Source organism: Sinohyriopsis cumingii, chromosome 16 (assembly GCF_028554795.1).
Source record: "Sinohyriopsis cumingii isolate HCF-2022 chromosome 16, ASM2855479v2, whole genome shotgun sequence".
NCBI lineage: Eukaryota > Metazoa > Mollusca > Bivalvia > Unionida > Unionidae > Sinohyriopsis > Sinohyriopsis cumingii.
This window is the reverse complement of record NC_142976.1, coordinates 69240742-69374256: the sequence shown is the minus strand read 5'-3', so window position 1 is coordinate 69374256 and position 133515 is coordinate 69240742. Positions and strand designations below refer to the sequence as shown.

The 133515-nt window shown below is 36.5% G+C and overlaps 1 protein-coding gene across 2 annotated transcripts; it reads right to left on the bottom strand.

The window, feature by feature from the left end:
- Nucleotides 1-20481: 20481 nt before the first annotated feature.
- LOC149780732 (heat shock factor protein-like) lies at nucleotides 20482-90301 on the bottom strand. 2 transcript variants are annotated; one of them, XM_089937781.1, is made up of 12 exons: nucleotides 90124-90301; nucleotides 85527-85635; nucleotides 82402-82535; nucleotides 79204-79328; nucleotides 73277-73352; nucleotides 65180-65356; nucleotides 52701-52919; nucleotides 48315-48460; nucleotides 39219-39318; nucleotides 35718-35759; nucleotides 27383-27449; nucleotides 20482-22907 (listed from the first exon to the last, which is right to left on the bottom strand). In XM_089937781.1, exons 1-12 carry the CDS (start codon nucleotides 90253-90255, stop codon nucleotides 22702-22704), a joined length of 1533 nt encoding a protein of 510 aa, XP_089793907.1. In that variant the 5' UTR covers nucleotides 90256-90301; the 3' UTR covers nucleotides 20482-22701. The 2 variants fall into 2 exon arrangements, with proteins under 2 accessions (XP_089793907.1, XP_089793908.1); XM_089937782.1 differs by lacking the exon at nucleotides 35718-35759.
- Nucleotides 90302-133515: the final 43214 nt, after the last annotated feature.

Below are 133515 nucleotides of genomic sequence, written 5' to 3'. Positions count from 1 at the left end.
ACCGCTCCGGTGGCCAAGTGGTTAGAGCGTCCGCCTTGGATGCGGGAGGTCGTGGGTTCGATCCCCGGCCGAGTCATACCAGAGACTTACAAATATGGTACTAACAGCTGCCTCGCTTGGCGTTCAGCATTAAGAGGTTAGTGTTAGGACTGATCGGCCTGGTGTCAGGATAATGTGACTGGGTGGGACATCATGCTACATGTCTGCATCACTATAAACTGGCACATTGCAGACATCGGAGCGATATGACTGAAAAATTGTTAGGTTAAAAATCAAAATCACATTACATCACATCCTAGACTGTATGTGACCGACAGGTTACCTGCTGTAGTTTAAGATCTTTCTTTCAGCAAACATTTGACAATCACGTCTTAAACGGTACTAACAGCCGCCTCTCTAGGCGCTCAGCACGACAAGGTTAGTGTTAGGACTGGTCGGCCTGGTGTCAGGACATTGTTATGTTCGCTAGGTTCGATATAATAACCTTATCTACACCTTGGCGTAGCCACTGCAACCAATCAAAATTAAGTTGTTAAAACTGAAACACTCTTGATACAAGGTGTCACGGAATTATATAAATCCTTTTATTTATTAAATACATGTACTTGGGTTTCGTTTTTTTGTGTGTAAACGATACCCGAGGGTGAGTTATGTATATTGTACAAAGATTTCGAAATGGTGAGTTCGGTTCATCCTATGCCGCACGTGCGAAGTGCTTTCGATGGGAAGAACCGAATACATCCAGCGCACAGACGATGTATTGCGGCATGGTCTGTGTATAAATACCTCGCCGTAGGTCAAAATCTTTACATTACGTACGTCTTGTCATGGAGCGGCCCTGAACACAACAAGAAACAAGGATGTCTGGCTGTATATACAGAGAATAAAAGTAAGGTAACTTCTCGTCTATCTCTTTTCTGCACACAAACAAAATTAAATTTTAAATTTAACAGTCAAATAATTCGGCAATTTAATATTATACTGCCCCAATTGCTGTAATAGAGGTTTTGTTGTACCATCAGTTCTTTTCAGAACTCCTTTGCCCTTCAGGCGTTTAAGACCTACAATGGCAACAACATCTCCTAAATTAGTTAATGGGGAAAACTTCCTCAAGGAGTATTTCCGCACTGAGGAGGAGGAAATTTAAAAAGGCAGGCTCTTTAAAGCCTTTAGAGATCCATTGGCCCAAGCGATTGACCTATCGAAAACAGAGGCCTCTGACAGGCCTAAGGATTTCACTATACTAGCCGCATTAGCTGCAAGAGGAATAAATTCCTCTAACTTGGAAACCTTCTATAATACTGGGAGAGGGGTAATTATTCTTTATTCCAAAAAAGGATCTTTTTTTTCTGCCAACAGAAAATATCATGTTCGGGCATGTGGTGGCAAAGGTGACCTCCCCCCCCCCCCAATAACCAGCCTACTAGAAATTTGCTGAGAGGGAAATCCCCCTGGTAGTTTTCCAGGAGGGTTTTCAAACGTGAGCTGGGGTCAAACATTCAAGTATCCGAAGGGACACTTTCAAAGAATTCCCTGGCTTACGTAATAGAAAGATTGTTGCTATGGTGGCTATAAAGGACGCCCCAAAAATTCCCGAGCATTTCAAAATCTACGGGATACCCGTCCAGACATGGTACTATAATTGCCACATGTCAAGGGGAAGTGGCAATTTTGGAACTGTAGCGACCAAAACGACATCAGGTAGTCTCATCAGGGACAAAAATAATTAAGGCTGTTAAAAGAAGTCACACAAATACCGCAAATATTACTTGCACTAAACAAAGAATCAAACGAGACAACCTGTACACCACCTACTCAACAACCCATTACTTCAGCAACATCACCTGCCGACAATAAAGACCACAGCTACACAGCCAAAAACAGGACTGTCAAACCCCACCAACAAGCCCAAACAGACAACTCCTAACGCTCACAAAAATTGATTCAACAATCAGAAGGAAAAAAAAAAAACAAAGCCAAAACGATACAAAACAACGAAAACAATAGACATATAAACCCACACAAAGGAAAATAATGAGAAAACTGACACAAAAACTGTATAAACATTTATCATTACTTTGAATAGTACAAACCCAAAATACAATTAAAAAACTGGAATACACACTTTAATTTTTTATGAAAAATGGAAAAGCAGAAGATCAAAAATACTTTCAAATGGATTTAATTTTAAAAAAGCTAAATCTCCAATAGAACTAGCAAAATCATATGACATCACATGTATTCAAGAAATACACAATATACAACAGAAAATAAACTACATAGAAGATCAGCTTAATGCAATTTTTATTACACAAAAAGATTACACCAACCTAAAATCAGAAGTAGGACTAATAATTAATAATAAAGCAATACAGACTGATTGGAAACTTTTACCAACTCCATCTGAATTAAAAGGAAGAATTATTCATATACACAGAATCAAAATACATATATTAAACACATATGTACCACCAACAAGGAATAGAAAAATACTATTTATCTATAGATTAACAAACTATATACAACCATTTACTCTATAATATTGTAATAATTGAGTACTTTAACTCAAATCACTAACGATATTGACAGAAAAAGTGGTATGTCAAGGGGAAAAGAAATCGATACTTCTCATGAATGGCTTCATTCACAATAATAGTTACGTACATTTGATTTAATTTATATTTGATTTAATTTGTGTGATTTTGATTCGATTGTTTGTGGTTTTGGAATCTTTTTATTTTTTTATTTTCTTTACATGTCAATGTAATGTAATTTTGTTTACTAGGAATTTCTTTTCCAGAAAATTCAGTTTGACCTGAAACTTTACATAAATACCTAATGATAGATGTACTGTTTCTATTTTTGACTTAGTTCCTGGCCATGATTGAGGGTCAAGTAAAACTTTTATTCTCGGAGTAAAGTGATTGGTTGTTATCAAGGACATACAGGGGCTACGTGATTTTTATATGTAATCATGATCCCGTGATCCTCTATTTCGCATTAGGCACGCACTTCCAAAATTGTGAAATGCTTAGTATTAATAGTAATGTCTAGAGAAAGATCTCAGAGTTTCGGGGGCTTTTAAACACTTGATGTCAATTTGTTATCCTCGGATTCTAAAAGATTAATTCGTTTCTCTGGAAGTATTTTGTGCTCAAATAGAATTCTTGAACCAAGACATTTCTTAACATTTTTATTTGGATTTCCAGAATCGGGGGATTATTTATTGTGTTTCTACAGGGAACTGTAGACTTCAAGACAGTACAGGTTACAGCATACGACATCGCTTTCCATCTTGGATTCTTCGTCGGGACTCGAACTTGAATTCATTAGAATATTTTGTGATTATGACTTTTAAGCTATTATTCGTGGATTATTCTTGGATTATTTTTGGATTTGAGTTTTAAAACTGTAAGTTATTCCATTTTTACAATATTGTTCCAGGAAAATTATATTTTTCAAGACTTGTTGTTTTTACTCTTGTGTTACTGTTTATTCGAGCCTAAACACGAAACATAAGATAATCTTATTGATACTTTCAGATAATTATACCCGACCAAAGTAGAATATACACATATTACGGGAAATCAGCAGCAAGAATAGATCACTCTTATGTAACCAATAAAATACAAAACATTAGTATTAGCAGCGCAATATTACAAGGTCAAATAGCAGACCAGAGCCTTAACACAGTCGTCAAATAAATGGGATAAAAGCCACTAGAAATTCAATAATTATATCCATAACCTTCCTGAATATCAACAGGAAATAATACATTACAGAGAAGCATAACAAAACTAAAATTCAACAATAATGAAATAGACGGGAAAAAGGCTATACTGGATCATATAAAAAATGCTATGAAAATTATACACATCGCAAAATATTCCTGATGAAATTATAACAAACTATACCAATAACCTGCCCCTTCCAAAAATAAATTAAACAACCAAAACTGAATGTGATCAACTTATCTCCGAAAGGTGAGATATAAAAAAAAGTAATCGATGAATTAACCAAAAATAAATCTTCATGTCTTGATGGTCTGACAGCGGAATTTTATCACAACTTCAAAGAACTTCCAATAGCCTTACTAGAATCACTATAGAACAATACATTTATACGAAAAGAAATGATAGAAAGCATTAGAACTGGTATAATAACTTTAACATACCAAGACAAATAAGAGAAAACTGACTTAAATAAATTGGAGACCAATATCTTTACTAAATCTAGATTACAAAATAATAAGCAAAATACTGGCAAATAGAATAAAATCAACTTTAGGATAAATCGTAAATATAAACCAGACATGCGGAGAAGGAAGAAACATTCAAAATAATGTACTATCCACAAAAACAATAATTGATTATATGGAATCGAACAACTTACCAGGTGCACTAATTCACTTTGATCAAAAGAAGGCATTCTATAGAATATAAATAACCTTTATTGTGCATATTCTTCATAAATTCGGCTTTGGACCCAATTGCATACGATGGGTCAAAACTCTATTAAAATATCCAATCAATGGCACAGACAAATGGAGCCAAAACTCAACCCTTCCCAGTCAACAGATTTGTTAGGCAGGGGTGCCCATTGCCAATGCATTTGTATGTACCGGGAATCGAAACATTACACACTGCAACTAAAAATTATAAAAATATGCATGGAATAAAAGTATCAAACATCAAAAGAGAATGTAAAACTTTTCAACATGCTGATGACTGCTCCAACTTCATCACCACACACCAATCTTACCAACATTTAATTAAACAATACAACCTTTTCCGCATTGCTTCAGGTTCACAAATAAACCATGAAAAAAACAGAAATTCTACCTATAGGCAACTGGAGAAGAAATAATCCAGGACTCCGTCCGAAAAAAAAGAAAACAAGTCAAAGTCCTAGGTATATATCTAGGTGAATACAGCAACAGCCTAACCTTAACGCAAACTAAAAATAAAATTCAAAATCACATCACAACATGAAAAATATACATTTAAACTTACTTAAAAAAAGCCCAGATTGCCAAAAAAAGTATCTTAACATTTCAATTTGGTATGAATTTGATGTAAATGATTTTGAACTTTATTACATTAAAAAAATTGAATCCTTAATGCTTAACTTCATATGGAATGGAAAAATCTGTAAATTATCCAAAATTCATACTATAAAAAAATTTTTAAAAAAGAGGGACGAGCATCCCAAATCTAAAGCTTAAACAAATTGCTAATTATACTGATAGATTCAAAAACCTTACACAGGATCCAATATACTTTTGGCAAGGTGTTTATTTATATTAGTTTGGGTTTTTGATGTCTAACGGACAGAAATTCCATAAAAACAACAAACTCGTTAAAACCATAAAATCCCTATTAAAGTATATAGAGAAACCAATGCACTGAAAGAATACAGAAATGATTTGTAAAAATCTGGACCACAAAAAAAAGAAATATGATTTACTAAAAACTCGCAACTACCCCCAAATAAAATAGAAATTCAAAAACCCATTCTAAAATGAAAAGATATTTGGAAAAAGCTAAAGGACTAAAAGAACCAGCAACATTATTAGAATATCTACACGATGCATGGTGGACTGGGGAGAAAGCCTTGCAAAGGAAGGTTATCATCGTGTCCCTTATGCAAAGAACAATTTGGCAACAAAAGACATAATTTTATACTGTAAGAAACTAGAAACACAGAAATGAAATCATACCAACAAAAAAATCACTAACAAGTTAGGATATTTTTAAGAGTCTTCATGTTATACACAAATTTGATTAATGATAACCTATATAAGGATGTAACATATTTTATACTCGTAGCAGTTGAAACTAGGCGCCAAAATATTTGGATAACTGAAATCTAATTAAACAACTAATAGTATAATGAACTTTACTTCTGGAAACGCCATCTATAGATGTGCTAGCTTCAAGAGCCCCAGAAACCATATTTTCCGTCACGTTCGCCGGAGGAAAACTCTCAATCCTTCAGACGGAAAAAGCCATTAAAAAAGTGTGCTATCATAAATTTAAAAAAAAAAACATGTTTTCCATCACGTCCGTGTAATGAACATTTTCTATCCCCCGAATGGGAAAAACCACTAAGTGAGCTATCTTGAAAAGAACCAGTGAGGTAGAGAATCTTATTGATTACTACATGGTCGTCCTTGCCACCTATATCCCAGCAAGACATATGAACTAAAGCAGGTTCTTTTCCCAATAATAACAGAAACAGGGCTCTCTAGATAACCAAGCCACCCATAAGATAAGCACTCAAAGGAGAGGTTATATGGGAAAGCTGTGTAACTGGCATTCAAATTTTACACTTTATAAAGTTTCCAATATCCAATTTTAATTCAAATTTCGCAATACTTCCATAACAGAAAAACCGCCAAAACTGCGAACTATTTATAGGAGAACCCATATTTCTTATCACGTCCATGCGTTTACTAATTTCAGTCCGTGTTTCGGCGCTAAGGTGCACAGCACAAATAATACAATACATACAATAAAACAACGTAACTGGACAACAATATGCTAAGGCATATTGATCAATTCCATCCTAAGTAACCAAACACATGACTTGCACTCACCAAACAGAACACAAAGCAATTAGACATCTTATTATTTTCAACACTACAGTTTTATTTGGCTTAAATATATTTATTCCAAATTTCTTTTCACACATTAGGTTTAGATAACGAAAGCAACTAGTACAGATTTGATCTAGATAGAGCTGTCCGAACAGCAGAGGTTACACTATACAACAAAGCACTCACTATTTGCACAACACAAGGACAAAATGACTCTGGCAAAGTACCTCAGTTATAATCAATAATGGGAATTAAGGAAGAGGACCCCCGGGACTCAATAGCTCCAAGGGGGAATAGCGCCATGCTAAGTTCTAAGCAAAGGAGGAGATAAATCAGGCCCACTGCCAGCCCATGCAAAGGGAAGAGAGTATAACCACACAAGCTTTTAGTGGGATAACTAAAACTTCTTTAATTTGGTGAACAAAACCGAGTAACCCTGACGAAATTACTTATATTGTAAAATCTTATTCTTATTTAACAACAATACAAGTAACGCCAAATGGGAGGACAGGTAAATCCCGCATCACATCACATTTTTGGAAAACCAGTGTGTCACTTCTAAGTCCTAACCAGCTGTATGTGCTGGGCTGGGGCTAAGAGGTGTCAACAAGTACTATAATGACTTGCACAGCTTCAGCTGTACTTTGTATAAATTATAACTATTGTACTACCACGTTATTTTTTGTATATTTTCTATGTATCTTCTGCTTACGTAGTATCTTGCAAATATTTTATATTCTTGTTCGTGACTTAACAAGAGATCTTTATTAGCAATATAAAAAGTTGCGTTTTTAAGAAACGTTTAGTACCGTAGAATTCTTGTCGGGCACGGTTAGGTTCACTTCTTAACTTGTGTATTATTTTGTAATTATTGTGCCGATAGTGTAATCTGTGTAGCTTACCGTATACAACGTCATTACGTTTTATCGTATATGCCCGTGTCATGCATAGTACACGGTGTTAGATGTATTTTCAGCTGACCAGAGGGATCGGAGCCACAGCTGTATAGCTGATTGGAGTGATCAGAATTATCGGAGTGATCGCAGTCGACGTGGTACCAGCTGTAGAGCTAACCATAGAAGTTAGCTATAGCAGCTGCAGAGCTGAGTAAACAGTGTTGCAAGTAGAGTAGCAGGTGATCGGGCGATGGCTGACCGAGATTGGCGGGCGCTGATTGCTTTGACTGACCCACCTGGAATACTGACTGCTCGATTGACCAGTGTGACTGGTAGCCAAGTGTGCTGGTGACGGAGTGCATAACTCCATACATGTAATCTTTTAGCCGTGGGCTAATCTTTGGGGTTTGTAATACTCAGTGTGTTTTTGGGACTGTAACGATATTTTGTACATCTGTCCCTTTGTTTTCACAATTTTCACTATTTGAGTGAAATACATTTTTAATATGAATAAAATACCAGTTTTACTATCTGAGTAAAACACATCATTTTTTCGTTGTGAAATCATTGTGAATCATTCACCTCTTGTCCTTGTGCTGTGAAAGGTCATTTATTTGTATTTTCATTTAGTCCGTAAGGATTGTGTTAATTGATCCAATATTTTGATATTCTACGCACGTATTAATCGTAATTATATCACCAGCAAAAGTGTTCTGTTGTAAATCCAAAATCCCACCCGGTTATCTTATTACACAAGGGGATCACAACTTACATGGACTGGTAAAAAAGCTATTTTCCACTGTCGGTCCGTTTTTGTATGAATACGTTTCACTCAAAACACCTTTAATGGTTTCCCCCTGGTATGAAGTCATACTTTCGATGTTAAACTTAAAAGGTATTATTTTTAAGTCATTTGCCTACGAAATTTCCGGTTGACGCAAGGCTGTTACACGGTATTAGTTAGTTGGCATTACAAAGGGAGACAACTCATGAACTCCAAGATATGTCGCTAAGGCGGAGCACTAAAATATCTGTTCGATCCGCCAAGGTGTAAATAGGGTTATCTTATTGGAACCTTGACTACTGATGATGGGATAATGGGAAAGGGTGGAACATGGTGCTACTTATTTGCACGATGCCCCAGTGCTAGACATCACTATGAACTGCCACACCGCAGACATCGTAGTGATATGACTGAAATTGTTAAAGCTACTTTCAAAATCTCTCTCTCTCTCTCTCTCTCTCTCTCTCTCTCTCTCTCTCGTATTAACACTGAAAAATTGTTAAAGCTACGTTAAATTCAAATCACACCCACCACACACACACTGTTTCTTTGGTATATTCCTTGTAAAAATAATTGTTACATTTTAATTTTTTCGTTTTTTTAGTGGGTGTGGTGGGGCAGGGCAGGAGGATTAGATAATTTATATTTATATACTTTTGTCTAAGATAATTTTCTTTTTGCTTTCAGTGAAGAACTGTTTGACGGCACTACGTTTGTTTAATACGATCCGAATACCAAATCTTGTAATGAACTGGATCCTTATATCTTAATCAAGCCTTGAACGTGACGTACAGTTGCAGTGAGATTTTTTTCAAATGTATTTCAAGAACTTCTCAATATTTTCAAGGAATTTGTGTTTCTTACGGAAATTTGACTTTCTCCATGTGTCACTTTGTTTTTCATTCCATAAATAGGTACACAAACAAGGGGTGGGGAGGGGAGAATCGTGTAACTATTTAGTGCACCATTAAGGAATACTCGTTCATCTGTGTAACAACCCATGCCATGTGTGATTTGATACAGCCAATTATCCTATTTAGTAGTCATTTGTTCACTGTTTACGAAAATCACATTAACATCAATTTTTTCTTCAAATAAACTATAAATTTAAAGATACTTTTATGCTTGGATGCTGTATATTCTATAAGACAAATTCAATAAACTTTGATGATAATTCCATTTTTTTTTATTTTTTTAAAGAGAAATTCAATGACTTATTAAAGGAAAAAATATTTTGTCAACATTAAAGTTTTCGAACCCACTTAAATTGTTTCTTAAGGTTGTACAAACCATGCTAAAACTCTGGTTATGGAAACCGATACAGACATCAACCTTATTTTCGTCCTCATCCTTTCTCATTGAAAGACCAGACTCTGAACCATTAGATCATGAGAAGGTTCATTTCCTTCACTCTTTGTTATTCCAATTATTTAACTTCGTCATCTATAGTGTCTTACACATCTGCCTTTACATTACGTACTTTCTTTCTAACTGCTATTGCGGTTTCTGCTACTTTATTACAGAGACCCTTTTCGGGTCCTGCCTCGTAATTCTCCAAGCATTTTAATCCTCTTACAATTTTTTTCAAGACAGTACTTTTACTTTTTAATTATGAAAAGCTGTGCTTGAAACTTCTAAAGATAAAAACAATTGTTTGGACAGTAGGATAATAAATAGCTTTTGGTACACGTGAACAGTTGAAGAAATTCCACTTTTGACATATCTCGCAGGCCGAGTGGTCTAAAGCGCTCTCCGTTATGGATCACTGCCATCTCACCTCTGTCTGCGTGGGTTCGAATCTAGGATTCAGCCAATGTGGGTATGTGAGAAAGCTTGCCAATAGCTTCTCATGGGTCGGTGGTTCTTCCCGGGTTCTTCATCCACCGTTAATACTGGCCACCATGCATAGCCTATCGTGTGCTGAAATCTGGCGTTAAACCCCACAACAACAACAACATATCTCACAGGAAAGAGCAACCTTCCGTTATGACTATGCAAAAAGAGAACATACACGAGATGGGACCCAGCCTTGCCCATACTCATATCTCTAACGTTACGCTCCTCCAGTGGTCTAGTGGTTAGATCGTCCGCCTCGGATACGGTAGGTCTAAGATTCGAACCTCGACCGAGTCATACTAAAAAAAAATAGTACCAACAGCTGCCTCGCTAGGTGCTCAGCATTAAGAGGTTAGTGTTAGGACTGGTCGGCCTGGTGTCGGGTCATTTTTCCACGGTACCGCTCGACATGTACGTGATCGCGCCCGCTTAATATGCAAGAACAAAGCGCTGAATAGAATACTGTCTTCTCATTGGTTAAAAGAAAATGACGTCCTGTATTTATTTATAACTTATTTTCAGTTGGGTCGGTGGTTATTGCCGGGGTTTTCCAGGTTTCTTCCTCCACCAATTATACTGGCCGCCATGTATAGCCTATCTTGTGCTGAAAAATGGCGTTAAACCCTACTACAACGACAACAACTTTGAACCAGGATTACCTGTTCGAGTTTAGTTCACTGAGCAATGAAGCTACCCTGATTACTGTTCATGCTGGGTTGTTCTATTGTATGACAAGTGGTAAGTAACTTTCCGATTGGTTAGTTTGCTACTTGTCTGTATAAACAACATAGCGTCAAACGCATATTAGTGGTCATTCCATTGGAGCTTCCCATGGGGTGCTGGTCATGGCACTGCATTAAGAAAAATGCCTGATTATTTTGCTTCAAGGAAAATGTGACTTGACCTTTGCCCCATTTAATAAGGTAAATAGATTTATAATATGGTTAATTTAATTTTATTTTATATGTACTCTGTATATTTCTCTAGAATATACGTTGATGTATTTTAGTACCTTTAACAGATTATTGACCTGCATATTCTTTTATGAGCCTATCATTCTGCCCATATAATTGTCTGTCTGTCTGCTCTCTACTTTTGCTCTACACACTGATTGTTGTGTTTAGGTTTATTTGGTCCACTATCTCTCTAGATGGATAATCAATAAATATTATGATGTAGCAAATCATTCGTATTGAAGGTACTGTAAGCAGAATCCATGTAAACATGCAGACCAATAATGCACTGATGACGTTATTATTTATTGTTTTAGTAAATGTATTTTTATTGTATTTGCAGGGTCTAACAAAGCAGGAGAAATGTATCTTATCTCCACTTATCAACCTCATGCACAATAAAACCCCATTTTTATAACAAATACTGGGCTTGTATTGTCTATTCTGTGAGTAGAAGGCAAGTGCTGTAACACGTGTATGACAGGTCAATTTTAAACAACGATACGAGCCCCTGTGCAATTGTAGAGGTCAGGGCTTACAAGAAGTGCCATATACTACCAGTATTACTAATACGTAATTCGATTTTGAACGACTTACAAAAGAACCAATGTTTTTTTTTTCTTCATTCATGACTTCTTATACTCCGGTTTCAAAATGCTTGGGTAACAGTTTCTTTTACAATCGTGTTACCTTCCATTACCCATAGTTATTGGCATATCACACATGATTCAGTGGCAGATCTCGATCAGTTTGAAATGCAAGTCAGCTACGCATTTAGCAGACACACACATTCTTTTTATTTTAAACACTTAATGCACCTTTATAGTTTTAGACCATACTAAAATTCCGACAAACTAATAAAAAAAACAATGCGTAGCGAAATGTTGATTTGCACAATAAAAGGTTCCAAGGGAGTTTTGTGGAAAACAATTTATGGATTTAACATAACAGTTAATATCTAAGAGTATGTAGAAGTATTTATTTATCGGACATAAAAAAAAATTCAGTACACTCTAGCAGGTGCTTGAAAACGGTTTAATAACATTGGGACCAGGTCGCTATAATACCGAAAGAAAATGGTGCATACATTTCTTTGTATAGGATATTGTATACTAGCTTAAGGAAAGCGAGTTCTTACACGATACTGATATGTTAAGCGTAAAGCATGAGGAAAATCCAACCAATACTTTAACGTTTTTATTTGAAAGAAATGATACAACTTTACAGAATGATGAATTTCCATTAAAATTACAAAGCTCCGACAATTCTAATCTTCTGTCAGAAATATGAAAAATAGTAATGTAAATATTGCTTTATTTCTCCATTATTAACTCCCTACTGGTACAAAAATATTTGGCAAATGATGATTTGACATAGCTTCTACCTATGATAACTATCCAAAATTTAAGATCAAAGTACCGAGAATACTGATGGCGACGTGGATTCCGTATACATACTCGGTTTATTACAGGTTCATAACGACGAACATTAGATATTGACAATTTACCTTTCTGTAATCATAAGCATGTACCATTACCCTACAAATAGTTATAATCTTAAATAAATCAGTTTTTTCTTATTTGTCTCAACAGCGTATTAATGCTGAGAAAATATGCAAGCAGTTTTACAGATTGGACTCTGTTGGGTTTTTTGTTTTGAACAAGTTTATTTATATTGAAATGATGGATCGTTGAATGAATACAGAAGCTGTCAAATTATAAACATCGAGTCATTTCCTGTTAGGATTAGAATGTGAATTTTATCCCTTTACATAGCTTGAATGACTTGTTCAAAACTAAGAGAAGAGCCCAATATAGAAAAGTGCCTATTATTAGAAGTACAAGCTGTTATTAGTAAACAACAGCAAATATTTTGCCATAGGTTTGGAGGGAGACCTATGCAAAATGTTGCAAGGTAGGCAACTTATCAAAGGAAAAATACTGTAATGGGTTATCCTTATCTTATGACTCTATATGTAATGTCAGTTATGAAAGCAATAAAAAATTGCATCACCTGCACACACAAAAAATGAGCTTCCTGTAATTTTCCAAATAATTCTTTATTTATTATGATTAAACATATTCAAATTTCATACATTCACTAAAGGTGAGACTCTGATCCATTTACCCAGATGTTTATCAGTAGTTTCCCAAAATCCAATCCATTATTTTAGCCACCTGACTATTTTTACATTTCAATCGTATCTGGTCTAGTATAGAGTCATGAAAATCAGAGCACGTTTTTTGCTATTTGTAGCATCAGTGATCTGTGACCCCTAACCACCCTTTTATGCCAATGGTAGTCTGCATGAAATGACTGATGCAGTATCACAATTATACATTGCATACCCTCATTTATATTAAGCAATATGACTATTGAGTATGTTATTTGGAGTGATCACAAATATCACTTTATTTGTCAGCAGTTTATGGTATGCTCAAGTCTCCATAAAATATAATTTCCTCACATGTACACAGGGGTCATTTTGGCCACCAACACACTGGCCCACTGCATGCAAGTTTTGAGGAGGGTCAGCTAGAACTGACAGCTGCAGGCTCATGGGGCCAGTTAAATTTTTCGAAATCATTATTAAATTCGAATGGGAGAACCAGCTGATTTTCTGCAGGACCAGTTGATATCCATGTGAGGCGGACTTGCTGGCCACAGGAAACATCTGTTTTAAGTCATCCCTTAATGAAGTCTGCTTCAGGTATGATCATTGCTGTGAACTGCTAAATAAAGGTATTTTTTTTCATCTAATTAGATCCAAATTAAAATTCTCTTAATCTAGCTGAGTTTTATTGTGCTTTTCTTTTGAATAAAGAAATTTCCAGCACCTGTTAAATCTAGTTTTTATAAACAATATGCTTTAAAAAAAATGTCCAGAATTCTGTATTTCTGCCCAATCTCTTTTATAAAACAATTGCCTCCACATACACAAATATGGAAATTCAACTTACTTTTGGACTAAATCTGAAGAATTTGATCATCTAAAAATTCTGTCATTTTTATTTTGTTTGACAAGGAATTCACCGAGTGCATGGTCATCCAGACCTGATAATACATAATTAATGCAGATCTAAGATATTAACAAAGTAATAAATGGGTCACATTTTGCAGAATTAAGTGAACTCATAAAGTTGGCCTAGGTTTTTCAATTCAAGTTGAATGCCAAATTTTGTTTCAATATGTGAAATCCTTTAAAGGTTACCTGACAGAAGGAGAATTTGGTAACTTAAGTCAAAAAGGTACCATAACTCAAATGTCGAACAAAAAGGAGTGAAACTCAAACTTGACCCAGCTCTTTTTTATCTAAACCCTTATACTAATCTGGATTCTATTCATGAAATTTTTCTAAAGTTATCAAGCTGAAACAGAATTCATGCTGCATAATTTTAATGCATTAAATAAGGGTCATAATTCAGTGGAAAGTTGACTCAAATTGATTATAATCAAACATGACCAATATTTTCTTTATATCGAGCCTCATAATGAAGTAGGTTACAATCCACCGAGTCCATCAAAATTAACCGAATGAAAACAGAGTTCATGAATCAAGGACATATTTTAAAGTAACACTTCAGCCATAATTCAGTCACATTTTTTAAAAAAGTGAAGTTCTGACTTTACTTTCATATTCTTAGTATAAAAACCCATACCAAATTTGGCACCAATCCATAATGACTAAAGCTACTGAGCAGAAATGAAATTTGTGAAGGACTGGACATGACATCCGACTGCATGTACATTGGTAACAATCAACAGCTCTTTTATGGAATATGGCGAGGGAAGGGGGTTTAACATAAAAACTTCAGTAATGTGTTACTGCCAGTAACACATCCAGGCTGTTTAACAGACATCATTTTTATACTATCTTAAACATTTTCACTGAATTCAGACAGAAAAGTTAACATATAATGTGAGCGTTTTCATTCCAAATCAGTCTCCAATATGGCAATCTATGTACATGTAGGAAAGCTAAGCATATATACATTAAATTGACCCAAAACATGTAACAAAAATTTAACAAAATACCATTGATTTTTCATTGTTACAATGGTTTGAACAACAAATAACAATCTTTTCATGACACAAAGCTGACAAAGGACATTAATGGTTATATTTTGCTACAAGCATCTTAAATTATTTTAACCATAAAATGGATTAACTAATATTTTCCACATAAAAATAGAATTTCTTGCCTGCAGCAAAATCTCATTGACTTTTATACAACCAAGCCATTGCTGAATTCCATGCATCTTAGTAAATGTGTGTGCAAAAATGAAAAAAATTCCATAAAAACAAACAGGCATTACAGCCATAATGAAAAACATAATAAAAAGACTATCAAAAACTTCATGAAAGATGGAAGATGGATATAAAGCAGATAAAATCATGGCCATCATGATTTTACGTAACATTAATGGCAGCCAAGGTAAAACAAGAAGTTCATTATATTAAGCAGAGTCAGAAAATGTTAGAACTGACCATTTGCAATAATAATAATAATAATAAATAATAATAATAATAATAATAAAGGCATCCCTGGTAAGGAAAATGAACTTATATTCATACTTTTTTTAAATTTCAAATTCTAATAAAAACAATTCATTTAAATCCTTGTTGAACTGGTTTAGTAGAATATGTATGTTTGCCAGTTTTATGAGTTTCCCACAGCTGTACGATTCTATTCAAGCTAGAATCTGTTACTAATATTCTCTTGTCAATCTAATAGTGTAATATCCATCAACATTTTCCTTTCCTTTCACAATAAAAGGAAAATTCAGATACCAGATTTAGGTTTTCCAATTTTGTGTGTTATTTTGGAATGAACCACTTTTACATCTTGAGTGAAACAGAAAATTCATAAACTGCAGAAGTGAGCATCAATGATAAATTCAAAAACAATGGCATGCAACAAAAACAATGGCATGGCCTGTATAGGATGAAAAGTTTTACTTTTTAATGAATTTGATTCTGGATTACCAATGTGAATGAGTTTTCAACCAAGGAAATTTAAAAGGAGCTTTATCATCTATCATTCATCATTCTGCATTTTGTGTTGCCAGTTTTCTTCAAAAAAATGCACTTATCATTTCATTTTCATTCATTCTTAATTTCATATACATTAACTCTTAATTCACCCTGCATTCCGTATGCCTATCGTGTGCTGAAAAATGGCGTTAAACACTACAACAACAACAACAACTCCCCATACTGAATAGTTCCTCCTGAAGAATCTTGTTTCAGGTGCAAGACTGATAATCAGCTGAAACATTCAGTTTTTTGGATACCAGGAAAATTTGGAGTAGACTATTAGAGACTGGTTGTTTTACAACCTCCCTACTGTGCTCTCCTATAGAAGGGTGCATACCTCTTCCCTTAACCAAACCAGATTTGAATGATGGAAGTAAACAGGGTTACTTGCCAGAAGAGGATGTTCCTAGAACTGAAGCTGGTTTCCTTCCTTTGTTATAGAGATGACCTGCAAAATCTTCCATTATGCTCAACCAGACCAATTTACAAGAGGGCTAACTAAGCACCCATGGGAATTCTTGGAAGAAATGCATGGCGGGAGAGCAACTGAGTCCATTCGGCTGCCTCCCTGTCCCTTCCCCTTAAGAAATGGAGGATGACCAGCAAAACTAACTCCCTGAGCCTTTCTGGCAACCTCATCTATGTACAGACAGGAAAGAGGGAGCCTTCAAATGGGGTTGCTTCCTGAACTGGAGTGCATCCCATTAAGGAAATTCAATGCAGGCCCCAAGTGGTGTAATCAGACAAAAATGCTTTCTGGCCACTTTTGACAGTCAAGAAGCAGAAGCAAGGGACAAGTGTTTTGTTGGCCACTCAGGTCTGGAGGTCCAGAGATCGCACTACGCGATTGAGATCTCCTTAGAGGGTCTCTGCCACCAAGGGAACAGCCCTAAGGAGCTTCTTACTGTAATCCAGTAAGACTTTAGAAGTGTCCAGGGCAAACTCCATGAGGAGGTCGAGTAGTTCCACTGATATTAGCATGGACATAGATAAGGCATCCTTTGAGGTATTGGCAGCTGCCTCCAGCAAGTGATATAGCAGATATAAATTACTCCTCCAGAAGACTGGAGGATGCAACTAATTTTTTTTTACTCACTTGTGAGGCTATGGTGATAAGCAGCCTGTATCTGGAAAGCTTGCCAAGATCCCTGTAGAATTCGGCTTTGTAATTCCCCAGCAGCCAAGGGGTATGTGGGGTGGCTTTACAGGGCCAGACAGGGGAGTGTATTCTGTAGCTAGCTACTGAGACCAAAGTTCTCAGTGTATTCGGAGGAACAGACCACATAGCAAACTCCTGGCCTTTATGAAGCATTTGAGAAAGCTTCCCAACCACAGCCAAATGGAGGAGCAAAATGAAAAGCTGTTCTTCTGGGTCTCAAAAGGCCCTGAAAAGGATCACATATCTTGGAATCTAGGAGTGTTCTTCTCCAGTAAAGAGTCATGGTTTTGCAGGACCCCTAAGGATATAGTTTTTGGGTCAAGCAGTTTTCTTCTTCTGAGTGCCAAGTTACACAGGAGGAATAATTTCGTGTATTTCTGAGCAAAGAGGACAAAGAACCTTTCTTCCTCCTTTGTAAGATCACCTACACTCAGCAAGGTCCCATACCTCATCTGACCAACATTCCTCCAAAATAATAAATGTCTGAATCATGACACATTAAATAAAGAATCGTGACAATGAATGATCCAAGACATATAATAATAATAATAATAATAATGAGGACTTTGAAGCTGAGAATATTTCAGGTAGGAAACATTATTAGGTCTTTAAGTTTGTTCTTGCAGTTGAAATAAGTGAGTTTTGAGAGTCCTCTTGAATGTGATCACCATGTCTTTGTGTCTAAGTTCAGTGGGCAATTCATTCCACATTGCTGGGCCCTGGTATGCAAAAGAACGCTTTCCATATGACTTTGTTTTCATAGTGGGAATAATGAGCATACGATTGTCAGAAGAGGAGAGTATCATGCTGGTGTGTACACATGGGTGAGGTCAGATAGGTATGTTGGACTAGAGTCCGACAGTGAAATGTAGCACAGAGAACAAATTTTGTGTTTGATTCTGGATTGAATGGATAGCTAGTGTAGGGTACAGATCAGCAGGGAGGTGTGCTCTGATCGTGGTACTCTAAGTATGATCCGAGCAGCTGTGTTTTGAACTTTTTGAAGTTTCTGGAGTAGATATTGAGATGAACCAGACACAACTGAGTTACAATAGTCCATTCTTGAAAGTACTAATGAACATACAAGTGTTTTAGTGGCATCAACTGAAAGATATTTGCGAATTGAGCTGATGCGTCTCAGCTCAAGATATGCAGCCTTGCATATGTTCATGACATGTTGGTGCAATGTGAGAGTACTGTCCAGAGTAACACCTAGGTTTCGTACTGATTGTGTGAATTTAATGTTGGCATTGCTGATATGTATTGAGGTAAAGGATGTGAATGAGAAAGTCTGTGTTGTGATCAGAATGGCCTCAGTTTTATCATCATTCATCTGCAGCTTGTTACAAGTCATCCATGATTTCACATCAGAAATGCACCTCTCTACACCTTGGATGGTAGCATCAACTTCAGTTGGGTGGCTAGATCTGTATATTTGGGTAACATCAGCATATAATTTGTACATAGTTTAACAACAGCAATACACTATGTCAGTATAGTATTGATGTAGTGGTGAGACACCAAAACACTTTTTGATGATGGATAAATAGCATGACCACTGAAATTCACTATTTATGATAATGACTGGTGAGAGATCTCAAAACACTATTAGGTGATTAAAATGGTATGAAACCAACTAATAGCATCTAAGATTCAGCATGTAAATATTAGCTGATGTACCATCAGACCATATATATATATCTATATATACACACACACATGAAAATAAAGACTAACTGGCAAAATAATTTCATTTTTTTTCACATGTAAAAATATGAGATTTCCCATCATGCCATATAATCCTTGACTGTGTTTGAACAAATTAACAGAAACTACCTTTCAGACAGTTCAGACATGGAAATTAATCTTTGATAAAGTAATCTGACCAGATGCCATTCACGTCTTTCTGAAGTTATTTCCCCTTATTTCCTTGACAATGACAGAATTGCTCTGATGCATTGCTCAAACGAACCTGTATTGTTTTCATATAGGTTTAAATAGTTTACAAAATGAATAAAATGTAATTTACTGTGACAGATTAGGTCAATCCAATCCTACCACTCTTTTAAAGCAATGTATGATCAGACTTGTATATTTATGTGATCAGACTTGTATATTTATGTGATAGGTTATGAACATAGTGATTGTTGTTGTTGTAGGGTTTAACGCCATTTTTCAGCACATGATAGGCTATACAAGGCAGCCAGTATTAATGGTGGAGGAAGAACCCGGGAAATCCCCGGAAAGAACCACCGACCCTTGAGAAGCTACTGGCAAGCTTTCTCACATACACACATTGGCCGAATCCGAGACTCGAACCTACGCAGACAGAGGTGAGATGGCAGTGATCCGTAACGGAGAGCACTTTAGACCACTCGGCCACTCAGGGCCCCATGAACATAGTGAGGTGCATTTACAAATAAGGGGGTGGATGTGAGCGTATTGTATGGTATGATAACACTGGATATATTTCATCCTTAGTACCAAAAACTTAAACTCTTAGCTTCACCACTTGTTAAGTATCACATTATTTTTGTTTACCATATGATGAAATAAATCCAGTATTATTGTAGGAAAAGAAAATATCTGGAAAATGCAGGTCACAAAAAAAATCCTGAAATGAAGTAGAGAAGTTATCATTTACTATTAATTAACATCCAAAAAAAACAATGATTGATATAAATTGGAACCTACTTTATCACTAAGGCTTAAGGGAAAGAGCACAGCTGAAAAATATTTTTTAAAAAAAACATTACAAGAATGCTCTGTAACGCAGCTAATAATATGATTAAATATCCAATGGACAGTGGGTGTCCATGTGGAAACCTGTCTTTATGTGCCAGAACAGGCACTGTACATGAGCTTATAAAGTGGTGGACTGGTTCTGGACTTGAAGACAATCTCTGGCTTACCATAAACTCTTTGAACTTGCTCCACTCAGCAGTTAGCAGTTATTATAATTTTGATCTCAGATTTCAAAGAATGACTGAAGCTTGTTGGGCTTTAACCAATTGATTTAAAAAATATTTATGTCCAGAGATTGAACATCATGATACATGCCATAGTTTGTAAACTTGCCCAGCGTTTACAGAAATTAAAGGAGTTTCACAATTTATTGCCAGTCACTAGTGGGTACAATTAAAAATTATCACCAATGACAAATACATGAACAGACTGACATAGCTTTACAAACTAAATGAAAAAGAAACACCAAAAAATCATCCTCACTTCTTTATTTTTACAAGAAACAACTGTAACATTATCACAAAATAACAGTTGCAAGCATGGATATAATGCATACTTTTTTGCCTGGACCACTTCCAGCCAAGTAAATAGATACACAATAAAGATAATATTATTATTCTGGCTATTCAGTAAAAATGATCATCTTATACAGAAAAAGAAATTTTCAATTTTGTTTTAGGCTTATGATGGTACATTACAGTGACCTATGCTCTACGAACTATTACTACATCTTTAGGAATTTACTACAATCGTATGTCTCACAATTTGTTTACAGCAATCTGGAGTCTAAAGATGAAAACATATATTATCATGGAGTGTCACAATGTAAAGTCAAATTGAATAGGAGCAAAAAAGTATTACATAAGTCGTCATAAAGAATGGCTTTATGACCTATTTCTCATGCATGCAAAACTTCTTACCCGTCATTATGACATTAACAAAATTCATGAATCAAAATAAAAAATGATTCAAAATTGAGGGAAAAAGTAGCAAGGGAAATCAATCAAATATACTTAAAGAGTTAATGCACGCATCCCCCCCCAGTCATTCTTACAGCCCCTAAGATGGTACAATGGGAAAAGTACAATGGGGAACTCATTTTCATAGACACGCATGAAAAAATCTGTAAAACCTGGAATTCACATTTGATTCAGAGCATTTAATAAAAAAAGATAATTCATTTTCAACCTATCTGAAGGAATTAATGATCTATATACAAGGGTGTACAAAGCCTATTAATGTACAAGCTATTGTGAATTTACAATCATTCACTGCGTACCAATTTTCCTTGATTTGTGGACAGTTTAAGCCACAAATTTCAATATTCAATGAATATAAAATTTCTACCACAAATAAATTTCTTTGGGGGTATATCCATGAATTTACCAAGTACACAAAGTGATGATCGTGAACCAAAAATATGTCAATACTTCTGTCTATGGTGATATATTGAGTTCTTCATTGTTTTCCACTCACATTTCAGACCTGCCAACCCTGAGGAGTCCATCTCAGTAAGGCAGTTGATTTTTTACTCCATAAGATTGACCAGTGTAAGGTGTAACAAAATATCATAAACTGCTTTTGTAAAGCTGGAAAACGTAATTAAAAGTTTGGTAATCGAACATGTAGCGACGATAAATATTATGTTCAACAGAAAAGTTTGTAAAGTACAACTAGACTTTATTTACCACTAGTACAGTTACACAAATTTTAGTTCAAAACCCTATGCAGCTCAATGGCTTGTTGCGGTCTCTCAACTTGATGTAATTCATGGAAATTCTTTTTCCATTTCACATGATGACAGCAATCATATTTCCCACCATGAGTTGTACTCAAATTGGCATGTGATGTCTAATAAACAATCGTGTCCCTTCCAGCATTTATTCACAAGAATCTGAATATTCTTTTTTATTTTTCCTGTGTTGATTAATAACACTTTTCAAGAGGCTTATTTTCCCTTTCGTCTTAAACATGCATCACTTTCTGGACACCATTTAAATTTTTTTTTATATGATCAACGGTTTGATCAAGTAGGTGCAGTTTAAAGCATCTGATGTGCTGCTGTAAAGTTAGTCTGGTTCCCTGGCCAATTTCACTACTTCTAATATGAATTCCAGATCCAAATCAAACACGGATGAACAAATTTTCCAGATTTTTCTGCAATGATCATTTTACAATGTTTTTTTTTTGCTTTTAACACGTAAGTCTGTATTTTAATTGTAATTTTCGTAAGAGTCGGCAGGTCTGACATTTCATGAAAATCTTGTCTTGATAACATGACATATTTCCACAAATATGCAGTCTTAATATTATGGCATGCATATTACACAACAAATAAAAATAAGCAAACTTCGGGTATGTAGTTTATGGCTTTCATCCACATCAAAACAATATGGTTTGAATATCCCCAGCAAAATTTGAATTGTAACTTACTGAAGTCTAGAATCCAGCAATCGGACTGGATAAAATTTAAGTCTTACTCAAGTCTGACCAATTAAATGTCTCAAGTCTAATCTTAATGTTGGAGAAATCTTAAGCCAGAAACTTTCTTGTGCAGAAAAGAGCCATTCAAATGCTCAAACTGATTAGGTCTGAATTTTCAGCAAGCCATCCAGATGTTATAAAACCAAAGATGTTCCACAAGAATGGATAAATATGCACAACAAGCCATCACTTACAGTCCACATAATAAATCAATCCACTTCCTCCAGGGGAGTGTTTTGCTCCAACCGATTGGTATTAATGCTGTTGAGAAATGAGAGTGTATCGTTGAGATCACTGTTCAAATCCAGTTCTGGAGTGTTTAGTGAATAGTTTTCATCCTCCTCTTGCTGACCATGGGTAGACAAATCTAGGATACTGTTCATATCTGGTGCAGTATACTGAATTAGTTCATTTCCTGAAATGAAGATTATTATTAGATAATGACTGTAAAATATATATTCCCATTATCCTATTTTCCCCACCCTTTCCATCTTTACCTCTGGTGGGTAAAGACAAACTAATAATGAGCCAACACTGGATGCATTTCTGAATTTGTCTTTTCATGGCCAGTAAATATACATACCATAGTTATTTTAAGAGATGCCCTAGGGGGGTGCATTTCCAAAAGCGGTGGGGGGGGGGGAGACTGAATGCTGTACATCACTGTCTGACTGATAACATTCATAAATTATTTTCGTTTTTCTCGCATTCGTTGGATTGCTCATTTACTGTTTTAATTATCTGGACATACCATATAGGATATATATAGATCTGTAAGCCTCAATAAGGTAGGAACTTTTTTATGGAAAAAAAAGAGGGATACAGGAGCATTTATTAGAAGGGGTGCTCTATTAGAACTACAGTATATTTCTGATACAGTAGTGATCTCGTATATCCCAAGGTTTCGAATCTCCATCTTGAATAGTACAGGAGAAGCTGCATAACATTAAAACTCCTGCATACAGTACATATAATTACTAAGAAGCAAATGTATTCACAACCCCACCTCTGATCCCACTGAATGGATGAGTTTCCAAACCAATGCTCACATCAATAGACTATCCACTTATACCCCAAGGTTTCAACCATGTATTTGAAATTATGACAGCTGTTGCACCAAATTATAAATGTCCTTAATGGAAGGATTTTATAATACTCACCTTTCATATATGCACAGTTATAATTATCTGGCCAGATTCCTCCTCCACAATAAAACAGATGAGAGACATGACACTGTTGTTGTAGGTTTGATGCCATTTTCAGCACATAATAGGCTATACATATACATGGCGGCCAGTATATCTGATGGAGAAAGAACCTGGGAAGCTACTGGCATGCTTTTGCATACACCCATGCTGGCTGAGCCCAAGAATGAGACATGATGTAGAGGAAACACTCTAAGTCTTGACTAAGGTTAATTAATGTTACAAAGATTGTTGCAAGTGCAGAGATGTCATATACAAATGAGGACTCATAGTTAATTTTTCAGAATCTAGGTAGACTATCCATAAAGGATAACATGTTAAAAGGAACAAACTTCTAAAATCATAAAGGACCAAACCACAAGCTTGCATGGCCTTAAGGCAAGAAGAGGTTTGAATCTGCAAATACTTCAAAATGCATCAGTGTCTATCTATCTAGTAATCAGTTTATAGTGATGACTAGCAGTGGAGCATCATGCCGCAGACATGTATCAAGTTGTCCCACCCAATCACATTATCCTGACACCTGGCCCACCAGTCCTAACACTAACCTCTTTATGCTGAGTGCTGAGCGAGGCAGCTAAAGATTTCCATAAGACTTATTTCTTTTTAAGCTGCAAAGTGCTGCAACCATCTCCGATATCCTTAAGCATTATAAAAGTTTTCAAGATGGCCACTGTGGCTGTGATACTGGATGTAAAATCAGCATCATTTTAATTTTAGACCAACTAGACATCGTAAGAAGTCTTCCAGTGAAAACTCATGTCAATATGACCATGCATTCAAAACAAGTAGCGATAACAAGGTTTTCAAGATGACTCTCACAGCAACTACACTGGATATCAGTACCGTATATGACCAACTTGATATCATCTGGAATCTTAGCTGAAAATGCCATGTCTATATGAGCATTGATTCAGAAGGTATAGGAACAACAAAAGACTTCCAGAAAAATGCCATGGTTACTATACTAAATGCAAAATTATCATCATTTTCTCTTAACAGGATTTCTGGTGAAAACACCATGTCCACAAGACTTTCCATTCAGAAGCAACAGCAACTTTTCAGACAAATGGATGATGATTCCAGACAAATAACATAGATTTGGAAGATACCCAGTACCAAACAAAAGTTTAAATGAAAGTAATTTTCACATATGGATAGCCATTTAGCAGTATAAAAAAAAGTGGCAATAGGGTGGGGGATAACAGTATCTTGGAGGAATTACTTTTAACAAACACTATTTTAAGCATTTAAATCTCAATCTCTCTCTCTTCTCTTTCTCTCTCTCCCCCTCCCTCCTGAGGTAGCAAAAGTTTATTCCCAAGATTAATGTAATTTGATAATGTACTAGATGAATAAAAAGTGGAAGCAAACTGCTACTGATTACAGTTAGTTTGGAAAGTAAGGCTAAGGTGGCACTCTACAGTTTCGTATTTTGCAAAGGGTTAGATTTTAAAGAAAAAGAATGTCCCTGGGTTTCCTCACTGGTTATACTGGTTATTTAAGAAAGACCTTGCATATCTTAGGTATCGTTCAAAGAACCTTTAATTCCCTTTATTTTGGTGTCTGACTGATGGATGTAGTAATATGGTTTGTAGAGTATACAGCTTAGCCTTACTCCAGATGTGCACCTTTCAAAAAAGTGCTAGCTCCACTTGGTCATTTTCACTTCCTTAACTTCAGAGGTGAACTTGTAAACAAAAGAGCTGATGACTTTTATTACATTTTATATATCTGGTAATTCATTCAATGCACTTTCAGAAGCTGGTAATGTCTAGTCTGGCTTAATTCATTTTCCCCATTTTAATAGCTGCTAGGAATAGTGTACTTTAGACTAATTCAGGCTGATGTTTTGAGCACAAGGGAACAGTCCTTTTAGTTAGCAGTGTGCTTAGATCATGTACAATTTCCAAAAGTACAATATCCAATAGCCACATTACAATAAAGTAGAATAGAAGTATACCAACATACTGTGCATGTAAACAACTTCACCTTAAATATGTCACTCTCTCAAACGTACATAATAACTGCTGAGTGCCCCATAATGCAACAAAATTCCCATAATTACCATTCTGAGTCTACTTCAGATCCCTTGTTTTGGTGTTTAACATCTATACATAAAAGGTTATACACTTCTCCCTCGATAACTTGTATACCATGGGGTCCAAAATCATAGAAAACACTATTTGTGAGGGTGGGAGTAACAGAGGAACCTCCAAAAACATCCAATAGAAAAATGGGTTGGGTGGGAACTGGGCTGCTTAATGACTGAATCCTTGTTTTATGATCGCATTGAGAATACTTGTCAATAAATCAAATTTTCTAACGAAGCTGTTCTTTATTCTGTAGAATTACAATTATTTTCAAAATGTCCAGCACCTTAAAGATTGTTAACATTATTCCAACTGTTTTAAACAATCGTCATGTGTACGTAAAGCATGTGTATTACATCACTGCTTCCTGTTTTGTTGATGTCTATTTCCTGTAGTGATATGTAATAGAATAGTCAGAACCAGGAATTCTACAAAAGCAGGGAACTAGACTAACTTCTGATACACCACCAAATAAAGATCCTTTTCTTTAAAAAAAACTATCAACCTTTATCTCATGAGACAATCATCTACGTTGAAACTCAATTTCTGTATTGTTCAATTAGTTGTTGTTGTAGGGTTTAACACCATTTTTCAGCACACGATAAGCTATACATGGCGGCCAGTATTAATGGTGGAGGAAGAACCCGGTAAACCCCCGGAAAGAACCACCGACCCACGAGAAGCTATTGGCAAGCTTTCTCACGTACCCATGCTGGCAGAATCCGAGACTCAAACCCACGCAGGCAGAGGTGAGATTGCAGTGCTCCGTAACAGATAGCGCTTTAGACCACTTGGCCACTCTGGGCCCCCTGTTCAATTAGTAAAAATCGATTCCACTGCAAGTAATAGAGAAACTTCTTATCATCCTTGAGGATATCACTAAGTGTCAATTATGGAATTCTCTGAAACTCGCTTTCCCCACAATGGTCCATATCTGTGAAACAAACCTCTTTTATTTTATGAAGTATTCATTTTGCTTGCTTGACTTGCTAACTTTGATCACAGTTATGGATGAGTAGATTAATTTAAGGCAGTTTAATTATGTTGATTCAAAAGAGATAATACAAAGGAGGCACGTTTTAAATTGTGCAACAATACAGTAAATACTTCTGCTAGTCAGATATCAAAACATGGTTGGTACTTAATTAGGTTCTCAAAGAAACACTTGCAAATAGTGCTGTTACAATAGACTGACACATTTTACATTTAAAAACAAGAGGCCACATTGAATTAATGATGATTACACTTAAAAGGAACCAAAAGACAATTTCAATTGATAAAAAAAGCAGTATTTATTTATTAAAGTACTGCAGCCATTATGCGTGACATTACGCTAGTTATCAAGGTGCGGGTTATCGAGGGAGTGGTGTATTATGCCAAAGTAATTGAGTAAACTGCCCTGCCCAGATGGAATACAGCAGCCAACCAAGCTTTGTATGGGCAAGACCAGATCCTGCATCCTCCTGGTCACATGTCCAGTCTGCTAACTACTTAGTCACAACAGCTTCTGTCTCCATCATTAATGAAAGTTATTTCAAGGTGATCATTCTAACAATAAAAGTTGGTTCCACTGATTTCATTGGACTTCTTACCTGTTATGAAGTTTGGATCATTTGGCATTCCTGTGATGAGGGTGAGTGAATCATCATTAGAAAGGAACTGTGAAAAAAGGAGTTTCATTTGATTAGTTTTATAATTTTAAAGTTTCATTCCTTGCCAAAACTGATTTTTAATTAATATCATGAGAATTTTATTTTCAGCAACTAACAATGTAAAACCAAGGTCCCACCAACAAAATCCACAAAGATCGTACTTTCTGGATGATTACATGTTTGGAAAACCCTTGCCTGGGCCGTTATAAAAAAATATCATTATTTACCATAATGTATATCTATATTTATTGTAACTCATGGTAAACGATTTTAGCTCAATTTTGCAATTTTTGTTCACGGCTGTAAATTATACTTGTCTTTAGTAAGATTTTGTCTACATGACTAGGGTCTGTTTTGAAGATATTAAAGAAAGCCCCATTTGCATAGGATCTATAAATAGATCCTTATGTACATCCTGACAATTACTAATAACAGAATTATTAGTAAATATGTTTACGAGATTCTGCCTTTTTCCCACTGGCTGGTGAGTTGTGGACTGTTCTAGAAAAATAGTCATTTTCCATCGTATGGACCAGGGGTTCCAAAATATTAAAATGAGTAGTATGATCTGTCATTTTGGGGCAAGTTGCAAGAACGTGTAAATAAGGGGAGAACATAGCAATCAAATCTCATTCCTATTTTGGAGTCATTCTTACTTCTTATGTACCTGTTGTAACATCAAGTGTGGAGACATGTTTTATGTTGTTTGATAGGATAAACATTTGTTTGGACTGTTTAGTGAAAACAGAAACAAATTTTTCCTAGTAAAATTTTTCTTGGAGAATACTTACCTAATCACAATACCTTAGAAGAACTACTATTACCTCATAAACCAGCCATCCCAGATACTACTTTTTGCTAAAGAGAGCTAAAAGATGTCGGCCGATCTAGATTGTGGTCAGACAGATATCCCCTTAGATATAAGGATTAGAGCTAAAGGTGGCACTCTACAGTTTCGTATTTTGCATAGGGTTAGGATTTAAAGTTAAAGAAAAAGAATTTCCCTGGCTTTCCTCACTGGTAATACTGGCTGTTTAAAAAAGACCTTGTATATCTTAGGTATAATTCAATGAACCTTTAATTCCCTTTATTTTGGTATATGATTGATGGTTGTAACATGGGTTATAGAGTATACAGCTTGGCCTCACTCCAGATGTGCACCTTTCAAAAAAGTGCTAGCTCCACTTGGTCATTTTCACTTCCTGAACTTAAGAAGTAAATTGCATAAAAAAGAGCTGACAACTTTTTTGACATTTTATATATTTGGTAATTCATTCATTGCACTTTTAGAAGCTGGTATTGTCTAGTCTGGCAAAATTAATTTTCCCTATTTTAATAGCTGTTACGGATAGTGTACTTTAGACTAATTCAGGCTCATTTGTTAGCATAAGGGAGTGTTCATTTTAGTTAGCAGTGTGTTTAAATCATGTACAATTTCCAAAAGTACAATATCCAAAGAAATATCATCCACATTACATTAATGTAGCATAGAGGTATGCCAACATTCTCTCCACTGTGCATGTTTTAAATGCAAACAACTTCACCTTACATATGTCACTCTCTCAAAAGTACATAATAACTGTTGAGTGCCCCCAAAGCCATGAACCTCTGTTACCACTTTAGTGGAAGGCATGCTCTCTATGGATGTAATTGTGGGGAGGCTGTATAATTAATATGATTGGGCATTTATTTTCGAAGAAACATTTTTTAATAGGAAAAATTGGTTTCTTCTTTAAATACTTTGCCCAATCATAACACTGTAGGAGAATAGAGGTGGTGAGAGTACATCATTTCTCCAGAGATACCATCTCTGGTTCCCTAAGGTATGTGAAACAGCTTCTAGATAACCTAACTGGAGGGGAATCCATCTGTCGGGGCGCAAGCTTCGAATGGGGAAAAATCCCTCCACCCTGCAAATCTAATTTGTGAAGCCATGTTTTTAGAACAATCAACCTGTTTAGCTGCTTATACAGCTCCCACCAGAAGCTTGAGAAAAATGTGGACTCCGTTCTCCGTCCCAGTTTAAAAGATGTATGCTAGAGAACAGTTCCAGATGCTCTAACCCGATAAGCTCATTTCAACTGGGGTTATTTCTCGATATGCAGTGTGAATAACATACTTAATCCAGGATGAGATTGTCTCTACTGACATATTCTTCTAGTGGTAAAAATAAGTGATCAACCTCAACACAGAAGCTCAGTTCTATTACAGCACCATTTCAAACCATGTGCTGGGTCCTGTAGATGGTCTTGAGCTGATGTGTTCAATCTGGTTGGCTGTTCTTGGCGATGAAAGATGATGCCGCCATGTGCAAGACTGACTCGTCTTGTTGGAACTGCATATTATTTGGGTCTGCTGATAGGGTACATATTTGCTAATTCTGGCCACTATTGCTAATGCCACAAGGAAGCAGGTCATGTAAGAAAGGTGTGCCAGAAAAGCCCACGAGAGTTGTTCAAAAGGTGTTTTGTTCAGCCCGGTTAATACCCAGGATAGGTTCTGAATTTTCTGACAAGTTTCCCTGTGAGATTGACGAGGTCATTGATCTGAGAGCCCGTTTAATATGATTCAGATGTGCAGGTTCCATAGCTCTGAGTAGGAATCAAACAACTGCCGTCTTGGTTGTTTCTGCAGATGAGGGAAAATTCAAACTCTCCAAGGAGTTCCCATTGTGAGATTGATGAGGTTGTTGATCCGCGACTTCTCCCATCTCCCAGTGGCGCAATGAGGATAAGGCAACACTCGATTCTTATGCTTTCTGCATCACTTTGGAATCAGGTGTTGGATGGTAGGAAATGAATGAATTCCCGTGTGGATAGAATTTTCCTTGAAAGCCAACATTGTTCAGATTTTCAATGCTGGATCCTGTGGGAGATGAACTATGTTACCTGCGTACTGAACTCCATACCTAGGTGAACAAATTGTTGAGATGCACTAACTGACGAGAAGCCTGGATAGGTAAGCAGTGCAATAAGGGTTATCATGTTGTGTTTAGATGTAACTCACCAGATATTTCTGCAAGATGTTGTACAGGTAACTTGATGTTGCCACTGTAGAAATGGCTTGGACATGTGCCATTACTGAATTCATATTAGTGAAGATCGAGGGACTATGTCGAATCCCAATGGAAGTGTCCTGATTTGTATTTGAATTGCTGGAACATCATGGAAGCCTTGTGAATAATGACATAAAGGTACGTGTCTTTTAAGTCCACAGTGATGACAAAGTCTCCCTCTTGGATGGCATTCAAACTGCACCATGGTGCTTTCATTGAGAACCAAGATGTATGAATAAATTGATTGAAGGTGCTTAGGTTGATGACTGGAGGCAGGATGCTGCTGCCTTTGGGCCCAGAAAAGTATGGGATTAAAAAAACCCCAAAATGTTGGAATGAACAATATGACCCCGTTGGTGCTTTATTCACTTTGGCTTGTGAGAACTGGGCAACAATGGGTGATGCTTCGATAGGACATTTTCAGAGGTTTGTGTCCTATGTGTAGCCCTTGGGTCCTTTTGTTAATTTCCCATACTATCCCTGTATCAACACTCAGGTTGCAAGGGAGGGAAATTGGTCTCCTTGGTGGCATGTTTGCAGACTTCAATCTGGCCATTAAAAGGATGACTAGAGGATAAAGGCTTTCCTCTGAGCATGGCCTTATGGTGGCTCTTTGGGAAAGTGCAGGCAGAGAGTACTGAGTTGCATTCTGCCAATTGTAATTTTGTAGCTGCAGTTACAACATTGGCCAAAGTATGTTGAGTGGCTCTGTTCAGTACTCTGGCCAATTCCCATGCATGCCCTGAGGTATTCAGTGTAGAAGAAGCTCTGTTCTGCCTGTTGGAAGATAGCCATAGAGATGAAACCCAACATCGAAGCCACAGCAACGATACTGCACACTAACTGACAAGTGTGATCAAAGGCCAAAGATCAACTGATGCTGTTGCTCTGGTCCAGGTTACTGAAGAGTGGGAGGAGGAGGGCAGAACTCTGGGAATCAAAGTGGAAAATGTCCTCAGTGAAGATTTGGAAGGCTGAATCTTGCTGTGACTAGAAGTGATGGCATCATAAGCAACATCTTCTTGGTTGCATGAGGTGAGGCTAAAGTTTCCTGCAATGCATAAGACTTAGTTGTCGAACAGTGACAAGGTCTGCCACTCACTAAACTCATAGAACGCCCTGACTCAGAAACTGTGACTTTAAGACAGTCCCTGAGTAAAGAGGCTCATCTTGTGACATTTCTTGAAATATGAGGAACTAATCAGGGCATCTCGAGGAGATATATGGGTTAGACTGGTCCCTGTACATTTTTGCAAAAACTAGGTTTGACGTATCGGAACCCGGGTTGTAAGCGATTGCGCCCATAATCTTGTTGTTTTGGCCTTTCATGATCCATAGAATATGACCTAGGCTGACTGCAATGGATATAGGCCATCTGTGTGTGGAGGATATCAACATGATCATCAGGGTGGGATGGGTTACGGGATGTTTGACCCACATTACCAGTTGGTATGTCTGCTTAGTGTGGGGGGAACTTGGCTGATGTTTAGCTCTGTCCCTCACTATTTCTTGACAGGAATTGAGTAAAACCCCGAGGTGGCAAGGTAGAGTGAGTTGCCAATAATAATGAGTCCTGTGGTGGTGACTTGGGAACTGGAGCCATTTCAGAGCATGTCAATGTCAGGCGTTTCATGGCTGAAGCACAAAAGTTGACGTATCTCCCTTGTCCACCAGAAATTCTCAGAGAAAAGGTCAGCAAGCAAAATGGTGAGGTCTTCATCCTTAGCTGTGTTTCTGTGGTTAGACCAAAGTTGTAATCAATAAGACAAATACCTACCTGTGTGCATAGCTAAACCATAAAAAGTTGACCCGGAAACTAATAAAGAAATGAAGCATACAGGTAAAATATAACGACAATACCACCTGTACTACGTAGAAGTGTAAGCCTTTGGACCTGCACATGTTGTCTGAATACAGATTGGGCGCAAAGCTATACCAAATGATGGTTACCTGGAAAATAGTGATTGCAAACGATCTCAATTACAAAACTACATGTATCTGTAGGGAAGGTCAAAGATGGCATGTACAGGTAGAATCACTGATGTATGGCATTCCAAGGCTAAAGATGCCCTAGTAAAGAAACTCACTTTTATGTACTAGAAACTAGAGTTATACATATATAAGGATGTTTCTTACAGGCATAAATACATACACGCACATAAATATTGTAGCCCAATCCTATCTTCCGAAAGAAGCTACCCATGAGAGTGAAGAAGTGCCCTTTAAATATGATGGAATGATTAAGCTGATAAACATCACTCAATTGTCATTTATAGAAACATGCATGAGCAAGACGTGACTGAGTAAACTCTGTACAGAAAGCTTACCTATACTTGTCCAACCAGAGTGGAAGCAATACAGAAATGTACATAGATGTCTACGTTACACACAAAAACACTTAGAGATATGTACAAAATAGGCATGACAATATCCATTATGAGGCAATTACCTGTAGATAAAAAGGCCCACAGACCGCATGTAAAAGTAAAATCAATGAAGTTGGCAAACCAGATACTCTGAATGCCTTGGAATGGAAACTCACCAATATGTACCCAGTCTTAATGGAATTGCACATATTTCAGAGTTTCGTTATAAGCACTAGAGGCTTGCACGTACATAAAATTATTATAGCCTGAACTTAATGTGAAGTTGCTTAGGCTCCATGTGCAAGTACCTAAATGTGTGACGACAAGTGTTAGAAAACTGCAAAGGCAGAACTTTGTTGGTGTAGGATGAAAAAAGTTTATGGAGTATATATAGTATACTTTCTACAGAAGCAAAAAACTCCAACATGTAATGGTATATCTTCCACATAGATTCTGGCTTTTGGGAGGCCTCTCGTGATGAGAACATGCTTCTTGCCAATCCTTATATCTAAGGGGAGATCACTCTGCCTGACCACCATCTAGGGGGCAGACAACGTTTAGCCAGCTTTAGCTAAAAGTAGTATCTGAGAGGGGTGGATTTGTTAGGTAGTAGTATTAGTTCTTAGGTATTATGATTGGGTAACATTTAAAGAAGTGCTCAGTTGGACTATACTATTATTTTGGAGCTACTGATTTTTTCAAAGGAGCTCTGGACAATGCCATTCTGACATTACAATTCTTTGCAGATCAGTACATTTACAGTTCTGGAATTTATACAGAACTTTTGATTCTTTTGGACACTGATACATTGATATAAATGTTTCATCATTATTTTGGATTCACTTCATAATACTGTAATTTTGTCACACATTTTCATTTATAACACTGATTATTAAATTGTTTGTTAAGTTTTACAAAACTTGTTGGTTTTGCTTCTTTCTGTTACTTAAGAGTGTAATGTTATGACTCAGTGGTCATAAACTAAGTCATAACATTACACTCTATGATGCTGGGGTTTGGGCAGTGAGACTCGCCATCTTTTAAATGTAAAATATGTCTCACTTTCTTATTGGGTCTAAAACACATTTAAAGTAGACCAGGCTAAAGTCAAGCAGAATTATCTTAATGACACTTGGATACTGTCAGCACGAGTTCTCTAAACACATATTTGCCATTCCTCTAGTCAACTGCAGGTTGGCTGTATACAACTGCATATCCCACAATGATCTAATCATCAGTTTGATGACAGTGCAAGACCAGTGATTAATGAACACTGTACTGAGAAACAGTCCATTTTATTTTAAATGCTAGAGCATCTGCCTGATGTTTTAGGTACCCCACTAAAATAACCTCCTTTATATCCTGATAATGATGCTGAAAATCATGGTGTCAGTTTCTCTGTGACTGCAAAGAAAATAGACTTATTAAACATATGTATTTAACTGATCAGTCATATGCCTCATTTTGATATGGTGCCATTTCACAGCTGCACCAGCCTTGTCTGGTGGTTGTAAACATTCTCTCTATACACTGATGTTGCAGTATCCTTGTAGATTCACACACACACACGCATGCATGTACGCACCCACACACCTTTTTCAAGATCTTAAAGATACTGCATTTTTATTTTATTGAACATATCCCAAGAATAACAAAATTTAATACTTTTAAATTATTGATAATTGCATCTTAAATCAGAATAAGATTTCATTTACTTCACTCTCATTTACACTACTTTCTTATTCTAAATCATCAATAGTTACTAATTACTGTTCATAATGTACTTGTATTGTTTTTGATAGAAAATTCACAATTCATGAACAGACAAAAGAATACAGTACTCCCTCATTATAATGCCATCCATGAGTTGAAGAGTAGAGCCTTATAGTGAGGCTGCCTTATAATGAAGTACATGATACATGTAATTCCATTAGCACTTAATGAGATGCATGATTATGCATGTTTATAGCAAGTATCATTTTATAAGGAGCTGTATATAATAAGGCTGTACATTTTATATTAACGGGCCTTACAGTGAGAATGCTGTATATAATAAGGCTGTACATTTTATAAAAATGGACCTTACAGTAAGAATGCTGTATATAATAAGGCTGTATATTTACAACAATGGGCCTTACAGTGAGAGTGCTGTATATAATAAGGCTGTATATTTTATAACAATGGGCCAACAGTGAGAGTGCTGTATATAATAAGGCTGTATATTTACAACAATGGGCCTTACAGTGAGAGTGCTGTATATAATAAGGCTGTATATTTTACAACAATGGGCCAACAGTGAGAGTGCTGTATATAATAAGGCTGTTTATTTTATAATAATGGGCCTTACAGAGAGTACTGTATATAATAAGGCTGTAAATTTTACAATAAGAGACATTACAGTGATATTGCTGTATATAAGGTTGTCTATTTTAGAACAATGGGCCATACAGTGAGAGTACTGTATATAATAATGTTGTATATTTTATAAGGGGCCTTACAGACAGTGCTGTACATAATAAGGCTGTACATTTTATAATAAGGGACTGTACACTGAGAGTGCTGTATATAATAAGGCTGTATATTTTATAAGAGGCCTTACACAGAGAATGCTGTATATAATAAGGCCTTTACAGTGAGAAATGTATATACTGAGGCTGTACATTTTATATTAAGAGGCCTTACAGTGAGAGAGTACTGTATGTTCTAAGGCTTCAGCAGAACAGTAAGTCTTGCAAGCAAACTCTTATCATTGTTTACACAGCAGAACACCGCTGGTACTACCCCCCCAAAAAGAGATATCTTTGTCCATCAGCTAACAAAGTTGAATCAGACATTTTAATCTTCTATTACTAACATTATCTGGACTTGCTGGCATTTGGGTGTCATGAGTGAACAGCTGCAAAAAAAATAAGAAAACCTAAAATAAATGCTTTGTATAACCCAATGCTATTTATTAAACAAGGTGGTGATATACTTGAGTAATATAAAACTCCTTGTACCAATATTTGTAAAAACCTTTAAAATTTGTGATGACTGCTGCATTGTGGTCTTAATGAAAAACATTAACAATGACAAGTTTGCTGATAATGAAGTGTTCACAAAATATTTTAAAAACTAATCTTTAAAAACAGGAAAAAACATTTGGATTGAAATTAAGCCAGCAGTCACCTCATGTACCATATGTGAAATTTATCATTCCTCCAGTCTATGCACTTGTTCTTTTAATCAATTTGATGGTAAAATTTGAAAAGATGCATTAAAACATTCGTAATGTGCAATAACAGACACACAGATAACTATTAGGTTTGCTTTGAACTTAAGGCAATTTACAAAGTCAATTCAATGAGAGAACTGGCTCAATACCCAATACCAAATGGCAGTTAGGTAGTCAAGCTATTGCCTTCATGAAATAAATAACTTTGGATCTAAAACACAGGTTTGTATCAGTATGACAAAAAATATGTAGCAAAAAAGAAAATCATTGTATTGAAAAAACTGATGGCTTGGAGGAAAGAACTGATTCTAATTTACCTAAGATGACATAAAAAAAATAACTCTAGATATATTGCTATTTATGCCCCTTTTTACTCTTGTACATATGCTGCTCTATGCAATCTATAAAATAAATTTTAACATTATTTTCATTTCTTAATATTTATCAACATTTCCAGAATTATTTGAGAAATTACTGTTTTCATTTTAAATGCATTTTCTGCTACTGAACTGCTCCAGTGGCCTAGCAGAGCATCCACCTCGGATGTGGGAGGTCACAGGTTTGATTCTCAACTGAGTCCTAACAAAAACTTATAAAAATGGTACTAGCAGCTACCTCACTTGGTGCTCAGCATTAAGAGGTTAGTGTTAGGACTGGTCGGTCTCGTGTCAGGATAATGTGACTGGGTGGGACATCATGCTACATGTCTTCAGCATGATGCCCCAAAGCTGGACATCACTATAAACTGTCACACTGCAGACATTGTAGCACTATGGCTGAACAATTGTTAAAGCTACTTTAAAAATCCAAAACACATTTCTACTATTATTTTAAGTATTACTATCAGTGAAACCATATCCAAGGGAGATAAAATATGGTCTAATTATTTTCCTAATTTGTGTTACCTCTCTAAACATACAAAATTGAGAATTGTGGACATATACTTTGCAATTAATTTCAGTAGAATCATAAAGTCTGTTACTGTTTTTAGTAGTACAAACGATATTTGGCAATACAGAAGGGACATGATACTAAAAGAATGGAAGAACTGAAATCCAAACAAGTAAAAAAAAATATGAGTGATGTGTGAAAACTTTCATTATCTCAATTGCACACATTTGCTGATATCTCAATTTCTCATTCTAGTTTCAATAATTTAAAGAAATCAAATGCATGTTCAAAAATAAGCTGCAAGTTATACTAGAAGTAGTAAAAGAAGAATGGTCTAAAACCCTTGAAAGTGCAAGACAAAGTGATGTCCTCAGGGCCCATATGTGTTGGAAAATGTGAGACGACATTGCATGCAAAAGAATTCTTTTCCATCTTTTTATGCACATTTCTTTTTCACCTGTTTTAAGTGCAAGTATTAAATACCTTTTGCTGAAAATCAAAAAAGAGTCCCTTGAAGGAAATGACACTCCACTGGACTAAAAGAATTTCCTGGACTTCAAAATAAGACCATTCCTTCCTTTTAATGTCAAGTGTTGAACCATCTCTGGTATTCTTTAGCAAATAGTATTTTCAAATTGGCTACCGTGATACATATATTGGCTTTCAGCTTCACAACATTTTTGTTTAGGACAAAGCAGACATTGCTATGATCATTTCTTCGGGGGTGGGGGTGGGTGTTAGTGACACCATGATTTAAGACAGTTGCTGTGGCCGCTATATTGGATGTATGACTGGCACCATTTTCATTCAGGATCAACCATGTATGAACAGAAGTCTGCTGATGAAAACTCCATGCTGATGAGACCATTCAAGCAAGAGAAGCAGCAGTAGAAGGATTTTCAAGATGACCAAAGTGGTGGCCATATTGGCACCATTTTCATTTAAGACCATCATAAGAATTCTTGAAGTGATCAACCCATGTTGATATGCACATCCATTCAGGAGTAGTGGTAAAAAGATCTTCAAGTTGGCTGCCATGGTGGCCATATTGGATGTCATATCAGCATATTTTCTTTTAGGACGAACTAGACATCATAAAAGGTCTTTCTGTAAAACACCATGTTGATATGACCATCCATTCAGGTTGATTACTAATAATATTTTCAAGATGGCAACATTGTTTGCCATGTTGGATTTATGATAAGTGCCAAATTTATTAGGATTAACTAGACTATGGGATGAATGTGTGTATTAAATTGCAAGGCAATCCACCAAGTACTTCAAGAGGAGCAGTTTTAACAAACTTGTGCTAACTGAAAGGTAGAAGACAGATGACCCACAAAAAACCCACCTCATAGCTCTTCTGATCTATGACAAGCAGAGCTAAAAACTGTCACCTTTAAATCCATAAATCTAATATTAGTTGTTCAAAAAAAGAATTTAAAAATCTTTACAAGATCAACAATGGTCGGTCAGCATCATTTATATAAACCTGAAAAGCCTTCATGCCAAGATGAGTCTGCTAAAAAGGTGAAAACAGCAACTGTTGATGGAAGATGGACAATACAAGACCATAGAAATCTATAAAGATCTATAAAATCACTTGACCTTATTTCTAGGTGAACTAATAAATCCATTTGTTAAATTCTTTCTACAGTTTTGGCCCACACTAATTTTCTTCATGAGTTATCTGAATACTTCTTTCCTTTTCATTCCTGCTACCATCTATCAGCATTTGGACTAGTTCTTTGTTATTGGCATTAATTTTTTACAGTGAGAAATGAAATTCAATGTACCTGTCTAACATATAAAGTACTTTTATTCCAACCTAGGTCCAAATGGAAAACTGATCAAAATTGTAATTTCCTGATTTAAAAAATATATAATGCTAAATGCAGAAATTTCACTAAAAATGATTAATATTTCCACAAAATCTGTAATGGTTTGCAAGATGCACATCATTTTTCCAAAAATCAAGGTACTAAAATTTTCTGGACAGGTAAATGTACAAAGAATCCATTTTAAGAAACTTGTACAAGATCCCTGAATGAGGTCTATGAAGACAGATGGTCCATCAACACAGCATCTAAAGTATCATTTATAAAAACCAATTTTAAGGTCTCTTATGACAAGTCGTCTCTTAAATAAGGTGACCTTTAGCACAGAATTAACTGTACTTGTTATTTTCAAGGTAAATTTAGTTTATTTCAAAACTGAACAAAATTTCAATAATGAAAACCCAATACTTACATTAAAGAGTGTTGATGTATCAAAGCTGAACTGGTTACCAAGAATGTCCCTGTAGCCATCAAGATCTGCTTGTATGTTGTCTAGTTGGTCAGTTAACAGTCTAAAAAAAAGAAAGCGAGAGTTATGAAGTAAGAGCTGACAAACAGCCAAGTTCACCTCTATACCAGTGTTGGTCTAAGCTGCTATTGTTGTTATTTCTCCAGGGAAGGCAGTTTTACAAAAAATATATGCCAGGGTACTTTGATTCACCGAGTTTATATTAAAATGATAAGAAATTTCTAAATTGCATCTATGGGTGAGTACCCCACTTAAGTGCCTTCCCCGAGTCCCATGTACATTTTAATGGAACAGCCCTCAGCATTAACTTTACTTGGGACTTCTGAAGGTTGGTTCAAACCCATCAGCTTCTTCACAAGTATCTGAGTGGAAATGAAATTCATGAAGTGTGTGTCGAATGTGCATATGTAAGAATGCACGTAGACAACAATAGTGACCACTCCTTTTGAGAAATTAGGAGATGAAGAAAGAAAAAAAACTATGATGAATATTACTTGCACATTTCTCGCAACTTTTTTGAACACTTTAGAGAAAGCAAAATTTTTATAGCAAATTTTGTTTCTCTGATATTAATTTCATGATCACATTTACATTAGGAGAAATTTCTTTGCTACCCTCAAATCCAGCCTTCCTGACAGACAGAAAAATATCTTTATATATGAACAATGATAAGCAACTTTAACGGGTTAACTCACCTATCTACTTTCTAGGTGGACACTGTTATACCCGATTTAAAACAGTTTTTACTTAAGCGACACCTTAAAGGATGCCTGCCTTGTGGAGAAGGGTGGGAGGAATTATTCGTAATGTGATCAGGTAAGTACTGAAGAAACCTAGTTTACTAAGAAAAATTGCTTTCTCTATAAAATACATTAGCATAAATAAGAGGAAATGTTGAGCATCCTACTTCTACTCCTATCACCCAGTAGGAGCATGATTGAATTACTATAAGGTTGGACTTTAATGTTAGTTTAGCACAAGGAGAAAAATAATTTGTTTATATCCATGCATAGGAGATCCCTGTGAGACTGCACACTTGCTTATTGTCTCATCATCAAATGTTTCCCGGTGAATCCAGCAAAAGGTGCAAATTTATGTCTGGATCAATGGTTGTACTTCCATGAATGAGTAATGGTCACTATACGTACAGCTACCACTAGCCTAACAAGATTAAGTTTTCTCCTTAGCAAGGCCATTTCGTGCAAACTGAAATGAGAGAAGGCAGATATAGCATGTCAGTGAGTTGACTCCAATGTCCCAAACTAAGACATTACATTCAAGATCAGGCTCATAAATGTTACTCATACTTTTTCAGCTGAAATCTTTATTTCTGTACCCAATCTTGTGAGTGTTCAGAGTACGCTGATTCAACAACTCCATTTAGCCAAGCGACCATCACTTGTGGGATTATGTCTTTCATTCCTGTCTTCAGTGGTAAGAGAAGGGTCTTTCACAGCTGTTGTGGCTATCGTCTGCGCATCTCAGGTAACATATGAGGGTACATACAGGGTCCTGTATCTTTGCTTCTTTTAATAGTTTGATCAAGGAGAGGTAATGAGTACTTATTGTTGGTTGACTAGTGACAGCAAGCTGTTCCTAAGAAGTGTTGTGACTTCATTTGATGTAAATTAGGTAACTGACAACAAATGATTTCCCCTTGTATGTACTCACAGTGGAGGATCTTGGCTGTTGAGATCCTCTCCAGGATTGAAGTACCAAACTCCTTTACAATCAGGACACCCCTGAAAGGAGCCAGAAGTAAAGAATAAGTTTGTTTTGACACGAATGGATGAGTGCTGATCTTGACTGCTTGAGCAGAATGGAGGTTACTATGCCTCATTTTGGTACATGTCAATAATTCGAGTGGATCATTGATCCAAGGTGTATCATCTTCATGGGACATGTCAATAATTCGAGTGGATCATTGATCCAAGGTATATCGTCTTAGTGGGTCATTCAGAGTAGATCATTGATCCAAGGTGTATCATCTTCATGGGACATGTCAATAATTCAAGTGGATCATTGATCCAAGGTATATCATCTTAGTGGGTCATTCAGAATCGATCATTGATCCAAGGTGTATCATCTTAGTGGGTCATTCAGAGAGGATCATTGATCCAAGGTGTATCATCTTCATGGGACATTCAGAGTGGATCATTGATCCAAGGTGTATCATCTTCATGGGACATTCAGAGTGGATCATTGATCCAAGGTGTATCATCTTAGTGGGTCATTCAGAGTGGATCATTGATCCAAGGTGTATCATCTTAGTGGGACATTCAGAGTGGATCATTGATCCAAGGTGTATCATCTTAGTGGGACATTCAGAGTGGATCATTGATCCAAGGTGTATCATCTTAGTGGGACAGTCAGAGTGGATCATTGATCCAAGGTGTATCATCTTCATGGGACATGTCAAGAATTCGAGTGGATCATTGATCCAAGGTATATCATCTTAGTGGGTCATTCAGAGTGGATCATTGATCCAAGGTGTATCATCTTTGTGGGTCATTCAGAGTGGATCATTGATCCAAGGTGTATCATCTTAGTGGGACAGTCAGAGTGTATCATTGATCCAAGGTGTATCATCTTAGTGTGACATTCAGAGTGGATCATTGATCCAAGGTGTATCATCTTCATGGGACATGTCAATAATTCGAGTGGATCATTGATCCAAGGTATATCATCTTAGTGGGTCATTCAGAGTGGATCATTGATCCAAGGTGTATCATCTTAGTGGGACATTCAGAGTGGATCATTGATCCAAGGTGTATCATCTTAGTGGGACAGTCAGAGTGGATCATTGATCCAAGGTGTATCATCTTCATGGGACATGTCAATAATTCAAGTGGATCATTGATCTAAGGTATATCATCTTAGTGGGTCATTCAGAGTGGATCATTGATCCAAGGTGTATCATCTTAGTGGGACAGTCAGAGTGTATCATTGATCCAAGGTGTATCATCTTCATGGGACATGTCAATAATTCGAGTGGATCATTGATCCAAGGTATATCATCTTAGTGGGTCATTCAGAGTGGATCATTGATCCAAGGTGTATCATCTTAGTGGGACATTCAGAGTGGATCATTGATCCAAGGTGTATCATCTTAGTGGGACATTCAGAGTGGATCATTGATCCAAGGTGTATCATCTTCATGGGACATGTCAATAATTCGAGTGGATCATTGATCCAAGGTATATCACCTTAGTGGGTCATTCAGAGTGGATCATTGATCCAAGGTGTATCATCTTAGTGGGTCATTCAGAGTGGATCATTGATCCAAGGTGTATCATCTTAGTGGGACATTCAGAGCTACTTGTGGAGGAAAGGTGTATTACCTCCCAGCTGATTCAAAGAGCATGTATAGACAATGCCTCTGGGGTTGTGGAAAAATGAAAAAGAAATGTCAACAAGCCCAGTAGAAGGCTGCTAGAGGGAAAACTCTCCTTTGATAGAGCATTGCTTCTCTCCTAAGCAGTTGTCCCTCCCTTGATGATGAGTCGGTCAAAATACTGAGCCACAACGGAAATATGTTGAACACGAATATTACCTGATATTGAGAGTAGTCTGGTTGGAGTACTAACAGGTAGTCTCCTACAAAGAAGCGAAGGTCCGGTGATTGTTTTGCTCCTTGCAGAGGTATGTTACCACAAGTGAACTGTCTGGACTGTGTTTCAAAGATTTGTTCCACCCACATCTGGAAGGCACTGCGAGAATGGCTTTCATTTCCAAGAGGTTGCTATTACAAGCTAATAATATGCCACTGACCAATGCAGGTCCAATAGTAAACTTACACTGTAATAGGTCCACCCCCACAATGAGTAGGTCATGGAACTTCCTCATCCAAACAATGTCTTCTTTGATGCTTTCTCGAATGCATGATCTAAACTTTGAAGTGTTTGGGAGAAAGACACCAAGTTAAAATGTGTTAAGAATTGCATATCTAGATGGATAAAATGTTGAGAAGGGATAGTGTCCAACTTCTCAACATTGATCATCCACCCTGAACTGCAAATGAAGGAAGCAAGGTTGGTGATATTGCGATCCAAACACCATAATTACCGAATGCTTTTGTAGAGTCTCATACAGGAGAGCCACCTTCTCTGTGGAGAATGTTCTGAATTGCGATATAACTTGGCCTAACATCTTACTGAAGATTCAACTTTAACGTCTTGGTTGATGCCATCTCTAATGCATAAACAATTCTTTTAATGCATTTGGGAGAAATAGGCCTAGCATTCAGGATTCCATATATAGACTGACCAAAAGGTTTTGATTACACCAGACAATAAGGAAAGTCAGGTTGTTCATGTTGTGAACTGAAACCCAAACTTACCAAATGTTTTTGTGGTATGTTATGCACGGAACATCGCCATCTCTGCAGCAGGCATCCTGAAGTCTTACTGAAGGTGCAAGGGCTTAAACTGTGGCCATATTAATCGGTAAATGGAAGTATGCGTTGGACATGTCAACTGATTACTCATCACATCTCTATCACAGGTCTCAATTGCCACTGGACTTCATGATCAGAACTGTTCTGGAGTAGAAGCCCCCTTCATGGGAGTTAATTCATGAAGGTAGGACAAAGAAAGTGGAGGGGTTCGATTAAAAAAAGCTGGAGACCCTCTGGCACAATTTGTATCACCCATTATTTTATGAGAACATTTAGTCCAAAGCTGGCATCTTGGGATGTAATGGCATGGGTGACACTACATTACTGACAACTGACAGAAGACATGGGGAAGGTGAAAGTGTGTTCCTCTCTCCCTTCCCTGCCTGCCTGCAAAAAATAGGGTCATATGACTGCCTGCCATTGTTGAGAACCATCACTGCAAATTCTCTGGAGACAATCACCCCTTCACTTTTATGCCCCTAACAGGCTCATGCAGAGATAGGAAATAGGAGATTATACTGGAAGTTAGTGTGCTTTCAGTGCCTCTTGCTTTCTTAATCCCACAACTCAATACCCTAAATAAGTGGAGAACCAAAAGGAAGGGAGTGTATAGGAAAACAAATGTTACTGTTTGTGGCATTTTTGGCATTAAAGACTTGTCTGTACACTTTATCAACACCAAGACAAGATAAAAAAATATCTCTGAACATGACTGTTTACTGGGGAGAGAGGAGTTGCATGCAAGTGAATCACCATAAGGAACCTGTTGTGTTACCAGAATCATAAATGCTCCAACTGTAACAAGGTTCTGAATGAAAAACTTGTCATCATCGTCTACATCTTCCAAGGCACTGACCATATATGCAGAACTGACTGAAGGTGGAAGAGTGTATTACAAATCTTATAGGTTTCCTCTATTGCTGCAGTGAATCAAATTCTGCCTGTTCCATTGTCACGGCATGTTCCAACATTTCCATTTCATGAACTTTATCAACAGGAAATGATGATGAAGTATCATCAGCATGCATAATCATTTTGCCCACTGTAGTGATCACAACATTATGGAATGCCAGTTAGGTACAGCCGGTTTGACTGGATGGCTTCACAAGTAATGCCAGTTAGGTGCAGCCGGTTTGACAGGATGGCTTCACAAGTAATGCCAGTTCCCTATGAATTTCATAGGAATGTTCAGTTCAGAGAAATGGTCAGCTGGTGCTATGTCAGAGATAAAAGTCATGACAACTATAAAAATACAAAGCTGGACTGATTAGTTGATAGTCAGAATGTGTACCAAATATGGTATATGCCTTGCTGGCTGGCTGGTGCATTATGGTCTGTTTTTCCAGCAGGCTATGTGTTTTGTCTGTCTGATCTGTTCACTGGTTGGAGCTAACAAAATCATGAGCGCTGTCATCGTACATAGCTTGTTCTTATGACTGGACTGGTTGGTTGACAGAACACCATACTAAAGACAATGTGTGCTTTGAGGTCCAGTTGGCTGGTGCAGTATAGTTGGTACAGACAGCCCATGCATACTGTAATGGTCACATTGCAAATCTTTATATCTAGCCTGTTTTTTTTATTATTATGCAAGGATAGGATAATGATTGCAAGCCATCACGCTTCACTGTTAGAGTTTCAGGCTTATCCCCAGTGGGATTACCATGTATAATTGTCATTTCTACTTGTCAACAAATCAACTACAAAGACTTATTAGTCTATGATCATATGTGATTTCAAGAACAATGTCATCAGCATGTACATATAAAATCTGCTATCATTTTTTCTATGTTGAGTGTTTTTGTGCAATCTTGCTAACAAGCTTTTCAGAACACAGGATTATATGGATAAGATGTTCCTCTGCATACAGAGAGGCCAGCTTAGGATAGATTTGCAAAATTTGGACAAAAGTTTTGACTTAAAAAGAGGGAGGATTTTCAATGACCAGATTTTTGCATACAAATGGACAAAATTTACAACTATCAAACAAACTTTCATATTTTAAAAATATTAAAATATGCACCTCATGTCATCACAAGAGTCCTTTCACAGTAACTTGTTATAAAATCTCCTTATATGTAATGCAAGCAGTCTAGCATCTCTTAGATCGGTCTGGATTTTATCTGTGGCAATCCTCATCATTGTCAATCTTAACACTTCTCCTCAGAATGGAAAATGTCCCTTCATTGTCTGCATTGGAATGTGGAAGTGAAACAACTCTAGTGAATCCACCAAATTTAATTGTTTGCTGCCTGTGGGTAGATTCAGGTTGCTGATGGATTGCCAGAACTGCAAGATTGCTGCTATCTGGGTCAAACTGACTTTACAGGAATGGCAGAATGCATATTATTGTACACTTGAACTCAATTCCAACAAATTAAATTCTTGTTTCCATCCATTACTGAATTATGTGCAGTATTTTGGTTGTTTAGCAGTGGGAGATCCTGTCTGATTAAATATAGATGAACATTACATACTGATACCAAACTGACCCATTTTATGTCACTCCATCTAATCCATTAATGCCTTAAACCTTTTTCAAATTACTACTGATCACACTAGTATAATCCAATAATTAATTTCTGGTTATTGTCCTCTGAATTAGCAATTAAAGTGTCATGCTCACTGTCATATGATCACAGAGGTCTTTAAAAGACTACACTGGAAGCAATATATATTTTAAAAAAACAACAGAAAAATATCTCATAAATTTTAAATTTCAAGTATGCAGCAGATTTCAACAAGTGATAGGAGGGACAAGAGAAATCCCTATCTTGAGAGGAACTCTCTCCATTAGAAGGTTCACATGTTGCAGGCAGCAGAAGCATAAAAATACACCAGGTTGAAATTCTGAATTTTGAGTCCAAGTTCATGCCATGAAAGACCAATGACCTCCAGATTGGGCCCCATATTCTCAGTGACCTCCAAATAGGACCCTGTATTCTCCATGACCTTTAGACTGGTCTCTGTATTCTCATTTTTTAAACGCAAGGCAAGTCCAAATTTATGATATTAAAATAATAAAATATTCTGGATTGAATATTACAGGCCTAACTTTAAAAATAAATTGCAGGTCAACAACTTCAAAACCACAACTATGACTGCGATACAGCATCTCTGACATAACATCATCAGTCATTTTTAATTTTTAAAAAAGAATGCCTCAAAATATATTCAAACACAAGAAAATAATCTATGAACTGGTACTGTTAGATATTTTCCACAAGGAAATCTTCATTTTCCACTATGAGAATGCACAACCGTCTCATCCACATCTTCTATGGGAGTATTTAGATAATAAAATATAAACTGTATTTTATGACCAGCACATAGATAGATCCAGAACAAACTAAATTATGTCAGACCGCGTTTACGACTGACCAATGATAACAGTAATGTTTTCGAACCAGTGGAGCTATCATCATCAAAAGATGAGGTACATTTTCAAAACGAAGTCAAGTTGATTCTCTGTCCAAAACAGGATCTTAACCACCTTTAGGAATAAGCTTGTGCTTATCAAGATTGATGGTGAAGAAATAAGTACCTTCGATTTTTAGGAAGCCTTGAACAAACGGAAGAAAACAAAAGACAGAAGAACCTATGAGCTTAAAGACATGAAATGATTTGTTAAATTGTGAACAGTTTACTGAGTCAGAGTTACATTCAGAAGACTTCCTCATTGTGAAACACGGCATGATGTGTGGGATAAGCTCTCTTCTCTGCCTGCTAGTCAGATTAATACATTCTAGTCATTACTACCTGGTGTAATGTTTTCTTGTATAAAAATATTTAGAAAAACATGCCCTGACTTTACTTAACTTATATAAATAATATTTTTGTTGTCTATTTAAATATAATTATTTTTTTAAAACTAATGAAGACTGATCATTGGCTTGAATAAGGTTTGGATTATGACCGTTTTTTGTCTTGATGAGTCAAATGACTTACATGAAGCCATTTGTAGATAAAACAGTGAAGATGTTGAGCTGAATGGTTTGTGTATGTGGCATTCTTTGTGTTTTACCAACACTTTTGATTTAGAGTGGATTTCAATTTTTTTAATGAAACTCACCAAATGGCTTTAATCTTTTACATAAGACTCACTGAACCATTTCAATCTTTTACATGAAGATCATTGAACCATTTCAATCTTTTACATGAAACTCACTGAATAATTTCAATCTTTTACAAGACACTTGTTGAATGATTTGAATGTTTACATGAAGATTAATGAACGATTTCAATCTTTTACATGAAACTCACTGAACGATTTCAATCTTTTACATGAAGATCATTGAACCATTTCAATCTTTTACATAAACTCACTGAATGACTTCAATCTTTAACATGAAACTCACTGAATGACTTCAATCTTTTACATGAAACTCACTGAATGACTTCAATCTTTAACATGAAAGTCATTGAATGATTTCAATCTTGAACATGAAATCAATGAATAGCTTTAATCCTGAACATAAAAACTCGTAGAATGATTTCAACCTTTAACATGAAATCGATGAATGGTTTTAATCTTGAACATTCGACTTGCTGAATGATATCATGGGCATACTTTCAAGATTGTATATGTACTGGAGAAAGAAAGCAAAAGAGTGAAGTGAGATAGTTTTGGAATAAAATCTTACTTGGAGTCAATTGTGAGGTTGAGGTTGTTTGAATTATCATTGCTGGCCAGGAGATCTGAATCCACTAACTTGCTTAGGTCTGCACTGTCCAGTGTTGTCACAACTGTTCCCAATCCCTCCTTGGAAGCAGTAGAAGTCGCCTTTACCTGAAATGGTAAAATACCATAAAAATATTGTCATTTTATATAATATGGTAACATCAAAAATGATATTCTCCATCCTAAAAATGTGAAGAAATGAGAACATATCAAGTTTATGTTTTGTTGAGATCTCAAATGCAGTGAGAAAGAGCAAATCCAGACCTGTTTACTTAACAAATGTCTATTGTAGTTTGCCAAGGTCCTGACCATAATTTTAGTTGCATGTCAGTAGTTTGTTCTCCAGCTGGTCTAATATCAAGTTCCTAAGGACCTAAAATGGTATGCATGTGGCTATTTCTGACTGGTAGACCATGCCGCCCCAGGCCAATACAGGTCACAACTTGACTAAATGACTGATGCAGGGTCACAATTCTTGTTTGATGATTTCTTTTATTAAGACCACATCAACCACTATTCACAGTAATAATAAATTAATAATAAATTCATTCTTTCTATTTTACTTGTCAAAAGTTAATCAAAACAACAAACACACTGACTTCACATGTAACTGCCACACACATTATCATACCAATATCTGAATCAAGTCCAACAGGGTATTCTCAAGTTCCTCAGGGATAGATTTAAATAGCCTAAGGAGTGAACAGACCCTTGACATACAGTATCTTTTCAGAAAAAGATTCTGCCCATAAAATACCTTTGACTGTTGCCTGTCATTTTGTGGAAATTTCTGTAGAAGCTACAATGAAACAAATCAGTAAAAAAAAAAAACTCACCTTCACTATCCGAATTTCCAATATGTTAACCTATCTACACCTTGGCAGATCGATCAGATAATTCAATGCTTTGTCCTACTGTATTTACCACATGTTTTCGTTCTGCAACAAATAATTACTTTTTTTGTTGTCCGAATACATATTAAATTCTTTAATTAGGTGTCCGAAAACATACAGGTGAAGAAAAATTTAACCCCCCCCCACGTCCGTAACAAAGTTACCGTTATCTCACATGACGACGTGCTGCCATGAAGTAAAACAGGTATTTTGTCTAGCATCACGGAAAGGATAATGAATGAAAAACAGGCATTACTTGCCTATTTTGTCTATGTGAGACATGTCCATCCACCAGAAAACACAGCCATACATGTATTAAAGCCATGATTGTGTGCGTATTTTCCAGAAGACCCACCATAATAGTAATCCTGCAATCCAGTTTAATCCTCTGCTAATCAGTGATCATTAAAATCTACATTACAAATACACGCAAACTTTATTTCTGTGTAATTAAGATATTAATTAATATTAGAACTAAATAAAAAGATTTTGGAATTATAATTCTAAAGATATTTATGACAGAAACGTTTTAGTATCAAGAGTAGAAATACTGGTACATGTTTGAGGGCTAATCTTAGAGCACCAAGGGTTAGAGGCTCCATATGGGGTGAGTGCTGTATGCATGCCTAGGAAGGGTAAAAATAACAAGCAAGTTACAATATACGAGTCGGCGTAATTAATATGTTGGTACTTTTTTAAAAGTAAAGGTGATCTATTTGTTGTGGTTCTCTTTTTCCCCCCACTCAGCCGAGGGTAGCTTCAAAATGAGCAAAGCTTGCCGACTCGAAACAATTGACTGCTCAAAGATTGTTTTGATGTCGGAGATTTCAAGGTGTCTAGGTGATAATTGTTACTAATATAACTTGTGGGATTTCTTTGACAGGTGTGTTCGGAAATAAATTGCAGCCATGTGGATTTCATTAAAAGAGCACACGATGTACCAAACATTTAGCACCCACAATCAATATTTATCATCTCCAAAGAGGTTTATTACCTGTAGAACAATAACTATATTTAAACCTTGGTATATAATGCCTCCGGGATAAGGGGTTTGTTGTGCTGCACAAGGCCAATGAATTTTACTAATCCATATCAACTCTCTGATGCATTGTTTAATGATATAAAGCAGGGGTTATGGTTTCTAATCAAAGCCATAGCTGTCAAACATGTTTGAAGTGGTTTCGTGTGTAACAATGTCTACACTGACAACCAATCATATTTTTGTTAGCTGAATTAAGCTATTAAAATATAAAGTATAAATAAAATACCCACCACAGAGATCTCGGAAACGCTTAATTATACGTATTTGAACACCAATTTTTGATCTGGGACACAGAAAATCACTGAGGCGGGAGTCCTCTGTACGCGTTTAATAAGTGTACGGTGATCTGGATATATATTAACTGCCTAAAATTAGTTTGAAACTGTAAGTGAACCAGTAGGCCTAATGGGAAATAATGGCAGACTTTGCTAAGTCTGGGATGTAGCAGTTTATTAAATTGTCTGTTTTCTTAAATCGGGCAAATATATTCAGAAAAAATATATAAACCATTGAAACCAAAGCCTAAGTATTATTTTATTAAAGATTTAACTTTAAAATGTAAATTATGTAGGTCAGAAACGTATGGAACAATGCTATGCTGTGGAATTCACGAGATGCATTTTAAGGTCTAAGCTGTTTTCTGACTTGACAGGTATTTGCGAAAATACGGAAAAAGCTCAGCAAATCAGATACTATTTATTTGCCTAAAATTACTACAAGTATGTATACAAATAAATAAACCATTATGAAAACCTCTCCATCTAAAAATAGATGCACTCACGTCTGTGTTAATTCTGTAGGAAAGATGGGACTGCAACTTTTGATGGTGGGACTCCTATTTTTACCAAAATGGGAGTCGTGGACTCCAGTTTTAAAATCCTTGCGAGACCTCTGCACCACTATCAAAAGTTTATATACTGGATAGCTGTCATTGTGAAACATAATATTGTTAGTATTGTAATAATCTTGATGGATAAGTTTATCAAACGTTATGCAACAAGCGATGAGGCACTGCCTAGTTTGTGGAGGGACTCTCCCTAGCCAAAATCGTCTCCAAAGAGGCCAGTAGGCCGTCCACAGAAGCGACCTTGAATTAATGATTCTGAGGATGCATCACAAAAAGAACCACCTACGAAGAAAGCTGCTATAGATGACGAGTCTGATTATCTTGAACCCGAGAGTGCTCCACCTGGTTCTCTACATGGTCACTATAAACATTACACATTAAAGCAAAAGCAGGATATCGTTAACAATGCAAAATGTCTGCCAATGATGACATACAGATGGGCAAATCTGCATTGCCTAATCTCAAAGAATCTCTCAAGTGAAAAAGAATGTGTGAATGAAAACATAAACTACTGAACTATGACCTTGATCTTAAAGACAATGGTGATAAGGTCAAAATATATTTCATTTCATCTCGTAAAGCATTAAGTGCAAGGTAAAGTGCGATCAACACATACAATTTCGAACCATGACCTTGCCTTTGAAAGCACCCCTCTGTCCAACTTCCATGTGTCATCTTGTGATGTATACATATATCCATTTTCATCCCTGAAATTACAGAGTGGAATTCCCACTAATGACAGCCAACCATTCAACTGTAAGGGACCTTTATGGACCCACAGATTGATGCCAAACTATCAAGGTTCCTTGAATCCATAAAAGCCCAGGGGAGGTGGCACCATTCCCTTCCACAGGAACAACTCGCAGGCTGCAGTGCAGTTAGAAAAAAGTGGCACATGCACAACTGTGCGCACGCCACTATAATTAAACTCAACAACAACAGAGTGGAAAGGAATGTGTGATAAAAACATACAATACAATGACATCGACCTTGAAGAGAAAATTTCAAATGTGGTATCGGACACACCTTTTAATGATGATATAAATTTAGAAAGTTTCAGTCCCTAATCTCAAATGACTTTAAAGTCCGAAGAAGAGAAAGTGTGATGGATAACACAATTTTTGAGCCATGACTTTGAATTTCAAGACAGATCCCCACCCCTAAATGGTACATGACACAACTTCCAATCTGCCTTGCTTCATCCATTAACCTCAAACAGCTGTAGAGTAACTAAGTGGAAACAAAAGTGTCAGGAAGGGATGGACTGAGATAAATGCAGGTAATTGCCATTGCTTTTCTTAAAAAAAGGTGTGGGACAATTAATGGACTCAATATTCCAACATTACATTTTGCAATTATTGCATTTGTGTATTCTGAGTTTTAAAAAAAAATGGACAACATTACTTTCTTCATTACAGCGTAAGTAATCAAAGAATGCTTCAAAAGTATTCAAAAGAGTTGTCTGTATCTTTCTATGGAGCTCAAGTCTGTGTAGTTATCACTATATCCTACTTATTCATATATGTAAAGGAAGTTTAGGTAGGAATGGTAACAAACGAAACATACAGAAACTGGAGCAGAAGTGTCTTGTGGTGGTGTTGTAGACTGAGAATATGTTGTTTCTGGTGTTGCTGGTGGTAGTTTTGCTGATGCCTCCTGTGATTGGGTAGACTGTGCAGGACTGTTTGTATCTGGTACCCCAGTCACATCTCTATCTTGTATCATATCTGTCACATCAAAGATGATTGGACCAGACTCCTGATCTTCAAAATCAAACAGGGTGGGCTGCAGAATGATAAGATGATATGATTATACATAAACATGTGACATTGGATAAACTAAACCAGGGTTCGAAACTAACGGATGTTCATTAGTCCGCGACTAATAGTTTTCCCCATGGGGTAATAAATATGTTCCAATACAAGTCCACCTGACTAATAAAAAAATGATTGCATGTAATGGTTTTAAAGTTTGCTTTCACGTACTTTTTTTTTAATGAATTCCAAAACAGATATGTGGACAAATAACTTACTATTTTTAGTTACTGAACTTGTTATAACTCCCATATGTAAATCTAGATCAGCTTGGCGCTTTATAGTAAGCATTACAAGTGGTGTGCAAATTGACCAGAATCATAAACAAAGAAAGCGAAGAGAACAATGTGGCGATTTGTACAAGGTGTGGAAAATCAGCCAAAAGGCCGAAGACTGACAATAACAAGGACAAAAAGGAACGTGACAAACAGTATGATAAAGAAAGTAGGAACCAAACTTTCCTAGAGAAGTGGAAATGCGATCGGCTTAACTTTAACCCAGAAGTAAATACCATGTTTTGCAGTGACTGCAGAAAGCACTCATAAACAGCATAAAAAAACTCATTTTTATTTGGATGTTCCAATTTACAGTTGGAAACACTAGTATACCATGAAACCAAATCACTAATCCATCAAAAATGCATGACCATGAGTCAAGAATTCTTGAAATCCAAAAGACAGTCATCTGCAAGTAATATCATCATGATGCTAATGAAAAAGTTGTTAGAAGAATGTAAATTTCGTTTAGGAATCTACATACCCTAGTAAAACTGCAAAGGCCATTTAGTGATTATATGTGGATGGCCCAACTGGTTGCCAAAAAGGGAATTAATGTTGGTCAAACATATGTCAATGACAAAGAAGCACAAGTGTTTTCAGAATGTATTGCACAGTGTGCAAGAAAAAAACTTGAACAAAAGATTAAATCAGCACCATTTATTAGTATTATCACTGATGGTTGCACTGATAAAGGGTTCTGTATACAAGAAGTTGTTTATGTGAGAACTGTCATGGGTAGGCAAATATGCACTTCATTTTTGGGGAGGACAGAAGTTTCAGGAGCTAATGCTGATGGGATTTTTTAGGAGTTATTGATGATGCATTTGCATCAACTGCAATACCTGATTACAAAAGTAAACTTGTTGCATTTGGTTCTGATGAAGCTGCTGTCAATACTGGGGAAAAAAATGGTGTTATTGCTAGATTTAGAGATTCACAGATGTCTTATCGGAATACACTGCCATGCTCATCATCTGGATTTGGCTTACAAAGCTGCCATTGCAAAACAGTCTATCCATGCAAAAGTTGAGGAGCTTCTAACAGGACTTTATTTTTTTTGGAAAAGCCCTTTAAATAGAGGTGATTTGTTAGGTGCATGTGAGGTGCTGGGAATCACCAAGATAATCCCTACTCATGTTTGTGGAACTAGATGGTTGGCACATTGGCAGAGGGCTTTGGACAGTTGGTGGAAATCATATCCAGCAATAGTCAGCCACCTCCTTACACTGACTAAAACTTATCAGCCTTCACCTAGAAGACCTGAAGCTACTGGGAAAGCAGCTGGCTATCTGAAAATGTTGCTAGGTCTGCATCTTGTTAATTAGGCCCACTGCTTGACAGATGTCATAAATTTACTGTCCAAGTTGTCATTGTTTCTTCAAAATGAGTCTTTTTTGGTGTCTGAAGTGTGCCTGAGAGTTCTTGCAATTACTGGTTACTTGGATCAGATGAAATTAAGAGACGGACCTAGGAAAGAAACATTTCTGCAGGATTTTGGTAATGATCCTATAAAAGAATTTCATGGTTTCGTGCTAAAAGAACATAGTTCCCCAACATCAGTGCAGTTATCACTTCAAGTTAGAGAGGACATGATCAACAGTTTAGCAGAACACTTGGATGCCCGATTTTACAAACAACAATGTGATGTATTGAAAGCCACACATTTTGCAGATTTTCATTCATGGCCAAGAGACTAAAATCATACTGGATTTGGTGATGAGGATGTTATTACTCTGCTGGAACATTTTTCCCCAGTAATGACAATGGCTGGCTTCTATCCAGACATGGTTGAAGAGGAGTGGCAACTCTCGAAACGTTTATTTTATACTCGTGGACGTCAGGCAGAGAACTTAAAATGGTGTGATGTTAACAAGAGATTTCAGGAAAGTAACACTAACATTCTTGCACAGGTGGATATTATGTTGACCCTTCAGCCTCATCTACAGATGCAGAGTGGGGATTCAGTGAATTAAAAATGACAAAATCTGATTGGAGATGCAGATTGCACAGCAGTGTATTGAATGACTTGTTAATGATTCACTTTTTATGTGAAGACACTGCTGCTTATGATCCAGTGCTAGCTATATATTTATGGAACTCTTGTGGACAAAGAAGACCACTGTATTTGGAGGACAATTCAGAATCGGATGGAGAAGATTATGATTTGGGACAATCAATGGCAAATCAATATAATTTATAATGTGTATAAATCTCTACTGTTGTGTTACATAGATGTATTTTGAGGACTAATGGATTTTGCTGTCAACTAATGTCTTTTGTCCTGTTAGTCAGGTTGACGAGTTAATAAAAAAAGTTAGCTTTGAATGTTCAATATTGTGACATCACCAGTGGTTATGAGGGTAACAATTTTATTGGATTTCATGGTTGCTATCATCCTGAATTTCTCAATCTAAAGAGATTGATCCTTCTCTGGATACATTATGGCCCATTACCCAGCACAATGATGACATAATGTTTAATTTCATAGAACAGTAACCTGCAAGAGTAATCGGTACCAACTTTTGCTCCTAAAACAGCCAAAGAAAAAAGTCAGCTACTTTGGGACAGAGACACTGAAAGGGACAATGTTTTGACTTTGCACCACTTACCTTCATGGGCCTTTAAAGAAGAGAGCCTTCTAGTTCATGCAATTCTTTCCATGACTGAAAGGGTTGAATTGTTTTTGCCGCAATGCTGTACCGACAAGAGACAAATGTGAAGAAGACATTCTGGGCAAGGGTGGAAAACGAGTCAAAGACTGTTTGAAGATTCGGCCTGGCTATAATCTTCCTAGATGAATCTATCACTAGATCGAGATTGCTGATGCAGGATTTGTCAGACCAGAGAGGGGCAATCAAAATCATTTAGCATTTCTGGCCCCTAAATTTCTTTATAACCTTTGGAACTAGATTGTTGGAGGTGTGGTAGGTAAACACCCACAGACCCTCCCAACTGGAATAACACTGACGTACCAAGCCTCGGTATCTGGTACTGGGAAAACAAAAGTGATTCCACCTGGTTACAAATCTGATTAAATTCCCAATATGGAGGGACTATTCTGTATAATCTGTCCTTTCCTTGAAAGAGAATCGGTCCAAACATGGCGTCTGCATGGAATATGATCTAGATGTCGATACTGCATTGTGCGCACCAAGGGCGAAATTCCAAGACCAAAATGCAGAGTTTGGGGGCATTTGGTACCAACCTGTTTGTGGAGATATATTACTACTACTGAGTTGTCTGCCATAATGAGCATGACCTTATTTTGAATGTCACTCCAAAATTGACAGGCTGTGATGATGGCTTTTATCTCTAAGAGACCTATTTCCTCCTGATTCCACAGGTTGAAGACTGTAGAACAGATGGGTTCCAAATTTAAGCTAGTTGCATTTGTGCATGCTGTCACATCTGGTGGTGGCTGTTGGAGTGGTATTCCTACCACGAGCAAGTCATAGCTGCACTGTTGGTCCAGGAATGATACAATCTCACTCATCATGTTAATCCTATAACTATAAATGAGTGGCATTGAAAGAAGGCACCACTAAGAGAGCAAGGCCAGCTGCAAAGAGCGCATATATAGATGACCCAGCTGTTTAAAATCCATGGCAGCATTGAATAATTAGAGGAGTTACAGAAACACCCTGGCTGTTATTCACTTCTTGTTGGAAATGGACTCTGTAAGATGTAAGATTGATGATTCGGACCACTCAATGGTGGGGAATATGGACAAGTTCAGGTGGGTGACAAATTCTATACCCAGATGAATGAACTGTGGTGATGGAAAAAGTAGGACTTTTCCCAACTGATCAGAAAACCTAGATAATGTAATAGGGCAATGAGATGGTTCTTTTCTTTGACCAGAATAGTATTTACCCTATGTTTCTGGAGAATGTCATCCAAATATGCCACTGTGGAAGTACAGAAAAGGGAGATGATCGAGTCGAGTATTTTGTAAAGGCAGAAGGACTTATATTCAATCCAAATGGGGTAATGAGAAACTGATACAAGTTCCTCTGTATGCCAACCGTATGAATTTCTATGAGGATGGATGGATGTGACTATGTAAATATGTGTCCATCAGATTGAGTCCAATTGCAAATTCATACAGAAAGATGGACAGATGGACTGACTCATCTGGTCATTTCAATCTTAGAGCTGGTGAAAGGATAATATGATTTAAATGACTAAGACTGATGATTGGTCTGCATTTACAATTGGCCTTCCTGACCAGAAAAGGCGTGGAGTAAAGCTATCATCAGGTCTCATTGGTAAGGTCACATTTATCTGTGTGACATCACACATTGTTAGCAGGGTCCTATGCTTATCCCCAGTGGGATAACAATATATCAATGCCATTTCTACCCACTGACATACTGACAACAAAGCCTTTAGAGTCATACTGGCCATATGCAGTTCCAAGGTTTGATTTTCATGGATCCAGTATGTTCTGGCACTGTTTCTGCATCTGCACGGGAGGGTGGATAGGGCATCTTGACATCACCCATGAGACTACTCAATGATTATAACATATTCATGGATACAATATATTCTGACACTATTTTGCGACTTTGGTGGGTAAAGCAGGCATCTTGTCTTGAATCATCCACAAAACTAATCAACAATTCAAATGTGACATATGTTGCATCTTCAATGTGCGGTGGAGAGGGCATCTTGACATCCCCCATGAGAATAATCAATGTATCAAACATGAGGTGTAGTTACACATGCTTGTTTTGTGACCTTTAAGCTCATGTTTGAAAGTGCCTGATCAAGTAATTCATACTCAAATGCACACACATTACATGTGTATGTTAAAGTGCAATTGTATGCATTGACAGGTCTTGTGTCCATCCTATGTGACTTTAATTCATTTACATTTCTGGCACTTGGTTCTCATTTCTATAAAGAATATGAGCCAACAAGTGCACACAGCTAATTTATAAGCAAATGAAATAATGTAACTGCCAAGTAAAGTGTCTGAAAAAATCTCAGGTGAAATTAAATGTTACTGATTGAAATCATGTAACAATAACAAACAGAATAATAACTGCAAAAATGTTCACAATATGCACAATATCAACCAACGAAAAAAGGTGAATGATTACATTTACGTTTTCAGGTTATATAATTTTTTAACTGAAATGTTTGGAGGATATTTTAGCATATGGTGTTGAAAGTAAACTAGCACATTCAGGTATAATGGTAGCCACCATGGGGGTAGAAAGGAGAGTTAGCCTGTAAAAGTTGTCTTGTTACGTTTATTTCATTTGTATTGTGTGAGTGACCCCTATCGATAATGAGAGTAGGAGTTGGGCCTACCTGACTAACTTAACTTTTTTTAATAATCAACATATTATATAGCAAATATTTGTGATTTTAGATTACATTTTAAGTTCATTATTACTTAAGAGGTAAAAAGGGATGGCACTGGCAATAATAAAGTTGTTGCCATTTTCTTACAGTACTACCCGTTTATACTGATATCCCTGTTATCAAGGTAATATGTTCAACTTAAGTGAATGTAGCGATAAATGGGGGATGGTTACAAAAATTGTGCATACAAGTGAAATTTGTAAGAGGTGACCTGAGGTCAGTGAGTTGGATTTACACTGAAAAAATAAACAACTGAAAGTTTGCTTAACTGAAGATAAAACGACTCTAAAATACAATCGTGTATTGACCACTTACAACCGTGCAGAAGGATCAATCATACATAAAGTATTGTACATGTATGTGAAAAATCCATATATCATTAAGAACACATTAGACAGCACAAATAAATCATATGTTAAAAACAAATGTTGGTCTTCATTTTATCTATCCCACTGTCAACAATTACATATAACTAAACAATTTAATGAGACATTCATAGTTGCCAGTAGCACATAATTTTATATTTTTTTACAAGCCACATATATATGGCCTAGATTTTGATCAGCTGAAAACAGTAAACATGTTGCTGAGGCTACAAAAGGAAAAGGATGTTTGTTAATAGCAAAATGAAAACATGTGAATAAAATAAAAAGTTTAATAAACACCTTTGCGACCAAGTATATATATAGTTACAAAAGATTCTAAATTTAATTTTGCATTTTGTGCCACAAGTGGTGACGATCGTAAGCCTAAACATATTTCCTGTTCCTGTCTTCAGAAGTTAATCGATAATAGCTTATCTGCTAGCAAGACTATCTGCGTGCATCAGAGCTTACAGTACCCAGGCCAGGTATCTGCATAATCAGATCATGATGTAAAAACACACCGTTAAGATGTGTTTGTCAATATGAACAAATGATAATATGTTTATGTAGCAATGGATAGATCTCAGTGCATTTTATATCAATGTCTGTGGCATTTTTTTTATGATGCCTTTGAATTTCTCCACCCCAAACTCATGATTGCATATACAAGTTTAAACATCCCAAATGTTGCCAGAGAAAAATGGCCCGATGGTATATTTTGTTGTCAATATGTAAAAAAATAAAGCACAATTTGCAACACTGGCAAAGTCCAGTGCCATCTCTTGGGAAAACATGTTTATTAATGTTGAGTTCATGGTCACTTTTTGTTTTATAAATTAAGAATGTTCTAGAAGCAAGTTGTTTATGAATATGATGGGAATGTTATTGTGTCTTAGCTTACTTCAGAATTACTCTTTCTGCATCTTAACATTGGTCTCAGTTGCATTCATTTGAGATGATTTTTTAAAACTTCATACAAAATGCTCACTGAAACAGGACTAAACCAATATTTTGGTATTAATGTGAATTCATTTGAGGACATTTTGGTTAGTTGTTGTGATACATTAAGACTGTTAGCACATTTGCACATTCAGTACTGTTCGGAATACCAATGGAATTGTTTTGGAATACTCACTACTTTTAGACTTATGATAGAACTTTTAGGACTATGTGGGATTTTATTCATAATAATCCAAGTTCTTTTGAATTTTTCATTTTGTATTCTACAGAAATAAATTATTTGTTGAATATTACAAAACTTGTTGGTTTCACTCTTTTATATTAGAGTGGTAACAATCGATATATATACTACACAGACAGAAATATATTCTTCATCTTTCCAGAAGGGCCGGATTCAGAGGTAGCAGAAAGTTAACATAACATAATGTGATGTGGTAATGCATTTGAAGGAGAAACTGACTACTCCATAAAATAACTCAATTCACAGTATGATTAAATTAGTCCCAATATTCTGACATTAGTCTGGCTTTATCTGCAAAGTAAAAGTGAAGATATCCTCAAAACTGAGGAATTTTCCTAAACATGTCTTTCAAGAATAAAAGGACTCTAAGGGTGCAAGTTTTACATTAACCCACGTACTTTTCACAAAAATCCCTACATTGTCAAAAATACTACAAGACCAAGCAAAATCAGAGGAAACATTTTCAGAAATTAGTAAGAATGTTATCACAAAACTCTTTCAGTCTGAAAAAGGGTTTGGTTTTCTGGCAATATTTTCAAAATCTTCACTCTATCTGGCATTTCACTGTAGATGTCTTCTGCATTAAAGATGGAATGCGGCAACTGGCAAGATGTTAATAATTTGATCAGATATAATGATCTACTTGTACAATTAGCAAGCTGAAATCAAGTTTCTCAAAGGTTTAATTGTGCAGTCTAACTTAAGTTCTTGTATGTTACTAATGCTTAAATAAATGTTACAAAGCTCTTACAAACTATCATCCAAAATTTCATCTGTATTCAAATAATGCTAAGCATGACAACCCATTAGGGGGAACAGCTGAAAGTGGCCTTGGTCAACAGATGGTCTGTATGAGCAGGCAAGTATGTTAAATACACTTCTCATCATTACTTCTAGGGATTTATCAATACAGTGATCATTTCTGATATTTTCAGGAATATTTAAAAGTGTAATATGTTACAATATATCACATTCCTGTACCCTATTTGTGCTTGTATAATTTAAAAAACTATGACATCATATGAAATCTTCAGTGAAAACTCAATGATGATAGGATTTTCCATCAAGGATGAGTACTGAAATATTTTTCCAGATGGCTGCTGTGATGTCCATCTTAAGCATCTGATTGGCAATTTTTTTGTATCAGACCAACCAGACACTATAGGAAGTCTTCTGGTGAAAACCCCATGTTGATAGGACTTTCTGTTCAGGAGAAGCAAACATAATTTTTAAGACAGCTGCTATGGTGGTCACATTGGTCATCAGATTGGCACCATTCTCACTGTGGATCAACTAGAAATCACAAGAAGTCTATTAATGAAACCCCCATGTAATATCACTATTCATTCAGGAGGAATGGTTAATAACTTAGAAACTGTTAATTATCCCACCTTTAAGTATAATAGATTTAAATGGCACAAGGAGAGCTATGTAGTTGGCATGCATTCCTGGGTTTGTCAATGCTCACCCAGGGTCATTACTGGGAAAACCACTGAGATCCCGTTCCCTGAGCAGCTGTGGTGGCACAGTGTTTAAGACACTGACTCATGACTAGAAGGGTGTGAGCTAAATTCCCACCATCAAACAATTTGGATCAACTTTGCTTTTAGCAATTTAATATGGAAGCGTTGCAGGCTGCATATCAGTAATTTTACATTTCTGTTTATTAATAAAAGCTGTCAGTAGAATATATAAATTTCAAATAATTTGCAACTAATGAAATTGAATATATAAAATACCATAAATAATGTGTATATGCACAGCAAGGGGGCCACAAGTGGTTGAGAGGTTTAAGGAGCTCAACTTTACAAATCACTCACATCTCACCTCATTCCACATCAGTTCGAGTCTTAGCTTGGCCAAGACAATTATGCAAGAAAGTTTGCCAGAAGCTTCCTGTGGGTTAGTGGTTCTTCCCTGTGTTTTCTTTCTTCACCCATGAAATATACTGGCCACTATGTATAGCCTATCATGCTGACACAAATGGTGGGAAACCCACAAAACAAAACCTGAAAACAATAATTCAGGTATTTTAACATGGCAATAGCCATTTAAGGTGATTAGTTGCTTTGGTTCCCTTTTTGCTGGGTAATGAAGCCACAGTACACAATACAGTCAACCACACTGTTTTCAAGTTGTCTTCTTAGAACGCAAAGTTATACTTCAATGTTATATTATTTTTCAGATTTAAATTACAGATTGTTTTTTTAAATTAATTCCCAGAGGCATATTTGTCAAAATTTATAGAACATATTTCATTGAAAATGATACATCCTATATTCTAAATTCTTCTGATTCTGTTTGAATTTTTTTCTGCAAGGTAGAGAACTCTGCATAAATCTAGGAATCTCAACAGTCCTCATTTTTGGTTATTTCCCTTGCTTTAATAGACAAACTAGGCTGTTTTCTATCAAATTTGGCCTATTATATGCAATGGTATCGGAGAAGAAATTGTATAAATACTGTTGATTGCTTAATAACAGTTTCTAAATTTGATGGCAGGTTGGTATCTTTAGTAAAAATTCAAAAGGTCTTCATTGCAGAATGCTTTCTCTCAACTTTAATCAAATTCTGTTTTGCATATTTGGAAACAAAATCATCTAATAATTTTTTAATAATGTTTAATAGCTGATCAGCATCATTTGAACAAGTCTGAAAGACCTTCATGGCAGGATGCTTGCTGTTAATGTTTTGTCTAATTCTGCTGAGCAGTTGATGATACAAAGTTAATCAAAGATTTTTGGACAATTTTTAGCAATGACGGCCATTATCTGATGGCAGATGGGTATGAAATGGATAAAACTGAGAGATCTCCATGACCTGTTCTCAGATTTGGCCAAAATCTATCAAGTACTTTTTGAGAAGCTGAAATTGCAACTGGGAATGAAAGACAAATGACATGATCTAGAAATTTCTACCAGGTACCCATCAATCCTAACGATCGGTTACCTGGACGATAATCAAAGGGAAATTGTAATAAATGTGAACCTGAAATGCCTTGTTGTAGGTTCATACATGCCAATGCCCAAGAGAGGTACAAGTGTTGTTGTTGTTGTTCTAGGGTTTAATGCCAGTTTTCAGCACAAGATAGGCTATACATGGCGACCAGTATAACTGGTGGAGGAAGAACTCTGGAAAAGCCAGGTAAGAACCACCGACCCATGAGAAGCTACTGGCAGGCTTTCCCATGTACCCATGCTTGCTGAGCCTTGGACTCGAACCCATGCAGACAGAGGTGAGTTGGCAGTGATCCACTTGGGGCCCTGGTATAAGTGTAACTTATTACTAATATAAATGGCAGAAAGCATGATCTGAGCATAAAAAGAACAATATATATTATATGCCATAATTACAGAAAACTATCAATTTTTTTATTTATGTACATTTATTGTTGCTACTAACCTGGATCTGCTGTTACATTTTTTATCAAAAATTGGCTAAATACATGTGGATTAGTTGTTAGCACAAGAGTCTAGAGTATAGACAAAAAAGAAATGGATAAATTATTTATGCATAACACTCACTTTAACTAGTCTATATATCTAAAGTAACTTTTGCAAATATGCATAAAGCCCACAAATGACAACTGTTGTAGTATCCTCGACCTGCCATGGTCCGTCCCTTAACGATGGGCCAGTGCAACACGTTTTAAGTTTAACAAAACCCCTCTCCTCTAACACTTTTCAGTCAAATAACATCCAACAGTCACATTGTTACAGCCCATATTTTTTATATCTGGTGCCATTTATTTGCAATTTTGACTGATTCCCTACATATGTTTCACATTCAAAATCCTGTTTTCTTGGAAGTAAAATGAATGCAAAAATTACTATATTTACATGCATGGTCAATTCTGATTTGATTTTTTTCTCTCATTGTTATTAAATAACAAAAGATATCCCATATATGTAAATATTTAAGTGAAAAATTTCATTCTGTAAAGTTGTCCATTTAGTTCATTTTTTCCTAACATGGCATCAAAAGTGCATATTACGGTAACCAATTTTTTGTGTTGCCTTTGCCTTGACAAAAATTAGTCGAATTTCCTCTAATAAATAAAAAAGTCCAGTAAAGAAACATAAACAGCGGCCCTCACTTGAACAGCTAATACTTGCTCCATGGCTGCAAACTTGAGGCAAAAATGGCATTAGTTAAACTGGACATTTATACTGTGCTTTCTTTGAATTGTAGTACATATTTAAATTTTATGTCATCATATATTTCTTAATCAGAACTTACTATCACTGTTGATGAAAGGTACTGACCATGTTAATGTCATAAGGATCTCTAAACAAGTATGTCTGAGTCAATAGAAAAATGGCATACGAACCATGGACAGACACAACATTAGGATGGTTTAGCTTTAAATATCAGAGTTGATTCTTCAATAGGTCGTGCAAGAAAGGAGAGAAGTGTCCTGCCTTCTATTATTATATAGTACATGTATGACAAGTAAATTGTAAGCAGCCCTATTAGCTCCTGTGATGATGAATAAATGCATACATGACATGAGCCTCAAACTGTAATCATTATTCTGTATCATAATCTGAACCTGGAATACTTTTTTATGGGTAGCCTGTTGTTCATTTTATTACCCAGTTTATTTTTAACGGGCAGGTACCTGTTGGCATGCTCACTTGGTCTTACAGCCAGGTAAGCTGAAAACCCAATATGCTATACCTACACTGAAAGTAATTAAGTTCGGCACTTACATCACTTCTATCAATCCAGTGTTCTTTAGCACATAAGTTTTGGGTAACTTTTCATTAAAATGACAAAAATATCTTCCAAAATTAAAACTCCTAGGGCTATAACTTGAGAACAATTAAACTGTGACATTTATTGTTGCTTGCAATAACTGTTTAGTATGTATTGGTTTTACTCATACCCCCATGTTCTTCATAAAAGGTTTCATTACTGTACCTTCCACATGCAACTGATAATAAATAAAGTCATTTATGAGTATTAAATGGAATGAATATGATCTTTAAATTTTCACTGCACTGAAACTTACTGACTCTACGGTGTAGAAAGGTTGTTTTGACTCTTCGATTGATAGCTGCTTGCTGTATTTGGGTAGCTTGGATGCAGGAGGAACCTGAGTGGAATCTGTTATCATGAGTGGCATCTTTCTCTTCATGTTTGGCATCCTTCTATTGGCACCCACTAGATGAACCAGGAACTGTACAAGCTGTGAGCAGAAATTCCAGAAACAATTACAATCAGTACAATGCAATCGTAGAAAACAAACTTCAACATACCTAGACTCCTCTGAAGACAGAATTTGTAATTGTCCATATTAAATTTGTACATGTGATCAAGGATTTTTACATTTTATATACAAAGCAAATATTTTAGCAAATTATGTTTCTCTAATGATACTTACCTTATTACATTAAATTAGGATCTACTATCTCAGAATCCAGCCCTCCCGGAAAGATGGAAAAAGTCTCTTTATATATATACACACACACATACACAAGAGAAGCAACTCTTAAAGGTTAACTCCCATTTTTATCTGCTAGATGGCTACCATTATACCTGGTTTAACCCAGTTTTAACTTGTAGTCTGATAAGGCATAACAGCACAAACATTTTTGCAGTACATTCTGTCATGGTCAACGTGACACATAAACACTGAGACTGACATATGGTTAAACTCAGCATAAATTGGTAGCTTGTGATGGTTTGGAGGCCTGAGTGGATTTAAATGAGGATCAAACAAGATAACGGTCTAACATATGTCAATGTAGAGTTAAGTGGAGGAAATGACAAAGTTGAGACAAGTGAAGCAAAAATGAAAGGATTATTAGTCACATCGGGAATATTTAAGGAATTGTTTCCAGTGTAATGGTGTTCCTTTGGATTACAAATGTAAGTTAGTTTTGTGAAACATTATGTAGCACAGAAAAAGTCCTGATTGAAATATTTTTTGTAAAAAACACAAGCCTTCTTATTTTTATCAAGTACAACTAAATGTTCAAGAAATCTTTGTAATAAGATGATTAAATTTCAATTTTTAAATGAAGAGATATATATTCCTTTTATATAACAAAATAATTACACTTTTTCTTACTTGTTTTGAATTTACACATGGTGCCTCCCAAATGAATGTGAAAAATATACATTTTGAATGAACTTCATTTTATTACAAGATATTGGGCTGTTGTTTTCTCATCACTGTCAGTGTTTCCCTTTACGCACATTTGTGCGTCAGGGACGCACGCTGGAGAAAATTGACGCACACATTTTGTTACCGTGCGTTTTTTCGATGCAAAGGATTTTCATAATATGATCATGATTTATTTAATACCCAATGCATTGGACAATGGATGGCATCATACATACTTTGCGTACAGGCATTGACTGGTTCCCCGCTTTGTTTGCTCCCTGCCTTGCGCTCCTCTATTCGTATAGCAAAGTGCAATGCAGGGAACATATAAAACAATGAACCAGACCAGCACAGGCAATGTTATGACAGAGTAGCTTCCCCATATCTAGCGAGCTTCTCGCGATTTCCATCGAGCTCAGCAAGCTGTTCTAGATATTTAACATCAAGGCTCGTTGCACTAGAAAGTGATCTCCAGATTAAAACGTCATGCACTAAAAAGCATTAGCGAAGAAAGTGAAAGAAGCAGAACACAAAAGAGTAACTGTGGATCTAACTTTAATGAAAAATGGAGAAAATTATTCCCTTGACTGGAATATTCATTATGATTACCGGTATGACTTCTGATCGCGTGATTGCAAAGACTGCAAAAGTGAATAATCCTCTCGTGACAGGATTTTTAAATTTTTAAAAATAGGCCCTCGTTCGCCATAAGATATCTGGAGAACACACTATAACCTAAGACATTATTTCACAACAAGGAAATCAGTAAACTTGCAGAGACAAATGCATTATTTGGATCACAAAGTCAGCGGGTCATTGCAGATTTTGTTGGTTTTTAACTTTTACTGCAATAAAAGAAAGATCTTAAAGTTCAAGTGTAACTTATTTTAAAGAAGATGAATCAGTATCCTCCTTGATATTTGGATAAATGTGTTCTAGGACGAAGTACAATGAAACCTATGATAGTACACATTTGATGAAAGGCAGTAAATTAACTCCCATTTGGTTAAAAGGATTTATTTGGCTTTCTGTATTGGCTTATATGTAGTTGTTGTTGTAGTGGTTGTAGGGTTTAACGCCATTTTTCAGCACAAGATAGGCTATACATGGCGGCCAGTATAAGGCTTATATGTAATGTGTTGGGCTATAATATTGTTGAGGAGACTTAAAAGTATGACTTTAAAAGAAAAATGAACTAATAAAATTATTCTTTGAATGGACAATGCATTTGTTTGTTAACTGTGCATGTTGGTGTATTTGTATGTTTAGAGAAAGAGAGAGAGAGTATGTTGTACAAGTTGCAATATCCTATTTCAAGCTGAAAAAGTACGAGTCGTATGAAAATTTGTCAGTACATTTTTGACCCCCACATTTTTTATTTGACCCCCAGTTTTGACCCCCAGGTTTTTTTTGTACCCTCAATTTTACACCCCTGGGGGATACACTGACTGTCTCTGATAAGTTAATGTTTCTCCTCATCCTTTTCACGTCTAAATGTCTAACATTTTAATTATTACAAGGCTGATGTTCTGAAATCATTTTGATTTTGTGATCTAGTTAAATACCTAGTCAATCCCCTCTTAAGCAGTCAACTTGGGAAAAAGTCAAACTGGCCTTTGCACACAGGTGACCATTGAATCCAGGTACCTTTGGTTTGAAATAAATATCAGGCACCAACTACCAATTATTATTATTATTTAAATTTATCACTAAAAAAATTTGGTTGAAAGGGTTTACACTCATAGGATACTGCAAGCTTTTGCTCAAATTTTCAAGTACAGTGCTCTCTTCTGAACAGCTCTCCTGATAGCAGACAGGAGCTTTTGATGCCCATAATCCCTTGGCACTGATGATTCTGTGTTCGAAAGTGTCCCTCTAGTATGGGCAACTCTCTTAACATTGTCAGCAGCAGCCAGCATATTAATGCAAACAATCTCAAATTATCACATCAGAGGCAGATACATCATGAGGTTTACTGATGAAAATACAAATACTTGTTAATGTCTAAATTCAACACAATGACATCTGTTCCAATATTACAATAAATCTAATCTGACTATCCTAACCTCGATGTGTTTCTAAGTTGTTAAGTTGTCAATTACCATAAGTAATCCATACAAAGAAGTAATCTGATTATCCTAACCTCGATGTGTTTCTAAGTTGTTAAGTTGTCAATTACCATAATTAATCCATACAAAGAAGTAATCTGATTATCCTAACTTTGATGTGTTTCTAAGTAGTTAATTACCATAATTAATCCATACAAAGAAGTAATCTGATTATCCTAACCTCAATGTGTTTCTAAGTTGTTAATTACTGGATATTATCACTGCTGACATTTACCAAGATTACAAAATCTATCTGCTGTGAAGCACTAAATTAACAGAATTTCTGACGTCTCATACACTGAGAAATGAAATATACAACAGTACCTATGACCAGTTGACCATGTGATAAGATCACTTCCTGTATTTAACACAGCATTTTATTCAAAAGCTGAAAGTGGCATAATTGCAAGGAATATGCTGTTGCAAAAAGTGTAATATGTTGATGAACAAATATTCTCAATTGAGAACATGTGAACGTAATTTGACTTGATGGAAAGGAGTTCTTGCTCAGAAATTTGGTCTTGGAAAGTCTCAAACATTTGTTTCTCCTGAAATAATTACCAAATCACATTATATGAGAAATATAAGCTTGCTACCTCCCAAATCTAGCCCTACCAAAAGAAGAAAATTCATTGTTTTTGTTTATATCATATAAATAGTAGTAGTTCTTGCCAATTACTTCCCTTGCCATTGATAGGTGTCCCCAGTTCTAAGCTGAATGAACTACCAATCAGGATGCTTACATAGAAGGGTGGAGGTCTTCAAGTAATGTAATTGGGTCAGTATTCTCTGAGAAAAGATTCACTATAAAATTTGCACACATTCTGCCAATCAGATTTACATTAGGAGAACAGGTAATAGGTTTATACCTCAAGTATCCTTCTGGGGAAGATACACTGGATATCCTATGTGAACAATAACACATTTTCCGGCTTAAAGCAACACAACCAATAGTCTTGTGATCCTTGATCACTATCAGGTTAAGAAGATGATTACTTAGATCTTCTCACTGACAAACCTGGCGGGCAAATTCAGCAAAGCTATGAGACTCCTGATTTAATTAAGTCTGGAGGTTGTCTGGGCCAGAGCCACAGGACCCATCAGATTCAGATATTTCTTCTGCATAACTAAGTCCCTGAGATAAAAGTTCAAAAAGATTGACTCTGCATGTCATCCAATAGCTTGTATAATATCTAGGGTCAAAATGTTGCCTCTTAATGTGAGGCTCGCAGAGATCACTATAATTTCACGAGCTGAAATCCTCACGAGGCAGCTCAGATCCTTTCAGATATCAGAGTACATCAAGCATTTAACCTACTTAAGCCATGACAACAGAAAGCGAAATGTCATATTCTGCTTTCCAGCCTTCAACATTTATGGCATGTCTCTGTGCATTCAAAATATAAACTGAGGGTAAAGACAGGATCTTGCATGGCCGCTGATATCAACATATCTATAGAAAAGAAGAGAGTATGACAACTCTCTCCCTGCCCACTGATGGTAACCAGTTTTTGGCTACAAAGGCTAGTTATGCCACGAGGATCACCAAACCGTCCGATCTGAAGATTATTCGTTTGACTGAAAGAATATGTAACTCATTCAGTTTTAGCAAGGTCTGGATCAACAGATCAAACTTCTCTTAAGCCAAGTCATGTAAAAACCCAGGACATATTCCATTTACGAAACAGGTTGAAAGATTTTGGACTATTCAAATAGAAAATTTACTAGTAGGTCTGAGAGATGTTTACCATACCAATATCTCCTCTGCCATGGTGCCTGAATGTGCAAGATATCATGGAGAGATAGCCATTGATGGGCAACTGGTACCAACTTTTTCTGAGAAAAAGTCCATTATTGAAAGTGACAAAAGGGACAATGGTATGAATCTAAACCTCTCCCTCAAAGCATGCCACTTTCTCTCATCAGCCCTGAGAGTAGAGGGCTTTCTTGCTCTTAAAATTCTCTCCACAATTGGAGGTTTGAATTTTTTCTCTCACAAGGCTATCCTAATAAAGCGCACAAGTCCAATGAAAAACCCACAGATGGAAGGAACATCTGGACAGAATATCAGCCAAGGCATTGAGTCTGCTGGGAATATGTCTGATTTGCATATCAATCTGAATTTGTTAACACCAATGAAGAAACTGCCAAACCTGCATGCATAGGTTTGAGTGATTTGGTGCCATCATGGTGGAGGAGGTAAGTCCCCACAGCAGAGTTGCCCCACAAAATCAGGACAAACCTACCACGGAGACAACTGTTCCAGAGCTGAATGGGGTTCATGATAGCTTTCATTTTCAGAAGATTGATGTGCAGCAGCCCTTTACCTGGTCCCCATTTGCCAATAACCAAATTGAAGCCTGGCACCAAGTGGGCTTCCCAACAGTACATACTGGCATTGGTTCATACCACCATTTGCAGCTGTTTTTTTCTCCACAGGAACTCCTGTCATGAGCCAACCATGGTTGTACCACTGACACCAGAATGATCATGTTTCAGACATGATATTAACTTTTTGGTAGAATGAGCCAGCACTGGAAAAGTCATTTGTAACAAAAGCATAAGGCAGCCCAGCCAAACTAGACATACTGCTGCACTGAGTAACCCAAGCAAAGAGCTCTCTCACTGAAAACCATGTCCTGTTGGAAATGGAGTCTATACGTTTCTTAATCCATAGGACATGTACATGAGAGAAATAAACAAGAACAAAATCAGTTATAAACTTGATACTCAGATAGACAGTACATGGGCATAATGGTGGCAAAAAATTTCCCAGTTGACTTGAAACCATCAGATGAATCAAAAAGGATAGAAGATCATTTCTGCCCTAGATAAGAATAGCACTTATCGTGTTTGTGGAGGAGCCCATATAGAGTGATGATGCAATCAATAATTTTGGTGAAGACCCAGGGAGTGATATTTAGATCAAAGGAAGGACTAGAAATTGCAAACTTTGTCATGTCAAGCAAACCAAAGAAACTTTCGCAATTATCCAGGTGAATAGGGACATGAAAGTAGGCATCTGTAAAGTCAAGACTGACTGCATATTTGTTCCTTTCGATGGAGAGTCGGATAGACCCTGCTGTATACATCCTGAACTTTAGCAGATGAATGAATGCATTGAGACAACTCTGGTCTATATTAGTCATGAATAGAACCCCGCTCATTGTGGTTTTCATACAATCTCCAACTCCACTTTGTCTATGAGTCTCCTGCTGAAGAATATGATCCTTCTCCCATTCTGATGGCACATCCTAAAGAAGATGAGTGGAAAAAAGAGGAGGTGGTTGGATAACAAAATCCAAAGTCCTTAATAGATGACTTAGGTCAACCATTGGTTCTGCAGTAATTGGAAGTCTGATGCCCCCTGGTAGGTGGTCTATAGGTGGTGCATGTGTGAAGTCAGCATCAGGAAGCAGGAGACTTTGGGGAAGAAAAACTTGGTTTCTTACCTCCCCTGTATGATTGCCTCTTATACTGATTTGGATGTTTGGCTGTCATAAGGTTAAAGTGTGACTCAATGGGCATAAAAAGATCCCTATTACCTGGCTTGCCCAACGTTCCCATGTTGTCTCTGGGGTACCAGGTTCCTAAATGATGATCATTCAAAGGGAGATAAAAATAGAGTTCAAGATAACCTTGCTTCTTCAACTACTATATAGATGCGAGTGCAAGTTAACTTTTTCCTCAACAAATTAAATCCTGCAGATGGAAATAAGCATGAATACTAAAAGTCTTAGACTTATAAGATAAACATATAAAAAATACCAACCAAAACATGGCTGTTTTATATACCAATGATCAGAGCATATCAGACAACCAATTCCATTATTTGCAAAATTACCTTTGTCGGTTGTGAGAAAGCTTATCAATAGCTTCCCATAGTTCAGATTTTCCTGCATTCTTCCTCCATACTGGCCATCACGTATTGTCTATTATGTGCTATAAAATGGGATTAAGAAAACAACAACTTGCTAAATCAAAGCCAATAGTTATGAGGGGAGGGCATCAAGACCTGTAAGCCAGTGCATATAATAAAATCTCACAAACTGATCATCTAGATAAATAAAACTACTGTTTTCAATTCAGATTTCATTGTAAAATTCACAGCAACTTGAACAAGGGTTACAGAAAAGTCACCAATACTGCATAGTTAAACAACGTTGCCTTAAATTTTGATCATCTTACATGCAAGAATATACAGCATTCTCTCCCAAGTCATTTAAATTTACTACTGATTTTTTAAAATGATGTAATAAAATGCACTGACCCAGATCTGCCAGCACATAATGCAATGGCAGATCTGGATATATGTAATTGGATATGGATTTTCTATGCAAACTTAAACTCCTGAGGTACCAAAAACTGGTTCCATAAAAGCCACATTGTCCAAAAACAATTTTATTTACTCAAGGGCTCAGTCAATCAAACACTAATTGTAATGACAAACTAATTTCTCATTTTCCTAACTGTCAGAGAATACGTCTCAAAATACATAAAACTGAAAAATATTCCACCAATTAAATGCAGAAGTCAGCATTAGCCAACTATAATCATCACATGGCTCAGGATTCTAATTAAAATAACAAACATCTAAAGCAATCTATACTAGAGGCCATAAATATACAAGGGTTTTGAACGCCTGGGGACATCTTTTTAGGTATGTGTATGCCGAACTGTAACAGTATTTTTGTTTCTTCCTTTTTTTAATAACTTAATTACATGCACAAGTATTTTTTGGGTAGGAAAAAATTCCACATAACATGAACTGATTCATATAAATTTCATTCAAATGTATATCATACTGCCTAAACTTTTTACAATGTTTCATCATTTAACATCAGTAAATGTTCGACTTAAAAGTTCATGCACACTAGTTATAAGCCGTTACCTTGTTAACAATCTGCTGCTGCTTTATATGCTTCTGTCTAAGGGAGGCAATCTCTCTCCAAAGAGTTTCATTTTCCCTGTAATGGAAGAAGGAATTGTAATGGAAAAATATTTAACAAGAGGTCCTCATTTATGACTAAATTTTGCATTTGTTTTGCTGTGTGGATGTAGAAGAATCCCATTACAAGAGTTCCAAAAAGGCATATCATGTTCATCAAATATAGAGCTCATTTAGTCTTAAGCAGGTGTATGTATTGGGGGGGGGGGGTTAATTTTAATAACATATTGCCTACCCAGGACTACTGCTTTACTTACCTTTTCCAGAATGGAATTACCCTTATCCACATTAGAAAATTTAATTCTCCCATCTGGCAGAGCCTTCTAGAAAGTGTAGGACAGAAAGAACACATCAAGTCCAATTCTGATGTAATAATCACATGTGCAGTAGCCATCCTCTTTTTCTTGGACCCAGACTACTTGTAGGAGATCAGATCTTTGTGGAATGAGGAGAACATGCTATAGATATATGTATTACAAATTAGTTTTACGTCTTCCAAAGACCTACATTTCAATGCTGTTGGTGGCAGTTTAGGCCATTTACTGTGTCATAACTAATGGGCACAAGGGAAAAAATGCCTTTGCTCATGCACCAAGGACCAAAGGTAGAAGGAGAAAAAGTAATATGTGTCCGCCAAAATGGCTAAAACGACAGATGAGTTAGTCAGGCCAATGAAGCAGCAATAGTCCTAACTTCATGGACTTTAATTTTCATCAAGGAAAGGTTCCTCAAAGTGACAGATAAGGTCTCTTGATAATGAAAACAATCCACTGAGAAATGGTGGATGGAAAGACATTAGCAGAGCTCTTATTAGGTTGTTGTAGGGTTTAACGCCATTTTTCAACGCACGATAGGCTAAACATGGCAGCCAGTATTAATGGTGAAGGAAGAACCCGGGAAATCCCCAGAAAGAACCACCGACCCTCGAGAAGCTACTGGCAAGCTTTCTCACATACCCACACTGGCTGAATCCGAGACTCGAACCCACACAGAAAGAGGTGAGATGGCAGTGATCCATAATGGAGAGTGCTTTAGACCACTCGGGGCCCCCTCTTATTAGGTAAGAAAATCCATTTAGCACTCTTTATTTTCCCTTTTTGAAGCCAATCATGATCATTACCAGTACAGATACAACAAAGACGGGGATCTCGATAGAGAGTGGAGCTACCAAACCCAGTTTTCAAAGGAGAGATATAGACTCGAAATTAGTACTGAAACATAAACAACTTTCCTCTATAGGCATGAAGCTTGTTTTTTCTCCTCACCCACACTAAGGACAGCAGGAAGACAGATTTCAGGGTAAGATTTGGGAAAGCTCGACTCAACAGTTCATAATTGTAATTTGACAAAGCCTACAAAACAAATGTGAGATTCCATCTAGGCATTAGTGAGCATGATACAGGTACCTGCAACTTGAAATGTGTGAAAAAATAGAATGATTTGGATTGGTGTCATCAGCCAGACCCTTGGAAAACTTCAGCATGTTAGATAGGGATGCTCTATATCCCTCAATAGTAGAGACCAAACATGCTCTCTCTTTGAAGAAACAAGAAAATAAAGTCTGCCACTGCAAAGGCCCTCTGTTCTTATAAGGATCAACACACTTTTTCTACTGTGCCAATCAAAGAAGAATCCCACTTTGCACTGCAGACTTTGGATGTGGACACCCTCTGACTGGACTATGCAGTTTGCAACTTTGCTCAAAAACCTGACCTAGCGGAAAGAACAAATTGAGATGTGCCAAGCAAAAAAGTGGAGAATCTGTAGAATGCAGTGAAAGAAACCCATGTGCTGCAACATCAGTAATTTCATCCTTGGTAATATTCCGGTTTGGATGAGAAGATCACTGAACTACAATTGCTGGGGGCCACAGTGGGGTTATCTGAATGAGTTGTGCAGCAGAAATCTTGACTTCATTCTGAAGTGTGAGAAGGTGTAAGTGAACACACAATCCCATCGCAGACTGAATGCATCCACTGCCCAAGCCCCCTGATCTGGTACTGGAAGACATAAAAGGGGAGTTTGTTATTCAGTCTCATGGCAAACAAGTCCACCAAGACAGCCCCCCTCACCCTAGTGAACAGGCAATCTGCTATGGGCTCGCATTAATAAAGTTGTCACCAAATAAAATTGCTAACCTCAATTTTTAGTCGCCCATTTACAGCCATTTTCATAATACAGTACTACCCATTTATCTCAATATCCATGGAACAAAGATAATGTTGTCAACTTAAGTGGCCGTAGAGATAAGTGGGGGAGGGTTACAAAAATAAAATTTAGCATACAAGTGAAATTTGTAATCGGTGACCTGATGTCAAAAATAGGATTTACAGAGAGAAAATAAACAATGGAAATTTTGCTCGAGGACAAAACTAATCTGGAATACATGTGTGTATTTACAACTTACAATTGTGTAGAAGAACCCATAACGTGGAAAGTATTGTACATGTGTAAGAAAAATACATAAATTCAAGTATGAATCACATTAAAAAATTTATATATCATTCACATTAGAAAGCACAAATAACCCATATGTAAAAAAAAATGTCAGTCCTCGTTTGATCTATCCCAATGTCAAACACATTAAGTAAACTTTTCAATGACCTTTTCATGGTTGCCAGTAGCATGTGGCTTTTATAGTTGTTTACATGCCACATGTACATGGCCAAGAGTTTGGTCAGCTGGAGACATAACATTCTGCTGAGCCTACCAATGGATGAGGACACTAATAAGAAAATGAAACCACATGAACAAAATAAAAAGTTTAACAAACATCTTTGCGACCAAATATATATGGTTTCACAAGATTCAAGGGGCCTCAAGTGGCTGAGTGATCTAAAGCACTCACTGTTCTGGATCACTGCTATTTCACCTCTGTCTGCATGGGTTCGAGTCTCAGGCTTGGCTAATGTGGGTACGTGAGAAAGCTTGGCAGTAGTTTCTTGTGGGTCAGTAGTTCTTCCTGGGATTTTACAGAGTTCTTCTTCCACCAGCTATACTGGCCACCACGTATAGCATATCTTGTGCTGAAAAATGGTATTGCACCCTACAACAACAACAAAAGATTCAAATTTTAATTTGCATTTTATGCTGGCTGTGGTAGCGACTGTAAGCCTAAACATACTTCCTGCCAAGTAAAACTTTCATGGCACAATAAAAGTGCTCAAAATCACTTTGGAAAATGCAACAATCGATCAGCTTCCACTGCTTGCATTAAAGTTTCATGATGAATTTCTTTGATGAAGGGTACTTTGTTTTTATTGAAGATTGCAGTCGGCTTGCTTGGATAAGGGTGCATGTGTTACTGAAGTCACCACTAAATGCAAACTTTTGAGGACCAAACAAATGCATCTTTGTTATTGCAGCGGTAACATCAAATAACTGTAGTAGAACACTGAGACCGATTTTTTATTATTTCTTTTCTTGTTTTTTTTTTGTTTTCCATTTGCTTAGTATTTATACAGAACAATCAGTGCTTCAACAGTAATAAGTTTTATTTGAAGTTTCAGCTGTTGGAGAGACTGCTAATAAACTTATGCTTTGAAATGAATCCACCCAATCATATGTTTGTAATTGTAACAAAATTTCTCAAATGAATATGGTTTAAACTAAGTTTCAGCAAAACTATTTTTTGGGTACAAAAAGCACCAACCCTCAATTGGTCAATTGCAGCCATTCCTGTTCATGAATTATTGTCAATTCTATAAAGATGTAAGGGACTATTACACAAAAGTTTGTGATTACACTGTTGTCAATTATATAAGGATGAAAGGGACTATTACATAACTGTTTGTGATTACACTGTTGTCAATTATATAAGGATGAAAGGGACTATTACATAACTGTTTGTGATTACACTGTTGTCAATTCTATAAAGATGTAAGGGACTATTGCACAACTGTTTGTAATTACATTGTTAAGAGGTTTCCCTTGAATAATGAACTTCTGAAACATAGTGCAATTGCTGATGTGTCAAAAAGGACGATGAGTGATATTAACAGTGTGATGTAATTCCCATCAAGATTTATGTGTATGGAAACCAAAGAAACCAACGGGCGAGACAACTTGGAAGCAGAGTTTTGAATTACCAAATAGATTAACAGAATCCTGAGATTTTAAACACTGAATGAGTTGACAAGCAATGGGATCTTATTAGCAAACTCAAGGATGCTAATGACCAGTTGAAATACAAAGTGTTGTCCAGTATCATGAAGAATGTATTTATTGTTCCTCATTCAAATGCAGTCTGTGAGAGGGTGTTCTCATTTGTTGCAAAAAATCACTCAAAATCTAGATCATCTATGTCAGTTGATACCTTGGAAGCAATACCTGTTATGAAAGTGAAGGTGAGAGAAAGCTTTAAAAAGGAGTTTGACCATAAATTTCTCAAAAAGTGCAAAAGCGCCATGTACCATCACAACAGTAATTATATTGTGTAAGTTACAACATGGATATAAACTGTTGTTGTTGTAGGGTTTAACGACATTTTTCAGCACACAAAAGGCTATACATGGTGGCCAGTATTAATGGTGGAGGAAGAACCCGGGAAAACCGGAAAAAACCACAGACACACGAGAAGCTACTGGCAAGCTTTCTCACGTACCCAAGTTCGCTGAATCCGAGACTTGAACCCACGCAGACAGAGGTGAGATGGCAGTGATCCATAACGGAGAGCACTTCAGACCACTCGGGGCCCCGGATATAAACTGTAATGGCTATTAAAATTTTAATTGTTGCCAGTACTTAACAGTTTTTACACCTTACTGAAAATTGGTCCAACCTACTGAAAACTTTTGAATGACTTAACTGAGAATGTCTCTTTAGGGTTGGCAGGTCTGTGGATGTGGCTGCAAGCCAACACATGCAATCAAAATCAACTTCTTCAAATTTGCAATTTTCCACTGCCGGTCTGCGATTGTACATATATATCCTTTCTCTCAAGAATACACCTGTAATAACTTCTCTCTGGTACACAGTCATACTTCTGATGTTAAAGTTACAATGTATCCTTTTTAAGTCGATTGCCGCAACCATTTTCAGCCAATGTACAAAAACATTGCTTTTACATGATATTGGTTAGGTGGCATTACATACTAAGGGAGGCAATTATGAAATCCAACAGATGCTGCTAGAACACAACACTGAAATATACGTGTAGATAGGGTTAAGATATTGGAACTTTGTCTAGTGAAGTTTCATGTGCAACAGGCATAGCAGAGGATAGACCAAATGGCAGAGCTTGAAACTGGAAAGCCTCCCAATTCTGACAAAATGAGAGGTATTTCCTGTGAGAAGAAAAAAAATTGGAATGTCAAGATGTGCATCCTGAAGGTTGATGGAGACTACTCAGTGACATTATTTGATGTAGCAGAAAGAACATGTCAAGTTCTCATTGAGTTAGTGAACTGTAATGACAAAGATGTTTCCAAGATGGACTGCTTGCAGTAACCCCTTTGAGCTTATAGTTAGCAAGAGCATAACAGCTACCACTTGGTCCAAGCAGAATATGATTTGTAACTATTTTCAAAAGCAATTAAAATAACCAATTTAACCACCAAGGCATTTGAAAAATATTTATAAGACACCAATTTTGCAATTAATAAATGCAGAATGGGAGCAGAGGATCAGCAGTTTTGATGAGAGGGGTCAGTAGGATGACCAGCTGTAACACTGATGTACCATTATAATTAGCCATTTGATCATTAGGTATGTTGCACCATCTACTTTGTAAAGAGGTGGGTTGGGTTCATATAAAATCAGATAAATAATGTTTAAACTAATGACGATAAATTGAAACATAATCCATTAATCTGTAAGGTAGGTATAATGGAAACAATGTCTAGAGTACAGTATGCTGCACTTCAACATACTTTTTCATGGCCTCCATGGTAGTGTTCATTACGTCTTGTTTACTTTTCAATGTCTGTAGATCTGAAAGCACGTCACTCAGATCATGTTGGTCATGTTCATTCTTGACTGCTACAACAGTGTTGCTCTGTAAGTAAGAAAATTAATGGTGTTGATAATGATCATACCAACAACAAAAGACTTTAAATGTTGTGCATTTCACAAACAATGCCCAAACACAATGTATAAAATGACTTAAATGCAAACTCTAACCACCGTGTGATGGCCATGATAGCAACCATAATGGATGCCAGATCAGCATCATTTTCAATGACATCCAACCAAACAAAATGAAGTTTTATGGCTGCCTTATTGGAGGTCACATTTTCATTTACAACCAGAAGATGTCTTAAGCCTTTTGGTGAAAACACAATGTGATATGACCTTCCATTCAGTGGGATTAGCAATAACAGATTTTCAAAATGGCTGCCAAGTGACAATATTGGTTGTCAGATTGGCACCAAATTCATTTTGGACCCATCAGACATCATAAGCCTTTCAGTGAAAACTACTTGTTGACAAGGCCATCCCTTCAAAAGAATTAGAAACGAGATTTTTAAAAAATGGCTGAGTGGCAAAATTTTCATTCAGGACCAAGAAGACCTTGTGATGATAAATGTGTGTTCCAAGTTAAATGGCAATCCTTCCATTAGTTTAGAAAGAGTTGCAATAAAAAAATGTATGGACAGACAAAAAAAGGACAACAGGCCATCCCACAAGCTCTTCAGTTCTGTGGCCAGCAGGGTTAGAAAACTAGAGAAAGCTGAACAATTTGCTACCTGATGATGGAAACAAGCAGCTAAAAAAATTGTGTGAACTGAAAATACCATAAATGTAATAATTTAAAGGTATCAATTATCTTCTGGCAATGACCAACACTATATACTCATGTTACACAGCAATACAGCAACAAAAAAATCAAGAGTAGTTCCACTCCAGGGCTGAGCCAATCCCATAGACTGACTTCTTGGACTATTCATTTTTAAAGTTGGGCTAAACCAGAACAAGTGCTTATATTTGCCTTTCTTTTTAAAAATCAATCATGTAGTTATTTTCATGCCATAATCACTTTATCTACCTTTATCAAGCCGTTCATGCCTTCCATGTATACTGAAAGCTTGAATTTACTCTTCTACATCTATTTATATCCTTTATCACAACTACTAGTGATCATTGATAATTACTGCATATGTACATGTTCTATTACTGCTTGACTGCATACTGGGCTAATGACCCAATTATTTGCCAATTAAAATGTGAATCAAAACAACGCTGGTACAATTAAATAGCTGAAATTCAAACAGCTTCATTGTATTTTTTTATACAATAAATAAATACTGAGAGTCAATCCAATGAAATTAATGAATGGCACTTAACCAACATAGTGATCATTCCTTTTATAAACTGAATAAATGACAGTGATGATTCTTTCAAATGATTAAACAGAAGATTTACATCCACATCCAATACTGTATCTGAAGCAAAACAATTAGTAAATTAGGTTTATTAAGAAGCTTTCTCTGTTTATATTTTAAGGACAAAGTATATATTATAACCACTTTAGAAATACCTGACAAGCAAGCTGATATTACTATGTAGATAAAATGAATTTACTAAATTTAAAGTTAATATGGAAGATTTGAAGAGAAATTCATGTGAAAGGGGAGGGGTAAAATGTAAGACTACCACTAACTGTGAGGTAACTATTTCTCCAAACAGATATAAACCAAACTATGTGGCAGCTAAAAAATGTCAAAATTGACAATACTAAGCAGCCAAGAAATTTTCAGTTGCATTGGGTTGATTGTAATCCCTGGCTTTAATTTACTGATTTATAAGAATTTTTTTTGGACAAATTCAGGATTGAATCAATAAAATCCCATGACAGTATTGAACCTTACACAGCCAGTGGAATACAGTTTATGCAAGACACAAACCAGCATGTGTATAAAATCCCTGAAGTTAGAGTTGCTGACGCTCCACTAAAAGAGGCCCTTTCAAAACTAAACAAGAACCCTCTTTAACATGGCCTACATCCTAGCTCAATATGGAAAACCACTGTGATATGGAAATGCATTTCAGGAAGAAAAAATGTGTTGAACTTGGTACTAATTATATTAACAGATTCAGGATTAGAAACTTCATTTTATCAACTTATCTAGTCTTGAGAGAAAAAGTCAGGGAAAGTCTGAACTACAGTAAATTCCTTTCCATTCTTGCTGATGGAAGTACTGATGCTACCATATCAGAGCAAGAAACAGTGCATATAAGATACCTGGACAATGGAAAACGAAAACACATGAGGTAACAAAATGTCTAATATGTTTTTGAAAAATTTAGTTCTTTAAAAAATAAATATTGTACAATATTTTGTGGGTTTTTTTCATAGCCTAAAGTACATACATCTCATCAAATCCTGACAAGTTATTTAAATTTTGGGGAAGTGGATGGAAACAAAATTGTATCAGTCCTATATTCGCAAAATTCTGTTATATACTTCATCCAGTAGCAAGGAAAAATGGGCAAAAACTCCTACACAATGCATGGAAGCACAAAGATTTGTCAACATGTGCATCATTAGAATACGAAAATTATATGAACCATGTTTTATAACAATCCATAAAAAACTGAGCCCAACTGTTGGACAAGTGGAGCCAGTGAGGTTGTCATTCACTGCATTTCATTACAAACAAAAAAGGGCATCAATTAACATAAATTGTTGGAACAAAGTGATCTGTCAATATGCGCATCTCCAGGCAATGACCATCATATTAATCAAAATTCAAGAACCGCCAGATTAGATGCACTAACAAGATTAAGTCATACACACTCTGTATTAAGCTATTTCACAAAAGGATAGTAATGATATATACATCTTCAGGTGATGACCAATATATATCCTTGCCAAGCTGATAAACTGCAGGTCTAGCTGCATTAATAAGATTGTATCATACACTGCATTAAGCTACCAAACAAATAGGGAAATAACTTTTAACAAAACTTGCTTCTGTGAACCGACTTGTCAATATACACTTCATCAGGTCATGACAATCTTATTTTCTGCAGGTCATGGCAATCTTACTTACACAGGCCTCACAGTTTTCTTAAGCTGCCAATGATTAAATGTTGAGCATGCATGAAAGAGGATACTAAGGTCTCACCCCACTGACTTTTCTCTTTATAAGTTCCAATAAATGTTCCTGGTCCCTTTGAAAATACGGGTGCAGAAATTCCAGGTCATCCTTCTCAGATTTCATGGCTCCATTGTCCAAATGAACCTTCTTCCTGAAGCCATCTGTACAAGGAAAGAGAAACAATTGTTCACTTTGTTCTAAAACAAGTTTTAACTTGACCCTTGGTAACTACAAAGCTCTCTGATTCAGTGGCTTCACAATGAACTTGTACCTGGAATGGTTTGGCATATTATACAAAATGATACTGTACACAAATAGAAGACAATACGTTTTGGATGCTTTTGTCCTGTACACTGCATTATTTCATTAAACTAACTTTAGATGTAACTGACCATGTATGATACATAATATCAAATCCTGAGATGAATCATTCACATCATTATTTCTATTATACATCAAAATTTACTACTGCTCATTTACTTCTTTTGATTTACTTAGTAGTATGTTAAAAATTAATTACTTCTCTCTTTGTCCAAGTAATTTATGTAATATGAAAATTAAAAAATTTCTGGAATATCTTGCCTGGAAAATTAATATCTCTACTGACAGGATTGTATATCAATGCACCCAGCAATAACAATACTAACTAGTTTGCATTGTATCCATGCTAGCCAAAAAAGAACACTTACATAACAATGTTTCAGTTTTTCTTTTACAAATCTTTGCATTTCTGCTATTTTTCTCTTTGTAAAACCATGTCAGTCTGTTCATCATATATATGTACTGCTGTTGATAAATAGGACCCACCAACATGATATAATTACATGTACTTTAAAGTCTGTAAAACCTTGGTAAGTTCAAAAAAGATTGTGGATATGTCACTTACCAGTAACCATTAACCAAAAATCCAGGCCTGCTAATTTCTACAGAACACAACATCATAATAATTTTCAACAGTACTGTACATAAATATTTTCCCCTATATAAACTGACTACATTACATGGTTCTCTGGACTATTTAGATATGAAAATGAAGTGTCCTAGAGCAATAATTATGGGGCCAATGTATTAACTTGGGCTCTCAAAGTTCTTTTAAAAAGGGTCCCTGAATAGGAATTTGAGTCAGGCATGTGAGTTTTCTGCTTCAGAAGGCCATGAAAGAAGCTTATTTTCTTCATAAATACACATCTCCCTCAATAATGTGCGCACAACTGGGTCCACAAACATAGATGTCACTATAATCTTTCATAGAAGCATCTCCGGAGTCTATGCACAATTTCAAGTCAAGAGTTACTGCAGCAGGTGCTTGTTGTTGTAGGGTTTAACATAATTTTTCAGCACATGATAGGCTATACATGGCGGCCAGTATTAATGGTGGAGGAAGAACCTGGGAAAACCCAGGAAAGAACTACCGACCCATAAGAAGCTACTGGCAAGCTTTCTCACATACCCACATTGGCCAAATCCAAAACTCGAACGCATGCAGACTGAGGTGAGATGGCAGTGATCCGTAACGGAGAGCTCTTTAGACCATTCTGTCCCCCTGCAGCAGGTGCACTGCCATAATTGTAGCATATTATTACCATGGGAAATTACATCACTAGATGAATTTGTAAAGTAATTATGACAACCAACTAACTAAAAAATCTATTATGTCAGTGCCTGTGATAATAATGTGCATTTTAATTGCCATAGTAAATATAACATAATTTATCAACCTTGCAGTTCCTAAACTATGATGTACAACTAGAGCTAAATGTTGGAGAAAAAGACACATTGCAAAGGACCCTGCTTTCTACAATTTGCTCAGCAGGGCCTTAAAAAGAACTTCTGTTGAAGAACATCAAGTTTGGAGAATATCAATATACAGTGGACATAAATGATGATATGAAATGCTGGAAATCCAATTCACTGAAGGTCTGATCTATACCAAGATGTGTAATAATTCTGGAAAAAGTGCAATATTCCTTAGTAAAGTTATCCTGCATAAATCAAGGCAGAACAATGGGAGACCAGGAGCCAAAACTCTTTTGAACGATAATGTGAAAAGTTTAAAACAGCTTCCTTTTCCAATCTAAGTTCCTCCTGTGTAGAAAGTTTCTGAGTTGGACATGAGATGTAATCCTGGGTTTCATATTTATTAGTTAGTGAGGTTAGGGGGAGGCTTAGCATTAGGACAAAACTTATGTTTTGTCATGTACTGACATGAATTGAACTAAAAGCATATATTAAGTGCCCTTAAATGATCATCTAAAAACATATCACTGAAGGCAATAACAATTAAACAATAAAAAAATTAAAATACCAACTCAAAGAGTCTCTGCAAAAGAATTTGTTTGCTCAATCTCTTCTTTTTTATCTCACTTTCACTGTAGGGTAGATTTAACTATAAACAGTTTGTGTGGTAGATGGCATTTCATATTTTTTTCTTCTACTGCCAGTATAATCACATGTATGTTGATGGGCAACCAAACAAATTCTGATATTGAATCTAAAGTCAATCCAGTCAAGCATAACTTATTCCTTCTTCCTCTACAACAAATGTCAAAGATATGGGTAATTTCAAAACCTTGATTCAGTTACACCATACTAAATGTGACATTAGTGACCTGATACTTCTGTCCAGTTCATACTGATTTGGCATAGGTCTGATATTACTGGACAATAAAGTGTAAATAAAGTGTAAACAACAGTCTACAGCAAACAGCAATTTTTTCATGGCCAGCACCTGCTCTGTAGGAAATTGTGCAAGTGGCCAACTGAGGGTATTTAGGTCTGATGCTCTGCACAAATCAACATGCATCATAAAATTGCACCAGTTAGAATCTCCATGTGCCCAAACTAGTTCAAATTTAAATTTAATGCATCAAAACCTAAGTGTATGCATCTATTGAGGACCTTGAGGCTATCACATGAGCTCTTCTCTTTGAATAATAGAACACCAATCACAGCACTGGTATTCTCAAGAAGACAGGTGTATGTTTCTGAGCAGTTTTGTTTGCATCATTCAGGAAACAACTCAGAAAGCTTGCCGAACTGTTTCTGTAAGCAGCTGTTTTCTAGAATCTCTGACATGATTTTACAACTCTATATATAAAAAAGTAATTGAATTTATTATTCAGTGTTCAGGAAATATACTAATTGTAACTTACACATATTCAGCTGTCGTATGAAGCTGGCTATGTTGTTGTGCTTGAAGTAAAGAGGCAAAACATCTTTCGCAAATCCAGCCTGGTCATACACATGAAAACTTAAGCCACTCTGCAAATAGAAAAATTTACATAGAAATCAATTATCTTGTCCTACAATATATATATATATATATATATATATATATATATATATATATATATATATATATATATATATAATACTTTACCACTGCTTTTATTCCATACATATAATGTATATTAAGCAGGATCAGTTGGTTTTTAAATTCATGATCTCATCATAGGACCATTTCTATCAAACTTTGCTAGGCATAGTTGAATTCATACCAAAATAGATAAATGCTAAGAAAAATGTATCAATTTCTGTATTTTCAATCACAATCCAAGTACCTACAATACATAACAAGAATACCATGATGAGACATAATAAGCCTACCTCATGTTTAATAGTTTTTTATGTAAGCACCAATAAGCTATAGAGATTTATTGATATGTAAGTCTTGATGATCTGGACCTTTGGCCAATGCATGCAACCTGGAACTAAACTAAAAATTAATAGTCTTCTTCCCAAATTTAAGTGCCAGCCCTCCACAAACATTGTATATGGTCCACACTTAAATCACCATGCAAAAGCCATTTTCTTCCTTAAGTCAAAGCAGATAAAGAGATTAAAAACACCTATTACTCAGATGCTGGTGCATAATGATCATTTGATCAAAAGACTAATGACACGCACGTTTTTTGACACCTACATTTGATAAGCATCACTCAGCACACTTTTCATCCATTGTATTTTAAATCTTTTGCAATATTAGGAATACTTGTGTTATATACTTTATGCAGTAAAGCAGTGTCTAGATTTTGGGACTTGATTTATTTATCAGAGGAATACAAGCTCCATTGTTTATTGTTAACAGTAATCAAATCATGTTTTTTGGTGCCATGTACAGATGTTGTTGTTAAGCAATAATTTACATGTACTTTTCAGATGGAAACTGTACATAATTTCATTGGTGCCAAGTACAAGGTTGCATATTGTTGCAATTTAACCCCTATTCTGAGATCTGTGAGCAACATCCTTTGTCATATAATGGTGTCCCTACAAAAGATCATGGACATTTAAAACTAGTGAGAGTGACCGAGAAAGATCCAGTACTAAAGGATTCTGTTCCCAAACCTGCAGTAGAGAAGTTTCTTAAAGTGAGTAAACCATTTATAAAAACATTGAATGTACAGATGTATGCTATGTCACTTCAAGAAATGAATAGAATATGGTCATTTCTTTCTTAATTGGCCTGAAATAAAGTAATATCTTCTTAGTTTTAAAGAGTTTGGTTTTGTGACAACAAGAAACGTACATTTAACAGTGTTTTTATATTTTGAAAATAACAACATTTAGATGTGAATCCAGGGATCATCCTGCCAATGTCGCAAATTGCGATTTTCTTCCCTTATTGGCGACAAAACATACCATCTGGCGATACAAACTTGAAAAATGAGTTTCTCAGTCCAAATCTGATATTCACAAATTATTATCTTTGTAGTTATACGGTGTGTTTATTTGTGACAGTATTTCCATTCAACAGCTATGTACATTTTGAAACATGTAAGTGCAACACTAAACAAGCAGCTGGTAGGAACTGTCCATATTTACTTGAGGCTGGAAGCTACAATAACAGGTATAGCAGCTGACTTCAAATAAAGAATGTCACACCTTGGACAGTGCCTGGTGACGCATGTAAATCCATGGAAAAAACTGACAACAGAAAGCAACTAGTTATTTAAATCACTTTGTTCATGGCATGAATGGCCACTGATAGAACACACAAAAAACCAGTAAACAATTCCAAGAATATAAAAAAACAGGTAAACTGTTTTGTTTTCGGAGTTTAAGGATACTGCTTTCAATAATTTCTTTAAGTGGGATTTGGAAATAGTATAGGAATAAAAGGGGCAAATTAATAACCAGTACGCAACGCACTTTTATCTAATTTATTGAGAAAGAAAATTGACATTATGACTTGATACAGAGCAGGATGCAAATTTCTGAATCTGTTTATGCTACCAAGTAGGTGTAATCAATTTACACTGATGTATCCTAAAACTAGTCAATTTTTCTGATATAGCAGAATCAGCATTTGATATTTTGGGTAATTAACAAGGATATAAGTGATGCTAAATGCGATCTGCATTAACTGTGCAAGTACTGTACATTAAGCTCTCCCTCATTGCCAACCATAGCAATTTTCCCCTTAAGCTAAAAACATTAACTTTTTTAACAAATTAAATTATAAGAAAATCACATTCAATATATAATGTATCATAAAAGGACCTGCCTACCCTAATTGTAAAACCAGTGCAATAGGAAATGCATGGTAAACTCTAACTGGCCCATGAATTACAAGTCTTTATTTAACTTTATTTAGTTTCATGTTGGAGAAATCAGAAAATATGCACATTCAAAATAATAACAAAAGTAATCATAGTAGTTCATAACAGTTTTCTGTTGTTATTGAAAAATTTGGTTACTGCTGTGCGATGTATCAATGTTGCCTATTTTGTCTTGACATGTTTTGTGTCTACAAGTGTTTGGACACTGAAAATAGTATCTAATTTGCAAGCATATGAGTCCTGGGATACTTTCTTTCATGCTTTTGGATTTACAGCTATTATGGTATGTTCATTTCTCTATCGAGACAAGCACATCTTGTGGTCAGACAGCGTCAAATACAGGTCACACAGTGCTAAGATTAAGGTCAACAATAACAACTCAGTTCCAACCAGGAAGTTTGAATAATAGTACCATCCAGTCTCTAACAGATGAACATAAATGATACCAGCATACTCTTGAAACTATGTAATGAACTATCAAAACAGTAAGGACTGCATATCATTTGGCATATATTCTGCCATCCAATGGATTCTAAAGGCCAAAACTTGGTATATTTGTTATTTTTATTTAATGTCAGCTTGGTAATAATTATGCATGCAGATGTGCTGCACATGTGTGTGTGTGTTTCTGTGGTTTTGATATCTGGCAAAGCTAAGTCTATTAACCATTTCCTTCTTTGTTAGTAAATTAAATGCTACAAAGAAAATGGACATATATTTTAATTTCCAATTATTTTTTAAAGACTTGTATGAAAAGATAGCTCATTCTCAATTTGGCAATGTCACTTTTACGGGGGGGGGGGGGGGGGGGGTCACATGTCCACTGCCCCCCTTCCCTGCACACACACATAAATGCCCCCCTCCAGGTATAAGCATAATTATTGCTATTATAAGTAGCCAAATAGCATAATTTGGGCATAAAATGTGTAATCTATTTATTACATGCCAGAATTACAGCATGTATGATAAAGATACATTTTTACTACTAACCTGATTCAGTAGCCAGTACAATTTTTGCAGCAAAGGGCAAAATCCATATGGATTAGGCCCAGAATACAAATACAAAATATACAGAAAAATTATTTACATTCAGCACTCACTTCAACTAGTCTATATAACTTCCACTGAATGATTGTGAACTGGAATCCTGCAATGATTATTGTGAGGTGCTCAGAATGCTGATTTACATTACTCTCATATTCTTCTTCAAAAGTTTATAAAGCAGTGTTAATTTGTCGTCATTTCTGATCTGACATGTTTTTAAGTTTGAAAAGATCCATCTACTCTAACATCTTCCATCTGTACATAATAACATCCACAACTCACTCTGTAAAGTGTTTCACTTAACATTTGCCACCATTTTCTTTAAAAAAAATATAGACTAGTTCACTAACTAGCATATCAATAAAATGAATTTGTTAGGCTAAGTTCACTTCTGAAGAAACCCATCAGTTTTCTTGGAAAGGGGTCACATAGAGTTGCAAATAAGGAAAATGCTATTCTTACGCAGCTGTCACTGTTTTAAGAATATTCTCAAATTTATGAGTAAAATTCAAGAGATGATAATACAAATGACAAAAACAACATTTTATTGGTTTATTTTATTTTTTAATGAGCAGAAAAGCGTAATCCATATACAGTTTAGTGGAAAACGTAATTTGGTGAGGAAAAAAGCGCAATGATTATGCCAAAAGCATAAAGGTTGGTATGTATGCACATAAACACACAGAGCCAGGGAATATGGCAGGAATGATTGGGTCCATGCATCATTTTACATGCTTAAGTAATGTGTATGAGCGTGTGTAAACTACTGTTAGTAAATGACCTTCAAAACACATTATCTAATCACCATTATCTGAGTGTATTATGGTCATTACTACAGCTGATAACCACATGGAGGATTAATACTCACAAATATATCCGGATGTAATACTGTCTTGCAGTTGCCCTGTAAATGAAAACAACCTCAACTGGTTGTGATTCACGTGAACCAACACGTGATGTGGTCATTGTTCGAACACCAAGCAGAAAACCCTTCCGAAGTATGCAATTGAAGGTTACCACAAATATTTGTAATTCATATTTTAGATTTTGATCGTATGACTAAAAAGCATACGACAAAAACATACTGTTTAGTAGAGCACAGAATGACGGAGCTATTTGCAGTGTCAGACAGTTTGAAACTTACCGGGTCCCATGCAATCAAATGATCGCAGGAGGGATCTTCAACAAGCGTCCAGAGCTTGGTAAGAAATGCAGGAACGTTATTCACACCCATATCTGGAAAAGAATGCATCATATTATTGGAAAATTTCTTCATAGAGCACAACGAGTTTCTTCTCTCTTCGGACTGGACATTGAATGCGCATGCGTTATAAGACATGCGTAATGTACACACTTTCTGTTCCAACACGTCAAGGTTGTTTGTTTAAAGTTTAAAATGTTACACAATGTTTTTAAAATTGATTAAAAAAATCTTTCAACTATAAAACTAAGTCTAAACAGTAGCTTATAAGCAAACTTACAACATTAATGGAAATACAGCTTATCTTATTTAACTACAATACTGCGCATTACGTTAAATCTAACACTAACAGTCATTCGGAGCTATGGTCTCACTAGTTATAATGTACTTTTGAGAGAGTGACGTATGTAAGGTAAAGTTGTTTGCATTTAAAACATGCACAGTGGAGAGAATGGTGGCATACCTCTATGCTACATTAATGTAATGTGGATGATGTTTCTTTGGATATTGTAATTTTGGAAATTGTACATGATTTAAACACACTGTTAACTAAAATGAATGCTCCCTTGTGCTAAAAAATCAGCCTGAATTAGTCTATCATCCCTTAACCATAACAGCTATTAAAATAGGGAAAATGAACGTTACCAGACTAGATAATTCCAGTTTCTGAAAGTGCAATGAATGAATTACCAAATATATAAAATTTAAAAAAGTTATCAGCTCTTTTTTATACAATTTACCTCTGATGTTCAGGAAGTGAAAATCACCAAGTGGGCTGCTAGCACTTTTTTGAAAGGTGCACATCTGGAGTAAGGCCAAGCTGTATACTCTATAACACATATTACACCCATCAATCATATACCGAAATAAAGGGAATTAAAGGTTCTTTGAATTATACCTAAGATATACAAGGTCTTTTTTAAATAGCTAGTATAAACAGTGAGGAAAGCCGGGAAATTCTTTTTCTTTAAAATCCTAACCCTATGCAAAATATGAAACTGTAGATTGCCACCTAGACAGTTTATCTGGTGAATTTTCATCTTACAATGACCTATTGCAAAATAATGAGAATAATTTTACACTGAAGATACAAATAAAAACAAACTAATGATTTTTGTAGAAAGCATATATGTGAGATTTTGACTGCGGAAGTCAGGTTAATTCCTGATGCAACTGGTGCTCTTATACTGAACCAACACTACCACCAACCCCATAATTTTACATTCAGTTTTGACAGCAAAGAGCTATTTTTAATATTTACCTGTGACAATGGCAGCAAAAAGAATCAGTATGTGCCTTATGCATGAATAAAGTTCACTAGTACTATAACAAATTAGCATACTTTTTATCATCCCTTAACCATCTAGATTTTTAGATATTTACCTCTGTAGCAGACACACGTAAATACGTAAGCCAAGTCGGCTGCTCATTTGCAACCCAAGTTACGCATTTGATCTCCAATGCTCATCTAACTGTGACAGGCAGTCACCAACAAGCTAACCCATTTTCAAGCCTAACTCAAAGTAAATCTAAACCACATTATAGATTTAGCTTCTGTGTGAATTTATGAATGCTAGGCTTGTGATAATTATAATCATGCCTTCTACCTTAAAAATTAGGGAGGTCTCAAAATACCAAACTATCCAGTGAGACCTATTGGGTGCGCTCTACAATACTATAAAGTATAGATGTTAGATTCTTCTGAAAGAGGTGAAGTTGTTTGTATTTGTAACATGCACAGTGGATAGAATGTTGGCATACCTCTATGCAACTTTCATTTACTGTGTCTGAAATTTCATTTACATGCTGTACTTGTGGAGATGGTACATGATTGAAGCTCATAGTTAGCCAAAACTACTGCCTCCATATACTATCCAGGATGGTATCCTGGTACTCTGGCCTCTGAGCAGATACTTCCAGTATGGATACAAGTTTGTATCAGTTTCCCTTTGAGGTTTAAAGCACGCCAGATATTAAGACATTGTGTTATGTATATTTGATTGAATTTATATTTGATTTAATTTAATTGTTTGTAAGTTTTAAATTTGTTATGTCCTTACTTGCTATTGTAATGTAACTTTATTTCTGGAATAGAGTTCAGTTCTGACTGATTTTTAAAAATAATTTTTAAGTAAACAACTTTATACATACATTTTATCTAATGCTGACCTAGTTCCTGACCTTGATTCAGAACTAGCGATAGTATGTATTAAACAACTTTTTAAATTTTTTGTTTAATTTTCTCAGTAAGATTCATAAAGTAGAATCAAGGCCATACTTGGACTGTGTATTAAATAACATGTATCAATTAGGTTTTTCCAGAGGATTGACCCACATCCAGAATTCTGTTTTGCGTTGAAGCCAGATTAATTGTTGATGTTTTGAGAAATAATAGTCATACTTGCCTTAAAACTAGATTTGTTCAGGTGTTTTATGTTGTGACCAGTTTTTGGGCTAATTATTTTATTTTAAAGAAAAGTGATTCTTTTCCCTGGAAATACTAGTGCTCTAAATTAATTCTTGGACAAATACATTTATCAAAATTTATACAGAATTCAAAAACTGGAATATTATTTTCTGTGATTCAACAAAGAACTGTTGACACATCAGTACAATGCTGACCACAGCATACATTATCACCTTCCATTTTGGATTTCATCAGGACATCAAACTCAGTTTCATTAGGACTTTTTATTACTCGGACTTCTATTTTTTTAATTCTTAGATTATTTTTGCATTTGACTTGTAAAACCATATGTTCTTTTTCTCATTTTTACCTTGTTTTTCATGGGGAAAAAATAATTTGTTACATTTTATATAGCTTGTTGTCTTCAATTTTTCTTGTTATGTTTTGTTGGAGCCTAAACATGTAACAATTGCTTGAATAATTCAAAATAGCTTAGTTATATTTGAGTAAAATAAACTGTACTTATTTAATATTATATGACTATCTTCAAGGTGCCAAAGTTCCTTTCATCATTGGGAAGATAGATTTGAGAAGACAAAACATTTTTGATAATTATTTTTTTCTAAATCAGAGACATCAAAATGTAAGAATATTACCCTATATATATATATATGATAATATAATGATGCAAATGTTGTAGATATTTTCTCAGTACATTCTGTCGTGGTCAGCATGTCACATACCCATTAATATTTATGGCATAGGCTCACAGTAAATTGGTCACTTGCAGTGTTAACCTCACTTTTCGGGGAATGAGTGAATTTTAAGTAGGATCCACTAGGATAACGGTCCAACAGATATATTAGCGTCGGGTCAAGTAGAGGAAGATGACAAAGTTGAGACAAACCAGAATCAATCTTGAGCCATTGGAAATCGGTGTCATAAAATGAAATTGCCCAGGAATAGTTATTAATAAAGGTAGACTAGAGAAAATTGTTCTGACTTTGATGGGCAGTTAGAAAAAGATAATCCTGATTGGCTAAGCTAAATGAAGGTGTGTGTTTCCCAGATGCAATTCAGTGTTTTAAGCAATTTCCCTTGCAAAATTCAGCAGTCCAAGTTTTTCTGCTGAAAGGCAGTGTGCAGGACTCCAAAGAAATTAACAAGTAATTTTTCTCTTTAAATAAATCATTCAAGGGATGGGGGTCTGGAAGAATTTGAGAGACCTAGAACCAGAGAGATAGATTTGGCTGGATAGAAAGAGTGAGTCTCAGAAAGGCACAAAGGTATTGTCTCAATTGCATACAATGTGTTCATTGATGTAAGTTTGTAATTATTTGTTGAATTTATTCATTTTAAATTCATACTTCAGTTTTTCTTGAGTTCTGAAGTTAATCATGCATTTAATGTTCTAGGGGGGCCCCCAAGTGGCCGAGTGGTCTAAAGCGCTCTCCGTTACAGATCACTGCCATCTCACCTCTGTCTGCATGAGTTTTCAAGTCTCGGATTCGGCCAATGTGGGTATGTGAGAAAGCTTGCCAGTAGCTTCTCGAGGGTTGGTGGTTCTTTCTAGGGGATTTCCCGGGTTCTTCCTCTACCATTAATACTGGCCGCCATGTATAGCCTATCGTGTGCTGAAAAATGGCATTAAACCCTACAACAGCAACAACATCATCATTGTCCTAGCATGTAAAGTCAATGGCAAATATAAAAAAAATAATAACCATAAATCCATTACTTATAGATCTTTTCAAAACTTTAATGCCGATAAATTCCTGGAAGATCTGAAACAGATTCCATGGAATACAGTCCAGATCTTTGAAGATATTGATGATGTTTTAGATACTTTGCCAATAGTGAACAAACATGAACCTTTAAAATCATGCAGGATAAAGAAAGAACACCAGCCAGACTGGATCTCTCCAGACATTTTAGAAGCAATAAAGCAAAGAGACCAACCAAAATTTGTAGGAAATCAAGCTGAATATAGAGTTTGGAGGAATACAGTTAATAAAATGATACATCAAGCCAAACAAGTGTACTACAAAAAGGTGCTGGATAAAAACAGAAATAACCTCAAAGCTATCTGGAAAGTATTTACAGAATTTGGTGCAGGGAAATGTAAGAGTAAAACTGAAATTGTATCCCTCAATCATGAGGGCATTTATACTGATAATCCCAACTGACATCTCAGATATTTTTAATGACTTTTTCATTCAAATTGCTGAAAAACTTAAGGAACCCAGAACTTCATATGATCATCTGGAACTCAAAACTTTTAGTGTTAAAAAAACTACCAAACAATATAAAGTTTGAAATTCCTGAAATGAGTCCAGAATTTGTGCTGAAATATATTTAAAAAATGGATGATTCTTAAGCTACAAGACTTGATATGATTGGACCAAGGCTACTAAAGGTAGCTGCACCTGTACAGTATTTTGTAAGAAACAAGTAAACGATGAGACAGACTTAGCCATTACTGATTTTTTAAATAAGTGTTAATCTAATTACTGGTATGTATGACTGTATATTTGGTGTATTAAACAGATAAAGGATTATTTGAATCTTTATGATATTTATAACTTCTCAACATCTCAGGGCCCCTCAAGGACCCAAGCTTCTGGGTCAAATGTGGAATTCTCAGAGGATGAGTTGTTTCTCCCTGTGATACATCCCCATTAAGTACCTCATCCCCCACCCCTTCCTGGACATTTCCTCTTCTCAAATTCTGCAGTTGTAGAGAGTATAGCTTTCATTTGCAATGAAACTATTAGGTCTAATAAATTTCTAGAAACATGGAAAACTGCAAAGGCTACAGAATTGCATAATGCAGGAACAAAAGATGATGTAAATAAATACAGATCCATCTCGATCCTTCCTTGTCTCTACAGATTACTAGAAAAGCATGTTCATGATTCTTTTCTCAACTATTTGAACACTTATGATCTTATTCATGATAATCAGTCTGGCTGACGACAGAATCACTCCTGTGAAACTGCGTTTGTATCTTTGATTGATAAATGGCTGAAAGCATTAGATCAAGGAGAAATGGTAGGCACCATTATGGTTGATTTTCGTAAAGCTTTCAATCTTGTAAATCAGGAAAGTTTGCTTGAAAAATTAAAAATCTATCAATGCAGTGAAAACTCCCTAAACTGGTTTACTTCTTACCTAACCGATAGAGTGCAAAAAGTATTTTTAAATGGTCAACTTTCTTAAACTAAAAATATTAATAGTGGAGTACCACAGGGCTCTATCCTCAGACCTATGTTATTCATTCTATTTATCAATAACTTACTTCTTAAGACAGGAACTTAAGTTTGTTCCACTGACCTCTATGAAGATGATACTACACTGTCTGAGATGGGTAAAACCAAAACGGTGCTTGAAACTAACATTCAAGATGCTCATAACAGACAAAGTATGGTGCAAGGAAAACAGTATGATTATAAATACAAAAGAAAAACGAAAGCCCTACTAGTTACAATGCAACAAAAACAAGCAAGACTAGATAGTGACAAACTCCAGGTTCTATTTGACAATGTGAGCCTTAATATGACCTCTCATGATGCATTTTTTGGTGTATCTTAGATAATGGTCTTACTTGGTCTATTCACATTAAATGTGTTTCAAAAAAGGTTAATTCTTATCTTTGGCTACTGAAGAAAATCAAAACATACATTCCTCTTCAGTATAGGGTCATCTTTTATAAAAGTTATATTCATTCATATCTGGACTACTGTAATGTAATTTGGGGTAATACCTCTAGTTCAAATATAACAACACTTTTAAGACTCCAGAACAGGGCTTGCCATTTACTTCTAGATCAATGTATAGACAATTTCTAAGATGCAATGAATGATATAAAGATTTTAACAATACATGAAAGAATATTTCTTAGAAAGGCCAAATTGATGTATAATGTATACAGAAAAGCCATTCCTGTCTGTCTAAACAATATCTTTCACCAAAGAGATGCTGATTGTACTCCAAATTTAAGATCCATAAGAAGTAAAAATTACATTATACCAAGGCCAAAGAAGAAATTGTTTAAAAAAGTTTTAAATATACTGGTCCACTGGTATGGAACAAATTCCAAGTGACTTAAGGCAGGCTCCTAGCATTTCTTCTTTTCATAATCAGTGTCTCAAATGGATGAAATCTTTAGACAGTTGAACAGTTCTGGTAAAATAAATACCACCTGCTTTTCTCTGATTTTGCATGAAGATACAGCCTCATTTATTTAATGCTTTTGTTGTTAGAGAGGTTAGAAAAACATTGTTGTGTGTACACATTTATAAAAGTAGAGTCATTCCTAAGGTGTTAATGCAGTATTTGTCTTCTAACTTATGTATTTATCTTTTATAGGAGATTAGTAATAAGAGAAAATAATCATTTAAAAATTATAACAGAATGCAAGTATTGTCAAATGAGTAAAGAATATACATGTAGTTACTATTAAAAAAAACTTATACTAACAAGTGAATGTTGAATCTGGTGGCAACATGCATTTGTGCATGGGCATATATTTGTGTTTGCATGCATTCATGTATGTATGTATGTTTGTATGTATGTATTGTTATGACTATGGTCTTAAACTAAGTAACAGAAAAAGGAAAAACAAGATTTAAAAAAAAATAATCAACAAATAAATTACTTCCCATGAATACAAAGTGAAAATTTAAAAAATAATTTACAGTATTGTGAATTAAATCCCAAATGGTCCTAAAAGTGTTATTACAAGTCCAAATGTATAAAGTTCCAACTGAATTCCAGTGGTGTTCCAAATAAGTTCAATATTGAATGTGTTGATCTGCCTGTAGTCTCGAATGTTGTAATGTGCCAGTTACATAGAATGGGAGGATATACTAACAGAATTACGATGCATCACAGTGGTATAGACTTTTACCCCAGAAATGTCCTTGTCTGAATTCACAGTAATTCCAATTTAATGTTCAGTCCAATAGTATTATTGATGAGCACTTTGTATTTCCAATGAATAGTAATTTGAATACATAAATGCACCCAAATGAAAAACTGAACACAACAAAAAGACTTAATTCTGCTTCAAGATGTTAAAGCAAGAATGAGTAATTTTTAGATAAACAAGATCATCTAGATGCCACCTCTACTTAACCATGGTTGCAATTACCATTTTCTGAAAATACTCAGTCACTTAATGGAAACTTCCAGTCGAGATGTTTCTAGGTTCAGAATCACGATTGTATTTTTTAACTCAAATTCAGGTAAAGATGTTTACATTAATAATTACCTGAAAATTACTAGTGTATCTATAAGTGTACTCTGTTGTTTTACAAAATAAATGTTACTTGTCAGGAACACCATGAAACTTGATTTTGGACAAGGTCATGTACAAAATACAGATATACATGAAAAAAGTCATTAAGAAAAGCCAACAAATAATTTCAAATCAAACATACATCACAGTATGTATGTATGTTTATGTATGTATGTATGCATGTATGTATGTGTGTGTGTGTGTGTGTGTGTGTGTGTGTGTGTGTGTACATGTAGAAAATGGTTACAATAAATATATTTGTCTTTTTTTTTGCACTCTCAAAGAGACTGTTGACACATTTCTTTGACACTTTCATTTTTCCCCGCACCTATAAAGTAGACAGTATTTCTAGTACTATTGTTAACCAATATTTCCTGTAAAGTAAGATGCATTTATTGGGATGGTTTCCTGACCCACTACTGCCTATGTATAGGGACTTATAATAAATTAAGAATAAATCTCTCATAATCCCTCCAAATGATAACCTTCAAAGAACTTTATTGTTTTTCATATAAGCTCATTCACTCAAGTACAAGTACATGCTTTATCAAAACTTTTATTAATTGTAATTATATTAGGGGGAAATTCCTAATATAATGTGAGGGTACAAATGTATTTTTTGTTTGTTTTTGTTTCAAGAACAATTTCTGTCATTCTTTAATGGGGTCGATCCATTTAATCCTTCATGCCACTTTTGCTAGCCACAGTCCATTAATCGTTTTCTAAATTGCACAAAACATAGATTAACATCACCAGTATCCCATGATATCTATACAGAAAAAAAAAACATTTAACGTAGTCTGATATAAGTTGCCCAAGTTATCTCTGAAATGTACATGTATTTCCTGGGATATATCTAGCTAGGCATATTTTACAATTAATACCAATAATTTATCCATCTAACATAGTTGTTGATATGCATCTTATAGTGTCAACATTCACCACAATATTTTCTGTCTCTAATGTGCTCTTCCAAGAAACATACAATTTATATCCTGTTCACAAGTTTCTGTACAGAGTTTCTATTTTTGTAGCCCCAAATTTCAGATACAACATCAAAATAATTTTAACACAATGCTTGGTGATGGAGATCTGCATTTTTATTGGGATTATAGCATTATAAGGTTGTAAAACAAGTCTTTCCATTGCTTTTGTTGGAAAGATACTAGTTTGGATATTCATGTCCTAATTACAATAACACCCCTTTTCCGATTTCTCAAGTTTATTTTACACATATTATGAGTAATACTCTTTTACGCACAAAATTGGTATAGTTCATCTATCATTGTATAATCCTACGCCGTATGAACAAAATTACACAAATCATCTGTACAAAATAGCACAATAATATTCTGTAATTTGTTTTCAGCAAAGGATCCAGTTCCATTTCTTTCATTGATAAATGAATTACTTAAAAATAGAGAGAAAATGAGCAGACTTAATATATAGCCTTGTCTCAAAGTTTCAAATCAATGATCTTGTGAAGTCTTTACAGCTGAATATATATATATATATATATATATATATATATATATATATATATATATATATATATATATATATATATATAAAGAATTTTTATGTTGGATGTGTCAGTAAATTTGAATATATGGTACTAATGTTTTAAATAACTTCAATCAAGGGAACCAGCAGATATTAAACACGACAATGGAAGTGACAAAGTTGTACTAAAATTCAGAAACTATCACAAAATTTAGCATAGACTGAATAAACCAGAACATTAGATAACAATGGCATAGACTAAAATTAATTATTAAAAAAGACAGTCGTGAAGCTGTGAAAGACATTATATACTGGAGGCTACAAAACAATCTGCGACAAAAACTATTACAAATATTTCAAAATAATTTGCATGGACTTTATCTCAGACAAAACTAATCCAGAACATTAAATTAAAAGGGAAGTGATTAAACCTAGTATAAAATTCCTAAATTGATGTAGCAGAGACTGAACAAAATAAGGGAATCTTTTATAAATGTTGGCCTAGACTACAGGTAGTAGTAAAATACAGAAACTGTTGCTGACTTTAGCTGAGACTGAAAAAGTTGTTTTACACAATATAAAATAGACGGAATGATAGACAGGTGGACCATAATTGAAATTGCTAATTGACCTAACACTCCTGTACCGCTAGCTGGACTGACTGACAGGTGACTGTATACATGATACATTATAATATAAGAAGACCTAATAGAGAAATAATCTCCAACTGTTTAATTAACAACTATTTAGCGTTATAAAACAGTACATCAGTATACATCTTTGGCATTCCTTGGGTTTCACCCTCCGCTGCATGAAGTTAGCTGTGGTAAGATGGTTGAGGAGCATACAGTATCTGGAGGCGGAATCGCCAGTATGACTGATGTCAGGGCCAATGGCTATGAGGCGCCATAGCGGACATGAAATTATGTGTTGGTGTTAAAAGTAACATTACACAATGTCTACTTTAACAATTCAAAATTATATCGAGTGTTAAGATATATCATTCATGTATTCAGTTATAGGCATCATTACATTTCATGCATCTAGAGCTTGAAAGTTACCATTCACAGGTCGAGAATTACTATAAACTATTAGAGGTCACTCTCATGAATGGACTGTTATTTTTTAAAATAAAGAAGTTGCTTCTCGTTGCTGTGAAATTAAACAGATGAAATCTAAATACTCGCCATATGCAATGAAACTTTCATCACAAACAGTTACATTCAACATGTGAATTAGGGATTCTTGACATATGATATTGAAATCTCAACCACCGCTTTGTAATTCAAAATATACACTGTAAAATGTTGATATAGGAAAGAGAACTTTAAACCACCACTGTATAATTCAACATATAAAATCGAAAATCTCGATCTAGAAAATGGAAATTTAATGATATGCAGTTTGATATGCATTTTGATCCAACATGTGATATTGGATTTCTCAACATACGACATTGAAATTTCAACTGCAACTTACACAATGGACCAGCTTTAGTCCACTACGGCGCCTCATATACGGCCAACATGCCCTATCTATGAGGAGGAATCGCCAGTATGATTGACATAACTGTTAAGGCAGAATTGCCATAAGTTATTTTCTGTAAGTCGAGTGGACAGAATGCCCAAATGATGCTGCAAGCAGAGAATGGAACTGCAGTGGAGAGCCGCAAGGAATGGATGTATAATTAATTTGCATTGTTTGTAACATTCTTTTAAATCATTGCATGCAATGGATAATTGCATTTTGGATAATGATAACCTTACGTTTAAATATATATATATTTATATATCTATTTATTCTTCTTTTCACGGTCTTTTTTTTTGGGAGATTTTTTAAAAACTGACATTGGTTGTTCTTACATTCTTTCCTTAGATTTTCTTGCCTTTTTGAATTTCTTTGCTGGAATGCATTCTTCTTCAGCTTCTTCTGAATTGGCTGTTGGTCTTTTTTCTTTTTCTTGAACTATGGACAATTATTGGAAGATGTCGAATGTTTCACCCAAAAACCTAAGACCACTCTGCCGAAAAAACCCCAAAAAGAAGTAACATCTCTGATGAAGATGACAGACAAAATTTTGGAAATTACATCAAAAGGAGAAGAATTTCTAGCTCCACTAACTAGCAAATATGCATGCTAGCAACACAAACATTAAAATTGTTGGGAGCAAAAGGATGATGTCCGAAGCCCTGCCAACAGAAGATAAAAAAAGAAACGAAGAAGTAAGTAAAGCTAGAATCCATTCAGACATAACCTTTTAGGTTGACAGTCAAAACTTACCCAAACTGAAACGTACCCAAGTCAAAATGTACCCAGACCGAAACGTAACCAAGTCAAATTGTACCCAGACCGAAACGTAACCAAGTCAAAATGTACCCAGACCGAAACGTATCCAAGTCAAAATGTATCCAGACCAAAACATAACCAAGTCAAAACGTACACAGACCGAAACGTAACCAAGTCAAAATGTACCTAAATTAAAACGTGACCCACACTCGCTTTAAATAATGACGTAATTTTAGTGTATTGTGTTTCTTGACAGTGAAATGGAAATGGCATACGCAATGGGACTATCTATATGTTATAATCTAGCTTCCAAAGCACTTTAAGATAAAAGTCTTTAAGTTAAGAAGTCTTGGCATCCGTCCGTCTACGAGAGACGATGGCATAGCTCCAAAGTACACTTTTGCTTATCCTTCTTTTTAGCTCTCTTTTCAGCTTGCTTTATTCTTCTCTTTTCCTCTGCGTTTTGAACTCCCTGCCTGACAGCTAGACGCCAGCTGGAACGGTTGTTTGCACAGCTCTCCCAGTCGTTGACATTGATGTTTGCTGTCTTCATATCCTTCTTGCAAACATCTTTATAGCGCAGATGTGGTCATCCAGTTGGTCGTGCACCTTCTGCTAACTCCCCATATAACAGGTCCTTGGGAATGCGACCTGGGTCCATTCTCTTGACATGGCCGAGCCAGCGAAGGCGCCTCTCACTGAGTATGGAGAACATGCTGTTCATGTTGGCGCGTTCTAGAACCTCTGTGTTGGGTACTTTGTCCTGCCACTGGATGTGCAGAATGCGCCGCAGACATCTCAGGTGGAAGCTGTTGAGTTTCCTCTTGTGTCTTGCATAGGTGGTCCATGTTTCACTGCTGTAGAGAAGTGAGCTGAGCACGCACGCTTGGTAGACACGCAGTTTGGTCTTCTCTGTGAGGTTGGGGTTGTTCCAGACCCTCTGGTTAAGTCTGGCCATCACTGCTGCTGCCTTGGCAATCCTGCCGCCCACCTCAGAATCAATGGAGAGTGAGCTGGAGATGTTAGACCCGAGGTATGTGAAGTTCTCGACAACTTCCAAATTGTACCCATCGATGGAGACAGAGGGAGGGGAGTCTGTGTCCTGTGCCATGACATTTGTTTTCTTCAAACTGATGGTCAGTCTAAATTCCTTACATGCATGGGAGAGGCAGCATACCAGCTGCTGAAGTCCATCTTCCGTGTGTGATGTCAAGGCTGCATCGTCGGCAAAGAGCAATTCACGGATGAGTACCTCTGTGACTTTAGTCTTAGCACGGAGACGGGCGATGTTGAACAGCTTGCCGTCAGCCCTGGTATGGATGTACACTCCCTCGCTGCAGTCCTTGAATGCGTACTGGAGAAGCATGGAGAAGAAGATGGCAAAGAGCGTCGGTGCAAGGACACAGCCTTGTTTGACTCCGCTAATGACTGGGAATGCTTCAGATGTTGCGCCATTGAAGCACACTGTGCTGTGCATGTTCTCGTGGAACGACATAATGACAGCAAGCAGACGTGGGGGGCAGCCGATCTTCTGCAGAAGTATGAAGAGTCCACTCCGACTGACCATGTCAAACGCCTTTGTCAGGTCTATGAAGGCAACGTAGAGGGGCATCCGCTGCTCGCGACACTTCTCCTGCAGCTGACGTAGTGAGAAGATCATGTCTACAGTTGACCTGCCGGCTCGAAATCCACATTGGGATTCTGGGTAGACGCGGGAGGCTAGGATCTGCAAGCGTGCCAAGGCAACACAGGCGAAGGCCTTTCCGACGATGCTGAGGAGGGAGATGCCCCGATAGTTGTTGCAGTCGCTACCGTCTCCTTTGTTTTTGTACAAAGTGACGATGTTGGCATCACGCATGTCCTGTGGGATGTATCCCTGTTCCCAGCAAAGGCAGAGGAGTGTGTGTAGGGGCTGGAGCAGTGCTGGTTTTCCGCTCTTGAGGACTTCAGGCGGAATGCCGTCGCTTCCAGGAGCCTTCCCACAGGCAAGGCAATCGATGGCTTTTCCGAGCTCTTCCAGGGTGGGCTGTGTGTCTAGCTCCTCCATGACAGGCAGGTCTGGAATGGCGTCCAGGGCAGTTCCAGTGACATTGTTTTGGGTTGTATATAGCTCGAGATAGTGCTCAACCCATCGCTGCAGTTGTTTCCCCTGGTCTGTGATGACTTCGCCCGTCTTGGACTTGAGGGGGGCGGTCTTGTAGCTGGGGGGGCCTGTCGCTTGTTTGATACCCTCATACATTCCTCTTGTATCCCCGGTGTCAGCAGCTGTCTGTATACTGTTGCAAAGGTTCAGCCAGTAGGTGTTGGCACAGCGGCGGGCGGTCTTCTGGGCGTTATTCCTTGCAATCCTGAGGGCTTGTAGTGTTCTGGGGCTAGGTGCAGCCTTGTATGCCAGGAGGGCTTTCCTCTTTGCCTCAGTCACGGGCTCCATCTCCTCCCAGTTTGCCTCATACCAGTCGACATTCTTTCGCTCCCTCTTCCCGTAAGCTGTGATGGCTGAATTGTACACAGAGTCACGGATATGGGACCACTTGGAATCAATGGTGTCATCAGGTGTCACTTTGGTGAGGGCTTCCTTCAGTTTGCTGATGAACTGCTGTGTTTTCTCTGCGTTGCTTGCACAGCAGGTGTTGATACGTGGGTGACCCTTCTTCTTGGCGTGGTGCAGCTTCTTGGGTAATATTCGCACCTTGCTGGCCATGAGGGAATGGTCCGTGTCACAATCGGCACTGTGGTAGCTGCGGGTAAGGAGGACACTGGCCAGTTCTGCACGCCTGGTGATGATGAGGTCTAGCTGGTGCCAGTGGCGTGAACGTGGGTGTCTCCACGACACCTGGTGGATCTCCTTGCATTTGAAGAAAGTGTTTGTCACACATAGGCTGTGGGAGCAGCACATCTCCAGCAGTCGCTGACCATTCTCGTTGATCTTGCCCCTTCCGTAAAAGCCGAGACAGGTGGACCAGGCCTCATGGTCAGCTCCCACTCTAGCATTGAAGTCTCCTAGTAAGTAAAGGCTTTCATTGTTGGGGATACTGGATATTGCCTGATCCAGAGCCTCATAAAACTTGTCTTTCTCCTCGTAGGTGGAGTAGAGGGTTGGAGTGTACACACTGAAGATGTTGACCGGGCCTAAGGATGTTGACAGCCGGAGGGCAAGGATTCTCTCAGTACCTGATGATGGAGGTTCAATGAAGGCGATTAGCGTGTTCTTGACGGCAAAGCCTACACCATGCTGCCTAGGTTCATCCAAGGGCTTCCCCTGCCAAAAGAATGTGTAATTGGCTTCCCTGATGGTGCCGCTGTCAGCCAGTCGGGTCTCCTGGAGGCAGGCAATGTCGATGTTCACTCGGGAGAGTTCTCTGTCAATGACGGCAGTCTTCCGTGCATCGTCAATCTGCTGTAGGTCAGTGGTCAATCCAGGACACATGGTCCTGATGTTCCAGGTTGCAAAACGAAGAGTTGGAGTCTTTTTATTTCTTCTTTTAGTCTTTCCTGGTGCAGAGTTTTGTGGCCCACATGTCGAGATGGTTCTCTAAGCTCCACGCACCCAGTGAAGCAGGCAGGCCATGGCGGGCAGCACCTTACTGACTGGGGGCTGCCCAGCTTGAGGCGGGCGGTAGCTGTCCAGTGAGACCTGATGATCTCTCCCACCGTCAGAAGTAACCCCTGGCGCCAAGCTCTACGCCAATCGAGCTTTGACTTAGAACCGGTAAACTGCTACTTCTCGTGTTGTGCCGACGCCGTACGACGACGCTGGAGTGTCCTCTCCGGTGGAGCTATGAAGCCTGGGCAGGGTGGTATGGAGAATCAGCTGTTGCCCATGCAGCTGATACCCCCTCTCCACGCAGCTGGTGTGCCCAAGGGAACGACGAATGCCGATACAGCTTGGCACCAACGGCGTCGCAGGAGTTGCCGGAATGACGTTGAAGTCAATGTCATACCGCCTTAGGGACTCCATCTCCGGATTTTCTGTCGGGGTTTACTCCCTTAGCCTTTCCCATGAGTGGCTATAGCCACAAGGCAGCAGAGGTTTGGAATCGGAGTTTTCCTTCTCCTAGATGAGCTACCATCCAAGGTTTACGAGTCCCATCTACCCGAAGCAACTGGTTTTAAGGCGCCAGTGGGCCGCCTTCACCCCTTCTCCTGTTAGTAGAAAACATGGTCTGCCGGGCTTCAAATCTAAGCCACTCGCGAAGGCCAGGAGCTGGATTTTAGTTGACAGAGGCAGTAAGAGACGCAGGCCATATGGGGCATTTTGGAGGATTGGGGCGCTTGTCTCCCACTCCCACCCCGGGCAATGTCAACCTTAGACCACAAGTTAAGAAGTATCGCTTGAATATATGTTGAGTTTTCCCGTGGTGAATATTCTATCAATGGATCTGAACAATGCTTGATGTGTTTTAACCATGTTTTAACCAGTAATCAAATGCACACGTTTCATACAATTATTAGGGTCAGTTTTGAAAATAATCCCATTTTCTATTTCTCAGTAGAAACATATATGTATGTACCTGATGACTAAAAGATTACTTTTGACTTTTTATAATTAAAATAAATAAGAATACGCAAAATAATTTCAATCGAGTCTTTATTTGCATTGCGTTCCATTTTTCTATTTCGTATCTTATTTAATTTTCATCACGTTCCATAATTTCCATTGTGTATTAAAGTCATACAAGCTTAATTCATCAGTAATACTCGGTTACTGTGACAAGTATCTGCTCATGATCACAGAATGTCGAAAATACCAACAGAAGCACCATAAATTTAACTGGATTTAGGTGATATTTTTTTCATGTGAGTTGGCACAGATCTCAAGTTAACTTGTCCGTATGCGATACATTTGATTAATGTAATAATTGCATTTAATAGGGCTACCATGCACACAGATACAAGAGCCTATGATGCAAGAAATTGTCGGCCAGTGAACTTTCTTAAATGACAATTAGCATCTCTGCCGAACGTTTTAATGGATTTGGGTGGATTGTAGGTGTTGAAGTTTTCAAGATAAGCTGACCTGATTAATCTAAAACGCCGATAGATTACACGGATTTTAATGCAGCTATACATGCAGGCCCGCTCTAGGGCAAGGGGAACGAGGCAACCGCCTTGGGCCCCGCGCTGCTGACGGAAATCAACTCCGCAATGCAATTGTTTTTGCTTGGGACCACGCTCATCGCTTGCTACCTTGGGCTCCTCACATCCTAGGGCCGTTCTTGTAAATATTTTATAATGTTCCTTAAAATCATTAATATTTAACAAAAAGAAAGGACACTTGGCTCAAGACAGTCCACGCCATCAAAGGAAAGAAATGTCTAAGACGCAGAAAAGAGAGGCAAAAGTCAAACAACACACGTGATGGGAAAGGACACTGCTCCAAGGAGTTAACGAATAAAACAAGAATAAAGAGCACAAGGTTCATAAGCAGAATCGAAACCCATTCCAGTGAAGACGTTCTAAAAGGTAAGACACACAAAAGAAGGCCAAAAAGGTGTCTTTTTGTTTTGGTTTTAGTTTTATTGGTCTAATCTTTATCAGTATGAATAAGATTAGAAAAGGCAGACACATCTGGTAATGGAGGAATTGGGTTTTTATTTAATTTTTTCGATAGTGAGTAGCATCTCACTTCAAAGACATCTACAAGTGCTCTGAAAAGAACTGTTTGTTGTTGTTGTTGTTTTTCCCCGTTTAATTATAGGCTTGTCAACATCACAATTAACTGCCCTACACCCTTTGTCGTCCATGTTCCTGTGGTGGTAATGATGGTTTGTGCCGCTGCTAATAAGTTAAAAACTAATTTTCTTAAAAAGCACAGACAATCCATGTACAGGGCGTGAAGCCTTGGCAAAAACTCTAACAGAAAAGGTCAGAACATTTCAGTAAGACCTTAACTTCAGGCAAAATTTTGACTTAGATAGTATGACAAATTTAATTCTCATCTCAACAGTGCATAAGTCACATTTAACTCAACCTACAATAAGAAAGAACATTTGCAAAGAAATCAATTGGCATTGTATAAGGTAATCAAATGTACTAACATCTAGGTTGGCTAAACTTAAAATGGATAGTGAATGTGGGATGACGAATAGTAAATGTGTGTATTGGTAACTCCAGACTGTGTTGGATAGTACATTTGGGGTATTGCATAGCAACTGTTGCGTAATAGTACAATACCAAGTGTTGGTAAGTTCAAGTGTATTTTAAACCTCTGAAATTGTTAACTTTATATTATTCCTTGATTCCCTGAAAACATATAAATAAATCTATTGACACTTTTTAAGACAGTATTTCGTTGTCTCTAGAGAGTTCCATAAAGTTAAACCTATGGACATTTTTACCGCTACATTACCCCTTGTCCCTATACAGAAGACTTGATGCTAAATTCCCAATACCCCAATAGCCACCAGTCAGGTTAAACCTATGTACATTTTTAGCGTTACATTTTCATTGTCCCTATTAATACTCATGATGGAGGCCTAAAGTTAAATTTCCGCTGTACCCAGAAAGTCCCATTTGAGAATTTCAATAGGTTTAACAGTTTCTATGTTAATTTCAGTATGTCCCAATATAGTCCCGCTATACAGCTTAGAAACCTTGGTTAGATATGACACATCAAAACTAAAAGACTTCATATGCCAAAGCAAGTAGTGGTTTTTTTGTTGTTGTTGCCTACGAACAAACCAGCTATGCAGATAGATCGATATACAGATAGACAACAAACAGATGATAGATAGATAGATAGATAGATAGATAGATAGATAGATAGATAGATAGATAGGTAGATAGATAGATAGGTAGATAGATAGATAGATAGATAGATAGATAGATAGATAGGTAGATAGATAGATAGGTAGATAGATAGATAGGTAGATAGATAGATAGATAGATAGATAGGTAGATAGATAGATAGGTAGATAGATAGATAGATAGGTAGATAGATAGATAGATAGATAGGTAGATAGATAGATAGATAGATAGATAGATAGATAGATAGGTAGATAGATAGATAGATAGATAGGTAGATAGATAGGTAGATAGATAGATAGGTAGATAGATAGATAGATAGATAGATAGGTAGATAGATAGATAGATAGATAGATAGATAGATAGGTAGATAGATAGATAGATAGATAGATAGATAGATAGATAGATAGATAGATAGATAGGTAGCTAGATAGATAGATAGATAGATAGATAGATAGATAGGTAGATAGATAGATAGGTAGATAGATAGATAGATAGATAGATAGGTAGATAGATAGATAGATAGGTAGATAGATAGATAGATAGATAGATAGATAGGTAGATAGATAGATAGATAGATAGATAGGTAGATAGATAGATAGATAGGTAGATAGATAGATAGATAGATAGATAGGTAGATAGATAGATAGGTAGATAGATAGATAGATAGATAGATAGGTAGATAGATAGATAGATAGATAGGTAGATAGATAGATAGATAGATAGATAGATAGATAGGTAGATAGATAGATAGATAGATAGGTAGATAGATAGATAGATAGATAGATAGGTAGATAGATAGATAGATAGATAGATAGATAGATAGGTAGATAGATAGATAGATAGATAGATAGGTAGATAGATAGATAGATAGATAGATAGATAGGTAGATAGGTAGATAGGTATCTAAAGAGTTGATATACTGGCATGTTTTGTGCAACTAAAGTCTTTCGTGTCCAGAAAATGAGTCTGACATCTATTAAGCATCTAAATCAAACGCAAATTTTCATTTCCTGACTTTGAAATTAAAATACTAGTATAAAACATGCGTGAATAAAAGAACGATTTTAGCAACCGTATTAAAATTATTCATTTTAATAGGCAGTTTAATTTTTCGGATCAACCGTGGTGACTTGGAAATTCCAATTACCATTGCATTCTTAATTTTGACTACATGCCATTTTTTCTCACGCAGTCTTCATCCATCATTCAGTCTGTTACTTTTCTTTAAGTAATCAGTACAAGATGTTTTATGAAAAGTGGTTATTCGATAAAAGATCACATCATTATCATGAACTGAAACATGAAAATGTTATTACTGTGCCGAATGTAGGGTAACCTTATTTAGCGCCATCTCTGTCATTGGACCACGTACAGGTAGGAGAAATTGTATGTTTACAATGCGCGGAAATACTTTCATTTAAAACAAATGAACTGCAGCGACACGAAAGGTACAAGTGAGAAGAAAAAAAAACCCACTTGAGGTTTCAGTGTGAACTTTCTCAGAAGCAGTGGAAACATAAATCTATTGTTATGGCACGGACATTTGTGGTAACAGGAATGTACATCTTACCATTTTAAAAGGCTACAACAATGCCATGATCTCCATGTTATAAGAGAATATAAAAACTTTGTCTCGACCGATGCTTACTCCCTTGCTCTTGCTTCAGGCAATTTTGTGATTTGAACAAATTAAATAGTTCTTAAATTTTAATGATTACCCGCACGTGTCGCATTTGTGCCTTTTCTGGCCTGTATATGTATCATATGGTTTTGCATCTCCGACCATTCAGCACACTTAATAGAGTCTTATATTGTTGATATCTCAATTTTTAAAACAGCAACAACAAAACCTTGCATGTATTTTTTCAATAATGAAACAAAAAGTAAATCATCGTGTAGATAAGATGTGTCCAACCGATGGGCCGAATGCTTAATATGTACAATTAGTGGTAAGGAACTATGCTTAATATGTACAATTAGTGATAAGGAACTATGCTTAATATGTACAATTAGTGATAAGGAACTATGTTTAATATGTACAATTAGTGATAAGGAACTATGCTTAATATGTACAATTAGTGATAAGGAACTATGCTTAATATGTACAATTAGTGATAAGGAACTATGCTTAATATATTCAGTTAGTGACAAGGAACTATTCTAGCTCGTGCGGCCCGCTATCTTAAGCATTTTTTTATTCTGTTTTGGCCCGAGTCAAAAGAGGTTGGACTCCACTGATGTAGATAAGGAAACAAATTACTCCAACAATGTTTATAATAGCGACTAATTTGAGTACATCATAGGAAATATATCACTCTAGCAATGTTTCCTGTAAAGACGATATTACATTATAGATAACAAATCACTATAACATTGTTTACTGTAAAGACTAAATTGAGTACATCATAGGAAATACATCACTCTAAAAAATTGATATATCTTCATTCCGCAATCCTCGTACGTCGCGGGTTCGAACTCTGGCCGAGTCATAACGAAGACGTATAAAATGGTGCTAGCAGCTGCCTGGTTTGGCGCTCAGCATTAAGAGGTTAGCGTTAGGACTGGTCGGCTGGGTGTCGAGATAGTGTGACTATGTGGGACATGATGCTACATGTCTGCAGCATCATTGCATATAAATGCAAGCATATATGTATGTATATGTGTGTGTGTGTGTGTTTGACCAGAAACAAACCACCGCAGCAAATTTACGTGCGATTAGTCTCGTTTTGAACTGCCTGATACTACAGACGTCAAAGTTGTACTACGATTTCAGAAACTCTCTCTCTCTCTCTCTCTCTCTCTCTCTCTCAATAATCGGTTTAGAAAAAGTATACAATTCTATAATATAATTTACATACAACATTATTGCAGCTAGAGAGAACATTACAAAAGAGAAGAGCGTCAACTTGTCATCACAGGATTCGACTAACACTAGTATCATTGATATTCTAAAGCTAAACAAATTGATCTGTGTGCCTTGGAAGGAAACTTCTATTGAATTTTAGTATAACAATCGTTAACTTGCAAAAGATAAAACTGCCTTGACCGATAGGATGAAGCTATGGAGAAAAAGTTATTTAAACAGCGTTCGTTATGGTACGTCTTTAGATGGAGTATTGTCGGAATGTTGTCCAAAACTGTTGCAAATTATGTTTTAATAATTGGTGATTTGATACTTTGCAGTTTCATAGGTATGATGCACTTTACTTTTCTCGCTGAGTTCTTTTTATTTTCCTCCTGCCTAAAATCCGTTGCCCATAGATGCATCCCCCCCCCCCATTAGAGTGTTATGATCCATTTGACGGAGTGTGATATATGTTTCTCCACTTTATATTTGAAAAAGAAGATGACGTTTCATATATACTTATGAATTGAGGATGTGTTGAAAATCTTCATCTCCAGGCGACTAGTTTATATTGTAATACGTTTTTTTATATATTATTGAATGTTAATTTAAGTGTGCATGTGCTTGTGTATTGCGAAGAATGAGAGAAAGAGAGACAGAGACAGAGAGAGAGAGAGAGAGAGAAACCTGCGTCACATCAGTGATGCTAACTCCAGCATGGCAAACGAATATATGTAGCGTTAGATACATGCCGAAGTCACGTCGAGAGTGTCCTCAAGCTGACGTGTAATAAATTATATTACTAATTCGCTTGTTTCTGGCCCCCGGGCCACGGTGTGGTCACAAAAACATTATTATTAAGAGATTTTCTCACGCGGCCTATGTATACGTGAACTGGTGATAAATTATAGTTTAGTAAATGTTGGTCATTGCTTCCATTAAACAGCAGCAGCAACAACACGATCACCACCACCACCGACCACTAATACTAATGATGTTGCGACAGTAACAAAAAACTGCTAACTTTATTTTCTACACAACGAAGGTGTAGTTATCGTCATCGTCGAGAACAGCTTACGGTTCATAACATATTTCAAAAAGTAAACTAACAATCCATCAACCATTAGTATTAAAATAATGATTTGTTATTTCATAGTTACCCGTTTTGTATATACTGCGGTTAGGCCATCTTATCTAGCCAAGGATTTCATATATTAACCCTGTCTATCCCTTACAGGATCGAGCAGATATTTATGTGCTTCGGGTCTGTGAATTTCATTCAACGCTGCTTCCAGTTAAAATTAAGTAAGTTGTTCAAATTTTAAAACCTTATTTACATGATCTAGACAAGGGGAGCACACAGCTTGAATGAATTCATAAATAAGCAATTTTCCAGTGTCGGTCTGTGTATGTACAAATACCTTTCACTCAAATACCTTTCACTCAAATATACTTGTAATGACTTCTCTCTTTACGTAGTCATACTTTCAATGTTAAACTTGTTAAGTATCCTTTTAAAGTCAGTTACCTCCACCATTTCCGGCCGATGTACAATTTACCGCTGTTACGACGCTATTGGTAAGTTGGCAATACTACTACGGGAAGCAACTCATGAAATCCAATAGCTGTCGCTAGGACAAAGGACTAAAATATCTGCTCGATCCGCCAAGGTGTAGATAGGGTTAACATAACGGAACTTTGGCTAGTGAAGATAAGGTCAGGCCTATTATGCTCTCTCTCTCTCTCTCTCTCTCTCTCCATATAGACAGATGGAATAAATACATATTATTAGCAAATAAGGCTCCTGCTGATTAAAATGTTCAGCATGATAACGTTTTTGATCAAAGGTACTCGACGCATTTTTTTGTCAGAAACGTACTATTTTTCTTCTATTATTCTTACAAAACAGCAATATTATAGAATGCCACTTAGAGATCATATGTTAAAAAGAGGGAAAATAATATGGACACAGAACGATCTATTAGCATTATGTCGCCATTTTGGTTTTTATTTTATCACAGGATGAGTCAGGCTGTTTGTAACAGTGTAATAATATATGTTGTCAGAAAATGTGAGTTTATCTTTCCTCTGACTGAAATGACGTATTATGTCATGCTTTGTTTCAGGAGTATGTTCAGGCTGGGAAAGTAACACTGTAACATTCTATATATTTTTGGCGGAAAATGTGATTTTTCTGCCCTTTTTATTGAATATTTTCTGCGGAAGTGTTTTGCACTTCGTGGCATCGAGGTAATTTTACACGGGAATGACAGTCTGGGTACAACCTAGTCATCTACTATCCAACCATTTAGTTATCTACTATCCAACGCTTAGTTATCTACTACACAATATCACTTTTTATACTATCCATTAATTGATTAGCTACTATCCAACACACACTTATTCAATATTCGACATGCTGCATATAGCGAACAATACCACGCAATACCATCTAACACTCCGTGAAATATGACCAGTGCATAGTCATCTAATATGCAACACCATGCACCATATTATCCAACATATTCTCCTATCCAACACACCGTGTTTTGTGATCAAAATCCCACACACAAAGTCTAGTGACTCGAGTCAAAACGATAGGGTGTAAAGGAAAGGGATGAAATCACACAATATCACGCACAAGAGGTTAGAAGTGCTAATACAAATACTATATTCGCATACATACAAACATACTATCACGTGTGAAAGGTAGGATTATTAATATACACACTATATCCATGTACGCACTATCACAGTCCTTCGTTGCTGCCTTGATTTTGAGTGAAATCAAATCCCCACAAAGGATATCCTCCTGAATAATTGTCATACAAAATACCGCACTCTGCATAATGTTTAAACCATTCCGCAATCTCCACCGTTTAAATTAAAACTAACACGCCATTTGCTATTCTCATTATCCTAAATATTTTACTTGTAGAGTGAAAGAATAAATAAAACCCGGCATCCATTTTACTTGGCGGGAAATATAAGCTTGCTTTCTAACTGAAAATGCCAATTTTTGTCTTGCATGATAACCATGATTACATAAAACATAAATTGCACCCTCTTCCATGTCAAAACCATGCACTCTTCACCTATTTTAAACAAACCAACCATCATAAGGAGAAATTAACATTATATTGCCCTTTTTACGGGTTTCTGGTGACAAGGTTAAATCCTGTGTTAGACTGAATCGACACTAACATGTTATAACAGCATGGGAACGGCACTATGGACCCAAATGGGAATTAAACATGAGAATGACAGTCTGGACACAAGTGGGAATTAAACAAGGGAATGAGTCTAGACCAAAACGGGAATTTAACATGGGAATGACAGTTTGTGGCATAAGGATGGAAATGCATCGAACGCACTCACTGAACTATTTGCTAATGATAGTACACACAGTAGGTTTACATAAAAACAAGCACTTACTCTTAGTTTTAATTTAAAAACTCACAATATGACTTATTTGAATAACAAATCTCCAAACTTTACTATCAGTCTATTATATTTTGTCAGATGACTCGCGAATTTTCCATTAATCAATGTCTGAAAACCAATGTTATATTGCAATATTGTCAAATACACGAGTTCAGTACACCTGCAGAATTAACTTTCTCCAAACTCTTAGACAAAATGTAAGACGTCCAACAAATGAGTGACATGTTTGATATTATAAATTGAAAATCTACTGTTAAGACGTTGCACATTATCACCTTGACACCTTCAAATGAAGAAGACAAACTTTGCACTTTAGCAGCTAGTTTGGCATACTAATACGTCAGTGTAGCATGTTGGATAAAATCAAAGATTTACGACTGGAGGGATTACGTGACTCAAAATGTCCTAAATGAAAAATTTGGAATAATAATAATAATAATAATAATGAGGACTTTGTGTAGCGCCTAATCTTTAGAAGCTCTAAGCGCTTTACATCATTAGGCATCACCTATAACATAAAAAAACATATATAATGATATGATTACACACAAAAAACACCATGAAATTAGAAAACATAAAAAACATGCTGAAAATATTTAAGGTAGGAAACGTTATTAGGTCTTTAAGTTTGGTCTTGCAGTCGAACTAAGTGAGTTTTAAGAGCACTCTTGAATGGGATCACTGTGTCTTTGTGTATTAAGTTCAATGGGCAATTCATTCCACGTTGCTGGGCCCTGGTATGCAAAAGAACGCTGTCCATATGACTTTGTTTTTATGGTGGGAATAATAATTATACGATTGTCAGAAGAGGAGCATAAGTATCTTGCTGGTGTGTACACATGGGTGAGGTCGGATAGGTATGTTGGACTGGAGTCCGTCAGTGAAACGTAGCACAGCAAACACATTTTGTGTTTGATTCTGGATCGAATGGATAGCCATTGTAGGGTACAGAGCAGCGGGGAAGTGTGCTCTGATCGTGGTACTCTAAGTATGGTCTGAGCAGCTGTGTTTTGAACTTTTTGAAGTTTCTGGAGCAGATATTGAGATGAACCAGACAGAACTGAGTTACAATAGTCCAGTCTTGATTGAAAGTACTAATGAACACACAAGTGTTTTAGTGGCATCAACTGAAAGATCTTTTCGAATGGAGCTGATGCGTCTCAGCTCAAGATATACAGCCTTGCATATGTTCATGACATGTTGCTGCAATGTGAGAGTATTGTCCAGAGTAACACCTAGGTTTCGTACTGATTTGAATTTAATGTTGGTGTTGCTGATGTTTATTGTTTGATGTAAAGGATGTGAATGGGAAAGTCTTTGTGCTGTGATCAGAATGTCCTCAGTTATATCATCATTCATCTGCAGCTTGTTACATGTCATCCATGATTTCACATCAGAAATGCACCTCTCTACACCTTGGATGGTAGCATCAACTTCAGCTGGGTGGCTAGATTTGTTTATTTGTGTGTCGTCAGCGTACAATTGATGAGACACTGGATAATGATCTATGACACTTGAGAGCGGCTGAGTGTATATAATGAAGAGAACAGGTCCAAGAACAGACCCCTGTGGAGCACCACAACAAAGATTAACTGGGCTGGAGTGTATTCCATTTGCAGATACAATTTGTGTCCTGTTGACCAAGTAGGACTTAAAGCACAGTAAGGCTGTATCATGAATGCCAAATACATACTGGAGACGGTGGAGTAATATATCATGGAACCAGAAGATGACTGATTATATCAAAGACTTCTTATGTGACTGATGAAAGGAAAAAAACGTGAACTTTTGATTTTATTTAAAAATGTGACTGTGTTGCACGTTGAAAGAAAAAAATAAACTCTGTTTTTTGTTAATATAAATAGTTTTGTACATTACAAAAGTAGGATAGTATAAAATGTCTTATATTAATGTAATCTCGGAATTTCAAATTCAACTCGAGGGTTATGGCTGCAATTTCCGTTCCCAAGAGGTCAGATAGTCATGTGGGGGCCCCAAGTGGCCGAGTCTAAAGCGCTCATCGTTAAGGATCAATGCCATCTGACCTGTCAACGATGGTTCGAGTCTTGGGCTCCGCCAATGTGGGTACGTGAAAAGCTTGCCAGTAGCTTCCCATGGAACGGTGGTTCTTCACGGGATTTTCCCGGGTTCTTCCTCCACCAGTTATAATGACCGCCATGTTTTATTCTATCACGTGCTGCAAAATGGCATTAAACCCTAGGGCCATAACAACACGATCGTAAAGTTGGTAGATAATGTATCTTTGCCATCATTTTAACATGTTCATTATTGAACCCTTGTGTTTCAAACACAACTAAACTTGTCAAACGTGGGCTCGAATACAAGTCACTTATTTTGTTCGATTGATGATGTAGTAAGCAAAGACAATGGTTGAGCGAAGTAGCTGATTTTGACCGATGCAGTAGTATAACATTTAGTGAAGAAATTGACTTTTGGGCTTTTTGTAGCACACATTTTAGTAAAACAAACGGACTTTCGCTGTTACAATAGCATATCATAGATTTTAATGAAGAAATCGGCTTTTCGAATTCCATTAGCATACAACTTAAAATAATCAAACTTTGTACTGTTGGAGTAGCACACATTTTAGTGAAGACACTGGCTTTTACTTTTGATGTTGCACTCAAGTTAGTTAGTAAACTGACTTTTAATAGTTACAGTAGCACGCAGTATAAACAACAGAGAGAACGAACAGATCAGAGTTTTAGACCGGAAAAAGCTTCTCACGAAGGGTAAAAAAGTATAAGAGTCAATAACATTAAGTAGGGGAGGGTAAATAGACCATAATTTCAGACCGAAATAAAGTTTCCTACGACGGGTGAAAATATACAAGCGTCACAGAGACCTTTTACCGGGTCATTTTTTGTGCGTCAAATATATTTACCATGGTCGTCATCGAGTGTGTGACCTGACAGGGTCAAGGGTGAAAAAAAAAAAGTGACAGGCCTCTTAACCCCAAAATTTATCCAGACCTACATGATATCGCAAACAAGCATCATGTAAATTTATCGTGATAAGTCCACGAGGAATTGTCTGAGCGCGCGAGAATAAATGTCTGAATTTAATCATACCCATATCCCTTGAACACCAAGTCTGATGAATGGTTCCAAAAGTATGTGTACCGACTCCATTAAAGGTAATCAGAAGAATGCAGTTATCTCTGATCACTTTAGGTATTTGTGTATATTGCTGAGCAACATAAATAATATCTGTGTTTTTATGTCTGCCTCGAGAAAATGTCTGAGTTGGATTTAATTGTTTGTTCAGCATCACATTATTTTATACAACGAGATTATTAATACATCAATCGAGATCATCCACAGATAGAGCTTCATCAGTATCGGTAATAAAGCCAATAATATCATTTCCGTCCTCTCGAACAATTTTGCATTTTCGTTAAAATCTTTAAGCACGTAGTAGCTAGCATCGCTGATCGACTACAGATGGTGCCACTAAATAAAAACTATCATACTTGAGCCATCTCATTATCAGGTTAAGCAGCAATTGCATCATACCAGACCAAGATGGACCTATGATAATTGCTCAGATAGAAGTTTGTTGCTTGATGACGATTGACTGCCTCTTGCTTTCGTGTCGCTGAGAAGTCAATGATATCCATGTTGTACAAATATAATAAATAATATAAATTTATATTGTGTTCGATGCAGAGCGCCCATCCCCACCAATGGATTAACATTAATTACGACGAGGAATAAAAAGCGTGCACTCACAGGCAAGTGTGTAAAATGTAGTACGAAAAATACAAATTTATCTCTAATAAAACAGGTGGAAATATCGCTGCTTCACTGTGAAAATTACCAGGGGCTCCTTGGGCGCAGTATACTGGCGAAAGCATCTTCCTGGATATAATTAGTGTGGTCCTGGAACCCACCTTGATATCCGACACGATGAGCGAAATCAACCAAGACCTGGAGAGTATCCAACAAATGCGATTGATCATGCTTGCCACGTTCATGATATCTCGTATAAAAACACAGATTTGCAACAGCGCCATATTGCAGACGTGAAATTGATATACACGTTAAAGTCAGTAAAAGAATAGCTCAGAGAATCGATTGCTAATGTTTTGGTAACATATCCGATGAAAAATTAACTAATGCTAGCGCTGGCATTTAATCGGCCGATTATTATGATACTAATGGAACTCTATTTATTACAGCGCAAGAGATTATTGGAGGGGTAGAGCAGCGATTAGTAAATTTGCTGATGCAGCAGGTGTCACATGTTCTGTTGCTGTATACTGGTTAGAACGACAGGCAATATGGTAAATTTAACTGCCACCACCTAAAAAGATTCACTACGCATATTTTGATGTTTAAAGTCCCAATGAGGTTCTTCAGGCAGATATTTTGTTTTTGACACATGATACAATACAAATTGGCAGACGTCATTCGCGCTCATGCAAATACGCGTTGGCTGTCGTTGACGTTGCAAGTCGATATAAAGAAACAGAAGCATTATCAACTAAAACAGCAACTGAATTTGCATCTTCGTTTGAACGAATTTATCAGTGAGCTCCACAAAGTGGTCTACGATGGCCACGGTTGCTACAGGTTGATCCTGGTAAAGAATTTCTTGGTGCAATAACATCTCTGATGAAACAACACAACGTCAAAATTAGACGAGGGCACACGGCAATTCATCGTGATCAGGAAATCGTTTAGCGATTTAATCAAACACTTGCTGAGCTATTGTTTGGATATCAATACGCACAGGAAATATCCCTTAACAAAGTTCATGTGGACAAGAGATCTCGTGGATGGGTTGCAAGAACACCAAGTGTGAATGCTGCGTTAAATAATTAAATTACTCACAGAATTGATATGAAACCAATCAATGTAAGCACAAAAAATATACCAATACAATGACATGACTCTGTCTCAAAACAGGGAGTACTAGGCGATGTGACTGTCCTCAACGTGGATTTGTACGTGAACAATTACAAGTAATTCCTGAAGATGCACATTACCTTCACTTTTGTGAAGATAGTCCACTAGCGTCCATACGTACATTACATTCAAGATAGGTCAGCATTACATTTTCGCGTGTGTGGCCGATATTGCTATTAATTCTATACACGGTAAACTGTTTTGGATTATTATTCGAATACTGCCACTGTGTTACTGCTCGCACAACGATTATTCTGTCGCTGTTTCAGTGTCATGATAAATTCAGCATCGAGATCACAGTCGCGCTATTTTTTTGTCACACTGCTGATAGCAAGCTAACTTTTTCTTTACGACATCATCGCCATTGCTAGCAGTTTGATTATTATTTTTTGTGAAGTCTATGATAACCCTCCGTAGATGAGACATTCTTCTGACTCGAGACATTGCCAAAAGAAAACTAAATTTGACCATTCATTATGATCATGGACAATCCGAATAGTTGTATCGGAAATAGTTAATACTTGCGATTAATGAATCGTTATAGCATATCCTAGCGACCATGGAGATTTATCAATAGTTATCGCGCTTTCAACAGCACTCACAGGAACCAAAACAATATCATTTAGTACAAGATTTTGGTCGATGACATAATGGTACAGGTATATTTAAAAAAATTCTTTTATGCAACAGAAATACTTGTTGTTGAAGTGGATCACTATAGCTCTACTTGCAACTATCAAATCGATAGGGTTCCAAAACTCATTCATGGGAATTACTTCAAGCATTATTTCACACTGAATTATATCTGGCTGCAGTCTGATTAATTTTTTCAACTCCCCTGATTTTAGATCAAGCGCTCGGTAATCATTAGTTATTTCCTCATATTAATCAACAAACGTTTTTAGCCATTCATGCGGAGATGATCCAACAAAATGTGGCGGTTGACCATGATCGCCACACCTAATAACATCTGTATTTCTCGTCAATAACAAAGCAAGAAACGTTTTTAATACATCTGAAGACACTGCATATTTCATCCCAAATAATGATCTTGGGAAGGTATTTTTGCCCATTAGTGCCTTTCTCTGTTAAATCAGCCATTCTAAAATCGAGTTCGGTATCTTCGATGATTAGTCGACAACAATTTCGTCTGTGATTACATGAACCATCCTGAGTAAATTTACCAATTAATTTTCTGCTGAGATCCTTTGCAAGTTTATTTTCATATTCAATTTCATCGGGATTACGCTCAAACATTTCATCAAGAATAGATCTTTCAACTACAGGCATCCGAATTTGTTTTTGTGGAGGATGCAATATTATTGATTATTGCTTCACTTAGAACCAGGGACGCTAAAATTCCTGCATCAATGATATATCGTAATAACACTGTTGGAGCCAACATTTTTCTGAAAAATGACGACCAAACCAAACATAAACAATCGGATGGAGATTTTCCGTGAGCGAAAACGATTTATTACATGTAAATCCAGTTAAATCAAAATCTGTGAGATGGCTATGTATTACAACAATTGTCATCTCGTTTGTTGGATGTCCTAATCGCTTAAATATCCTGAACACTCTGCAATTCCAAGAAAACTTCCAGTATAAGATGCAACCATATCAACGTGGATAAGATCCTTATAATCGTACTTAGAATACCACAATCCGCCGTGTCCGTATTCCACGCAACTGTGTTGGACATCTTAAAGAAATTTCGATCTTGTCGGCGACCATGACTTTTTTCATGAGCTGCGTGGTCAGCAGCTGACGGAAAGGTAAAACAATTACCGGATAATTTTTCGACGTCATCGGTGTATTTTAACACAAGAATTTTAATTTTCTCTTGGAGGGACTCGGGTCCATAAATATCTTCATTAGTTCGTACAAACTGATCATAATTTTCACATTGGAACACTGACATTACCAAACGGATACAGAGTCACTCTTATTAATTTTATTTATAAAATCAAAAATATAAGCGCTATAAAATTTAACAGCTCTGTCTCGTGGAAATATTGTTACATTCAACGTTTACGCGTGTGCGTTATGATCAACGATCTCTATCGAAGCTCCCTTTGATTTATATTTTGATTCGTATAAAATCCCGTCAGTTATTGTCTTCACCCTTATCGGAAATTTTAATTTCTTTTCCAGCTCGGTAACGTCGTTAATCGTAGTTCCATGTTTCTTTGACACGGTTGGTTCAAATATTTATTTTTTGTACGTCAAAGATCTGTTAGACCATTTCCACGTATCGCGTTTGTGAAATGTTCTGTAACTCGATAAGCTACACAATTCTGCGTCCAAATTTTGTTTGGTTTGAGGTCATCAACACTAAGTTTAATGTTCAGAGGATATATCGCATAAACAACTGCCGTCACAGGATACGCTCGTTCATACTATGGTTTGTCAATACCAGTCAACATTCCTGGCATGGAATACTTACTTAATGTTACAACATCTCAGTCGTGATGTGATTCTCGAACAGTGTCACGTTTGTCACGGATAATCCAGGTGTCTTCTACACTTTAATCTAAAAATGTATTTTTGTTCGTCTAGATAGTTAATAATTGTCGCTGCTCGCTGATCAGTTATTGTTGCATCAACGTCGCGCATGATTCTGAATGTTGACGACCACAAATGAACTGCACCATCGTTGTAAAATTCCTTCTTGGCTTCACGGATACAATTAATTAGTTTTATTAGGCGAAACAGCCAGAGATTTCCTCGGAATAAGCCATATCATCCTTTGAGAAGGCTTGATCGCAGATAATCTCGCAAATTGTTCCATGATATAATTAAGGCATATATATATATATATATATATATATATATATATATATATATATATATATATATATATATATATATATATATATATATATATATATATATTAAACGTCTGTAGATAATATTTAACGATACGAGCAAAGAATAAATGCAAGTGGTTAATGATTGGCTCTACAACTCCTTGTTACCGGGCTTGTGTAAATGAATTTTGTGAATTTCAGCTGCAAAGTATGTGACAAGGCAGTCAGGGACCAAAAGCGTGTTTGAAATGTAAAGTCGGAATCTGGGGAAAATCGTATTTGTGTATAGACTGTGGAGGTAGAAAATACAGTACTTAGAAATTGCATTATGATAAAAAATATATAACGCCGGCACTAAGGTTGCTGGTATAAAAAACGCTAAAGACTATATCGTTACATTTTCATGCAAGCATCCCACATATTTTTCTAGTAATAAAATACTAATTTAGACAAATAATGTTTACTATATAAATGAAGCAAGACAAATTTGTAGCAAATCCAATCATAAAAAATTATGAAGGATGTCGTGAAGGTGTGATTAGGGACTGTAAAATAAAAGAAAACGAATCGGTTCAGTTGATCATGCTGGTTATCTCAGATTTATTGTTGGGAGAAAAAGATATCTCTGTCATAAATTTATTGATGAATGTTTTCATGGATTGGTCGAAGATGGATTTGTGATTGATCATATTAATTTAGATCCAAAGATAATTCTTTCGATAATTTAGTAGCTATTACACAGAGTCAGAATTGCAAATTTGGGAAAACGGGAAAACATGATACTCATGCGAGATCAATTATATTTATGAATGCAGAGACATGGGAAGAAATAGAATTTCCATCGATAAATGCAACTTTCAAATATTTTATTATTTTGACAGCTTCGGTACAAGCTGTCGCAGCTAAAATATACAGATCAGCATTTTCAAAGAAATACCAACAAAAATAATATGTATGTATCTCACTCCTGAAGTATAATATTATGAAACAAAAAATTTAAACGTTTAATAACTTCGTCATTGACAAAGTCCCTGATATAATCAGAGGGAATAACTCTGTCAAGGATACGTAGATAGACTAAAGAGTAACCTTGCCTGTATTTTACAATAGCATTCGCCCATAATTGAATATTTTTGGTTGAATTTTTGTTGTTGTTGTTTTCTATAAAAAGACATCTTCGGTAAAACATGTCGCAGATAAAATATACAGAAAGAAATATAAACAAATGTATAATATAACTCCATTATAAGACAGAAAATATCAACGTCCAATAACTTCGTCATCGACAAAGTCCCTGATATAATCAGAGGGAATAACTCTGTCACGGATATGTAGATAGATTAAAAAGTAGCCTGGCTTGCATTTGACATTATCATTCCCTTATAAATGATTTTCTGGGTTGTTTTTCTGTTGCAGATAAAATATACCGAAATAAATACAAACAAAGGTATAGGATAATTTCATTGTAAGACAGAAAAAAGTCAACGTTCAATGACTTCGTCATCGACGAAATCCCTGAAATAACATTGGGAAATAACTCTGTCAGCGAAGGTAGATAGTGTGTTTCAAAATAATAAACGATTTTTTTGGGTCATTTTATAATAAAAATATTGCTTTTATTTTAGTGACATTGTCAGGTTTCATGCCTTCCACCGACTTTGTCGGGGATAATAGTTAAGAAAAGAGAGAAAAACAGACAGCGAATAAGCCATGCCCGTTGTGTGAACTACTTCTGGATTTCCAGGCATCAAGTGCCTTATATAGTTTCTGACCCATATTACTACTGGTGGTCCACCCAACGCTCGATATTGAACAGATCTTGTGCACCTTTCGACCATGTCACCAAGTGGAATATTATGGGGAGTGTGTGCAGAAATCTGTTGAACGTAGAGAAGTCCCCTGGTGGGTATATGTACATGTGTATGCATTAATTGTAAATGCAGAGATAATTTCACCACTTAAATAAGAGGCTCTGACGATGAATACTCGTGAAGGAGCGGTACTGTTCTGACAGATTGCCGAATGAGAACTTTAGCGTGTAAGCGAGTCAAGGTAGGCAAAACATTTGCCGCAGTTAGGGAATGTATGTGCAGTGTACATACTGTAAGTAGCTGTATATACTGTAATAGTTAAGATTGTATATACTGTAAATATGCGTGCGTGCCGTCCTTAGAGTTTGAAATCCAACGTGGAATATGTCATCGATCTGTGCTAATTGCCTGACTTAACAGGTCGATTGGATCACCCACTGGACCTGCTAGAATGCCTTTTGGCAATCTTTGGTTCACTGCGTCGTCGGTTGTGTCTGCGTTTAAATTAGCGCTGATGAATACAGATGTATGTTGGACGTAATATTATATATATTGTAAATAGTTAAGTATATTTATAATATGTGTAAGTACCGTCTTTAAAGTTAAGTTCATACATGCTATAAATATATATATAAATATGTAATTAATGATATATAATATTTTTCTTTAAATATACGTTTATTATATAATGAATTACGAAAATGTTCATAGTATTATTTCTGCGATTGAAAAATTACATGATGAACATTTACAAATTTGTGACCAACTTGATACTGACAAAAATTAGTTGTGATTTTAATCACTGCATGAACGAATATTCGAAGGTAGGTAAACATTACCAACCGATTACAGGTTCATAAAATTGCTCCAGCAGTCAATGACACAGTCGTTGCCGACCGTCTGATAACACACAAGTTGAACAATTTGTTTCACTCGCACACGCAATTGAAAATTTAAATCAGTTGTCTCGCAAATATGGAACAAAAAGATGTGAATGCGCGTGTAAGACAGTTGATAAAGATTATGTCCGATTGTAAAAGTGAAAATGAAAGCGGTGACAAAGTCAAGGGTGCAAATTAAGGTGATTGTAGCAGCTAAATAAAGTTAAAAGTTGTAACGGATTGTGAAAGTGAAAGTGTTTGTAACTGATTCTTTATTATAAAGAATTTATTTATTTTACAAAATCCTGATTTTGAACTATGAGCGTGAAGATCTACGATGACGCTCTTGGAACGCTACGAACACATATACACATTTATATTAAAAACTTCTCTTAAATAAAGCAAGTATCCACTCTGGTCAGGAATTTTGAAATGTAACCGTGACAATAGCGGATTATGACATTTCAAATAAACTGGATTAACGGGTTCTAAAACGACCCAAAATCCGGGGGGGGGGGGAATTGAGGGGTGAATGTGTATAAAATATATCCATGCTGAGCCTGACTGGATTTTTCAAGATCCACCTGATAGCTATCATCGCTAGCATCAAAATACAAGATTCAATGCGATTACGACAACACCTGGTGATATATGACGACCACCACCATGAAAATCATTGTTGTGCTTGAGGATATTTTCCGGTGAGGTTTTTGTTCTCCATGATTCTAATATCACTGGAACGTATTCACTGATGACATCGACGATGGCTTTTACCAATTCCTCGTAATTCAGTCTGGGTAATACAAATCTTGGTAATTCTGCTTCGGTATTTTTTATATAGTGTCCGTGAAACTATTCTTTAAGTGTTGTTGTATAAGGAGGGTCTGAAAAAATCGCCGAAATCATTAAAGGTGTCAATCACTGTTTCGACTATAATTCGATTGACAAACTCGAGGTCTGATGCCACCTGGTTAATATGTTGTATCGTTGCAATGACCTGTTGACGCGTATCATCTTTGTAGTATTGTGCTCTCCTGGAAAATAAACTCCGTAGATCACCGCGTACCCGTTTGTGTTCAGAATTGATTGCGTCGGAAAATGATTCAATAAGTTCTTCGTCGATGATCTTTTTTCTCATCATCGTCATGAATATGTATGGATCTTGATAATCTAGGAAGCCTTGTACCATGTACCATCAGACGCAGAAAAGAAAGTCTTATATTGTTTATAGGTGCACTTATATACAACAACGGGTCAGTTTTTCGGTACTCTGGAAGTTTCAAAAATATTCGTTTACTTGGAGAGTAATCATCACTTTTATGCTGCGGTATCACTGCAGGTGCCGGAGGTTATACTTCTGACGACTATAAAATATCGACGGCATAATCTGAGTTTATTTCTGTCGCGGCTGATAACGTTAGTTCGTGAACTGTGATAGCGATCTTGGATTCGTTTCCTATATTAGATTTAATTCTGCCCTGGAATTCATCTTTGATTTGCTCGATATGATATATGCCCGTAGGTATGCTCACAATATTCGAGTCTGGGGTTCCACTGAGTTTACTTTTGTACACAAATACCAGTAAATTATTTGCTTGCAACCCACCAGATGACTTTGATCTAATATATGGCCAGCGATGATATAATCGTAATTGTGATAGTGCTGTTTTCTTCGCTGAAATCGCAGTTGAAAAGCTAACGTTGAACTCTGGATTGGTTGAGCTCGCAGATATCATCGTAATTTTTGATGGCTTTGTATTAGCGACGATCTGTTGTAGAAATTCTGATGACGTAGTCATTAGCGACACTATTATTTTTTTAAGTCGGAAGTCTAATATTGTTTTTCATAGGCAATTACTATGTCAATGACGTTGATTCTACCGAGTCTCCTGACAACTGAATCATTGCCTCATGGTAAATCTTACTCATTTTTGTGACTTTCTGATCTGATATTATTCCATCGTTGAGACCTGATGATATAAACGAAGATACTTTTGTTGAACATTCATGAAATTTATCAGCAGCGTACGTGGATACATTTTTGCGATGATATTAAGAATACAAGCAATTCTCGTTGCAGCTGAAACACCGTTACATATCACTGGTGCTATTATGTATGATGCTGACAATGCGCCATTGATGCTCTGCGATCACCGCAGATACAGAGTACACAATTATATAAGCAGCAAAGACACGTCTGCAGTATTTTTTTATATTATTTTTTAAATAATTTTTTTTTACTGTATATGCATCAATGATAGTTTTTAGTTGGGTATGCCACAAACATTCTTGATCGTATCTGTAATGTTGCGATGCAACATCGCGTTGAAAATCGATTAGGGAGTTCATTGCATAAAATGCAAAATTTTAAATAGATGGCAGGTTGGCGACGAATTCAAGACACCAGTAGTTCCATCACAAATGTTTCCACGTCGTTTTGATCCCGTACTACTAACATAGATCCAGAAGATCCGCCTGATGGAGTCATTACCGGATGACGTCATGAAATTGTGGTAGAAATTGTAAATGTAACGCATAGTACTGAGAACCTGTATATGCCGGTAACCTCAGCGCGATGTTTGATGGATTTATGGAGTGGTGTCCATAATGCTGATCCAGGCGCTATTGTGTATGTTACACCATCAGTTATCTTTCTAATGTTAGAGAGTTTAATGTTGATGACTGCTGAACTTCCAAAAAGTTAATTAATGGTTCTATTTGTGTCTACGAAAATTTGTAAACGTGGTTACCTGATTAGAATATTCTGATATGAACCATGTCAGTCAGTCCATCACTGATTGCAATTAACGAGTTCATCAGCTGGATGTTGCTATTGTCGACGTATTTCTTCGCTTCAACGTCATCGCTTGACTTTGGTTCTCCAAGACCAGTAATTTTATCATTAGCCATATTGAGAGAACCAGTCCTTGTATCACCGGTTGATAGTAAACGATTATTGATCTCAGTTCTGATCGTGGTGTTGTTGCTGTCTACCTATTTTGTGTTGCCACATTTTCGCCTGATTTTGGTTCTTTCACACAAGTAATTGTATTTGTTTCTCATGTTGAGATCGCCATGCATGATATCTTCAATTTTTCTGATACGTCTAGTAATCGCTCCCATGAGTGATGTAATTGATTACTCAGCGTTTTTAATTTTACCGCTTTTAGCAAACACAACTAAGTAATATTCGGTCGCACCTGGAACTTTGAGAATAATATCTGTCATTGGGATATTGTTCGTCTTTAACCGTCCTTGTTTATCCTGGAAAACAAAGACTCTAAGACTCAATAGACAAGCGAGTTCATTCTTGACCTGGTCTAGGGTTTCATATTTGGATACATCACCTTGGGGCTTGCCCTGAGTCATACTCAGAGTAGATCTTCCGTAAATACCTACCATTGCATATTCACTAAGACCCATTTAAAACGACGGTGGACGGCTGTACTGTCTATTTGTCTATTCGTTTACGACTTTATGAGGTGGTGTCTGCGACCTTGACTCGGCGTCGAGTACAGCAATTATTTCACGGCCACATATTGGCGGATCGGTAATTGTCGTTGTTGGTAATGTTAAATACCAGCTTGGAATGCGTTGCATCCTGCTTAACTCCACGTGGGTCAATTGCGTATGCAACCCAATGAGTACCTGGATCAGAATTTCCATCGAGATTAATGACACCGATTTCAACACGGTTTGGTTGTTTTGGCAAGTGATCCCCTCTGAAGTTTTTCATGCTTAATTTTTTGGCAGCATCAGGTAAATCAAAATTGGAAATCGAAAGTATCCACGATGTGTCCCGGGAAATCTCAGACCTTGACAGTACCACGAATGCGAAGTTCCTGACAGTCTTAGACCTTTCCCTTTTCTGGAAGTCTTGATTCCCTAACCTGTTGCTTTCTTTAATGCCACCCCAGAGGCAATTCCAACAGCTCTAAATGCATCTGCTTTTGCAACAGCTGGAGCTGCAGGAGTTATCAAGGCTGTTATAGCTGAAAGAAGTGGGAATATATGGCCCGTCTTGACTGCGTGTTTAATATTGTACGCAGAAAGATTAAATCTAACGCCGGTCTTTGATCGTTTGGAGTCATTGAATTGCCTGAGTTGACGTTCCGTCAGTGATAGCTTATTTGGATCACCTAAGATCTGTTCTAATGTCAGCAATATTTTAATTCTTTTTTTTTAAATACTGACTGTAGCTTTTAATTCTGACCAGGAGTCAGAGTAACATTAACATGATGAGATAACATTATACTATCATGATCGATTTAATTATATGTTTTCCACTGGGGCTTCAATAACACTCATTCGTCCACCAACACCTTGAAGTAGCATTGTTTTGTCTGAGAGTAATAACAGCTATTGCTCTGTAATTAGCAATAGCTCCTCTTTCACACGAGCTCGAAGGTGTATATCAAAGACAGATTGCCCAAAAAAATGCAGGTGTTCGAGCGAAAAGTAATAGATCGGATGCAGCGTTGTAACATCTAGTTGTGATATGTGCAGACCAAAATCAACAGTTTGATCACGTGTCATGAATGACATCAAACAATGATATGCACGTGCAAGATGATTATTCTCAAAGTTCACTATTATGTTCTCAGCTGGTTCTTGATGCCCGTTTATCCTTAATAAAACTTCAGTAATACCAAGTTTGTCAAATACCATTGCACCGTGTTTTTGTGAGTTTACTCGTTCAATATTTTGGAAAGCAAAGCAGATACATCGCGGTCATGAGACACCTTGCTGCAATGTTATCTGCCATGTGAATAAACCATTAATATTATTTTGAACACTATTTGCGGTCATCGTCAACCATGATAATGTTGATTGATCACATGAGTTCATAACAGAGAGCAACCGTTGTTCTTCAGCGAGTGATGGTATCATTGTTGGCATCCACAATGAAAGTTATGTCAGCATCACTTTACCTGCATCACCAATAGGGCGCCAGATTGCATCATCGTCGGTAGCATTTCTTACAAGTACAACTGTGTGCTTGGATCCAAAAATAACCTTTTTAACATTTCTGCATAATCCAAAAATATGCGACAGTGGAATTGCACATGAAAACTTCTGCTTCCATCCTTCAGCATTGATCGACGTGCTGCAAATCTTAAGTTGAATTATCGATTAGCACCACACGTCAGCGTCAGCTTTGTCGACATTTTTGTTGGTCGTCGACATTGTACTGTTTTCGGTGTAGTCAGCGTGTCTTTGGCAAACATCATTGACGGACCAGCTGATCTTGAATACTCATCATAATATCTCGCCAGACCCAATATCGTCGTGGCAACGTCGACGTCTTTCTGGCATTTTTCAATGTTTTTTCCGTCAGTCATGTATGTAGCACCCTTGAATAACGCCATAATGCCATTATTAACAAAACCAGCTCTAACGTTTTCGTTATATTCTGTATCATCTGTTTTTTAAAATATCACTTTCTCGCTTCAGTAAATGCTTCATTGGGTAAGAAATATCTACTTGTATCCTGAACTTGCAGTTCATTTCGTCCACGCTGATTTGGTTTTCCTGCGTCATAAAAATAATATTGATAATCGCAGCGATTCATTTGTGAGAACTGGTGCATCTTTGTCAAATGCTGGATCAGATACACGTTTAAACATTATGTATATTCGTAATTGTCTTACACGAAGACCACTTCCAGCTATATTTTTTCTTTTTCTGACAGGCGTACACCAGCCAACCCTGCTAATTTTTAAATTGCAGCTTGATTTATTATTTCATTGACATTTGCAGGCATAAGTTCAGTGATGGGTAATTTTATTGGCTGCGGTTTTCGTCGTATTAATCGCGCTAGTCTATCTTTAATTACTGAGAATGCTTTACCAGCAACATCATCAACAATACCAATACCTTTATCACGACCAACGTCCATATCCTTCATTTCCAGTTGCTTTGCAATCGGTATTGCTTTTGGAGCTATCCTTCTAAACAGACCAGGAACAACATCAGCGAGTCTAACCGTCGATCATTTTGTATGCTGTTAATCGCGAATTTATCATCCTGACCATTATAGGTCCACGTTGAGAATTATGTATGATCATCTTATTTTCTTGTTAGAGATCTAATTGCATATCCTCAATCACCGCGGTAATAATCATCGATGAGGGACCGATAAACATTAATGTCCATGATACCGCCTGTAAATAATCTCTGTGAAATAGTAACTGCTTCATTGACGATTTCTGGGGAATTATTGCCGCTTTCTAGTCTCTCAACATTTACAAGGACATTATTGGGGAATGAAATAATTAGGCCACATCATTGAGTGACAAGACCACTTCCGGTTGTTTCTTCTTCCTCAATATGAGGTGGTCTGAATGGTGATTTTTCGGGGAATAATATATCTCCAGTTAATGGAGCTCACTTAACTTCCTCGACTTGTTTCCAAAAAATTAAAAATTCATTCGTATGTTTATTAGTGATTCTTGATATACCACGGGATTCTCGAACTGTGAAAGGAGCCCAAAAAAATTTCTGAAACATCGACGGTGTTTGGATTCAATAATCTATCACGATTTGAATGTCCTGCTGCAGCAACCGTTATAGTTCTCTCTCAATGTAGTCTATGACCTTCTTCGGTAAATCTGGCTGGTGGTTTTGGTTTTGGTTTTGATGCAACAGTATCCTTTACATCGCCTACCTCCTTATGAACTTTGTTAATACCCTCAAGTACTTGTATTTCTTCTTGCGATTGTTGTTGGACAACATCAGTTTCACCTTGAAGTTCTCTACTAATTTTGTTTGTTTGTTGAGTTCATTTTGCTATTTTTTCCATTTGCTTGAGCGGTTTGCTCCAACGTGGAAAGAAGACCTTTGGTAGCTTTTGTAAGTCCTTCGGTAGCCTTTGTAACTGGTTTGAATAGCTGTTTTGCACCTTCTGTAAATTCCACCTGAGTCTCCGGACGCTCTTTTAATTTTTGCTTGAACAGAATCACTGACTGGAAGATATTTTTTAATTGCATCTAGTCACTACTGAGCTAGATTCGATGTGCCAGATTCCATGGTAATGTGTATTATTTGATATTATTAATGATTTAATTACACCACCTGACCGTAACCTTTTGTTACATCATTGACTCTGTCAGGTCACATACACGATGACGACCCTCGTACATATATTTAACGGATAAAAAAATTACTCGGTAAAAGATCTCGGTGACGCTTGTATTTTTTTCACCCGTCGTAGGAAACTTTATTTTGGTCTGAAATTTTGGTCAATTTGTCCTTCCATGCGTAGCGTTTTTGACGCTTGTATTTTTTTTACCCTACGTAGGAAGCTTTATTTTGGTCTTAAATTGTGGTATGTTCTCCCTCCCTGCTGCTGTATAGTAAAGATAGTGGCTTTTACGGTTCCAACAGAAAATATTTTAATGGGAAAACATTACTTTTACTGTTACTATAGAATACAATTTAGTGATGAAATTGACTTTTTCTGAGACCGCTCCGGTGGCCATGTGGTTAGAGTGGATGCGGGAGGTCGCGGAATCGAACACCGCAGAGTCAAACCAAAGACATAACAATGACACTAACAGCTGCCATGCTTGGCGCTCAGCATTAAGAAGTTAGTGTTAAGACTGGTCGGCCTTGTGTCAGGATAATGTGACTGAGTGTGACATCATGCTACATGTCTGCCGCAAGATGGCCCAGTGCTAGACATCACTATAGACTGCCACACTGCAGACATCGTAGTGATATGACTGAATTTCTTTTTAAGCTATGTTGAAGAAGATACAAGTCACACACCAGTAACACATTTTAGTGAAGAAACTAACGTTTACTTTATCAAAAAGCATACAATTTAGTAAGAAAATCTGACTTTCAATTTTGCGGTAGTACTCAATTTAGGCCAAAAACAATGTGTTTGTTTAATGTTGTACTCGTTTCAAAATTCCAGTCGTGCTCTCAAAAAGAGTAGACGCCATATACAACTGCAGTCTCCGGGTAACTATTATCATATTATGTCTTGTCAATACTGGTTAGGAGTCCAGGTTTCATATCACGCAAATTTCCAACTACTTTTTTGCCCTGGTGATGTTCAGTCCTTATCAGATCAGTCTTGTCAGTTACGGTCCACTTCCCTTCCCTATCCTCCTTGTCGTTGTTTATAGATTTACTGAGAATGGGAATCTTGTCTGTTGGGAAAGGCCTCAAGAAGGATGTGTCCATCATTTGGCTATTTTAGGTCAGGTAAAAAGCTTAAGACTTGGTACACTGACATAATGACAAGGTCTCCAGGTATGAGCGGGCGTTTAAAAAAGAACTAGTGGTTGTTAGCTTTTGGGAGTAAGAAAAGGCATGTACAAGAAACCTACACGACAAAACTGACATCCATCTACAAAAA

Bases quoted from the DNA above. Each gene is read 5' to 3' on its own strand.
- LOC149780732 (XM_089937781.1), bottom strand. From the start codon at position 90,255: ATGAAGAAATTTTCCAATAATATGATGCATTCTTTTCCAGATATGGGT. The intron at 35,760-39,218 runs GTAAGTATTGGG...TTTTTTTTGCAG, and splicing joins ATACATCAACACTCTTTAAT to CTGTTCACTCATGACACCCA. The intron at 27,450-35,717 runs GTTAGTAATAGA...CTTTTTTCACAG, and splicing joins TGCCAGCAAGTCCAGATAAT to TTCCTTTCTAATGATGATTC.